Source organism: Gymnoscopelus braueri, assembly GCF_963280865.1.
Source record: "Gymnoscopelus braueri genome assembly, chromosome: 8".
Taxonomy (NCBI): domain Eukaryota; kingdom Metazoa; phylum Chordata; class Actinopteri; order Myctophiformes; family Myctophidae; genus Gymnoscopelus; species Gymnoscopelus braueri.
This window is the reverse complement of record NC_137609.1, coordinates 23,560,248-23,673,915: the sequence shown is the minus strand read 5'-3', so window position 1 is coordinate 23,673,915 and position 113,668 is coordinate 23,560,248. Positions and strand designations below refer to the sequence as shown.

The following is a 113,668-nucleotide window of genomic DNA, read 5'->3' as shown; positions in this document are numbered from 1 at the left end:
TTTAAATGTTCATGGCACTGACTCCAACCATGCAGTCTTTAGGGATGGCTAAATTGTAAATGTTAATGGTTCTATAAGGGCTTTCTTGCCTCGTTCCCAGCCTTTTCTCATGAGGGCGATCCTTATCTGTAGATGAGTTTAAGTTATACAGTACAAATTCAACAGTCATGTCGTTTTCAAATCCTCCTGATCTTTGACCTTGGTCTGCATCTCAGCATCCCTTTCATAAAAAATCCCTCCAATTAGTCAGACTTGCAGCATTTTAATTGGCATTTCTGTAATGCCTCTCTCCCATTGAGCTCCCTACACTGAGCAAAATGTACCCTTTGATCTATGGTGTCTGCTAGCCTGAAAAAACAATTGTCATATAGGCTATCCTGAGATAGCAGCTAGGCTTGAAACAAACATCTGGAAAAGATAATAAAATGTAACCTTTAATGGTAGTTGTGGGCATCACTTCCAGTCGATTTAATTGGATATTTCATTGGATCAAATCGACAGGAAGTGATGCCCACAACGCCCTAGGAAACTTGTGGATAAGTCAACATTTTAATGGAATTAAAAAACAAACAAAAACAGAAACGTGTTGCGCTGTTAGCTTTTAATAGGTCTCTTCAACTATGTTAATGTTTGAGCCCCAGCATGCTTCAGGCAGGTATATGGCCTCATTCTCAAGTCATGCTCTGCCCCAAGAGAATCTGTGCATTTAAATAGGCTAATTTTGTCTCAGTACAACATAGCCTATATGTAATAGACCTAAAAGAAAATGAAAATCACCACAACCACACAGTAGTGAGAATGTAGAGGAACATCACAATTTAGCAATGGCTCAGAACAAAACAAGTAGGCTATTTGGTTAAAACGAGTTTAGAAAGTGTCGACCCCCCCAAAAAACGAGAATGTTCACAGAACCATTAGAAGTTAACCGCCTTAATATAATTATGCATCAAACAAACGTTTGGTTTGGCACGACAAGCAATGGATTAGTATCTGGCGCCATCTAGTGCCGTAAACTGTAATTACACGTTTGGTTTAAACCCTGAAAGGAGAAGTGAAATATTAATAATCAGGAAATCGTGTGGAAACGTTACATAAGAATGTTGCAATGAAACGCGATGAAATACAGTTTGGTGTGTTAGATCTTATCCGTTTGGGTATTTTCCGGATGAAATTGAGTTTATGATCACATGACCAAAGAGCTACCCATGTGACTGCATCAGCAACAACCAGTGTTGCCATGTCCGCTTATTATAACCGACTTTGGGCTTATTTTTCTGTAACGTCGCTTGTAAATATTGGTAGTTTTGGGTTGCAGTTTTTTGGGCTTGTTTCTTATTTTGGGCTTGCTTCCTAAAATGTTGTTTAAAACAGTGGTTTTCAAACATTCTCTTGTCAAGGACCCCCAGAATAGTGTATTATTACCCCCCCCCATCTATAAGTATGTTGTGACCCCTAGCTGTACCAGATTAGTGTCAAAATATTTCAAAAACATATTCAAAATGTTTAACTTTTTTTTTTAAATAGCAGATCTACACGATCACAACGCGACGTAGATAGGCTAATGTCAAACATCCAATTTTGGGCTTGTTTTCCTAGACCTGGTTGCTTGTTTCTCTCTCGAAACCTGGCAACGCTGGCAACAACTTGGCCATTGGACTCTCTCCGTTGTTACCTCAGTGTGTAAAGTATGCAGGATGACTAGTCCAGGTAAACTACTGATAATTCATGTTTTATTCCAGTCTGCACAATGGAACGCAGGTCACCTGCTCAGTACCGGCATGCTCTTCCCTCGAGAGTCCTCTTCACGGGAGATCAAAGAGCTGAACGGGCTGTGGAGCTTCAGGGCTGACATGTCTCCTAGCAGGAACCAGGGCTTTGAGGAGGCATGGTACAAAGGTCGCTTATCTGAGGTAAACAAAGCCCAATCCTCAGTGGTGACAAAAGTAACTGAGTACATTTACTCAAGTATTGTACTTAAGTACAATTTTGAGATTTTTTACTTTACTGGAGTATTTCCAATTGTCAGTACTTTTACTTCTACTCCACTACATCTCGGATGCAAATATTGTACGTTTTTTTTTTTTTTATTGTACTCCACTACAACGAATGAATTGAAAACTTTAGTTATAGTTACTTTGTAGATTTTGAAAAAAACAAATAAAGTGTTAAATAGCTCTATATTCTGATAGTAATCATTGCTATAAGGTGTTTGTTCAGCAACAACAGTCTTTTCAGCTCTTTAGTAAACAGACAATGCATCAATAGGTTAACTTGTGATACCAATTTGATCCAATGAGGAGAGAGAGTACTCATATAGAATACAGAATAAACAAGTGGAATAGGAAGTGCTGGTACAAAGAAGTTAGCAGACTGAATTGAAACATCACTATAAAAGTGAAGCTGGTGAATGGGTACTCTCTCCTGATTGGATGAAATTGGCAACCCACCTGAAAATGTATTTTCTGTTTAGAGATGGGTATACCTCTGTTTGTTCAATAACAGGTATTCCCATCTCTTTAATAAGCAGAACATTGCTATAGAGTCTATAGCAATGTTTACTGTCTGAATATAGAGCTTTTACCTTTCCAAAAACAACGTTTTGTTTTAACCAAGAAATATTACTTACCCTATCTTTTAAGTTTTGCAGCTTTAAAGTACAAATGTGACCAAATTGGTTACATTTGCACACTCACTTTAAATATGTGTTTTATGTTGTGTAAGTTGCTACTTTTTGTAGTTCTGCTACCCTAAACAGGCCTCCCTCGTAAAAGAGATCTTGTATCTCAATGGGACTTCCCTGTATAAGGTCTATAAAGCTAAATAAAATAAAACGCTTGAGTTACAAATGGATACAACATTATCAGTGAGGATTTGACTGTATCTGTACAATTCATATACATCTATCTATCTTTGTATCAGAGTGGCCCTGTGATTGACATGCCAGTTCCTGCCAGCTATAATGATATAACCCAGGACCCCAAACTGAGAGATTTCATTGGCTGGGTGTGGTATGATCGAGAGGTGTGGGTGCCTGCCCGCTGGGTAGCTGATGAGGGAACTAGAGTCGTACTCCGAGTGGGAAGTGCACACTACTATTCAGTGGTGGTAAGTACAGTATGTCCTAAAGTGACAGAGTGATTCTCAACCTTTCTCATGTCAAGAACCGCCAGTTTGATATGCATTATTAGGCCATGGACCCCCATTTGACGAGTGTTGCCATTTGACCCCAATCTACACTCAGTGTTAATTTAACTCTGAGAGTTTTCAAATGCAACTACTAACTATCGATCATTTAGCTGGGTGACCCCCTGGAACCCCCTCAAGCACCCCTGGGGTTCCCTGGATCCTGCATTGAGAACCACTGCTTTAAGCCCGATCTATACTTCATCGTATGGCGGTGTCACAAACTGAAAATAGCTGATCTTCAAGTTCACAAGTGTTGTGAGCTTGTAGACAAGATATTTTTGGCACGTTCTATGACGGAGCATAAATTAAGATTTATACTCCTCTTCTAAGTTCTTGAGCCGTATGAGATTAGATTCATTAGATTCATGATGAAGGGTTCAAGTCAATGTCATTGGGGCTGCCTGGGAATCTGAAGGTCATTGGTTTGACCCTCAGCTCAACCAGTGTACGTGTCAAGCTGTAAAAGCAATTTCCCCTCCCCCGGGGACCAGAAAATACTCCCTTTCCTTTCCCCTTCCTTTCTCTATACTGTACGTACGGTACATATGAACAATACCATATGTTGAACACATTTAACATGAAGTGCTTCCAATTTAAACAAAACTTGTCACCTCGGCAGTTCATTCATCCTCCACACACTTAAGTGAGTAATATATAAATTACATGGGAATAAAAGTCTCCAGGCTCACATGAATAGGTCTAAATATTACATCCTATAAAATCTGTATTTTATTTAATTCCCTCATGTAACCCTCATAAAATGATGTTGTGTTTTAAGCTTAGCTGGAATAACCATCCTTTAGTACTTACTATTTGGGTATTTGTCACTGAACATTTGCATTTTGCACATTATGTGAAATCTGTCCCCTGCATTTACCATCCTAGCTATTGTCTTTGCTCTTGTAGTGGGTGAATGGAGTGAAAGTGACAGAGCACAATGGTGGTCATCTTCCCTTTGAGGCAGAGATAGGTGATTTAATCAGAGAGAACCCGAGAGTACAATGCAGGATCACCATTGCTGTCAACAACACACTTACTCTGGAGACCCTCCCCCCAGGAGCAATCCAGCATATGGACGATACCTCCAAGTAAGCCATTCTGTTTGTTTATTACTTGGAAAGAAACTGGACGTTTTTTGAAACAAAAGCGTAATCTTATGGCGTAATAATCATTAATTTGGTCTAATCCCCTTAATTTACTTGGGCAACATTCAAATGTATTTATAAAAAATACAGCGCCAATCAAGGTTTGTCTGGTCTCGCATAGTCAGATGATCAGAGATCTCTTCCTGATACGTCTGGGGAGTTCATTGAATGGGCTTGGATGCCGGAGAAAACCGGCGCTAACAAACCTGCTGTTTGAAAACCTATCCTGATACTGTACCTTCGTATTATGAAGGACCGCCCTGAAGGATTGCGTTGGTTCTGCGATGCTGTTATTTAATAAAAAAATCTAAATTCTCTCCACCCAGTTTTAACCCATCCATTGAATTTAGATGTCACAAGAGGTATCAGTAGGCTGAGATCTCTGATTGTCTGGCTACACAAGACTAAGGTTTGTACACAAAGTTGTAAAACAATGTAAATGGTTTGAACAGGTATCCTGGTGGCTATTTTGTGCAAAGCATCATGTTTGACTTCTTCAACTATGCTGGGATACATCGTCCTGTCTTGCTATACACTACGCCAAAGGCATATGTTGATGACATCACTGTGGTGACTGACATCTCTGAAAACACTGGTAATTATTATTTTTGTATTAATACATACGTTTTAAGATTAAGATGATATTTCCCATCTGTCATTGCTCCGCCTCCTCTGAGCACAGAGGGAGCGGAGCACTCTTGAAGGATAAAATAATTTAAACATTCCCGATCATGACTGTAATGTAGATAATATCCTATCATAAACACAACTTATTGTGTCACGCATTGAGTCAAGCAAGCCATAAGACAAGCTTATTCTGAAGGACACAAAATACAAAACGAGTTGCCAGTCACGATACTATGGACAAACCGAGGACAGCTCGAGAGATGCGGCCGATCCGATGTAGAATCAGGATTTGATCCCGATACGGTACGTATCGGGATCAAATCCTATCGGAGATTGGCTATCACGTAACTGAACAATCAGTCTCTGACGTTTATTATAGTCCATCCTGCACAACGCAGTGAGCGGAGCCAACTTGCAGACTTGAGACTGCAACCACGACTACAGATAGCCCAACTAAGGTAAAAAACACTGAGCCCTACCAAAAGGATCCACAGCTGTGGTTCTTGCAACACAATTGATGAGACCATTTTGTAATAAAAGGGCATATGTCATGAAATTTCACTTTTTCATAGTTTTTGTTACAGTGACAGGCCATGCGTGCTGTGACCCAGCACCATTCTTTTTTTACCCAAGGATAAAATACCCAAGAGAGCAGAGCAGCATACATCTGTACCCTTTCAGTCTCCTCAGAGGCAGGATATTTGTAGTTAGCCATTACCAACACCACAGATTCAGCGATAGATGTGAAGAGAGAGAACTGGGAAGTTTATTTAATTAAAATGTTTCCAGATTTAGGTTGGCAGAGGGAGGAGTAGCGCCCAGGATTACATAGGCAATTGGCACTGGGTGAAAAAATATGGGTTACAAAAGCGTGGGTCTCCAGATTTACTTTAGCATAATATTGTTATATGCTCAAAGTTGTTCATAACTGGGGCACTATATTTATATTGATTCATATATTAAATACATTATTTATTCAACAACAACATTAATAAGCAAATCACATCCAGAGGCTTTGCCCACCTCAGGGGGTGAGATTTATAGGACCGGTAGCAAGAATTGACATATATTAGTAAATGCACAGCCAGATAAAAATTCTAATAATTACATTATGTCCCATACTGTATCAGTCTTGGGAGATGCATGGTGTATAAAGACCTGTGACACTGCTGCTTGGATCTTATGTTTTTGTTCTGACGTTAACGGGAGTGTTGCTCAGTCTCCAGGCATGCTGTCTGACTGGCCACCATGCTCGAAGTGCCACAGAAAACATTTGCCAACACACCTTGCATTTAACGTGATATTCATTCCTACTGACTGACACTGTAGTGTTAAGCCAATTGTTTGATTGTTCCCACTCATGCCTATTTTTTGCATGCATTTTATCTTGAGCTGTGGTGAACATGTGATGTCAGTTAGTATCGGGGGGTAGATGTTCTAAAATGCCCAGGCACGTAGCGCTGGTGCCCACAACTAGGGGCAACCAGTGACGGTGCCCACAGAGCAAGGCACAGACAGGATTTGGCATGGAGACACTAGCACGGGAGGTCTTATCTGGGTCCTACGACAAAATTAGCTGGCCTTTCTATTCCCTGGGTTCTATTTTGTTCATTATTGTTAAATTCAATGTTGATATGTGTGTGACAGACATGTATGGAATGTTTATGACTACAGAATAAATCACACCCTTTGCCCCTACTACAAACTTCCACAGGTACTGTATCACTTGTGGTCAAATTGAATGATTGTGTGTGACTTGATATGTTATCCGTTTCCTCTATGTTCCAGGCCTAGTCATTTACAGTGTATCAGTGCTAGGTGCTCCCACAGCCAATTTGAAGATAACTTTGATGGACAAAGATGGACACTGTGTGGCCTCCTCCTCTGGGCCATCTGGGGTGCTCAAAGTGGTGGATGTCAACTTGTGGTGGCCATACTTGATGCATGAGAATCCAGGCTATCTTTATTCTATAGAGGTAAGACAAAATAGTTCACTTGCATGTCTAAATATTGACTTTTTTTTTCCATTAACATTGAGTCACAGCCACTAAAGGGTAAGCATAATTTTACCACAGCAGTGTATTCACCACCTACATCAACACCCACTGGTATTCAAGCTCATGCCAGTAAAAGCTGAATCATTTCCTTTTTCTTTCTTTTCTTTTTTTTTTCTTAAAAAAAAAAAAGCCACTCACTAAGACTTCTGCTAATGCACAGAATAGGCTGTTACTATAATATCTACCCTAAACTATAGTAAGTGCTTACACAGGTCCCCAAGGGTTAGGGTTAACTATTGAGTTAAGCCACCAGGCTGGGGTGGACAGGAAACAAAAATCAGCCAAATCATATCAACCAGCTGATCAGTCAGTCCATCAAATAAGTACACTAGAATGGGGCGCCTAGTAAAGCGCAAATCTCTGCCAGGAGGCGTGGCCCAATAAAAATACTTATACTGTCTGATGTAGTAACACAGGGTTCCAGTGGGTCCTTAAAAAGTCTGAAATAAAAAATTGGGGAAATTAATGAATTAATTAATTAGTCTTAAATTTGACCGTAGGTATTACATTTGAAGATGTTTTTAAGGCTCATGGGAAAATTAAAGCCATAAAACATCTGTGTGTATTTATCTGATCAGTTTGTTTGATTTATTGTTAATATTATACAATGAGAGACCGCTATTAGTAGAAGTTTTATGTCACGTGACGCTACGTTCGCTATTTACACACGGCTGCATGACGTGCTATGGACGTTTCATCATCATTGCATTGTCAAAGGAGAATGCGGTGCCTTGTTGTCAGGCGTGGCCAGGTGGTTGGGATTGATGTGGTTGTGGGTTGCTGACTTGCTGTCATGAGCCAAGACGGGGAAATACAAGTTCGGTGCCAAATGGAAGGAAACAGAAAAATATCATGGTTGGCACAAGCAGTGAATGAACATGAGGTATTTATCCAAAGACATTCACTTTGGAGACCATGGGGATGAACGCACTAGAGTTGCACATGAGATTGGTGACGCACAAGATTTTTTAAGAGGCCGCAGCAAGCAGCAGTGGGCTAATGCCTGCAATGTTTACACGTGTCCTTGAAGTTGCAAAGACTCCTCGTCGCAACATCCCAGCAGTTTATGGGGCAGTTTTGTTTCACCACCAGAAACACAGAGGGCAGAGAGAGGGTGCAGCATGCATTGAAGAAGTCACTGTAAGGTGGTCGTATTGTACAGTATAGTCTCCATGAAATCACAATGCATGTCTGTATGAGAGCGATACACCATTTATATTTGATGTAATGCTGGCTGCTGACAAACAAACAACCAAACAAAACAAAAAGAGACCGGGCCAGCCATGCAGCAACCGGCCTACTGGGAGTAACTTCCCGATGGCCAGTCCACACCTACTACCAGGGCACCCTGCAACCACTATTTTTAATAACTGAAGATGTTACTTCCTTGGAGATCTGACATTTAAAACTGAAATTGAAAAAATCTGATCCCAAGCTCTGAATTGTATGAAAGATGAGCAGGTTCTCTTTGAGCAAGCTATAGAGCTGTTAGTCATGCAGAGAAAAAGGGTTTAATTTCCTGGACAGAAACCCTGTTACTTACAGTTATGTAGGTGACTTGCCAGTGCTTGAGTGAGCCGTGAATACATTTTACAGCTTAAATTATTGTGCACCCAACGCAACCTCACAGTGCATACATAATATAATATACAAGACATTCAGTGGGAAAACTGTTGAGAAATGAGCCTTACATGGAATATACCTGTATAGCTTATGCTTATGAACTCTCCCTAAACCTCCAGGTTCACATGACAACAGTCCATGAGGGGGCAGCATACGAAGACGTGTATACCCTACCAATAGGCATCCGAACAGTCAAGGTTACCAGTCGCCAGTTCCTCATAAACAATAAGCCCTTTTATTTCCATGGAGTCAACAAACACGAGGACGCTGATGTGAGTACCACTAGGGGGAAGCACAACTTTACTGAATGAACCACCAAAACCAACACACCTTAAATATGTTTTAAACACATTTATTTCCCCAAGGCCGCTATAAAGACGATGACATGGTCACTCAAATATTGAATTCATAACCAACTCTCCTCCTTTGCTGGGTGCCATAGATCCGCGGTAAAGGCTTTGACTGGCCCCTGATTGTGAAAGACTTCAACCTGTTGAAGTGGCTCGGGGCCAACTCGTTCCGTACCAGCCACTACCCCTATGCTGAGGAGATCATGCAGATGTGTGATCGTCATGGCATTGTGGTGATAGATGAATGCCCAGGGGTGGGAATTAAAGACATGTAGGTACCACTGTATACATCTCAGTGATCATTGTGGGGTTTATCTTTTATCCCTCGTGGTATCCCTCATTTCCTTTTTTTATATATTAATTGAATTGTTGTGTGGAATCGGCATCTATTATGTTTTAATGTCTTATTATGCAATAATAATAATAATAATCTATTATGTTCAATTTGCAGTTTTAATATTTACTCAAAACTGTTCATCAAAGCACCAAAGAGTGCTTACAAAAAGGGCAGTCATGCATCTTTCATTGGCTGGAGTGAAGATAAATACATGTGGGATGTTTGAGAAACAATTCTAGAGAGAACGACACTGGACAAGTCCAAGCATCAGGGAATGTCACTTTTCACATCATTGTAACTTAATGAATGCAAAGTTAATCAAGGAAACTAATGTTCAAATCAGCTCCTATTTCAATTGCCTTTGAGGAATTAAATCGTGTTCAGAACAAGCATCCCATTACCTGCTACCAGAAAATGGGAGCAATAGAGGAAGGTCGGTGCTTTGCGTGCTCTCTCACAGATATTGGTGGAGACTTTTGGTATGTATTGAGGGCCAGTTGAGGCACACAAAGACGGCCAGGCAAACAGGAATTGTCATACATCGTAATCAACCTTGCAGACCAGCAGGAATTATGCTGCTGGTCTATCTTCTGTAGCAACACTGATCATATTTCACTCATCAGATCAGTGGATGTTATAAAGTATTGTGTTTGTAGTCGTAGTTTTAGAAATGCCTCCCTGGCCCACCATCTGGTTGTCATGGATGAGCTGGTTAGGAGAGACAAGAACCATCCCTCAGTGGTCATGTGGTCAGTAGCTAATGAGCCAGCTGCAGAGATGCCTACTGCTGGATTCTATTTCAAGTGAGTAACTGGTTACCCCACAACACCCACCCACCCACCCACACCATGCCCCATCATTCCATTTCACCTTGTACTTACAATAGTCAAATGGAAAAGAATTCCAGGCATTGGAGTGTGTGACACACACACACACACACACACACACACACACACACACACACACACACACACACACACACACACACACACACACACACACACACACACACACACACACACACAGGCTGTATTTACCTTCCACAAATGTTTGTGTCGGAAGGTGAGGGATGACCGAGATATGGTCTCTTGGTTAGTAATCTGGAATGCAGTCAGAGTGGTAGAACTGAACCTGCCCATGGAGAACACTGACAGGTGGAGTCTAACAATGTAGGGCAGGGACATTCTTTTGTCCTGTCTAGCTATTGAAGCAACAGACTGGCTGCCTGGTATGCATGTACTGAATACAAACAATGAGGCCCTTGTTGACCTGAAACACTGACAAACTGAAACTACACAAAGTTTCATATTTTAAAGTTCATATTTTACATCTGACTCTTTTCTTGACCACTTGGTGTTATGGCATTCTTCGGAAAAAACATGATCTTTTATACTTTTTCTCCTTAGGACCTTGATATCTCACACCAAGTCACTGGATACGCGCCCAGTCACCTTTATCACTGATAGCAATTATGCCAGAGACCTTGGGGTGAGTGTTTTACATTGTACACTTAAGTAATATCTGTTGTCTGTAATATGTATTGATGTTGTAATTACTCATTATACTCTGAAAAGATGCAAAGCATAAATACATCATCCCTAGATGAATCAGTCTGCTGGATCTCTAAGCCCAAACCTACAATCTAGGCCAGGGCTCTGCACTTCTTCTTTTTTTAAGATTTATTTCTGTAATTTTTCTTTATTTCAGATAGAAACTTTCAAATAGAAACTAAGGGCAGGGAGAGACGAAAGATATGCGAGACAAGACAGGGGTCAGATTTGAATGTCCCAGGTTTGGTTCCCGGCAATGTGTCAAGGTGTCCCAGAGCAAAATACTTAACCCCTAACTGCCCCCTCCTTCGCTTACTTAAGAAGCACTCAGCTAGGTGAATCTGAAAACTGAATTTCCCCTGTGGGCTGAAATAGGTCTAATTATTATTGGTATGAGTATAATGGTCTACATTAACTCTTTAACTGCCAAAAACGGGAATTCCCGTCCGATGGCTCTATGGCTATCATGGCCACGGACGGAAATGACGAAAATATTTTAAAAAAAACATTATTTAAAAAAAAAAAAAAGAATTCTCAAAGGAACTAGGAGATAACGCTATCCAAAAAATTGCTGCTCCATTCACTTCAATGTTAAAAAACAAACGGAGGAAAAATGCACCTTTTTCCTGGCACTGGGACGACACAGTCTGAAATAAGTGTGGCAATGAAAGAGTTAACAGGCATCCTAGGGTGGGGCACTTTATTGAATATTCACACATTTTATTCAAATGTAGGTACAAATGTAAGGTTTAGTAGTAGTATGTCTGGTGAGAAAACCAACAGGTTAAAACCTGCCAACCTGTCAAGCAAGCCCATGATTTTCACCTGTTCTAGACTTTACTGCGTTGGACTGTGTTTTAGACATACCTATGCTCTTAGTCACTCACTTTGGCTGAAGTTAACAAATGGGAAGTTTCTTTTCCATTTTGATAATGCTCTTAAAGGAGAATATCACCAATTTCAGCATTGAGATACTGTATGGGTATTGCTATTGTCTCAATTACCTGAAATCAGAGTAATACCCCATTGTATAGTTTCTATACGATTCATATTAGTTCATGAATTACAGAGACCTTTCAAAAGGTGACTGTGATGATGCACAGAACTTAATGAAAACAATGGTGCATATATATCCATTGCACTTATAGAAAAAAGCTTGCTTGTGTGTATTTACTAATCAAGACCAAAACACTGCATGAATCCACAAAAGTCTTCCATTCACTGTCAAAGGTTTCCTACTTTTCTTATTTCTTTTTTCCTTAAAACATGCTGATTAGACTTGTTTTAAGCCATAAGAATAACAGCATATTGAAGTTGTATTCATTTCTAATTTGTTTCACTGCCATTGTCTTCCCATACCTACCTGTTCCCAGGCTCCCTATGTAGATGTGATCTGTGTGAACAGCTACTTCTCCTGGTACCATGACCCAGGCCATCTGGAGGTCATTCCCATCCAGCTCAACACCCAGTTTGAGAACTGGTATGGGAAGTACCAGAAACCCATCATCCAGAGCGAATATGGAGCCGACGTGGTCCCCGGGCTTCACAGTGTGAGGACTCGCACACATTCAAATCCTTTGACAGGACAGTGTTAACCACCCCACCCAGTGTCCCTATTCTTGCCATTGTCATGTCATTCGGCAAAAATATTTTCAGCTTCATAGTTTTGGTGTAGAGGGAAAAAAGACAAATATCAATCCCTGGGGGAGACCGGTCCACAAAATATATAGGGTTTAATTGGTTAATTCTGGCCCTACTACCGACAAAGACTACATTAGTTTGGCAGGATTCCTAGATCAGAATGAACTGCAAGAAAACGTGAAATGTCATCTATCTTTGAAAATGTTAATTATTGCTTTGATTCAGTCAGTTTACCAAGGCACTACCCACCTAAAGAGGTTATAATACCTGAGCTTCAGTGGTGGACAGTAACTAAGTACACTTACTTGAGTACTGTGCTTAAGTGAATTATTTTGAGTATACTTGAGTATAATTTGTATTTTTGGATACTGACTTTCTCAACAAATGTTGTATTTTGGCTCCACTGCATTTATAGGAGGGGAAAGGGTACATTATGAATTAACCACTATTAAGCTCTATTTCAAATAGTGAAAATAGCAGATCTACAAGCATACAACATGTCACAATGTGGTGTAGATCTGCTATTTTGACTTATTGATATATATTGGAAAGTTTCTGGAAAATCATTGAATTTTGGGGGGAATTTTTCACACAGCAATGCATTGATATTAAAAAATAAATAAATAAAGGATTATCTACGGTATACTTTAACTCAACTACTGGGGCTAAGTACTTTGTGAGTACTGCTGAGCTTTATTCTCCAATGTTTAGGATCCCCCCATGATGTTTACAGAGGAGTATCAGAAGATTGTCCTGCAGAGTTACCACAGCGTGTTTGATCAGAAGAGGAAGGAGTATGTGATCGGCGAGCTCATCTGGAACTTTGCCGACTTCATGACTGTACAAGGTAGCGAGGGATCACATGACAGCCTATAAAACCTGACAGACCTGATAGGGATGCATGTACACACAGGTGCAGTTATAGGTCTGTATATGGGAAGATGCTATCTGTGCCTGGTGCTTGGCAATATCCTTGCATTATTGTAATGGGGTTGTATAAAAGGCCACCATCCCCCCAGCATGATGTCCAACCAGCATTCTGGAGTTCTCCTCCTGGCCATTGCTGTTAGAACTCCATGGTGATAACATTCTTTTTGGTACACTCCCAATAATCTCTCAAGAACAGATTCTGCACTGCGTTGGAATCTGTCGGGGAGGTTCGTCATAACGAGTGCGCATTCAGATCAGGAAGCAGGCCGCGCTTTACCCAATCACATGTAGTGGGCGGGATTCACATGTCCGTCGATCTTTCCCCCTCGAAACAAACCCAAACTAATTTAACAATAGCGTCCGCGGAGCAGACAAAACCACGGAAATATATTCACATTTTAACTTACTCTGTCATCATAGAAACAAGTGGGCTTATAACCAAAACGATCCATGTTCTCTGGGAGAAGTGGTGTTAGTGTTCCGTGTAGAAATATTGTTAGTGGGAATGAAAACATAGTCGCACCAACCGGAAGTGATTCGCTGAAGGCGCATCACAAACACCGGTTTCCTTGTGCTCTGGTGTTACGTTATCGTCCGCCCAGAGCCAACAGACATAGAACAAACAGCAGAGGGCGCTGTTTTTCATTTTCAGTTGGCGATGGGTTCCCAGATTGCACTCCCAAGTACTAAGAGACCTTGAGGATTAGTTTCTTTTTGGCATTCAGGAATTGTACTTTGTATGAAGAAAATAATTTCATTTGTAAAGTCTTAAATCAAGAGACAAGTATGTGTGCTGCCTTACTGAAACAGAGGCTACACATTTCCCAATTCCACAGTTATATTCTACTGTGCTTATAAGTGAATACATTTCGAAAGGGCCTTTCTATGTGGAGTTTGCATGTTCTACCCGTGTCCCCTAGGGTAGGTACCCTCACAAAAAACATGCAGTAATCCTTGTCTCTATACTGCCTCCCCTGGTCAGCCGGGGCGCCTAATGGAGGGGAAAAGAACTGTTGGAATAACGTGTTCCTTCCACGCACTACGTCCTACCGGGGAACATGTCAGGTGGTAAGAAGCGGCCTGCACTGAAGGAAGCATGAGCTCAGTTCGGGGCTCTCCCCAGGCTGGCATAGGGAGAGTAGCGCCCAGGATTACAGCTTAGGCACTGGGTGAAAAAATGGGTTACAAAAATCGTGGGATAAAAAATTAAAAAACTAAAAATAACTGAATAAGTTTGTTTACATAAGAAGTTCACTGGATTGTACCCGTTTTGTCTGCAGGTGTGACCCGTGTGGTGGGGAACAAGAAAGGGATTTTTAGCAGACAGAGGCAGCCTAAAGCAGGGGCTTTCATCCTAAGGGAGAGGTACTGGAGACTGGCAAATGAAACGGGCAGACTGCCTCCCTGGACCAGGTACCCCTGCTCTGAGCCTCCAAGGTGAAAGCACTTTTTTTCCCCTGCACAGGGGCAAACTCATTGAAGCACAGTGCATTTTGTTATCTAGGTCTAGCTCAAATTGTTATTTAAACAACCAGTTTATTTATTTTTTTCCATTTTAACCCATTATAGTCATTACGCCAATATAATGTGTATAATCCCTGTCACTGCTGACCCTCTACTGTTTGATCTGGGGAGGTTGTAGACAACCACTTGTCTCCTCATATATAATTTTGGCAACGCCACATGTATCAATTTAACTTTAAATTCATAATGGAAGCCAATGGTGGTGGATGCCTGACGCCATAGATGACTGACAGCAGACTGCCGACATAAAGTTGTGTTAGCTTGTTAATTTATTATTATTATTATTATTATTAACTTTCTTTTTCCTTTTCCCCAAATCGTCCTATGGGCTGGATTCAACCCCTTCTGCCACCAGTTTGACACCCTTGGTCTAAGGACTCAACTTTTCTTTTCTAGACCACCCAATGTGCGAGGATGTCTTGCCTATGTATTTTCTCTTTCCCATAAGTTACAAGCTTCTCTGGCAAATGGGCAAATAGGAACAGACAGGACTTCTGATGTATCATCATCCATGGACCATCACATTGACTTAATATTGAATCGTGTCTCGCTCAAAAAAAATGGGGTGTGACTTGTGGGTAAGCTGTTGGATGTGTCCACAGAAATACAGCCTTTTATTGCAAATGCAAAGTTTTTGGAGGGAAAGTACATTTAGCCTAAAGCCTCTTTTAGAATTTAAACGTAGTACAAATGTGTTAGTTGCTGACAAGAACAGCAGCTTGAAAATCAGTGGAAACAAATTTGTAAAAACAGTGGCACTATCCTTAAAAGTTACAGGCTTTGCAGACCAGCACCAGGGAGATTTTCATGTTTTTTATACATCATGGATTAAAGTTCTCAGTCGCCACGACTGATGGAAGTCAACATGATTCTATGGAAGCGCGTCACTCACCGAAAATTGGTTATCTACAAGCTACAACGCATCTGCGACACGTAAGCTTGTAGATGGCCTATTTTCAGTTATTTGTTATTTTAAGATGAAATAGTTTTTGGAGTGGTCAAACTTGCGATAGAATACATGTTCAATCTTTCAGAAAGCCCTAATGATCTTGGATATTTCTGCCATTTCTTGCTGGCTGGCTGTATGGCTACCAAATCATAATTATTTTACATACATTATTTAGCTTGTTTATGAAACAGCGCTGCTATGTGGGGGGCTCCTTTCATGCTGTTTCACAAATCGCAGATTAGGACTGGGCCTGACAATGTTTCAGTTGAGATTTTATTTTTGCTTTAATCCATATATACATTTTAAAAAATGAATAAATTTTTATATTTGTATATATATATAATTAAAACACTTTTTTTACTGCTTCAGATTCTGCTAACGGCAGAATCTATCTTGAGAGACAGGGAGTGAAACAGTTTATATACATTGTAAACTCAAATCCTAAAGCTGGATTTATTATTGCACATCACTTGTCTTGTCGAAACCTACCATAAAGAAAGACTAAACGTATGCATTCAATGTTGGATAAAAACATAATCTGTGCATAAACTGTATGCTTATCAAACATGCTCCTCATTTTTACACCCATGTCAGGATTCTTATTGTCTATGCAGCATTCCAATCTTTTCAACATTCCTTTGGGTGACATTTGGTGGAGCTGAGCACATGTACAGAATTCCCTAACAGCAGCTCCACTGCTTTTCCCCCATTGTTGCAATTGTGTTTTCAAAATTCACTGAACACCTTTGTTTTTTTATAACTATGTTCACCTCTGTATTGCGACACAACCAAATTCTCTAACAATTTCCTGTACAAGAAGCTTGGGCGGTCATAGCTGAGTGGTTAGTGAGCCCGCCTAGGGAGCCAGAGGCCCTGGTTGCCCCAGGTACGATTCCAGGCCAGGCCAGCAAATGTGTCCATGAAATGAAATTTGTCACTGAGCAAGACTCTTAACCCCAAATTGCTCACAGGCCCTCATTGGAAACAAGACCGCAAGGACTTTAATGAACGGACCTGTTAAAGGAATTATCCTTATAGCTGTAGCTTTGAATGTATGAAAATTCCTTGATGTCTCACACCATTTGTATTGACCGTGAGAGAAGCGTTTATATTTCCAGTCCTATAAAAGCATTGGGACATGGCCAGCTGTAAGTGATGTTACATAAGCGATTGCGTCTATATGTAGAACTTGTTTGCACAAAGTTCCAAGTACAGGTATCATTTTGACATATTGATATTTCCAGTTCTCTTTTTTTAAGTGTTTACAGCAGTTTACAACTGTGTTGTGTACTTTCATTCCTTGATGTTGACTATTTTCTTCTTTGAATAAAAGCCTCAGAATGTTAGTATTCTTACCTAATGGCGAGTACCTGCACCACTGAAATTAAGCCGTCAGGTTATTCCTGTGTCACAGGATAGTTTGGTTTCTACCAGGAAATATCCCATACTGACTCACAACTGGCGTTTGTCCAACTCTGTGGTCACACCTAAGTTCAGACTAATGTTAGACCATCAATCCAACAATTAACCACCGCACATGCATTTTACAATACAGGTCTAGTAGGCATTCCTCTCAGAATAAACATTCAAAATGACAGAGGTTGTTTCAGAGGGAATGTTTTAATGGTAGACCATTTCCACATGACAATGACACAATATCCAATGTTCACTCTTGTGTCAACTTTTGCAACAGTTTCTCATAAGGTATGGATTTGAGATTCTGCACCCCCTACCATTCATGTAACACTTTTCCAGGTAAGAAAATACAGCATTTAAAACTTATATTTGGCAAATACAGAAGCAAACCTAAACAGTTTTCTTCCACAAAAAAAAATTAAAAAAATGTTATGCTGACATGAATTTCTAGCCCTCAACCCCATTGTTTTAAGTAAAACAACCCAGAATGTTAACAGTCTATACAGATAAAGGGCATATTTAAAAGGTGGAAAAACATTACAATCTTGTAGTTTAAACATATAGTGTACTCTTAGCTAACAAACTTTTACTAGCTAGAAAACAAAATATGTGGAGATCAGTTTGGGGAAAAGGAAAACATGAATGATTATTGACCAGGGCATTTTTAAAGGTAACTTTTCTTTTGACATTGGTTAAGAAAACTTTGGGCATTACCAATTAGATTACATCTGAAGGAAGGCAAGCATGAGTGCCAATTACTGTCATTCTTAATTTTACACTGTTGCGCTTCTTTGGATCAAGGCCCAGTGATCAAACAGAAGGCACTTTTGATGGCATTGGTGATGCAACAAACATGGCAGTTATATACCGCAGGGCCTAATTGAACATTAATGCACATGCCGTCATAGTCTAGTATTGGGGATAATTTAGCCCTCCTTTTCATATGATGAAAGAAAAACATCACTGTGACCTCTTTGTCCAACCTACGATTACACATCACGTTATACAAGCTTCTTGGGCTTTGACTTGAATGACTAACGCCCCAATCTCCTCACCCATGTCTAAAATAACTGGGTAAGTAAGTACTGAATTACAAGTAGAAATATTGGGAACACATTTATGATGTAATAGACGGACATGTGTTACTCAAAAGACACAGTTATGGTTAATAAAAAAAAAACGTGTCCACGTCTGAGTGAAATTCACGGTCTTAGTGAGCACAAGCCTTTTTCGGACATGATTGACAAAGAATGAAAAATAAAATATATTTTTTGTGTCTGTAAAAGAAGCAGTGTGTTTTTACTAAAATCTTTTAACCCATGAAATGCAAAGAGCTGAAAATCCAACCACTGACCTCATTCTACAATAGAATACAGTAACAAAGAAAAGGCTGGGATGCCACATTTTGGTCTGACAGTAAGAAGTATACACTACAGTCATGTACTGACAGTAAGGAGTATACTACAGCTTCAAGTACAGTCATGTACTGCCTCTTTCCCCATTTGCATACACAGATGCCTTGATACAGTACAGGAAGCACTTGTCACTAAAATTCATTGTTTGAACATTTGCCAAGATCAACAAGTCATTTTTACATTAAGCATCCCGTGATACACAAAGGGACATGAGAATAGCAGCGGTAGAATTGAAACCATCAACCAATTGGTATTAAACTAGAACCACATGTATAGCTCTGTAACCGTATCCATAAGGTTTGTCCAATGGCCAAGATACGCTTGAAGCCAGGACATTTTGTACCATGCATCTGAAAAATAACAAGTGTACATGTACAAAATAAATGATCTGAAGGGGAAAACAATGGTCTGATCTTGGTGCTGGTAATTGGAAATCCCGCCGCCTGGAGCTGTTCCACACTTTGGACAATACTGAGATACTGAAATGGACCAAATAAGTTGACATTCTTTCCTGTACTGTGGGTAATCTACAATTGTATAGCACTAAATGCTGGATAAGGATTATTTTTAATTTATTTCAGTTTCCATACTAAAATGGTTGCAATAAGTACAGAGCCACCAGTGTCAACTACAGTATATCAATTCAGCAACCCAGATATCTTTACCACACAGCAAAATCCAGAGCTTTAATTTACCCCTGAACATGTAAAAATTTACCCAGTTTTATACTTTCAGAGGTAAATTAACATGTTAGTGCACAGTCTTTTGTGCACTGAAGTACATATCACAATATAATGCACAGAATACCTTGCATTGTTCATTTCAACAAGCAAAAATGCAATACCTTTCCCAGTATTTTATTTCCCACATTCTGCAAATGACTCATCACTGTTTTGTGAGATCCCCTTTACCCATCAGTTATTGAAACACTATACTGGCATTTTAGTTTACTATTTAGTGATCATAAAAAAATAAAGCCCAGGACCTATGACAGTGAAACAAAGAACAAAAATGGCGTTACATGACATTACATCCCTCCTGAAAATAAAGTAGTTCACCTCACGATCCTTTAGGCACATAAGTCTTCATGGATCCCACTTGTGTGTGGCGGTCAGGAATGCTTTTCACACAGTTGAACATTAAAACCCCAAAAAATTACAGTGAAGGTGCTGTTGAGTAGACATGGTCTTACAAACCTACTATTCTGTCCGACAGACTTGTATAACTTAATGGCTTCCGAGAGCAGATGAGATGGTGACCATTTGCAAAGAAGACATCCAAAACTCTGAACAGCATGCCTGACCTGAACTGCAAGGAAATGTCCCGCACCAACAGCAAGCACATTTTCAGACTTATTCATCCGAATGGTGACTTCAAGCGTTCTCCATTCAAGATTGATTTGTATGTTTTTCCTGTTTTTGTTGGCAGGCGTTTTTATCCTTAAATGTCTATGTCAACACTAAATCACAATGTAGCCTGGAATATTGCTCAGCAACTATTTACATAAATGCAAAAAGAAAACAAGAATGTGACTGAACTAGACAAAACATTCCTTACATTCTCCCATGTTTTATATTAGTGGTCCTCTTCAAAAAGTTACGTGCTAGAAGTGTAAACATGGAAGAAAAAAAAAAACACTACTTTTATGTTAATCATTTTCTTGCCCCTCATGAAACTATATCTGCAAACTTTGTGATAACCTAGAGATGATCATGTATGTATTTCTACTTTTCCGACGCAATATACAGTTCCGCTCAGGTTATAGTGCAGATCCACTGTGACAGGACCCTCAAACTATTTCAAGTAAACCCCTTTAAGTCCAATATTTTGTCCATTTTCCGATCCTTTTTGTTCAAAAGAGGGCTGTCCATCATCTTCCACATTGTGAACCACTACCTCTGCTTGCTTGGGTTGATGGGGTCCCCCGTACATTGCCAGTGGAGAATGTTTGAAAAAAGAAAAAAAGGAAAGAAAAATAATTCACTAATAAATCCTTCTGTGGTTGCAATCAACACCGAGATGTCAGGCCCAGCTTTTTAAAGTTAATTTTCTTGTTTGTTTTTTTGTTTTTGTTTTGTTTTTTGAACACACAGCAGAATAAACATCTTGTGGAAGCAAGGTCTCCCGGTGTCAAGTCACATGTTCAGAGGTCACATTTCTTTTTTGTTATATTATTCTCGCTGTCTCTACAACTTCAGTCCTGCTTGGCTTGAAGCTGCAGCTTCCAGGCCTCATTCAAGTAAACTAGTCGCTTGTAGTTGAGGATAAAGAGAATGAAGTTCAGCACATATGTGGTAATGCAGATGACACATAAGTCCTTTAGGACAAAATAGAGGATGTAGCCCAAGTAGAGCGAACCCACCACCGATAAGATGGACGTCGTCATGAGGAAGAGGGCAGCCATTGCACTGACAGTCATTCCTGTAACAAGACAGTAACGGGAAACAACAAACACACTATTGCCGACTCATATACAGACAATGTCACAAGTTCAAGAAATGCACAAGCAACATTAGGTCACTCAAATTACCTGTCCAGATCACATAACTCTGTTTGCATAATTATGCAGCATTCATCTGGAAACTGAGTCCCTAGTCAGTAAGTTATCAAACCTATAAAAACCCTCTCACTTGCCCATCTTGTGAACACAGATCTCAAAGTAAATAAAGGTTCTAGTTGGGTGTTCTAGAATGGCGGCTTTGATAGACACAATGTTCTAAGAATTATAATGATAGCACAGACAAACGTACTTAACGAGGGCAGTAGTCGTGATAAATAAGCTAACGATCAAGTGAGATGGGAAGTCAGGACTAAGAGAGTTTTGAATGTTGAACAGTCAAGGAATCAGATTGATGCCAAATAAATGATGGGGTGAGTGGAATCATGAAAGGACTGGGAGGGTGATATGCTTGCGCTGACTGGTCAGCTGCTATAGGGGTTATATGGCAGCTGAACAATCAGCACACGCTAAAGCAATATCTTCCTGAGGGATTATACGGTAGCTGACCAATCACAGCTCTGTTGCCACAAAGTCGCTCCTTCTCAGCCTGGCTTGGCATTCGTGAAACTGAATAAACCAGGCTGAGAAGGAGCGACTTTGTCGAGCCAGGATAGTCAAGCCAGGCTGAATGCGCGTTCACGTATTCCTTTAAAAGACCATGAGGTCAAGCACAGATCTACTGATCCTGAAATGGAGAAGGAGACAGGCAAAGATGACGCTGGAACATGGGCGTGTTCACACCAATGGGCGTGTTCACACCAAGTGCCGACACAAGTGGGCATGTATACACACAAGCTGTGATTGGTCTTTTGAAAAAATATCATTGGGCAGAATTGTTACTAGGTAGATTTGCTGAAACACTTCTCAATTTCTCTCTCTGATACTTCTCAATTTCTCTCTCTGATACCTCGGTGTTTCGGCCGCAGTTGTCCCGGGGAGGGACCCACAGACCCGCAGCCGGCACTACCGCGTGCGCCTCGCCGACCCACTGTTCCAGAGGTATCGCCCTCTTTCTGCCGAAAATGGAAGATCTACAAGTGAAAACCGTGCCTTTTGGCGGCCGGGGGTCCACCGGGGTACGCGTGGCGACCAGGGGTCAACGGGGACACCCATGGACCTCCGGCCGCCAAAAGGCACGTTTTTTCGGCCTTGTAGATCTTCGATTTTCGCATTAGAATTGAATAAGTGTGGAAAAACTCAGTGGTTTGTGACCAGATTGACTGCTTAATGAATAGTAAAGGCAATAGGATTAGTTAAACCGGACCAGGCTAACTTCACAGCTAAATTTCCATGGTAACTAATGTAGCACTGCTTTCATGAAACCCAGTCATGGATAAACATATCCAGGTTTATTGGCTAAATTAATCTGCCGCTTTCATGAAACCGATTCATGGCTAAGCCAAGATAAATTCATCCAGGATAGTTGATAAATCCCGGCTTAATCCCCAATCTAGGTTTCATGAAACAGGCTTCAGGCCCTGGCTTCTTGTAGAACTCAAACATTGCAAACATGGACAAAACTCTGCTCCCAAACATGGTTGCTGTGGATGATGTGTTAAAATTCACAACTTAGGAGACAGTACAATGGAGTTTATCCAGGTGCAATGGAACCAAAACACAGAGCATTAAACATTGACCTTTAACGGTTCACATGAATCACCACACGCCAACATTCACTTCTGTGTTCTGAGCCAACTCTCTCAACACTGTTGGAAATCCCTATGGGCTATTCCATTCCATTGTTGACAGTAATGTTAATCTATCTTATATTAAAATTGGCTTAAGGGAGGACTGGCCGGCGGGCCAAGTCGTCACGCTCATGTCACTATGACTCAGCCATAACCATATAAGGAGTTCCCAGTGCAGCAACGCCCAAATATGGAGTGTGTCGTCTAACCTCAATGCGTCATCATGGCATCAGGCGCAAATAAATCAGTCAGCTCCATATATGGGAATAAAAGGGGGCATGCCCATATAAGGGCCTATACTGATGACATCAGTGATCTCCATATATTGGCATAAAAGGGACATGAACTGACAGATACAGAGATCTCCATATATGGGCATAATGGTCGGATTGGCGGTGCGACGTAGGTGCGAGGGCCGGCCGCATAGCGGCTTGCACCTCTAGTTAATATTTTCTCATTGTAATTGTTAATACATAAGAATATGTATGGGTTATGTGATAAACTAACGATCAACCGGCATTTGTCGTTGCCCTTCTTATCCACCACAGGCAGGGGTATCAGCCGAGGGTATCAGCCTGCTCTCGGTTGGATAAGCTCAGGCAATGACAAATGCATGGGTGATAATACAATATACGGATAATATACTTCATAAACTGCATTATATTGGGTTGCTTTCAGTACAAATTTCTAGTAAAATATTCTCTATGATCTCATTGGAACAGTAAAAATATTGTTAAAAAAAAAAAAAAAGGTAATTATTAACTCATTGAGTGCCATAATTATTAATATCTATTTCTGGCCATTACAATTTTTATTAAAATTAAAAATTTAGTAAAAAAAAGTGCTTAGGAAGCGAGATACAGCCTTTTTCAGTTATAAGTTAAACAAGGAGTGGATGGAGCTGCAAATCTTCAGATAATGATATCTTGGGTTCAGGAAGAATTCTTTTTTTTTTTTTTTCGTTTTTTTTTTTTCTTCCCAAAAACACGTGAAACACGTTAATGGCACGTTGCACCATAGCGCTAAAACACGTGAAACACGTTAATGGCACTCAATGAGTTAACACGATGACATTGAGAAAGCAAGCCTCATCTTATATTACATTTAACAAACAAGGCCTCCATTAACATTGAATTCGAGTTCTGAATTAAGTCATTTATAATTGTTCTATTTGTGAATAATTTCCAGTATTTCCCATGCAAACACCTGGTCATCCTTCTCCAATTCGCCGCTCCATCCATACAGAATGAATTTGAGACCTTGGGAAAGGTGGCTGGATGCCTGTGACCATTTGCAATTTGAATGTTCTGGGGATTATAGTAATGTTATGGTTTTGGAGAGCACCCCCACAGCATGAAGATCCTTTGGATATTCATGTGAAGTCAGTCTCAAATTCATTGTTTACAGATTCAATTTTCATTTTGAAGTTTAAAGCATTGCCCCTATTCACAAACAGCTTGTTGTAAAGACCATAATAATACTATAACTTATATTAGTAACTTATATACTACTAATATATTGAGTGGTGTGGTGCTGACCTTTAACATGGAAATCCCAACCCACGGCAGTTTGACCTAACTGGGCCACTATTGTGTTAGTCAAATAAGAGTAAGTCGTAACTGCTATGGGTAAAAGGGCCTCTTGTTCTTTGCCAGCACCAGGTGGTTAAGCAGTCCCACGGGCCAGTCAGCAGGCAAGCATATCAAAACCATCATGACTGTGTCAGCAAAACCAACTACAAGGTCATCATGGGGGAGGAGACTTAAAATTAGGAAGAGGACCTTTGGAAGGAAGGACAAACCCTAAATTTAAAACTCGCCATCCATAAGAAAAATTATTAACATAGAAGTCTGAGACTTGTCTGTTACACTATAACTAACATGCAATGACCAACATTGTTATTTTCCATCTAAATTTAGTTGTATGTCCAAGAAAATGTTATTAAGAAAATCACATCCCTGACCCATGGAAGCGCATGCATGCAATGTGAGGGAGAAATGATGTCACAAATAACCAACCAGCAGCATTGCTAACTAATGCTGGTGAGTGGTGACTGGTGTGGATTTATCATAAAACACAATCATAAAAACTTTTTTTTTGGCTTCCTGACCCCACCCTTTAATTATACCAGTTGAAGTATGTCTTTATTGTCTTATCATCAGAGTGAGGTTTAGGCAAACAGAGGGTGGTGATTCAGCACTGAAAGCACCGTGACTAGGGAGACGTGTCACCTGAATTACCAATGCTTACAGATGACCTGGGAAAAAGATTCTTACCTAGTAAGAGCTGAAAGGCATAAAAGAAAATTCCATAGACGCTGTTCGGCTGGTTCAACGCAGTGTCATTTCCAAATACTGAGCCCAAGAGTCCAAATCCTCGACCCCATCTACACCATGAAAAACAAAACATCAACAGAAAAGGCCATTAGAACGTTTACTACAAATAACAATAGATCATAGTTTACTATTGCAGCCAAGGATCAAACTTGTGAGGGAGTAAAAGTCAACATCATTCTGTTGAAATGAGCATGAACTGTATATTATATACAGTACATTGTTTAGACTGTGTGTGTGTGTGTGTGTGTGTGTGTGTGTGTGTGTGTGTGTGTGTGTGTGTGTGTGTGTGTGTGTGTGTGTGTGTGTGTGTGTGTGTGTGTGTGTGCGTGTGTGTGTGCGCGCGCAACATGATGTTGTGAACAAGCTCCAACATTTAGTGTAGTAGAGTAGACAATCAGGCACATGAGAATTGGGGTGACACTGGTTCTGGTTTAACAGCCCCCACTCCCTAAAACAAAACAAAAAAACAAATCTCCACAGGATTTCACCGACACATTGTTTCTAGTGAACTTTGAACAAGCGACAACACATAAGGCCACACATTCCATTGTCAGAATGTGTGCCCCAGTGATTTGTGTTTATTCTCTTTCCCCATTGTGAGTCAGCCTGTGTTTTTGAAGTCTGTTGTGGAAAGTGAAGTGACACATTTGTTCTGACACATTTCCTTGAGAACAAAAAAATAAATAAAAAATCATCATACAGATTAAATTTGGACATCAAGGAAGCCTAAACAGCCTGTGCATCATCAACAGACCTACTTAGAAAGTTTTACCCATTCAACAGGAAACTACCCTTCTGCTAACGGCAGATCTTCACAGGCCAACAGGTTCAGTTGTCCTGATTACATAGAGCATGTCATAATTCACCTGCATTGCAGAGTACCTGTCATGACATGTGAATATACAGACGTTTGCAAAATTCAACATAATTTATTAAAGCACAGTGAAAAAAGTAGCTGATCCTGTTTATCCAGTTTTTTTAATCACATCAATATCTGTCAAATTAACTTCAAGAGATCAGATTTCCAATTACAGTGCATACATTCTTGGGGTTCCAACTTACCAGCTGTGTTCAGTATGTCAAAGTATCAAGAGCAGTTGTCTACTGTACCTACATTTTGTGACATGGTAGTGTCACAATAATGTGACCTAAATTGGACCCAACCCTACAATTATGTGCTCATTGTGTATATAAGAAAATTAGCAGTGATGCCAACTCCCTTTCATTAGGGCCATAAAGCAACGTTTGCAAATGATGTCCTGGGAGGCACCTTGGATTTTTCAATGTCACTCAAAAGTGGTGGAAATGGTTCTAGGACAATTATTTAGAATGGTAATAATTTAGATTAAAATCTCACAGACTGAAGCCTGGATGAACACTCAGAGCCATCAGACAAAGGTTACTGACAACAGTAGTGTTGCATTCTAACCGGGCTGTAAATATTGATGCAGGACCTTTGCAAGGCATTGGGGAGGAACATAAAATGGAACAAATTATGTTGTCAAACCCGAATTTAATTTTGATCTCTACAAAAGGTACTACTTAACAGCACCTTCTCGAAGTACTCATTGCTTGAAATATGAAATGGTTTTGGATAACAACATCTATAAAGTCTTAACATACATAATGGAAATAAATGCACTCTGATTTCTCTGTCAAAGAGTTTGTTATGCTTTCAAATGAGGATATTGTCATGATTATAGAATAACCAGCAGTAGTTTATTCAAACAATTAGTCAAAGTAATGTAGCCTATCCGATTGATTTCAACATATGTGTGCACTGTGCAGTGTTCAGTTACACGATCAGTATGTTCCAAGTACAGCCCAGTGAGTTCTTCCAATAAAATCCTGGACTGGCCTGGCCTGTACAGTGTGTCCTTTACCAGCTATTTGTGCAGGGAGTTGGGCTAACAGCCATTTGTGCAGGGAGTAGGGCTAACAAATTTCAAGTATTGTTGTACAGCTCGTAATTTTAACAGGACTGCTATGTATAGAAATGTTAACGAGGGTGACCAGGCTAAGCCCCCAAAATGTGTTGGTATGGTTGAGTGCATTCACCTCAAACACACACACACACATACACAAATAGCCAGTTAGCCACTGGCACTACACGAACATGTTGTCTTTATTTTTAAAAAAAATAGTTGATTGATGCTAGTGAGATGCAAGCAACTTATTTGTATTCCACAGATGGCTGTGTTGGCTAGTAACCAGAAACAGATACAACTATGACTATGTACTTAGCAGCTAGCCAGGTTAGCTCAAACGTAGCTATCAAGCTAATGATAGTGTTGACCGGTAAAATGCTGAATGGTGGACTCGTGGTGACGTTAATTCATTCAGTGGGTGATGCTGTCCTGTGTGTGTCCCTTCATTCCAAAGAGCTACACTGTGACACCTTGGTAGTTAAAGTTAGCAGAACCGTTAGCTCAATGTACACAGTGTGACAGCTGAGCCCCGCGCAGCAGCAGACCAGAGGGCTGCTTTTTGGGATGGGGTGTGTTGAGCTGTCAAAGCCCCATAGTTGCGCGCCCGAGGGTCGCGCACCGAAAACAGCCGATCTACAAGCTCACGGCACCTCGGATGGCGAAGTGCCGTGAGCTTGTAGATCGGCTGTTTCCGGTATAAATCTAGGCATCAGATGCACTGAGCTAACGTCTTGGGGGGCTAGCTTTGCTCATTCAGAATGAATTCCCCCCACATTTTTTGGGTTTGTTTTTTTTTACCTCGAGCTGAAGACTTTCGAACAGCTGATGGAAGTGCTGACGTCGCACATGGCCTGGTAGGTCGGATCCCGGGCCTTTTCCCGCTCCACGTGAAACGCGTACACGGACAATACGATGCCTATGAGGCACACGAGCAGCCGGGCTATTCTCTCCCATCGAGGGGTGGATACTCTCAGGACGGGCGCCGCCATCATTCTTCTGGCCTAGATGGAGATGCACGCAACGCAACGCGACGCGACGCACCCACGGATGGTACGCACACACACACACACACACACACACACACACACACCACCACACCACACCACACACACACACGCAGCTCCTCCCGCTGCTGCTCCCGACGAAAGATGCGCGCGCGACGTGGTGGAAACACGACGCGTCAGAACGGAACGTGCCACTGCCACACTACACTACACCACCATGGGCGTGACACTGTGTACGATTATTATGTGGACAAAAGATAACCCATCCACATTCCAAACGCCGGTTGGAATCAGTGGTGTAAAGTAACTAAGTACATTCTGATGTATTTTTACTCTACTGGAGTATTTCCAATTTTCAGTACTTTTACTTCTACTCTACATCTCAGAGGCAAATATTGTATTTACTACACTACAATTAATTGAAAACTTCAGTTACTAGTTACTTTTTGTAGATTTTGATTATTGATACTAGACTATAACCACTTCAGTCCTAAGTTACATAATACATTTGTCCATTTGAAAATAGACGATCTATAAGCTCACAGATCTGCTATTTTCAAAAGATTTTTATACATTTGAAAACTTGTGAAACGGGACATTCTGCGTAATGAGTACTTTCAGTACATTTTGATACCAATACTTTTGAACTTTTACTTTTACTTTCGTATCTACGATAGTCTTGGCTAGCACCCCCCAGTGCGTCCTGCACTTTCACCAGGAAAGCCCGTACTTCTCCGTACATGTACAAAAAAATATATATAAGGTGCTTACCCGGTTGCTCCAAATGTTAACTCGCGCTTCGGAGTCTTTGTGCGATGTATTAGTCCGTATCTTTCATAAATAAGTGTTTTTTTAATCCCGTCTGTGGCCGAACGACATCCCCCCCTCGTTTATTTCCTTTTTACATTGAGTGTAATACCGGCTTTCACCTGATGAACTTCCGACAGAATCCGACATAGACGGGATTAAAACACTTTGTATATACATTTTGTACATGTACGTGTACGGAGAAGTCGGGCTTTACTGGTGAAAGAGCAAGACGCGCTGGGGGGTGCAAGCCAAGACTATCGTAGACATAAAAATGTCGAAATCGATTAAAAATATATATATCTATGATAGTCATGATCCAAGGCTAATAATAACCATACCAGTCTTATCGGCTAATGCCTGTTATTTATTTAACACTAAATGTAAGACGCTCTAGTGCCATGTTTTTTGGAAACCCAAGGCATGAAAAGAAAACCTCCACAACATAACCAGCAGTCCAGCACGATCACGTGACTATTGCGTATATAAACACTGGCTGACGTCAGGTGTTGTTTACTTGCTCGCGAAGATCCGTGTAGTAAACTCAGCTGTAAACTGCTATATATTCCTGAATCCTGATCATGGCAACAGATATCGAAAGACTGTCTTCTTTCGAAGAAGCGCATTATGATCAATACGAATATTACAATCTAGATGAATACCCCTGTCACGACCGTGGGAAAGGGAGGACAAAGAGAGAAATAGGACTGAACACCAATCGCCATGTCCCCGCCGGGCACGAGAGAAAGATCGCAGAGAAACTCCAGAACAGCGAACTTAAACGTAAAAGAACCAAGAGTTCATGATTCATCTTGAAAGACTTCCTAACAGCGGGTATGGTTGACAATGTGTGAAACATGTGTTCATTTGATTAATGTATAATTCCCTTTAACAGGACGTTCATGAAAGTCCTTGCTTGTTTCCAATGAGGGCCTGTGAGCAATTAGGGGTTAAGAGTCTTGCTCAGGGACAAATTTCATTTCATCGACACATATGCTGGCGTGGCCTGGAATCGTACCTGGGGTAAGACATGAGAAGTTAACATCAGTACATGGAAGTACAAATTCACAATACAAGGTCTACTAAACTGGGAGACTCATTAAGCACTGATTGTTAATTGAAATTGATTGAATGTTGTTAAGTTGAGCAACGGCCTTAGCCCTAGAATGTCTGTCATCTTACAAACATTCTAGGGCTACAACGGCCTGTGCAAAAGAAAAACGACAACTTGCCTCTTGCATCAACATTTGGTATCCTGCATTCGGTGATTATTGTTAATTTGCTGTTAAACGTCAAACAAGTTAATGGTTGAATTATTGATGATTCTAGAATGTATAGATCTTAACATTAGTGCCCGCCTCCACGATGAAATGTTCATCATTAGTTGTTTATCTTCCGGGGTACCAGCAGTGGTGGAAAAAGTACTCAATTTTTTTCCTTAAGTAAAAGTAGCGATGTAGAAGTGCTCTGTTACAAGTAAAAATCCGGAATTCAAAAATGTCTTGATTAGAAGTATTGGTATTCAAAATGTACTTAAAGTAGAAAGTACTCATTTTGCATTATGTCCCCGGGTTCACAAGTTTTCAAATGTATAAAATGTATAAAAATCTTTTGAAAATAGCAGATGTACAAGCTCACAATGCTTTGCATCGCAACGCATTGAGAGCTAGATCGGCTATTTTCAAATGGCCGAAATGTATATAGGGTTGAAGTGGTTAATTTATGTTTAGTAATAATAATCAAAATCTACGAAGTAACTATAACTAAAGTTTTCAAATAATTGGAAATACACAAAAGTAAAAATACCTCAAAATTGTACTTAAGTACTGTACTTGAGTAAATGTACTTAGTTACTTTACAGTACACCACTGGGTACCAGATTCTATTTCACATTGCATTTGGTTTCATACATGGATCATATCATTTTTGCTTTCTGTATCATTATATTTGATTTACGTTTTGACATTGTCACACGAAAAGATGAAAAGAAAATAATGTTCCATTGCTGTGTCCAAATTACCAAATGTACAAGATGCAGTGAAACGTCATTATTTGTATTTTGGTTGGACTTGAACTGAAATAGACACTGGATGGAACAAACAAACATGAGCAATCTCCCAACACATCGTTGTTTTGGAACAACTTTATACCACAATCCTGCAAACAGGCCCATATAAGGTCACCTGTGTTTGCTGAAAGTTATTCTCAACAGGCAGAATTTATAATGGTAGTAAATGGATGGGATGTGTGCACAGAATAATTGGGTTCCATTCTCTGATTGCGTTTTAGCTAAATAATTATATATGCAACTATGTTGAGTAACTGATGATGTTGGCAACATAAACCTACAGAGTTGGTGGATGATTTGGTCATAAGCATTGCACTTTCATGTTTTCCTTAGACCCTGACCAGTTGGAGATCCAAAGTTGACCACGGCCAAATGTACTTCTGCCTTTCCTGACCCAGCAGAGCAAACCGAGTGCTGCCTCGTCTGCCTGGAACATACCCAGACCCTATGACCCAGACAAGTCATGACGAGATAGCACTCCAGCCTATTCCACATTTTGCCCCTGTAACAAGATCTGCTGCTCTCATGTTACAGCTGTGCAGAATATTTTGTGTTGACTTGATATAGGTCAGTCAGTGTTGTGTGCTCAGCATTTAGTCTTTTTTTGTGAATGAAAGAAATTGTATATGTTGAGTAGAGATCCTTTGATGTTCTAATAAAGATACAAGTGTAAACGAGTTCAAGTTCATTGAATTTCCATTTATTGTACCTTCAAAATGTGAAGATGAGTGTTGTTGGGCATGGTTGTTTTTTGTTTTGGAGGGTTATGTTTTCTTGACTTGAGGATGCTTATTATGATGATGTAATCTCTAATTCTGAACATTAGGGTCAAATCTAATATAAAATGCTATTTAACTTGACCCTCTTTTTTTTTTTTTACTGAACAAAAACTTGACATGGGTTAGGGTTGGTATTACCTACATCTTGGACACAAATTTGCGAGCCAAATACCACTATTATATATCCCAATAACCACTTAAATCCAGGCATCCGTATTGTGGGGAAAGCTTTAGCTGAAAATAGCCCTTTTTCAGCGAAAGTTTTCCCCACAATAACAGAAAAGACACTGGTATTGAGCCCTGAGGGACTCTGGTTGCCCATTAGGGGTGTAAGTGGTTAAGACAACATTATAAGGCGGTTTAAAGATGCTTTTATTTTGAAGGCAGTATACCTGACCCGGAAGTTTTACAGCATTTCCGGTTAATTTCCACATGTTACAACAACATAAGAGTTTCACAGTTGTCTCGTTTCAATTCCATAGTTAAATTCTCATTCATCTACTTGACATAATGCAGATCTGCATTGTTTGTAGTGAACAGACACCAAAATACAGATGTCCCACCTGCAAAATACGATAGTAAGTAACAGTCTTTCACTTTTAGCAACGTTATAACCTGGCTTCTGTTAGTAAGAAAAAGCTAAAGCTAGACTAGATTGTATTTATTGCCTTTCTTTCTGTCAAGTTCAAAGTATCATATTTACAGGCCATGTCCTCGAAATAGTGTTACATGTGATTTGAATAAGTTAGTTACCTGAATCACAGCTCGTGTTTTGTTTGCAAGCGTCACGTGTTGCTCAAAACAGTGTTCAAAAAGATCACCAGCAATCACACCATTCAACTGCACATGGCTCACAGTGATATTCAACACTTTAAGATTATTCGATACGTTTTGAAGAATGGCACGTGTATTTGGATTTTGAGGCGCAGGAGTCATTTTGTTAACGCATTCCTCCCGGATACAGCAGGTCCAGTGGGCACCTAGTAGCCTAGCCCCTCCGGAACCTCTCCCTCCGCTAAGTAGCTCCGAGATGAGGTCCCTCTTTAATTCCTGCCGGCTGCGGTCGACATTTTCCAGTTTTACATGTTTCTTACCCCTTTCTGCACATCGTATCCAAAAAGCAAAGCAATTGCGCCACTCTCTCATATGTTTTAAGTTCTAGCGGAACATAACAGCTTCCAACGTGTTGAAGAAAGTATTTAATTTGCCTCGGTTTTCATCCGGTTCCATAATATTTTGCATTAGAAGATGCAATTCAACATTTGACCAGTAGGGTAATCAGTAATGTTATCTCAACGGGCGCAACTCTTGCGCAATGTCTTAAAAACATGTAACCGGATGAAAACCGAGGCAAATTAAATACCTTCTTCAACACGTTGGAAGCTGTTATGTTCCGCTAGAACTTAAAACATCTGAGAGAGTGGCGCAATTGCTTTGCTTTTTGGATACGATGTGCAGAAAGGGGTAAGAAACATGTAAAACTGGAAAATGTGCGAAAATGTCGACCGCAGCCGGCAGGAATTAAAGAGGGACCTCATCTCGGAGCTACTTAGCGGAGGGAGAGGTTCCGTAGGGGCTACTAGTAGCCATGGCTGGTCCCTGGTCCAACATGGGGCCAGTGAGTTCTCTATAACGCCCTGCCAGGCGCGCTGCTCTGCTCATAGACTGAAAATTCCACTATCGTGCGAGCGAGGTCTCCGTCTTTAGTTAAAAAAAAATAAACCAAACTATTTCGTTACTCACTGAAACAAAGGCTGTTTTGTGTCGCTGAAAGTCTATTCTCCAGGGTGGGAAGCCTCTCAGCACCCCACCTTCTCTGCATAATACACTTTTTGGGCAGAAAATAAAATATGTCCGCCAGACGGAAATTATTTTATTTACTCCACTGCGCCCTCTACAGATCTGGTCAATGGTAATTTATATTGACCACATGTGTTACGAGGGCGCAGTGGAGTATAAATACAATAATTTTCGGTTAGAGAGAACTAGTGGGCACCTCTGGTCCAGAGCTAGCCTTGGATCAATCTGGGAACCCAGTTCCAACTGAAAATGAAAAACAGCGACCTCTGCTGTTTGTTCTATGTCTCGGTGCAGAATCTGTTCTTGAGAGATTAGCCTTGGATCAACACTATCATAGATGTATTTGATTAAGTCTGAATTTTACTGTCGTATCTATGATATCTCTGCTGTTCGGCCGGAACCAGCTAAATCCAAAATGGTAATTGTTCAGGAAATGAAAAACAAAATATCAATTTATCAGAAAATGATGAAAACCTTATATTTTTAAAACAAAGCAATACTGCCTGATCAAACTTGGTATTGTGACTTTATATATTATCAGATACTTGCATGTGTCATTATATTATCACCACTTTACCCAAATCCAGTGCAAGTGGAGTTAGGAGGTTTTGTCCATCATTGATAAGAACAGCTGGCAATGGATCTCAAAGCTCACAACACATCACAACGCATTGTGAGCTTGGAGATCAGCTATTTATGGTGAGCGCCATCCTCATATACTATAGATCAAGCTGAATTCTGTACTTAAACAACTTTTATTTTAACATGCATTGTAAACAACCATGGATCTAACTGTTACCACTGTTGTTCTTCTACAGTTGAGTGCAACAAACAATTCTGCCTCAATACTCAATCATGTATTTAACAAAAGCGATCATGGCACACCAACAATAAAAAAAATGGCATATAAATACAAATTACATTCATGAAAAATAGAATATTTAGCCTATCAAATCTGTAGCCTACTGCACTAACAATAACAACCACAGTTGAATTTACCTATCATATACCTATCAACATTTTATTATCACACTGTTGTGTGTTGTGTGTTGCGTGTGTGTGGTGGGTGTTTCTTAGTGCTTTAGATTGTCATAAAAGCTGTGAAAGTCTTTTGGCATGATCTCCTTGAGCTCTTGGAGATGTTTGAAACAAACTCCTGCACACACTCATTCTCTGTCCATTAACATTTAAAAAGAAAACACGAGCAGATGACCTTTGTGAAGACACCCTTCTCCTCTTTACTGGGGTGACATCTATCAAACCTTGCACATACATTCTCTTCTCTTCCCAGTTTATGTTCTCCCAAAAGCATTGAAAAATCTTCTCCCTGTCTGCCTCATACAGAGCAGAGCTTCTCGAGAGCCTGAGAGGAGGGGGGAGTTGTTTGTTTTTGACGGACAGTTTGAGGGTCCAATGGAGTTAGGAGTTTTCGTCAGAGGCGCTTTTTAATACTTTTCATATGTTATTATTAAAAAAAAATTACACAGATGTAGAGGGGGTTCAATAGCGTTGATTTATGAAAAAAAAAAAAAAAACTGAAAAAGGAGTTAGCTGGTCCCGGCTGGACACTGACGACAGAGCTAGTGTGCACCCAAACCGTTTGGGCTCTATACATTTTATTTTTTATTTATTTTTTACAAAATGTTGTATATTGTCATTTTGAATTGCTGTCACAATTCATAGATCCCCACATTTAACCTTCTACTTTTAAATCACAAACTGTACTCTTGCATTTGATATTTACATTTATTTTTCACTCTTTTGGTAGTTATAAAGTTACCTGAGCTATTTGTTTCCTCTTGCAGCTGTTCACTGGCCTGCTACAAAAGACATAAAGGTAATCATCTTATTTCATCACAAAGCATAACAAAAAATAGAGCCACTGTTATTTGGGATAATTAACTACTGCCAATGCATCATGATTTACATTATTTATTTTCTTTACATACAGATACTTGTCTGCCTCTCACGCAGCCATCACCTATTACTGTTGATAAGACGGTAACCCTGCCAGGTATAGTATTATGGATAAACTCTGTGACACAACCTATTCATTAAGTGGCTAGACATTTGTGTGGCCAAAGGTTTATTCAACAACAAAAAGCATTTGATAGTGATCAAATTAATACACAGTCTTATGAGATGATATCTGATTCTGCAAATATACTCTATAAAGCATAGATTAAAAACGAAATTAAGGTATAAAGCCTACTGATTATGTAAAATGTTCCTTCTGCATGTAATTATTGCAGTAGTTTAATACGTCATTGTAAAGTAATTTAAAAGTTAATGTCTTGGAATTACAGTCCCAGATGTGTTGGCTGATGCCTATGGGAGCATTTGTTGCCATGTGATATTGTGCCTAGCGTAGCTTTTTATACCAAAATATTTTATTTGATGGTGGTTGGTTGGTTATGATGAGCGCTCTGGGAGAGCAGTTAGTGTCAGAGACACAGACTGGGGTGCACACCGATGATGACCTGATCACCAGACGGCCGCTCCCACTAAGCCCGTAAATATGATGGTATTGTACATTGTCCTCTCTTTAGCAGAACCCTGGGATGTGGAGGATCTCTTGGACGAAGATCATCACACAGACAAAGTACCATTAGAGATTCTTCAGCGCTTAGGTACAACTCAGACGATGCATTTCATGTATACTGAAACATTGTGCAGAAGCAGTATTTTACAGCCAACAACTATCAAAAACAGAGGCTAATTACCCAATTACTGAACATTGAACAGTTTTTTGGATTGTGACAGTTGTTTCTGCCCCTCTACAGGAGAATCACAAGAGTTGAGAGATCTTCTTCGTAACCCGCATCTCCGACAGTTAATGTGCTCCATTGACACCGCTGAGAGCAAAGATGATGCAATGAAGGCAGCCATGCAGGAGCCTCTGTTTGTGGAGCTTTCAGATCAGTGTTTGCAAATAGCTGAGAATAAATGATGTGGATGAGGATGTGAATGAGTAATTGTTTTTTCCAACATGTTTTTAACTGTTATATCTTGATAGACAACTCAAGTATGCTAGATAATTTAGTGCTTCTATTGAGTTCAACGTAGCCTGTATTTTTGTAATAAATAAATCATTTTCTTAAAAGTGTAAATGTCAGAATCCACATGAATCTGTGCTTTAACACATACCGGGGTGGCTCAGCCAGTTAGTGCACAGACTATGCAAGGACACAAGTTCACACCTTGTCTCATGTCTTTCCTCTTCTCTTCCCCTGGTTTCCTGTCAGTTTACAATAAAAATCTTATTTCCGTGTATCAGTCGTCACTAAAGCATGACAGTACCAATTATGTCTACTTACTCTGCAGGCGGTGGATAGCTTGTAAATTGTTGAGCTATCCACCGTCTGCCTTTGCGAGTCATACAGTGAGGACTGATCCATGGAGTTTGAGAAAATGTGCTTAACAAATAATCAACATGGCCGTTGATCTATCATAGGTGTAAAACAGTGTATTTATTTAACATTACAAGAAACGGAGCATACAGTAAGGTAATTAAAAAAAAATACTGGTCATACACTCAAACTGAATATTTCAATGCTTTGGCATAAGATATTTAAAAGGAACAAAATCTATTGCAGATCCTGAAATGTGTAGTGGTAAACTTAGATATAAATTACTAGCAATCAACAGCAGTTACAACAGCCTCCGTTTGTCAAATACAAAAGGTTCCAGAACAGATGTACGTGTTACATCTAATAGTTGTACATGTAAAATCTGCACCTGGTAAAACTGAATTTCTGATTAAAAGGGAAAATCTGCCCTAAAGTAGGATTCACGTTATTTTCTAATATTGTACAACTAAGTTTTACTTTGTGAATTTGAATAACTCTCTCCTTCAGCTGAAACAGCAGAGTGGCAAGACTAGTGAAGATGTAATTTAGAGACAAATCCTTGAGCTGGACCTCCTAGGACACAGTAGCTGTGGGGTTTTACTGTAATATACTGTTAGAGCTGCAAGCCCTATATTTAAATAAAACCTCATTTTGGATGCAATTCTCTCAAACAAAAATGCTATGAGCACAAAAGTCATGTCAATGGACAGATTCCAAAAAGTGTGAACTGATGACACAAATATTTGTCTTGATACTCTGACTAACAGCGTAGGGAGACCGTTTTCCATATTTTGGAGATACTGAATGAAAAATTAAACATCACTGGAATAGGGTGGATTTCTTTTGTTTGGAGCATTAATAGAACCCGCTCCCTAAGTGTCAATTAAAATAATGTTTCCAACAATTTTGTGTCCCTAAACAGTGAAGTGTAATAAAAATGAATTAATCATGATATACACTACTACCATTACTTTGAACTGCAGTTGATAAAAAGCATAAAATTTGTCCGGTCATTAATATTCACATACAGTATTATGTCCATAACATGGTTTAATATATTTACCTGATGAACATTAAATAAAAAAGACTCCATAATAAAACCCTTAAAGAGAGCAGCTATTTGACTACTTCCTCCAGTTTTACATCAACACCATGTCTACTTAGTATGCAGTAATGAATGTTGAGTATCAGCATACATATTCTATGTGCAAAGTATGTGCTTTATCTTTGTGCAATGCTTGCTTTATGCATTCGTTTCCACTGATGGTCATACTGGAAATAAATTATAATATGTTCTGCAGCATTCAAATTATGCGTGTCAGATATTTACAAATGTATGCTTTTCACACACAAAAACCATCAACCAAAGCAGTCAAATAAATACACAAATGAACAATCTTGAGACATCCAGACAAGGCACTTGTCAAACAACAATCAAATTTCCCCCAAAAAGCAACTACAAGAAAAGACATGCATGCACATTATTACATTTTTAAAGGTACTAAGATGGCAGGTGCTGTTTTGCAAACATAGAATCAAACACGGTTCTGTTCAGTTGAGGCATGACCATAGATTACATTAACCCATTTAAACTGGGAAAGCATCAGTGTCATTTTATATTTTTGCGAACTACTGATTTAGGGCGCGCCCCCACCAAGAGTTGGCTGGCCGCTGATTGCAGAATCTGCCAATGCATTGTCAATGCAAATGCGTGGATTCTTGGAAAAAATCCGCAAGACCAGGAATCCACGCATTTGCATTGACAATGCATTGGCAGATTCTGCAATCAGCGGCCAGCCAACTCTTGGTGGGGGCGCGCCCTTAGAAGGCATTTGTAAAATCAGCCTCGGGTCTTAATGGGTTCAAAAAAGAGAACCTTATTAACTCTCAAAGGCAAATACTTTTTTCTTCTGTGGGATAAACTACTTTCTTCACCATTTTATTTCTTTCCAGCAACTAAACCAAAAAACCCTTTTCCTGGTTTTGATTTATTGCTTTTAAGTCCCTGTAATTAAATGTATTTAGAGAATTTACAGAGCATTCAAGTTATTAGAGATTTTTGCACCTTTGATTAAGCCAGAGGCTACAACAAATGTTAGCAAATGCATTTTGGGTGGAAATTACTGTTATTTTCTATGCTCTTCCATGACCTAGAACATCATAACAGAAGGGTGTGAGTGTGCTCCAGTGGAAAATGGTGAGTCATGCTTTTAACCATATTCCAGTCCCACAGTATAGTATTCCGTATAAATATAGGGTCTATAGCAGCAAAAAGAATGTGTCAAAGGTTTGTTTTGGAAATGTGCTTAAAAAGGTTGTTTTGGTATCATAATTCTTTACAAACATTTCCTTTCAGCCACAGACTGTCACAGACATAAAAATGTGCAACACATTTCTATTTACTATGTAGAAATCTGATATGGTAGTGTTAAATGTCAAGTCTGTTCCCTCCATTTAAATCAGCGTTTATACTGTATGGAGCAGGGGCTATCTTTACCTCCATTGCTCAAGCAACACAGGTATTGGCATTCATCTGTTCCCAGGAAATCTTTGTAGTGTTTTGTGTTTACAAGGATTTCTCTAGGAGGATCTCGTTGAAACCCGTCAGTCCCTCACCCATCTGGTCTGGCTGAATGTCAGCATAGAGCAGTGGCGATCTCTGATAGTGGAGCTTCACAGATCCCTGGTAAGACAAGAGGGAAAAATCAAGAAAACTACCCATAACATCCAGCAAGCATAAATCTTAACCCGCTTTTCACAAAGGTTCTGTGCATGTGTGCTCACCCTGGGCTGAGCTCTAATGGAGGCCAGACCATGATTATACTGGTTAGTCTCCACCTTGTACTCCCCTCTGCTGGAGGGCAAGCTGAGGTAGGCCATTACCAACAGCATCTTTTGGAACCTTGTGGCTGTCAGAGACACAGTGATGGAAGGAGCTGAGGCCAGAGCAAGACCCATGGGCCAGCTTCGCACCGTGATAGGCTCTGGAATGCTGGTGAGCTGCACCAAGCCGCTTTCCCTGAGTTCAGGGTTCATTACTGGCTCATCTTCCTCCAGCAGGTCTTTGGCATCATCCAGCTCTGCCTCGGCCAACACATCCATCCTTGCCTGTCATTTGACAAAAATAACATATTAATAAATTCTAAATTAATTAAGAATTAAGAAGTTATTGAATACTGAATGGAATTTGAACTATGAGGTGGTGGGTGATGTTAAACTGCTATTTGTCCACAATCTTACTAATTCAAATCCAAACAAAACAAATAAGCTTTCTATAAGAAAACTTAAAAACATTTACAAACACACCTTGCCTTTATCTAGTGTGGGTTTCATTTTGCGCTTCAATTATTTCTTATTTTATTCTTAGTTTTGTTACATGTTATAGTCCTTTGTTTATTCACTTTAACATTTTGGCATTTGGCCCATGACTTTCTTCCACTTTTTATGTTCAGCACTTGAAGTTGCATCTAATATATGATGTGCTCTATAAATAAAGTTTGAATGATTGATTGTGCTTGAACTAACTTGCAAAATAGACATGCAACAGAATCCCAAAAACCTTTTTTTGAATATAAATACTTGAGTGACGCTTTCTTTCCTTTACTTACCCTCCATTTCCTCCAGGTGGTCTGGATGACTGAGGCTGCCCTGTTCCACTTCTGGACCTGCCTCCTAACCAGCCACGACCGAACCACTGCAGAGAGCAACACACACACACACACACACACACACACACACACACACACACACACACACTGTATATTCAACATTTGACTTACAAAGAAAAACAACACCAGCATATACACTGCAACTGAAAACACAACACCCGCAGATTCCCTGCAACCGCTTTAAACCTGGCGTCCCTATAGTGGATATATGTCATAGCCGAAAATCTTTGATATTTAAAAAGAAATAGCCAATTTACAAGCTGCTGAGGTTGTAGATCAGCAATTTGGAAAATGTTTCAACTGAGCTTAAGTGGTTAACCAGCTGGCATCTGTTGGCCAGACACTGATGGCACAGCGAGCAGACAAAGCCACTAAATTGTACTGTATATAAACACTGATCCCACTCAAAGCTGACACAGCCTGGGTAGTTATTTGGAGTTTTACCTGTTTGGATCAGGGTGGCAGCACGTCTCTGGGTGTGGCGCTTGCGACATTGGTACCTCCGCCAGCAGCACTGTATGGAGAATGCCCTCTGTGTCATGATCCCCTTCCTCTGATCCTCCAGAAGCTCCAACTGTGGGACAAATCACAGTATATGATTACTGGGGATGAGTTACATGCACTACCGATTATAACTGGGTGAGCAGTGATTCAAGACATTACTATACTTACGCATGAGATAACCATAGACTTAACAATAAAAAAATCGACACAACATTATCAGGTAGTGGATCAAAAAATGGCATACATTTCTTTTGCATAAGCATTATGTGTGTAAACTGACCATCCTCTGTGTGAGAAAGACTTTAGTTCTTCCACAGTGCACCAATGAGCTGTGTGTCTCACTGTCAAGCTGTTGTGATGAGTCAAGTGACTGGCTTTGTAACACCACCCTGAGAACGTCGTCCACAGCCGAACGAATCTCCACATCTGAGACGAGCACAGAGAAGGGCAACCAGGAGTTTAGACGAGGTTAACTGATCAATCTCTCTAAGTATCATTCAGATTGGATGTGAGCATGGGTTTGTGGGAGTCGGTGTCAGTTAATCAAGCACAAGCAGTTCAGGGGATTTAGCTATAGAGATGGTAGAAAGTCAACAGAAATAAGACAGTGCAAACAGAACATAAATATCCTGATTGGTGTGAATTGTAAGGTCCACATTAGCATAGCATGTGTTTATTTCCATGCTATACTCATGCAAGAGTAAAGGACAGACAACATGTAAGAGAAGTTTTAGTGAGCTGACTTATTCAACATCAATATAAAAAAAAGAGCCCAGTAACAGACAATGCTTTATGATTAAACGACTTGCAAAGCAGCTTTCGGCGGTCAGAAATCCATGCATTTACCTTAAAGGTTCTAAGGCAGTTGCAAAGTTTGTTAGAAAAGTCCTGGTTTTAATGCAATTGCAAAGTCCCAAGAGAGAAGAGAATTGAGGATCAAGTCTATTAAGAGAGCTAGTGAAGGGAAAAGAACCCATCAGACCTAAGAGAGGAAATAAAATCACCATTTCGTCAAGGAGAAATATGCAGAAATGATCCACAAGCATTACATTAGATGCACTAAAGCACAGACCGATTATACAGATGATACTTTACTTACCACTTTGAGCTCTTGGTTTGAAGACTGAAGATTTAGAAATCATTCCATAACGCACTACAAATCCTTTGAAAGGAATTCTGTACAGCAAAGCAGAAATGACTAAGATCAATCACAAAAGTACAAACAATACAAATGAAAAACTTGGTCCTAGGACTACAATGAAGTAAAACCACAGATGCATTACCTTATTGGAAATCCTGCTGCACTTATATGTATGGTCTCCACTATTCCACAGGCCTCCAACTGCATGATAACCTGACATCAGATAAGGGTCCTAATTAGAGTCTTTTTCCCCCTCCTCTGTTGTGCAAAACACACATCTTGTATAGGCAAAATATCTACCTCTTCCTTTTTGAAGGTCAGTGGTGTGCAGTGTGAGTTAGGTTTGATACAGCGTGTGTAATGGGGCGTTGTGCAATGGAGAATCTTCATCAGGCTCTCCAAAGAGTTCTACAGTCAAACACAAACCATGGTTAATCTAGTTAAGAAAAACTAACGAAATAACAAACTTAAATTTACAAAACATTTTAGTTGACCGAAATAAAAATAAAAACAGATCCGACCGATATGCCCAAATATATGCGCTTAACGTGCGCCAACTTCAAACTCGGTGCGTGCATTGGCAAGGACTCGAGGGAGTGTGGTGCCCGCCACCAAGTCGTTTGGATGTGGTTGTCCTGAACCGCTGATCCGACCGCTATGTCCAAATATGGATACCAGTATCCAGTTGTCCAGAACCGCTGATCCAACCAAAACCATATATGGGCATGCCAAAATACAGGGTATGGGCATATACTAATGACATCAGGGATCTCCATATATGGGCACAAAAGGGACACTCTTGACAAAGCCCCCGACACTATAGACTCAGACAGACGTGAGGATTTCTCTAGTAGAAAATGTCAACATTGTCAATATCATTTGACATCTTTCAGTGTCAGGGTTGAAGTCCTCAGAGAAACCCAAGAAGACCCAACAAGTGATCGTGATTGCACTTTCTTACCTTGAACTTTGAGACCACAGTGGTCACCTTACTGAGTCCTCTGCTTGTTGGACAGTCTGCATCGCTGTCAGCAAAGACCAGATGAAGCAGAGGGTTCTCAGACGTCTGAAGCAGTTCAGTGAGCTCTGGTGGCACTGGGTCCTATGAAAAGGAATCCAGTGTGCAGTAGAATGAATGGCTAGAGAATGGTCACCATTTAGATGATCAGCAGTTTGTGATTCATATATGATGAGTGACTTTCCTATCTACCTTGTTTTTCTCCATCATGCCTTCTATTTGGTAGCTGACTTTACCAGCATAGTGGGCCACAGTGAAGTGTGGCACATTGCTCAGCTTATCCCAGCTTATGTTTGCATTCTCTGAGAGATCATTCTCTAGTCTGACACTCAACTTCTGAGGATCAGAGGCTCGATTAAGACGACACTCCTGGGTGGGGGGAAAAGTATCATGCCCATTTATTATTGTAAAATTATTGTTGATTAATGTTTATGTAGATTGATCCATGCATAAGTCCTGAAGTTGAACAACAGACCTCGTTGAGAAGAGAGAAAACGCTGGATGGGCTGCCTTCTATCAGTTCCAAACAACTCTGGTTGTCCTGGTATTTGACAAATGACCACTCCAAGCCCTCCAACACATACTCTTCCTGAGAGGAACAGATACCAAAACAAATTCTGACATATTCAAAGAAAAAAATTACAATTCAATTGTATTATACTGTAGGATTGCCACTCTTGTTCAGTCCCTCGGCCTAGAGTATCTGCAGAGTGCTTTTAATGTCATGGAATCACAGTTGCTTAGCTTGAAACTTGAGCTGAATGTAACAAAGACTAAACTGCTGTTGTTCTCCGATCCAATTCAAAGAAGGCATCGGCTTCTTCTTCTGACATTGTAACCTTGCAGGGCAGTCAAATTGAAGTAGTCTCACAGTAAAAGTACTTCAGGTATTTTAATTGTTGACAATTTTACATTCGAATGTCATATTGAAAACTTGGTTAAGAAGCTCAAGCTAGAATTTTATTTTAGAAATAGATCCTGCTTTTCCTTTGTTGCCAAAAAACTGGTGGAGGCTACTTTCCTTCCATTATTGGACTACTGTATGGTGATCTGATTTACATGCATGTCACTGCCAAATGCTTGCACTGGTTAGATACTGTGTATCACAGTGCTCTAGGGTTTGTCACAGGCTGCACGTTTCTCACTCACCATCGTACCTTGTATGCCAGAGTTGGGTGGTATTCATTGACCTCACGCAGGCTCATTCACAGTACTTATTTATCTACAAATCCATCCTTTGTTTGCTTCGCTCCTACCTTTTTGGGGTATATTACACTCAAAACCAGTAACTACAGTTTACGTTCAAGCGACTCCCTGTTACTTACAGTTCCTAAAGCTCGAACTGAACTTGGCAACGAGCCTTCATGTGCGCTGCCCCTGCAGCTTGGAATCACTTGCAGACTGATCTGGTCTTTTAAAAGTTTACTGTCCGACCTGATGGCAGACTCCATCGGACAGTGCACCTGCTTCCCTACCTAAATTGTTTTTTTAATTAATTCCTAAAGTGTGCTGTTATTTCTCTTGCCTTATGACTATGTGTGCAGTTGCACTTCTTTACTTCTTTTAATTGTTTTTTTTACGTGTACTTTAACTCTAGAACAAATCTGGCTGAGCAACTTTCACTTGTAGTCGAGTAATATTTGACCAGGAGTATCTATACTGGGGTTAGGCCTGTCCCCGACTAAGGATTTGTTTAGTCGAATCTAATTGGCGACTAATTGCCAATAGTCGACTGGCAGTCGACTAATGGGAAAAAAAGAAAAGAAAGAAAAAAGAAAATCCAGGGCCAAAATACATTTTATTTCAAAGGGCCAAGTCTACACAGTTTGTTTTGTGTCTCCAGCAGAGTTTCTAGTGTCTCTATCTCTCTCTGGAAGAGGTTGCACATGAACTCTGCAGCCGCACTGAGGCGCTCCAACACAAACAATACAAATACAAAGAGGAGGAATAAGAAGAATAAAGTGGAAGTTACGTGTGGTTGCAGGTGTACACTTGGCCAAAAAACTATTAAAAACATTTTTGGCGCTTAAAAAAAAAAAAAAAAAACTTTTTTTTTTCTTCGACTAGATTCGACTAAGAGACACGCAGTCGACTCGGACCCCCCGCGACTAACCAGTCGACTATTCGACTTAGTCGAGGTCAGGCCTAACTGGGGTTGAGTACTTTGTCAATGTCCATTTACATTATATCTATACAAATAATTACCATACCATAATAATACAATTACAATATAATAATAATAATTTTCTGTGCTTTATGGAGTACCGTGCTAACCGTGGTTGATTTATCACCATCTTTTTTTTCCTGTATAGGGATGATTGGGTTTCCAAGTGAAAGTTTTGGCCAACCAAAAAAAGGTTGGGCATAATGTCATTATCTTCCATTTATGTTACCATTAGATGGCCTGTCCTTAATGGTGCATGTCCACATAACATCGCTCACTTTGGCAGAAAAAGCATTTGGAGTGCCTTAATCCGCATTAGAACCAAAGCACTTCTAGAACCAACTAATGTGAGAACTTCTGACGGTCACCATGAAAAACATAACATAGATTTTGAACATACATACACTTCCAGAAGTCTGAAACAGAAAATGTATTCAAAGCTATCAAAACTACCTGCTGAGCTCTGAGATAGTGGGTGACAAAGTGCTGCTGGAGTTTCTCATTGGCGTAGTTGATGCATAGCTGCTCAAGGTTATTGATCTGAAAGCACTCAAACCCGTAAACATCCAGGAGACCTGGAGGTCAGAGAGGATGATGTGAGCTTGATTAAATTGAATGGTAAAAAATAATAATAACATATTTGTGATCAACAAAGGCAAAGATAATATTTTTTCACCTATAAAATTGCACCAAGTGGAGTTGTCTGCACATATGCTGTTGTTGATAAACGTAACCAACCATTCAAACAGTCTGTCAAAAAAAAATCAAAGATTAACGGAGGTATTAGTCATTGTTTCAAACAGCAATTAAATGGCACAGTGCTTTTGCTGTAATGTACAGAAGCCAGTATGATGTTTTTATATTTAAGCAGATAACACAAAATGTTTATACTTTTTGTGTTATCTGCTTAAATACGCTTTAATACAGGCTGGGCCAAAGCCCAACCATAAACTCCTGCATAATTTTCAAACAACACAATCATTGTCCGATTGATAGATATTGTTTCATAATTCGTTTTCACTCACAGGGCATAGATGACCTTGGCCAGACAGTCTCTCCGAACACCACACTCTGACTGGGAGCAGGGCTTCAGGACATTGTGTTTCCCTGCCTTCAACATCCGCACTCTCAGACATGTCTGCAACTGGTCTGCAGGAATACACAACAGACCAGCAGCCTGATGCAAGAACTCTACCAAAGGCAAGAAGAACAGCGTGTTGTTAATCAAGTTAGCTAATTAATTGATGTGTGCAATTGTTGTTATGGCATTGATTACTCCCCAGACACATTTCTGTGTGTTGAGCCCCCACCGGGAGATCCCGCAGAGCCCGCGCCGCCCCCAGCCCATAGGCAATATCACCCTCCCAGCCCGTTTTCACTATCCCGAACACGGGCCAATTGTGTTCGTGTAGACGCTCGACAAAGCCGGATGCACCGCGGTGGACAATTTACTTTTCTTTAATGTCTAGCAGCTTGCAATATGGGCTCACAGTCCAGTCTATTGCCAAGAGAGGCAGACCTACCAGACTAGTATTATCTTCTCTCAGTCCTTTTCCAATTTGTTACCAAACACCTTTATTTCATTACCTACTTGCATGTTTCACATGGGGCCCAATTTCATATCTGAAAGAAACATTCTCATCAATGTCACGATTGATCCTCCACGCTATGTCTGACAACCCGGTAATTTATGACCCGACTTTGAATCGTTATCACAACCATGAGAAGTCCATGTCTACCATTATTTCAGCTAGGTTATTTGTGCTAATAACATGATGGCTGCAAAGTTAAAACCTATCAACTGTTGATGTTCTTACAGCAACAGTTGATAGGTTTTGCGTAAAACACTCCCTAAGCACTTAGTAAGAAGGGTTCTGGATACGATATCCAAAGCGCTCCTTCGCTAAAAAAGGTATGACTCGACCTTTCTGTGACGCTAGATAACTTCTGTTCTGTCAAAGATAATATAATACAATTACAGCCATTCCACGTGTCCAAAATTAAGCACCAAATGTTTTATATATTGGCAGAAATGTCCACTGTTCTTTTTTGTTTTTACTAAAAGTGTGATTATGAGACCCGTTTCACCATGTAACGAGTCAAAGAACTTCAGGTTCCTCAATCACAGAAGTAGGATACAGATGATAGACAATATCTGGATTTATATATATCATGACCACATAACTATAAAGTAAATATGAGAAAAATGTTATAGCGACTCAAACTGGTCTTTTCCTGAGGAAAACAAGTTTGGATCAAAATGTTGTAATAAAGAAGAAAGCTTTAACTCTAGAGTTTGGATGCGTTTTCTCATCTTGTCATGCACTACTTTTTCCAGTACCTGCACAACACTTAATGTAGAATAAATCAGATGGAATAGATACCTTTAGATTCCTCATCTAGGTCACATGGCTGTGATTCATCCACTGAGAAACAGAAGTTTACATTCCCCAGATACAAAATCCCTGCTAATATCTGTAACACATCACACCACAGCGAATACTTTAGAATGTACATGCTGTGCTTACATAGAAAGACAATAATAAACATGAAGAGATTAACAAGTAAAGATACTGTACCCTAAATATTTGTCCCTGTCTCTCTGCATTGATGCCCAGATGAACCATTGCCTCCAAAGTCTCATCAAAACAATCTTCTGAAAAATAATAAAATGAAGGTAAAGATATTAAGCTATCAAGCAGATAATCCAGGTTAAACTGCAACCTGTTCTCGCTTATATTGCTTATTGCCTTATTGCTTTGTCACAGCAAAAAAGCAAACAGATTGTGCAAGAACTGTCTCATTATAACAAGGCAGAAATAAAGACCAACCTTCCACAGTTTTCTGAACATTTGGAAGCCACATGAAATGCTGTTCATGTGGCATCTTCCATTCCTTTCTCTGCTCATCTGTGGCCCCTTTCATCATCTGGGGAAAAAAGGATAAAAGTGTTATAAATCAATGCAATTACCTCAACACATTAGTACATTATTTATAGATCATCACTTTTCTGGGCAGAAACCTTGTATCTGTTTTTGGGTGGCTTATTGCCGGTATCAGTCGAGAAAAAGGGTGTCTATCCCCTTTTCAATACACCGACTAGAGCACTGGTAGCTGGATTGCTGAGGTGTAGTATCGCAACACCTATCATTAGCTTCCAGTACCAACTCATATGCTGAGCTGGGAGTGCCCAGGATCTAACCCAGAACGGCGAGTGCTCTACCGACTGAGCTACCCAAGTGCTCTACTGACTGAGCTACCCGGACTCTATATAATATATACAAACTTTAAAAGGCTTCAATATGTTTTAACTTGCCTGATAGAATATGTGGAAGTTCCTCTCATTAGCTGGTTGGCAGGCCACCCTGGTCTTCTCCAGCAAATACGTTTGTACCGATGCCCCCACTAATAATTGAGACCTTCACAACAATGATTCATGTGAATAAACAAGACAAATCAGCACATTTCAGAAGAAATTCATTCAAGTGATTTCACAAACTGAAGAAATTGAGTCCCACACTCCAAATTCCAGATGTCCGCACAAACGTTGCAATATTAAAGTGTGGACTTATGCAAGCTACAAAATGTGCGAGACTCCATTATTCTTCATTGGCATACGTTATTTTTTGTTCCTACACCAACTGTTCAGGCATGTGAAAGTTTAATATGTATTAATTGATTACATAAAGAAAGATGAGGAGACTTGGGGCCAATCATAAGTACCTGTCCAGCTGGAGTTGGATGTATTTTCCAAATCGACTGCTGTTGTGGTTCCTTAGTGTGCAGGCATTGCCTACATAGGGGATAATGCTTGAATTGAATTACTGTCCATGGTGCCAATCTGTATTTCAACTGGAAATCAATGACAAACTGTCTCACCAAAAGCTTCCATGATAGGGTTGGAGTCCAGAACTCTCCTCTCTATTCTATGGACTGTGTCCTGACTCTCCACCACTGAGGAGGAGGATGCCACGGTGGCATAGTATTTCATCAAACACCGCGATGTCCACGTCTAGGAAGAAAATGTATCAAACGTTATCATACTTAAATAATAGTCTTGTGAGTTTATTAATTCATAAGACCAGCAATCAATGGCTTGTCTGACCTACTATGTCCCTTGTTATAAAACCTTTTCATTCGTTTTCTTCTATTCAACCAATCAAACCATGGAGGGTCGCACTCAGAAATAAAAGTCCATATTTCTTATTGTTCCATATACGTTTCAGCTATCCAGCCTTCATCAGTGTCCACACACACAACGGTGCTGTGCGAAAAAAGTTAAAATAGGCAATATACAAACTTAAAACACTCGCATCATGATGCATACTGAGCTTGTAGATCAGCTATTTTCAAAAATGATTTTAAACGGTTTGAAAATGTGGGCCTATAATGACATCACTCAAAATATGGAATGATTATTAATTGATTTATATTAAATTATCAATTGAATTTATTTTTATAATCGATTATTTCTATTAACTGTTGCACCCCTTCTTATCTCTCTGAAAATATAAAGTCCTGAAACATATCTCAAATTTGTAATATTGACTGTGTCACTGTATTTAATTAATTAACAATTTATGTTCTAAATTAGACATCAATTCAGGGATACACAAATAAAATAAAATTCTACTGTACAAACGACCACTTAAGAGCAAATCGTATCTTCCACAATTTCATAAAAATATGCTTTATTTAGTTATTTCCTGCTGGATATTTATTGTATGATCACATTGTGCCAATCACTTGATCCAAACAAAAGCAAAACATTGGGCGTATTTAGGCTACAAGCAAGAATGCACAAGAGGGCACATAATGTACGTAGCACTTGTTTAGTTATTACAAAGTGGACTAACCTACTGTAAACAGGCACAGGCCCCAAGTATGTCCTAAGGGTAGAGATGTACCGATACCATTTTTTACTTTCCAATACCCATAACTTCCGTATCGGTCGGCGATACCGAGTATCAGTGTGTAATTTGAACAAAATTAGGACAGTGGTTCTCAAAGTGGGGTCAAGAGACCATCTGGGTTCCTTGAGGGGGTTCCAAATAGACCCGTACAGGTCTGTAACACTGGGAGGGTACATGGGGGTCCTTGAAATTAAGGTTTCATACGTAAGGTTTGAGAACCACTGATCTAGAAATAAATAAAAATGCCATTAATAATTGTTAAAGAGCAACTACAAGTTAGTAAATTGTACAGTAAGAGTATAAAACAGCCGTGCAACATCAACTGAAGCATTCAAAATATGACTGTAAATGAAATATGTGATAAATCACGGGGTATCGGAATCAGACTGGCAGACTCGCCGATACCAGCATTTTAGGCAGTATCGGCAGCTTTTCCGATACTGGTATATCGGTATCGGAACAACTCTACCTAAGGGCCCCAACACAGTACCTGTAAACCTGCGCAATCATGGCCAATTTCCCTCACACAATTTCATGCATGGAAATAAAGGAAGAGAGCTGCAGTGTGGGGAGCAGCTCCCCACATTCTGACACAGACACACCTGAAGGCACTTCAGCTAATGTCTACTTCTCAAAACCCAGCATGGGTGAGCCAATTGTTTCATGGTTATGGGGGTTAGAGCATTGACTGAAGACTCTTTTTTTTATCAATAGAATTATTTCTATTTTGTGAAGTTGGCAATAAAAGCCAATATTTTTTAATTGCAACATATATTTTTTAATTGCGACATTTCCAATTTTATCTCCATCTCATGAGGAGATAAAGACTGGAAGAGAACTGCCGCCAAAAAGTGTAACTTGGAAGTACAAGACTATATGTTATCCAGCCTACAAAAAATGAACGTAGACCTGTACTTCCTGAACGTCAGGTTAGACACTTTCAGCAGTAGTTCTTGTCCAGCCTATATTCTTTCAAGGATTTACAAGATACCAACATTTTGCTTCAGTGTTTGCAGTAACTTTTAAGCAACTACTAAGATGTAATCACCAACATGGGGCTATAGTGCTAAACTAATAATGCCAGACAAACTGTTGCAAAATGTGACTAATTTGTCACACTCTGAAGCCCTGTATCACAATAAAACACAATGTGTTGATTTACCTTTCCAGCCCCACTCTCTCCACTAACCACCAAAGACTGGTTAACTGGTTCCAGTTGGCCTCGCACATTCCTGTAGGCCTCCTCTGCCACAGTGAAAATATGGGGTTTGAACTCCTTTATGGGAAAACATTACATACATGTTAAATATTATTTAAGTATCTTTTTTATCATTAATGTCAATACATCCCAGATACATTGGTGATGTCTGATGTCACCCAGTGGCCAGTAGTTGTAAATACCTGTGGCCGAGGAGCAGAGTGGTACTCCCTCATCACATCCAGGGAGTAGAGTTGTGGGATGGGCTGGAAGGGATTGAGTGCCACCAAGGTGCAGCCGGCATGGGTGTAGAACACCTTCACCCTGTACCTGGCCTGCAGGCATTTCAGCACTGCCAAACCAAAATACAGGACATGTCCATTGGCAATAGGCATAAACAATAACAAACAAAGAAACAAGAGAAGCAGATATTTTCAAGATTAGGGATGTACAATGAATATCACAGGAAAATAAATCAGAGACAGTTAGCAGCACTGAAGGCCATTAAAATGTCCGGTGTTAATGAAGTGAGCACTTATTCAAGCTTTTCTAGCTACAAACAGTATTACTTCATAGATAGATTGTGCCAGCAGCACATTTTATCTTGACATAGCTAAAATACACACACGATTCTGTAGAATCTTGTGTGTATTTTAGCTATGTCAAGATAAAATGTGCTGCTGGCACATTTTGGCCCCAAAAATTGGCCAAGGTGACTTACAGTACATCAAGAGTCAGGAGTAACATGTCAGTCCCATTAAGTTTACAGAGAAATTATCACAAATGCTGATTGCAAAGACTTTAAAATTATATTAATTTACTAAAGGTGATGTCTCTGCCCTCACCTCTCATTCAGAATGATACTGATGCATAGCATAATGGAAATGTCTCCATTGGACGCAGATAGATTATAAACCTGACTGATGGAAGCATTGCACTCTAGAATTGGCAAGAGGTTCTGTCAACAATTCTAATATTAGTTAAGTACAGTATGACTTAGCAAGAGTCCTGACCTTTATTGTTCTCCTCCCTCTACTGAAAAGTCACAGCCTAGATTGTCTATAGGTTTATAAATAACAATTAAATGTATTATGATGGCAACTAGGATTCCCAGTTCAGTCCAATTTTGTTGACAAGATGTAGCTAAATGATCGAACCACTTATCTGCAGGGGCTTCCATAGAATAAGTAGTTTGACAGTACCGGTCGTTGGAGTCACTGGGTTGACTTTGGTGAGGTCATCATATGTGTGAAGCTGGTCTTCTTCTATGAGGAAGGCCTGGATGTCATCCTCCAGTGAATCTTTGAGAGTCTGTTGACACGGATGGACTTTCTTACGGAATCCATTCATCTACATAGAATAAGGAAACAAAGGGGAGTCCAGCACAAGGGAGGAAAATTGTATTAACATTTCAAAATGTGTACTAGTTCATACGTCAAATGTGTAATGTCGGGCAGGTCACTCCAACCAAATGGGTGATATTAGGTTGTAAGTAACAGGTTCAATTTGCAGGACAGACGACAGCCAAGGTTTCAGGGAAAAGGTCATTTTATTTCCATTTGCCATGCCTTGGTGTAAAAGTGGTAGTTAGCCACAAGGAGATGAATGCCATGTGACTCTTCTCTGTCTCTCTCCCTGAATGTTTGTGGGGATGACTGATTTATCATGTGTGCACCAATTAACTCAATGCACAGTAGGTGTGTGTTGTACACTGAGTCCTCCAATGTAGTCTGACCCAGGCCAGGTGTCCCATCCCCTATCCTCATTTTTGAGCCATTTAAAAAGGACATGTTTATTATTATCATCATCATCACCACCATCATATTGTACATTACATTACAGTCATTTAGCAGACGCTTTTATCCAAAGCGACTTACAATAAGTGTATTCAACATAGGTAGGGAACGAAAACTACTAATCACCAGAAGTCTTTAGTGCATTTTCTGCAAAAACAAGCAACCAAGAGTATACCTAGCGCTAAGGTAAAAGTGCAATATATCAGCTACCTATTTCCTTAAACAGATGAGACAAAATAGCTAAATCAAATGAGCATGAGCTAAAACAAATAAGTGTATCGACTAAACAAGATCCAATAAACAATCCAATAAACAATACAGCAATAGAAAACAAGCGTTCGTACAACTAGTTAACAACAAGTAGGTCAGGCAGAGAGGAAGGGTAGTGTTTCCTGAAGAGGTGAGTTTTCAGCCTGCGGCGAAATATGTACTATTGTTTTACAGAACTACTTTTCTGCTAATTCACAATGATCATGATGAAGGTTGGTTTCTATGTCCTGACTTGGTGTGAGGACTGTAAACAGATGTGCTGAACTCAAACTAGTCCACACTCTGGTAGTCTACGACTATGACTATAGTAGCCTACTCCATCACCAGTTATGTGTCAAATTCCACAGCACAACTCTAACAATTTCTTGTCCAGACATGGCATTATGTTTTGTGTTTAATGTGATTTAAAATACACATGACATAATAACAGACAGTAAATTAAAACATATCGTGATGTTGGGTCTGGTCGTTTCATTGAGTGAAGTTTCAGAAGCTATTATTAACAGTTAATGGGGGGGGGGGGGGGAGACATTACACATTTATAATTTAAATTTACATCAGAAAATTGGGTTAGTTTGCGTTTATAAGCGGAGATCAGTGGTGGAAAGTAACTAAGTACATGTACTAAAGTACAATTTTGAGGTACTTTTACTTTACTGGAGTATTTAAAAATGTCTGTACTTTTACTTGTACTACAATTATTTGAGAACGTTAGTAGTTACTTTGTAGATTTTGATTATTATCACAAAAGTAAACATATACATTAACCTCTTCAGCCGTATTTAAAATGTGGCCATTTGATCTACAAGCTCACAACGCGTTGCATCGCAACCTGTTGTGAGCTTGTAGATCTACTTTTAATGTAGATCTGATTTTAATGCATTTTATACATATTATACCTTGTGAAACGGGCATAATGAGTACTTCTATTTTTGGTACTGTCGAGTATTGTGGACCTTATTGCTTATATTTTATGAACATTATGCAAGTCTAAACCAGATGGAAATACTTAAAGTACATTTTGATGCCAATACTTTTGTACTTTACTCAAGTGAATTTTCAATTCCGGACATTTACTTGTAATAGAGTATTGATACTTTTACTTAAGTAAAAACTTTTTCCACCACTGGCAGAGATGACAGTGCCTGCCTCTAGTAAAAGTTAGCAAAGTAAATATCTTAGTTATAGGCACGGTTTTTTCATGGTGTTACAAATCAGGTGTTTTTTACTGTCAGGTTAACGCCAAAGAGTAGAAACTCTTTGTGAAAGTTGACGTTACGGTTACCTTTCTTCCTCCATGTCCAACTCCAGCTGTACGTTGGCTCTCCTCAGAATGCATGGATTTCAACTCCACAGTTGTCCAATGTTTGTTCTTTATTTAAGCCCTGAATCCTACACAGAGAAGGAGGTATAATTTCTTTAAAAAAATAATTGAAAAAATAGAAAAGCCCGCAATAGTAGTTGGTTTGCTGTACGTATGCTAGAGCGACATTTTTCTTTGCTGTCATAAATTCCACAAGGACAAACTCATATGGCCTCTGGCCGCCCAACACACCGCCAGTGTTGCCAGATTTGGGGAGAGAAACAAGAAACCAAGTCTATGAAAACAAGCCCAAAAGAAGCGAGCCCTTCGCCTTTTAAACATTGACTATTTCAAAATAGCCGATCTACAAGCTCACAACGTACTCACAACCAAGCTCACAATCGTAACGCGTTGTGAGGTTGTAGATCTGCTCACATTTCCAAAAAATCTTGATGAAAATGTGATTATTTTTAACAACACAAATCTTGTATGGGGGTCCCTGGTATAATTAAAATGTTTTCAGATGGGGGTCAGCAGACAAATGCATATTAATTTGGGGGTCCTTGAATTGAAAATGGAACACTGGTTTGAACAACATAGGAAACAAGCCCAAATTAGCAACTACACTTTAGAATCAAACAAGCCAAAAAAAACGCAACCCGCAACTACTTTACAAGCAACTTTAACTTCACATAAAAACAAGCCAAACATCGCTTATAATAAGCAGAATTGGCAACACTGACCACCGCCTACCAGAGCTGATGATTCCCGCCCTCATCCAGAAGTTGGAATACTACGGAGCCCCTTAGGGGACATTACTAGGTAGATTGTTTTAAGGGTAGGTACATTATTTTAAGAGCTAGGTAGATTGTTTTAAGGGTAGGTACATTATTTTAAGAGCTGGTGGTTTATGTTTTCTGGTATGGAAAAAAAAAACATAGGCTATAACATCTTTTTTGAGGGATGAGTTTCTTTTTTTGAGGGATGAGTTTTTTTTTTTGAGGGATGAGTTTTTTTTTTTCAAAGTCGTGCGCACGAGTTTGCAAAGTCGTGCGTACGACTTTGAAAAGGAGGATTTTTTTTATTTTTTTTAAAGTTTTTTTTTTAAGTATTGTTTCATCTTCAAATTTTTTTTTTTCAACGGCCGGGGGTCCACAGGGGTCCCCGTGGCGGGGGTGGCGGCCGGGGTTCCACCGAGGTCCCCGTGGACCGGCCAGGGGTCCACGGGGGTCCCCGTGGCGGCCGGGGGTCCACGGGGCTCTCCGTGGCGGCCGGTGCTCAGCTTAGTCTAGGACCTGGCTAAGATATGTATGCACTTAATTTAGGAGAGAATATCTCAACTGTTCTTGGCTAATATGACCCCAGGGAACAACTTAGGAACTTTGACTAATTCTCTATCCGGGACGAAATACCCGAAAATGACCACGCCCTTTTTAAAATGACCATAACCGTTGGAGCTACAGATTTACTGAGAGCCAACGACCTTCGGGGTCATCATAGTGGCCAAATCCAATATGGCTGCCAAAGTCTTTGGCTATAACATTTGAACCACATGAGCTACGAATGCCAACTAGGTGTCTAAATCATGTTTTTTGACTATTAGAAACATGCTTGAATGCTTATCTTTATGATGTAATCTATCTAGAGGACACTAATTTGATTATCACAAATATGTCATATAAATGCCACTATGTTATGAAACAACCAATGTATCCTACAATGTAATTTTGTTGAAACAATATAATGATTTAACTCAATAGAATGAGTAGAACTCATTCCTAATGATACAGCTAGTACAGTATGTGCAACAATGCTCAGCATAAAATGTAATACTATATAGTATTACTATTCTATACACCATTGACTAGTAGATATCATACTAGTCAAAGGTGTATAGAATTGTTTATTCAAAGGTGTATAGAATTGTTTATAATATGTTTATATCACATTATGGTCTTGGTGTTACAACAGCAATAGCTTTACTGGCACCTGCAAGATCCAGTAAGGTTCACAAGTCTTAGTAATGGAGTCCCAGTACCAGCCCAACCTATTGAAATCTGGGATATTTTGTTGGACGGAGGTTGTCTGATCCAATAGAAGCTGGTCTGAAGCAGGTTTTACATGCTGAATCAGTGCAGCTTGGGTGAGAGGAATGTTCGTGAGGGACTGAGAAAAGCCACTGTCAGGATTCATCAACTCTGCTTTGGCCACAGCTCTTGCTGTATATGATGATGACCATACACTCCAATCTTTGGACATGGACATTGGAGTTGATCTTTTCAGGCTCCAAGGTGAGGGTGACCAGGGTTTCTTTGAGATACCTGCACTCCTTTTCCCATAGTCAGGGAAGGCTGATGTTGGTCAGATGGTACCAGGTCCCTTGAGAACCTTCCTCCCACTCAAGTGTCAGAACCTGGGAACCTTACTGGACCCATCTTGCAGATGCCAGTAAAGCGTGCGCTATCGTCCTCCTCTGTGGCTGCAAAAGTCATTTGGTGGACACAGCAAATGCTACAAAGCTGGAGTCTGTTGCATTTCGATATATAGATGTATGATTAGGACATTAAAAACAGTCATCATTGTGTGTGTGTGTGTGTGTGTGTGTGTGTGTGTGTGTGTGTGTGTGTGTGTGTGTGTGTGTGTGTGTGTGTGTGTGTGTGTGTGTGTGTGTGTGTGTGTGTGTGTGTGTGTGTGTGTGTGTGTGTGTGTGGTGCAGTACTGTATGTATCAGTTATTGCAGAGCTGTTCTGTTGTTGTAGTAGACAAATTCCTAGCAACCATTTGTTGTTTAGCAATTAACCTTTCTGATTCTAATTTAAACATATTGTTCAAATTCCATACACCTTTGACTATTATGATAGTGTTCAATGTATGCTGAGCTGAGTTTGATCTTAATTTGATCTCATTCCTACAACTACTGTATACACTCAATCTGGATGAAACGTTACATAACATGTTTGGTATAGTGGCCATATTTGTAATAAGCAAGTCAGAGTGATCTAGATGGATTCAATCATAAATATGAGCATTCCAATGTGTTTCTAATGCTTAAAAAGCATAACACCAAGTTTGCCAAAAATGACAAAGATTAAGGTAAGTAAAACAAATTTTCAAAACTAATATTCCTTTGAAATATGTAAAGTAGAGGTCCAGCCACATCCAGTCATAAAGATACGCATTCCAACATGTTTCTAATTGTCAAAAAACATGATTTAGACACCAAGTTTGCATTTATAGCTCATCTGGTTCAAAAGTTGTAGCCAAAACCGTTTTTTAGCTGTTTTGTCATAACATTTCAAATTAGAAATATTACACTTTTCTATGTTTCCCTAAACATAAGTATTCTGAACATTTTGAGCACCTCAGTAAATCTGTAGCTCGAACGGTTTAGCAGATGTTGGAACCATGTTGGAAGTAGTGCACCGGTTATGGTCATTTTAAAAAGGGCGTGGTCATTTTCGGGTATTTCGTCCCGGATAGAGAATTAGTCAAAGTTCCTAAGTTGTTCCCTGGGGTCATATTAGCCAAGAACAGTTGAGATATTCTCTCCTAAATTAAGTGCATACATATCTTAGCCAGGTCCTAGACTAAGCTGAGCACCGGCCGCCACGGAGAGCCCCGTGGACCCCCGGCCGCCACGGGGACCCCCGTGGACCCCTGGCCGGTCCACGGGGACCTCGGTGGAACCCCGGCCGCCACCCCCGCCACGGGGACCCCTGTGGACCCCCGGCCGTTGAAAAAAAAAACTTTGAAGATGAAACAATACTTGGGAAAAACAATTATCTAAAAAATGAAAAAGAAAAATTTGTATTGAAAAAAAAAAAATCCTTTTGAAAGACAAAAAAACACTCACTTTGAAAAAAAAAATCTTTGAAAAAAAAAAAATCTTTGAAAAAAAAAAAAATCTTTGAAAAAAAAATCTTTAAAAAAAAAAAAAAATTCCTCCTTTTTGAAAAAAAAACTCACTTTGAAAAAAAAAAATCCTCCTTTTCAAAGTCGTGCGCACGACTTTGCAAACTCGTGCGCACGACTTTGAAAAAAAAAAACTCATCCCTCAAAAAAAAAAACTCATCCCTCACAAAAAAAACTCATCCCTCAAAAAAAAAACTCATCCCTCAAAAAAAAAAACTCATCCCTCAAAAAAAAAACTCATCCCTCAAAAAAAAAACTCATCCCTCAAAAAAAATAACTCATCCCTCAAAAAAAAAAACTCATCCCTCAAAAAATAAAACTCATCCCTCAAAAAAAAAAACTCATCCCTCAAAAAAAAAAACTCATCCCTCAAAAAAAAAAACTCATCCCTCAAAAAAAAAAACTTAGCCCTAAAAAAAAAAAACTCATCCCTCAAAAAAAAAAACTTCCCTCAAAAAAAAAGTATTAGCCTATGTTTTTTTTTTCCATACCAGAAAACATAAACCACCAGCTCTTAAAATAATGTACCTACCCTTAAAACAATCTACCTAGCTCTTAAAATAATGTACCTACCCTTAAAACAATCTACCTAGTAATGTCCCCTAAGGGGCTCCGTAGAATACCACGCCCACTTCCGGCTGAATTCCATATGGGAAAAAAAATATTTGCTGGACAGTAGACTGGGATCAATTCATTTTGCAGGTTGCTGATCCGGTCTGGGTCTGGAGCGGAAACGGAAACTCTGCTTGAATGTATTTGGGGGTGCAAATAACAGGACAGACTAGGCGGGCTCTACACCCGGATTAGAGCACTGAGCAGTAAATAGAAAGCCTGGTAACACGGCGTAAACATGGCATGACAGTGTAAAAACATGTCAAATTAATATAGGCTAAGATGTGGCATATTTTTTTTCTGTTAATGAAAGTTAGTTAGTTAGTTGTAGGATACAGTGCTATTTAAGATATTTCCATTTAAATGATCGCATGTCAATTTGGTATTTATTTGATTTTCCATCACGGCATCTGTACATTCCCTGAAGTTGCTCAGAGAAGCACGGCTATAATGAAGAAGGTACAGTCAGCCTACGGGCCGGGCAGACGCCATTGACGCGCATGGGAGCCAAACTTAGAACCGGAAGTTTGGTGAAATACATTGAAGTCTAACCTGATTATCGAGGGATTATCCAAGCCCCCAGAGTTGCTGAGAAACATTGAAGCTGCCACCCCAGTGGCCAAAGCTGGAACTGCAGGCGGGGAGAAATACATGCACGCGCAAAACATGCTGAGAGATATTTATATATATAGATATAAATATGTAAACATATTATACATAAACACATATGCATTTAGTTATACATAGGCATCTCGAGTGTATTTAATAAATATATCGCGTTCAATCCTTGACACACGGGCTGCCGTAGAACGCAAAAAGGACACTAGTGCGCATGCTCATAACTCTATGGGGGTACCATAGAGGTATAATATAACTAGAGGGCGGATTGCCCCGCCCCCAGCTATCATTTCAATGAATGTGCTCAGTGGCGTTTTGAAGCACCCGGAAACCTGCCGGAAGTAGAATTATTGGTTTGATTTTGTACCTCCATAGAGTTATGAGCATGCGCACTAGTGTCCTTTTTGCGTTCTACGGCAGCCCGTGTGTCAAGGATTGAACGCGATATATTTATTAAATACACTCGAGATGCTTGGGGGGTACAAAATCAAACCAATAATTCTACTTCCGGCAGGTTTCCGGGTGCTTTAAAACGCCACTGAGCACATTCATTGAAATGATAGCTGGGGGCGGGGCAATCCGCCCTCTAGTTATATTATACCTCTATGGGATTATCAGAATGAAGCTGCGTGGAGGCACTGTCTGGCAGTTCACTCAGAGAGTGGGCGGGGTCTATGTATTCGAAAATGACGTAGATGATCGTACCTTCTTTTTATAAACCTTGCAGAACAGCCCGGAAATCTAAGTTGATTTGAACGTCTCTCGTCTCAAGTCACTGCGGAACTCTCCTGATCAGAGCTCAACTACGACACGAATGAATCAACTACAGTAAGTATTTAACAATTTTGACATTCTAGCCAGTAACCTTAGTACATTATGTGGCTTATTTGCTTGAGGGTACCAACCCTAAATATTATTAAAGTTAAACTAATGGTGCTGCTGACTCACTCTTGTTGTTTTAGCTGTAAATGTTGATGCTGCTATATTATTTATCTTCTAACTTCTACCAATAAAAATTGCACACTTTTCTGTTTTAAAATCTAAATCCCTTTGTTCTGATGTGAGGAGATCGTACATGTGGCAAAAATATCTTTATGTAGGCTACCCTGTATTTTTGCAAAATCAAGGAAGGTACATTTCCTTGTTGTGCTGAATGCGGAAATGCCCGGGTGATGACGTCATTGTGTAGTCGCGTCATCATGTGTAGTGTACTACATATATGCGCTGTAATAATCTCCTGACCTCAGTCCTCCTTGCATCAGAACGATATCAATGTTAAGTGATATGCTATCATGTATTTTTGATGCCACATAGCCTAACAAATGTAATGTTTGTTTGCAGGCTATGTCTCAGCGGGAACTGAAGGTAGCGTTTGTCAGCAACCTCAATGGGACCAGCCTTGAGGAAGTGGCACTTGGCACATTTCTTGCCCCCCTGTGCCTTCTCATGAGAGGGCTGCTTTTAATTCTGTGTCATCACGGCAAAGAATCTCTCTCATTACCATTTCCACGGATTTCTCATCTCCTTCTAGACTTCTCTATTATTATATTACCCCTTGTTCTGTCATGCACCATCCTATGTGACGTTCTTCATCAGGTCATCATGGGCCTAGCATTTGTTTCAGTGGGTGTGCTTTTCTACATCTACTTCACCAGCCGTCTTCCCACTGTTGCACACCCGCAGAACGCCATAAAAAACATTCTTCACAGTCATGTCCAGAGCAACCAGGTTCCTTTTGTAACCGTCTTCCGAGTGCTTGTAAATGTGAAAACGGCTATAAGCATTCTAGCCGTGGATTTTAGTGTGTTCCCAAGGAGATATGCTAAAACTGAGACCTATGGAACTGGGGTCATGGACTTTGGTGTTGGAGCTTATATCTTGGCAAATGCTTTAGTGTGTCCTGAGGCACGACAGAAGAATATACCTGGATCCAAAATTAAGCATGTCAGTAAGCAGCTATTATCCGTCTGGCCCTTGGTTGTCCTTGGGATGGTAAGGCTAGTGAGTGTAAAAATGACTGACTACCAAGAGCATGTAACAGAATATGGTGTTCATTGGAATTTCTTTTTTACTCTAGCTATAGTCAGAGTCATGGCCTCTGTGCTCTTAGCTCTATTCCCAGCCAACAAGTCATGGCTGTTTGCCCTTTTGTTAGGTGTTTTGTATCAGTTTTCTCTAGAAACAGGTTTGAAATCTTTCATTATCAATAACAGTGACCGGACAAAAGACTTTCTTCATGCCAACAAGGAAGGCATCTTCTCCATTGCGGGGTACACTGCCATCTACATGGCAGGAGTTCAAATCGGTCTCTATGTTATGCAACCAAGAACACAAGTGAAAGAATGGGTCAAAGTAATGGGTACATTCTTGTTAGGAAGTTGTGTACTATATTCTGCTTTGTACCTGTGTCAGACATTTGTTGAGCCAGTGTCTCGCCGAATGGCAAATTTACCTTTCTGCCTTTGGACTATTGCCCAATGCTTGTTTTTTATATCCTGCCTTGGCATGGCTGATATAATTTTACTTTATCTTAAAAGCATATCAGGTTGTTACTGTGTACCATCCTCATGGAATCCACACAAGAAAGACGATTCATCTTCTGACAAAAAGAAAAGCAACATGGAAGTACTTTGCCTTTATCAAGCTGTGAACCGGAATCAGTTATTGTTTTTCATGCTTGCAAATCTAATGACTGGTTTGACCAATATCTTGGTGGACACATTCAGCAGCAGTGATTACCTTTCAGTATGTGTTTTGCTGTCATACATGTTCACGAATTGTTGTGTGATACATATTTTACATATCTTTGGAATTACTGTAAAATTTTGGTGAGTTTAATTTAACAACTAAATAATAAAATACAATGTATTTAAAACTGTATTGGCTGAGTCAATGAAACTGAACCTTATTAAAAAATAAAGTAGTATTTTAACTTGACTTAATTGACTTTGTGTGGTTTATGATAAAATGATACTACCAATATATTTTCTTCAAATACATGATGACACATGATTAATTTGCCAGTGCATTTACATCACTGAATAGTAGTAATAGTTCTAGACTATAATATACTGTAGCAAAGGCCTGCTAACTTCAAAGACTGGTTCAGATCAGATATGTAAATGGTCAAATTCAAAGCAGATTTTTCCCCCCCGGATTAGTTTCATCGTACAAATGTGATTTAGTTTACAAGAAATTTTCATTTGAAAATCACAAAGTCCAATAATGTACTCCAACACCACAAGGACGCAGTAATAGGTAGCGTTCAATGCATGTGGTACGGATTCACATTAATTAAACATTGAGTTTGAATGTTCTTTTGTAAATGTTATTGCTATTTACAGTCACTCAAATGTGGGAGACTGCAATTTATGTTAGTCCTTTTTTAGCTTAATGGTTATTTATTAAAATCTTATTTTATTTAATGAATTGAATACACAGGAGTCAGGACCACAATGGAAACAAGCCCTATAGCCTATAACACTAAAAGCTCTATAAGCTTTTTGTGTTATCCTTTTAGCAATTAGTATCATAGTAAAGTCGTACCACTGTAGTAGGCTACTATTTGCAAACTGTTAAAGTATTCAATCAAGATTCATTAAATGATCAATGTTTTAATATAATATGCATGCATTAAGCCATGTGATGCCCTGTGAGCTTCAGCTTGTAGATCTGCAATTTTTGGCACGCGACACCGTCGTACGACAATCAGACTTAGTTCACTCACGTAAAGTCAGCTGATACGCAGCGTTGCCATGTCTGCTTATTATAAGCGACTTTGGCTTTGGCGCTTGTAAATATTGGTAGTTGCGTTTTTTTGGGCTTGTTGCTTAAAGTGTAGTTTCTTATGGCTTGCTGTCTAACCAGTGGTTCTCAAATATTTTCAGGTCAAGGAAACCCCCCAAATGAATATGTACTTGTCTGCGGACCCCATCTGAAAATATTTTATGCGAGAGGGACCCCCATACAAGATTTGTGTTATTAAAAATGTTTCAAAAATGTTCCAAATTCTTCCCATTTTCTTCAAGATTTTTTTTTAAATAGCAGATGTATAATATTTTAGATAGGCTATTTTCAATCTCATGTGGCCTAAGACTTAAGTTGCTTCTTTTGGGCTTGTTTTCCTAGACCTGGTTCCTTGTTTCTCTCTCAAAACCTGGCAACACTGGCTGATACGCCTACGTCTCGAGGTTAAAGGTTAGCCAGTAAGCTGCTGCTACTCTGTCGCACTTGTTTGTTTTGTATTAAAATCATCAACTTTCGACGGCGGGTGAGTTAACTACATTGACGGAGTTCAATTAACAAATAACGTTACTCGCTCTCCGTAGTTTGTATAAGTGTGGTCAATGTTAAACAAACGCAAATTGTAGATGCGATTAAATTTAAAGTCACTGAAGCGCAGTCAGTATAACTTTGTATTAGCTTCTCTGCCAGCCTTCCTGCTAACGCTGAGCCAGGTAACGTAGCAATGCTAACTACTTAGCAGTTAGCTAAGTTTGCAAGGACTGTCAGGGCTCACACTGAATCGCCATTGAGATAAATAATCTGTAACGCCAATGTCATCATTTAATTGGCCTAAATAGTGATTCTTTGGCACGACACGAGTATTGTAATTTCTTATAATCTTTTTTGTAATATACATCTCTACTTAAATATGTTAATGAAGTTAGCAAGCTAATGTCAGCTAGCCAGCTGACTGAGGATATAGTTTCTGGTATTGCTAACTTTATAGCCAAAATAAGCTAGCAGTGAACCCTGCCCTTGTAACCCAGTGGTTTATTCAGCCCTTTTCACATCAAGGTCCATTATTTATTCGGCATTTGAGCCACGGACCACCGTTAGATGAGATTTAGACTCTCAGACCCAAAAAACATAGAATATTTTGTTGTCGTTGGATAAGATTTTGTCCACAATTCCATGCTGTATTGATGTTGGTACCATAGAGAGATGACGGGCAAACGTTGATCAAAATGACAATAATTCTACATTGTCTAATTGTGTAGACTAGACTTCTTGTAAATTAAGTAATGCAGATGTTTAACAATAATTTAACTCTTGAGAGCGTAAAATGAAACGGTTTCATTTTATACTCAAGAGTTAAAGATCTATAAGGGTCCATTTGGTTACCAACTCCATCATTTAGCCTGGTACTACCTGGAACCCCCTCAAGGACCAATGGTTGAGAACCACTGTTGTAACCTACTGATATGGGATATGGTTAAGTCTAGTATGAAGACTAGACTAAAATCAAATGTCATCCTCTTGCTGTCTTTTCCTTTCGCTAGTTTGCTAGCTAGCTAAATCTGGGTCAAGATTAACGTGTAATCGTAACTGTGTCACAGAATCACATAACGTTCGTGGGTAACTTGATTTATGAATGCATTGATCTTGTCGCATTTCTTAACAATTGCGTGTAAAAAAAAAGCCACTGCCACAGCGTGTTGAAGTGAGCTGTAATAAAGGAGCATAATGTTGTAGCCTCAGTAAATGTCATTGTGTGTGTGAGTTCCTCTGTGTGTGTAACGTTCTGTACAGGCACTGTGTATGTGAGTTCCTCTGTGTGTAACGTTCTGTACAGGCACTGCTGCACAGGAAGACATGGCACGTCTGGTTGCGGTTTGCAGGGACGGGGAAGAAGACTTCCCATTCCTCGCCAGGCAGATTCCCTTATACATTGATGATAGTCTCACTGTAAGAACACATTTCTGTATCATTCTCAGTGGGTGTCACCACCACAGTCATGGCTTAAGTTAACCACTTCAATATGCATTAGGACACTAGGTCAAATGCACTGATTGCAGGGGAGTAGGGCTGCAACTAGCCTTGGATCAAGACTATCATCATGACTTTTACTTTCGTATATGATATGCAATTGTCAAAATTGATCAAATGCATCTATAATAATCTTGAGCCAAGGCTTAGGCTGCAACTGTCGATTATTTTCATAGCGATTGCTTTTTCAATTATTCAAATATTCTAGAAGGCTTTTTTTTGTCATATTTTGTGTGCATATCAACCCACCTCTGTAGGTGAAGCATTGCCACGACAATTAGATTTACTGACTAGTTTTATCACCTGCAGCAAAAAGGAAGTCATGAGTAAACCTAGTAACCCAAAGATTGAAGTTTAGAATCTCACAGTGGCATAATATTTAATTGGCATTGTGTATTTGTGCTTGTTAAAAGCAACATTTTATTGACGTACACCAGTAATTTGACTGCACAAGACGTCCCAATAAGAAATGTCTATACTGTATATATTTTAATTAAGAGCGGAGAAGGACTCGCACACAGGAATAAAGAGATCAAACTATAGGTCTTGGTTGCATATTAAAGTCTTCATGAAAAGATTGAGGGCTGTACAGACTAGTAGTAAGTTAAACGCTTCTGTCTAGGCAGAGACTATTGTCAGTGCAGTGATGCACTGACAATAGTCCCTGTGTGCAACCAAAACCTATAGTCTGATCTCTTTAATCCTGTGGGCTAGTCCTTCTTTGCTCCTATGTGACTTTTTGCCTTGACTGCCGCACCAGTGAGAAAGACAGAGGATAGTTTTCTAATGCGCAGCTCAAATTGTGCTAAACATTATATTTTAATAAATAATAGTTTAAACGACAAGTATTTGGTAAAAGATTTACAGGGGCTGCACATCCTTACAATGCTTATATACAATATGCAGGACAAAGGCCTTTTTGGTCATCTACAGTGCATCCTAAAGTTCACCAGCCACTCTCACTTTTATATGCCAAGTAAGTACTGTAGGTTGGATGGAATAGGACCTTGAAGCCATTTGTTTACCTGTCAAAGTGGCTGGTAAACAGACACTTTGACAAATTATATCTCAATTCGAGTATCTTATCTCTTGGTGGATAATTAAAAGTATAAACTGTTGTATTCATTCCAAAAATGAATAGGAGGAGAGGGGGTGCATATTTTCTGACATTTTTGGTGAAGTTGGGTAGACATGCTTAAGTATGTCTACCCAACTTCAGCAATGTTGAATGCATGAGATGCTGACCCCACCCCCCACACACTTTTGTTTTCAGATGGTGATGGAATTTTCGGCCAGTCTCATGGAAGCTGACAGCCACCAGATTAATGGCTCTCAATTAAAAACCTTTGCCCAGGTAAGGAGCTTTAACATGACTTTTAATTTAAGAAAGGGGTACAACCGCATCTAAATGAACATGTGTAGAGACACTGCGGCGTGACACGTAGCAGCTAACAACACTGCAGAGCTCAAGAGAAGACCTGATGCTAGACGGGAGGGTGTGGAGGGCAGCGATTCAGGAGTCCCGAGTTGGTGTTAGCTAGTCCACACTCTTACATCGTAAAAGGAGATTTTGTTTTTGGCCAGCATATCTGCCCCAAACAGTCAATGTTGATAAAAATGGAAAAGAGAGAATATTGGAGCTGATAATGGATGAACTGGTAATCAGTATACCTCCAACACGATGTGTGAGAGGTGTCATGTCTTCTATAAATAGTCATAACTGGTACGTCTCATGTCTTCCCCTCCTAGTACCTCTCTAAATTGAAACAACAAGACTTGAACGTTGCTATGACGGTAACGTCCAGAGAGGTGTTCAGTGCACTATCCCAGCTGGTGCCATGTGTGGGCTGCAGACGGAGCGTGGAGCGCCTCTTCTCCCAGTTGGTGGAGTCTGGGAACCCTGCCCTAGAGCCTCTCACTGTGACGTCCACAAGCATGCTCTCTGTCACCAAGGCCTGTTTGGAAGATGTAAAGCAACTGTACACTCTTTTCTACTTCCATGGGTGAGTTTCAGTAATGTAGTAGCCTGGTCCTGATTGGCTGTATTTCTAAGGCTCAGTCCAACCCGAAACTTTGCGTTCAACCTACAGTTAAACTTTGCGAAAGTCAGAAACATCAGAAAAATTGTTATTGTCTTTTGAATGGATATCGCAGCATTTCAACACTTAACCTTCATCTGTCTCTTTTGTTTGTCCAAATATTAGTCATTATTCTTCTGCTTGAGTACTTGTGAGATATCACATGTTTTCTACCTTTCTTTAAATGGACCATAAAGTTACAGTACAGGTGTCATTGATTTAATCGATTGTTTTATTGGTTTGTTGATATTAAACAAAAGGGTTTATAACAAAAGTTCTTCCAGATGAATCATAAAAGAAACGGATAGAATATCGCTAATAAAATCATCTATAATTGAGGCCCTACTGCATAGAAGAATCCTTCTAGTTATTCTAAGATTCTTCAATAGTAACAGAGTAAAAGATTAGCTATGTTGTTGCAGCATCAGTTACTACAAAGCTTACACCCTGTAAGAAAACTGCTTACACCCTGTAAGAAAACTGTCATAGTTTTAAAATCCATTATAGCCTATTCAATGTTTGTCTCTGTTTCTTTAGGTTAAAGCTGAATGACATGATTGATGCTATCCCAAAAAGCAAAAAGAACAAGCGATGTCAGTTGCACTCCTTAGACACGCACAAACCCAAGCCATTGGGGTGAGTAATGTCTTTCTTTCATTATCAGACTGCTACATCAGCTCTTTTACAAGTTCCAGGATGTTCTTGTGTAGAGGGTACATTTAAATCCACTCACACTTGGAAGCATTCATTCATGCAAAATGCATATTGTATTATTTAGGCAGCTACTCACCGGCACAGAGTACTAATGGGCGGACCGACGGACGGACAACGTCGTCGCTCATGTCACTATGACTCGGCCATAACCATATAAGGAGTTCCCAATGTCGCTATGCCCAAATATGGACTCTGTTGTCTAACCTCAATGTGTCGTCATGTCATCATCATGCGCAAACAAATCAGTCGGCTCCATATATGGGCACAAAAGGGGGCAATTGCCCATCTAGCGATTTTCGTGTAACATCGGTGCAAGTCTCTGTTGACAGAGACGAGCTTGTTAATTTAGCAGGAAACGGCTGCCGTTTTTAAATGTAACGAAGTAACGCCATTATTTTGGAAAAGGTAACGGAGTACTCTAATTGCAATGTGTTAAGTTACTGTTACCCCAAACGTATTCCGATTACAGTAACGGCATTACTTGTAACACGTTACCCCAACACTGCACATAACTGTTTTGAAAAAAAGTACATATTGAATTAGTGCTGCACGATTCCTGCTTAAAGGCATACTAGGTAACGTTTTCAACAAAACTAAAGTTAAATTGTATATCTTTTGTGAGTGGCAAAAGTTTCACAACACCCACTCCATGAATTTCACCCCCGGAAGCCTTTTATTTATATATTTTATATTGAACGTGGACTGGGGGGACTTTTCCGGGGAAATGACGTCATCTGGCCGGAAAACGGAGGTGGAAATGCACTGGTTTCCTGTTTGGCCAGGAACTACCGCAACGGTTTCCTGTTTGGCCAGGAACTATCGCGCTAATAACAAAAAGGAACCTCACGCTGATTTTAAGAGAATGTAGGATTAGAAGATCGAAAAAGAACAGAAAAACAAAGCACAGCTCATGGTAACTAATGCTCCACTGGCTAAGAAACGATCCGTAGATAGTATAAAACAATTAAAAGATCGCTTTTTGAAACGCTTCCGGCTTCCGGTGAAAACGAATGGAATTCTGGGTAATCGAGGACCACGGAAATTGTATGCAGTGACGGTAGTGACCAGCAGAGGTTGCTAAAAATCGTTAGTTGTGAATTTGCATTGTACAACTTTAAATGTGAATTACGATTTTCCTCCATAAGAATTGAGATCACGATTCTCACACGATTCTCACTCAATTCTCTTGTAAATATAAAAATAAGCACAAAAAAAAAGGAAACAATTTTTTTTTGAAAAAAAATCGCCATAATTTCAAATCGAGATTGCATAGGTGTCTGAATCGAGATCACGATCTTTTTTCGATTAATTGTGCAGCACTATATTGAATCTCATGATGCGAAACTTAAATACGCACAAACACTTTCATGAGAACAAAGCTAATGCTCACTGTTGTCCTACCTATCTGTTGAAAGTATGGCGAAAGCATCACTTTGTTGGAATTTTATATTAAAGTTTTTTTAATATCATATGATATTGAATATATTTTGTGTTACCTATACCATAGATGTAATATGCTTCAAAGTCCGAGTCTGGACATTGTGAATTGGCTTTTGTATCATTTTAAGTTAAACGATTAGACAAGGTAAATTTGTATTTTGTACATTAAGACTACATTTACATTTTCACCTTTTTATAAGGTAGAAGTTGGGGTCTGTTAAGGAGAACTCAAAGAACTGTTGTGAAGTTGATTGGTCAGTGGCAGTGCTGCTGATTGTCTTGATAAGAGGTGATGTTTGTCAGTGTAGATACCAGTGTTTTCATAGTTGTGGGTTTTGTTCACAGGGGAAGTTGGATGGATGTATGGGAACTGATGTCACAGGAGTGCAGAGATGAGGTGGTCCTCATCGATAGTGCCTGTCTCCTAGAAACTCTGGAGACATACTTGCGCAAACACAGGTAATGTGTTACTAATATTGATTTATTTGCTTTCCTCTCCTATTTGTGGATTCAGTATAAGGAAGGGGTGCAAATGTATTTTTGAGTGCATGAGTACTTGTTTAATTAAATAGTTTGAGGCATATAGATTTTTAAATTTGATTTGCGTTTTAACATCTTGATCTAATGAGTATATATATTTTTGCTAAGTTTTGCAGAAGGGGTTATTAAATAAAATGTTATGTTGTCATCCACAGATTTTGCACGGACTGCAAGAATAAGGTACTTAGGGCATACAACATCTTAGTGGGGGAGTTGGACTGTAGTAAGGAGAAGGGTTACTGCGCTGCTTTGTATGAGGGTCTCTGCTGCTGCCCCCATGAACGCCATGTCCATGTGTGCTGTGAGACTGACTTCATCGCCCACCTCCTCGGCCGGGCTGAACCTGAGTTTGCAGGGGGTTATGAGTAAGTGCACTGCTGGAATTTACGGTTGTACATTTTTGTTACACAATATCCTGTGTACTATTTATCTTTGTCATTGTACATTGTCAGTGGTGCTGCTTTAATTGTTTTGTTGGGTTGCATTTGCACCAAATGCCAAAACAGTTGTCCTTGTGTGAACCTCATACTTGACAATCGGTTCTGAATGAGCACTACGTTGATGAGGCTAATTTGAATGCAAAAATTCTCCGTTGTGCCTGTTGGTAGTTTCAAGCAGTCAAGTTTTTGATGACTGTCTTTTTGTTAGACGCAGAGAGAGGCATGCCAAGACGATTGACATTGCACAAGAGGAAGTCCTAACCTGTTTAGGAATCCACCTTTATGAACGGCTGCACAAGATCTGGCAGAAACTGAGGGCTGAGGAGCAGACATGGCAGATGCTCTTCCACTTGGGAATTGATGCACTGCGCAAAAGTTTTGAGGTACATACTGTTTAAGCCTGTGAATGACCGATAAAATTGTTACATTGGATGGGTCATTGTGTTGTGATTCGGTGTGTGACTTAATGTGTCTTAACCCCAATGGATCCAGATGGCTGTGGAGAAGATGCAGGGGTTCAGCCGACTGGAGCAGCTTGTTGAGGAGCTCTCTGAGGAGGAGAGGGTGAAAGAGTTGAAGCAAGAGAAGAAAAGACAAAAGCGACAGAACCGTCGCAAGAACAAGTGTGGTTTCGACTTGACTAAGCAGGAACCTGAGGAGAAGGAAAAGAGTCTGGATGAGGTAATGAATCTGCCCCTGCATGCGTTGTAGTCTTCCTCTGTTCTCCTACTTCCAATTTGCTCCACATAGTATAATTAAGTGTGTCTGTGGGTTTTATAAATATTGAACCAATAAAAGTATTAACAAGTTTGTGACTAAAATACTACATTGGATCCATTGGAACACAGGTTCTTTTTTCCATTTTCTGAAAAGTAACAGTTTTGGACAGCAAAAATATCATACAAAGACACATTCTATTGTAACTCAACTAGTTAGCATTTGACTTCATGTCCGGTTATCTCACACCCTTGCCTGTTGCTGTATGTCATGCGAATGGTATGTGGTGTTGTAGGGTTCATTTGAGTCTGTGGTGAGCACCTGCAATGCCTGTGGTAGCCAGGATGAAGAGGAGGAGGAGGAAGAAAAGGTCAGCGCTGGGGAGGTTATTGTTGTCAATGGAAGCCCTTCCTGTAACTGCTCAGACCGCACAATCCTGGGCTCAACTCCAGTAAAGAAAGGTATCAATGTTCATCTAACAGGATAATTTAATTGCCTCCATTATCCCCAAATTTTATTTTTTGATGTTGTGTGGGTGTGGTGATTATCGAAAGTGAAAAGGATTTCCCACCCACCCAATGTGTTGTCTAGGTTTGTTTCCCAACTGCAATGGTAGTGACTGTGGCTACTCCTCAAGCATGGAAGGCAGTGAGACGGGCTCAAGAGTGGGCTCTGATGTCGGCTGCACTGAGGGAATCTGCAACCATGATGAAGCAGGTCAGTCATATAGTGTGTAGCAAAAAATCCTGAAGGGGGCGTCAACAAGTGTAATTTGGTAGCGCGGACATCTTGGTGGGGCATAAACGGGTTGACTTAACATTGACTCCCACCCACCAGTATGTCTGCAGCTACTATGCCACGCCCCCCCATGATGACGACATGTTGCCGAGCACTATTGAACACCTTCAACTTGTCGCAAAACCAAAATTAAGTCATTATTTCTCACAGATTGTTTTGTTTTCTTTTTCATTCAAAATAGATAACACAAATGGCCACCACTGTGCAGAAGATAAGGAGGAGGATGGAGTGGACAGCTGTGTGGAGTGTTGGGCGAACTCTGAAGAAAACACTAAGTGCAAAATTAAAAAGAAGAAAAGAAAGGGCAAAGGCTTATGTAATGATCAGGTGAGGACATATCAGCTAGTGAGCTCTACAGTATGTATCGCTACAGGATCTACAATGTGTGACCCGTCTTAAAGACATGGGCACAGTTTTTTCACATTAGCTGAATTTTCATTGTTTCAAATTATCTGTTGCCCTGTTATAATTTGGCATTCTCATAAATAATGAAAATGTTGTATACATTTTGGAAACGGTTAGAACCACCCCATTTACAGTATATATTCAATATACATTTAATTTGAAATTTAACTGTATAAAGGCTTCCAGAGCATTGCAAATACATATGATGTTGAAATGCAAACATTCAATGTACATTTGTAGGCCAATATTATACCCTGTACAGTCAATACACTATGTTCAACTAGCAATTCACTCCACTCGTGATATCATGATTCTTCATACCCTGCTTAATTTTCAGCAGTTATAGAGAAGTCATTTCCATATCATTAAGAAGCAACTGATATTGTAGTCTACATATGCACTAGTATGTCCATTTCTGAAGTTGTCCTATCTGTTGCCCTACCTTTTTTAACTGTCTCATTGAAATGTCTCCCGTTGCCCTACTCCCGTTGTCTTACAGCGACAAACAGCTGAAGTTTGTGAGACAGATGGGAACACAAGGGAACACAGTCTGACCGCATCACACCCTTGCCGAAACAAAGAAGCGTGTTCCTCCTTGTGTGGCATCACTTTTGATAGCATTTCACCTCAGTTACCATGGGCACAGCATCAGAAGAACCTCAGCCATTATCATGGGCCTCCAGATGCAAACATGTGTGGCCAGGTAGACGCCAACAAGAAAAGTCTGATGGAGCTTCTGGTTAGTAAATTATTAAAAAAATGCTTATGCTTTAAAAAGTATATGTATATTTCATGAATTTTGATTTTTATCTTTGTGCTTCATACAAGTGTTTCCCCCCCCCCCCTGTTATATGAATACATTCTTGAAACAGGAGGATTCTGAAGTGACATCGGATGAGAACGGGCTATCACAGGATGAAATCCAGGCATTTGTTGAAAGTAACAAGTCCTTCTACAACAACCGTGACCTGTACCGTCAGCATTTGAAAGACAAATTCACTAACTACTGCCATGCCACTGAGCAGAGTAAGCCAGCCTGTGGTGTTGAATGACTAGCCACTGCTAGTGATAAAGTATAGTAGCTGCACTCATCAAATCGTTGAATGGGAAAACACTCATGACCACTGCTGCACCGGCTTTAGTGAAAGAAAATCAGAAGTACATTTGGGTATCTCGTTCAGCTATTTCTTAACTTGTTTGAATTAAATTAAATGTGATTCTTAGTTTCTATTCATCTCTTTTCTCACTTGCGCACACATGCTTTTCTTGCTCACCTTCCAACCCTGTAATGTTTCCTTTTGACAAAGCCTTGTTATTTGTTGGTCTCATGTAGGGCTGTTGGTAAAGGGCACAATGGAATTTGGTAATCAAACTTGCAAGCTGTGACATTAGGGATATATTTTAGTCTTATTTGTTTTGTTTTTCTTTTCCATTTTGTCTCTTCTGTGACACTTCATGTAGTGATAAAAGTTGTACCAATAAATGTGTACAGAAATTCTAAATATAGAGATTTTACAAAGAATAAACATCCATTTATATTATGAATTGGGTGTGATGTTAAGAGCGCAATGTGCAAAATTTACTAAATAAAGAATATTTATTAATATGCATTATAAAATTGTACTGTACTTTTATACTAAACGACTATCTCAAATGTTTTAAAAGATCTAGAAACCTCAGTTCAAAGTGAATTATTCTATGATCCTGTCATAGAATGGCTATACATTGGGTCAGTGGTCAACCTCACACGAAGTACAAATCCATTACTTTGATGCAAAAACAGCTTGGGATCAAGGGACAAGATGATAGATGACTCCTTTCGAATGGTAAAAGAGCCAAGAACTCAAGCAGCTTAAAGTTCTGTCATGATGCAAGAGTATTTTAGAAGTTAAGCCGGACAAGGGTTCCCAAACTTTTCAGGTCATGACCCCCACCCACCCACCCTGACGAGCACTTGGAATTGTAGGCATTACATTTAGTCTGACTCAGTACTTCCACAGATAAATCGTGTGAAAATAGCCGAACTACAAGCTCTCAACGTCTCGCACCTGCCACCACAACCACTATCGCCGTGTTTATTTTACTTGGCCAATAGATGGCGGTAGATAACCAAGCATGTAGGTTGCAAGCGCACTGGCAGTATTGCCATGTCCGCTTCTTATAAGCGACACTGGGCTTTTTCTGTAAGTTACTTGTAAGGCTTGGGCTTGTTTCTAAAGTGTAGTTTCTTATTTGGGCTTGTTTCCTTAATGTTTAAACCAGTGTTTCTCAAACATTATGGCATCGACCCCCATATTATTATATGTATTTGTCCACAAACACCGGGTGTGTGCCGGACAAGTACATATCACCCCCATCTGAAAATATTTTTGTGCCAGGAATTTGTGTTAAATGTTCCAAAATTACCTATTGTTTACGATTTTTTCTTTTCTTGAAAATAGATCTACAAGCTCACAAATTGGTTATTTTCAAAAAGCCGTAACCTAGTGGCTTCTTTTGGGCTTGTTTTCATAGACTTGGTTGCTTATTTCTCTCGCAGATACTGGCAACCCTGCACACTAGAGGGCTAAAGTGGGAGGATGTTGGCCAAACATTGGAAACGTATAGGTTGCTGTTTATAATATTTCATCCCGAGCGCATGGATTGGCCCTGGTGGCCCTTCCGCGCAGTGCTGCTGGTTCCTGGACGCAGCGAAGGTAGTGTTGCCATGTCCGCTTATTATAAGCGACTTTGGGCTTCTTTTTCTGTAAAGTTGCTTGTAAGTATTGGTGGTTGTGGTTTTTTGGCTTGTTTCTAAAGTGTAGTTGCTTATTTGGGCTTGTGTCACAATTTTTTGTTTATTTTAACGCGTGGTTCTCATGTCAAGGACCCCCAAATGTATATGTATTATTTGTCCCTAACCCTCCCCCCCCCCCCGGAGCCCCGTACCAGAATTGTAGTGTTAGAATGTTTTAAAAAGATTCCAAATATTCCACATTTTATTTCAAGATTAAAATAGTAGATCTACAAGCTCACAATGCGTCTCATCGCGAGGCGTTGTGAGCTTGTAGATCGGCTATTTTCAAATGGCCAATGTATAGGTTTAAAGTGCTCATGTGGCTATTTTCAAATAGCCATAGCCTAATCACTTCTTTTTGGCTTGTTTTCGTAGACCTAGTTGCTTATTTCTCTCACAAAATATGGCAACACTGAGCAAAGGCAGACTCGGGCAGGGAGGGCAGAAGTAGAGTACATCCATCCATCCCGCCCCCAAATCGCGTTATACAGTTTAGCAAAGATTGTGACCAATTATTCGTACATCTAAAGGGCTTCCCTCTACGATATACCGCTGGAAAAGAAGAACAACCTGGAGATGGAGCGATGGAAAGGCAGAGTGGCTCTGGTGACAGGAGCCTCGGTGGGCATCGGGGCGGCTGTTGCTCGGGCTCTCGTCCAGCAAGGCATGAGGGTGGTCGGCTGTGGCAGGAGCGTGGACAAGATAGAGGTGAGTCCAGTGGTGGAAAAAGTACTCAAATTATTTACTTAAGTAAAAGTACCAATACTGCAATATAAAAATACCCTGTTACATGTAAAAGTCCAGAATTCAAAATTTACATGAGTAAAAGTACAAAAGTATTGGCATAAAAAAAAAAAGTACTAAATATTTTCAAATAGCCTATGTATAAAATAGGGTTAAAGTGGTTAATGTGTGTTTCATTATATCATAATTTATATCTGAAAAGTAACTATAACTAAAGTTTTCAAATAATTGTAGTGGAGTAAAAGTACAATATTTGCCTCTGAGATGTAGTGGAGTAGAAGTAAAAGTATTGGAAATTGGAAATACTCAAGTAAAGTACAAATACCTCAAAATTGTATAAAAAACTTTTGAAAATGGCAGACCTTCAAGCTCACAATGCGTCGCATCGTGACGCATTGTGAGCTTGTAGATCTGACATTTTCAAATGGCTGAAGTGGTTAATATATGTTTTGTATAATAATCAAAAATAGTGACTAAATAATTGTAGTGGAGTAAAAGTACAATATTTGCTTCTGAGATGTAGTGGAGTAGAAGTAAAAGTACTGAAAATTGGAAACACTCCAGTAAAGTAAAAATACCTCAATAATATTGTGCTTAATTACAGTACTTGAGTAAATGTACTTAGTTACTTTACACCACTGTATGCGAGCAGCATTCAGTATCACTTTGGTAACAAGCTGGATAGGATAGCTAACTGCTAACATTAGCTCATCAACAGCTTTGCCTAATAGTGGGACTAATAGTAATTGTAGCTTAACTGTTGTAAACATTTTATTCCCATTTTATTCCTACTCTAGGGATTTTTTGGTTTAAATTAAAATGGTAAATTATGCTGCACACATGAAGTGAAATTAATAATAAACACGTACTGCTTATGTTATAGACAAAGTTACTGGGCTATAAAAGACTTCTGGGTTTTGGTGAAGCGGCATCTAAAGAAATGGGACAGTATCCTAGTAAATGTTACAAAGTATCCTGACATCAAGGGCATCATGGACATTATGCTGTAACCCAACCTCTAACAGGCTGTTAGAGGTTGAAATTCATATTATTCTAGACAATTGGTTCCTGCAAATATCAACTTATTGTTTACTTTTATATAATACAAATATGAAACCTTGGATCATATAGATGCATTTGATCGATTCTGACATTTGCATATCGTAGATACGATATCATCATAGATACGAAAGTAAAAGTCAGACTCGATCAAATACAACTAGGATATGATAGTCTGATCCAAGGCTAACTTTGCACATAAACTGGGCTGGAGTTTAATTGTCTCACTTTGCACAGCTGTCGATGCAACTGGCACTTTGCCATCAATGCATACGTTTGGAATAAAAACACCTCCCAACCTCCAGTAATAAAAATCATATGTAATATCATATGTAATCGTATGCGTTAACGAGTTAATTGAGCTGACAACGCGTTGCTTCGTGACATTCAGTTGTTCATGATCCCATGACATACCCACTGTCTGGTACCGGCACTGATTGAGAGCTCTCTCTCTCTCTCTCTCTCTCTCTCTCTCTCTCTCTCTCTCTCTCTCTCTCTCTCTCTCATATTTGGCGATTTGGGCATAATATTTTTTGCTATGACGTCGTTGATCTGCATACAGGATAGGTGGGCACTAGGGAAATCGGGGCACCATGTAAAATTTTGTACAAAATGTAAAAAATAAATACAAAATTGAATAATGCTCGTAAGTAATGTAAAGAATACATGATGTGAACATGTATGCTACATCATTATCAGACTTAATTTTATCCTTCAACTTCTTGTTTTTGCCCCAAAATGTCTGGATATACAGGTTTTGTAGCAATTGTAGAAATATTAGACGTTAATTGTCGAACGTTTAAGCATTTTCTAATCATGTAGGCCTATACTTTACTTTTTCCCAATATAAAATTTTAACATTTTGGGGAAAAATAGCCAATTTAACACCTTGTGCCCACCTATCCTGTTACTGTTGAGCTGATCTCCATAAATGGGCGTGTGATGTCAGACTAAACAGAAACCATTGCTTCAGGTTTGTCCTCTGGCATTTTTCGCAAAAGTATATTTAGATATCTTTAATATCTATTTTCGAATTTCCATTTATTCTAAACAACATGTTAGATAGGCTTCCACTAATTTGGTATACAGGACTTATTTACATGACTGCAAAGTTAAAACTGAAGTGGGGGAGGCGGGATATAGGCCTACTGTATGCTTTCCTTTCTGTGGATTTTCAGCGCCTCTGGCAGTAGCACTTCACCTCAATATAAGAAGTCTTATTCATAAGATAAACTATAATCAAGCATAGCACCCAAGCTATATGTCTCTCTTGAAAGCTCCATCAATGATGCTGAGATAGAAATAGAAAATGTTGCTTTCATCACTAGGAAAGATAGGGTGTTAACAGTGGGTTAGGTCTTATCTTTGGGGCAGAGAACAAGTGGTGGATGTGAATGGCACCATGTCCTCACCTCAACCACTAATACAGGGTCCCTCAAGGGAGTATTTTCGGTCCTCTTTTCCTTGGTTAATGTCATGAAGTCGGCCTGTGATTGTAACCTGTTCCTTTTCGCTGATGATTTAACTCTCCTAAAGTCTCTCAGCACGATACATTAGTAGTAGAGAAAATATTTAGAGCAGAATTCCACAAAATCTGCACTTGATTATCGGACAATAAGTTGTCTCTCTTGCTAAAGAGAGTCGATACTCTTTGGGTCTAATGCAAAAATAAATAAGTTCTCTGGGTTCAGAGTATTATAGGTGACTTTGAAGTTTAAGCCAATGAAGAAGTTACTTACTTGGGCTGCAGTACTTACTATCAAAAATACAATTTAGCTTGGACATCCACTTTTATATAGATAGAAGTGCCCTAAATATTCGCTGTGGCACTTGTTCAATTACATTTTTATTACGCCTGCACACACTAGCATCCCTCCCAAAAATCTTTAAAAAGAAGCTACAGAGTAGACAAAATAAATTAGATAGCCATTGTATTAGCCTCAAGTGGCTCAGAGTGGAGGAGAGAGTCTCATATTAAATTGTGTATGGTCCACAGGATTATAAATCTGGTACCATCTAAAGACTTAAGTCAATTACTTCTCTAAGGTTAGTGTACAGTTATTCAACCAGAGGGAGATGCACATACTTTGTACCTAGCAGATTCAAAAGTTGTTTAGGAAAGGACTTCAAACGAACATCCTATTATCAAGCATTAATGAACCATTAATAAGATACTTATAAGTCCTTATAAGATGCTTATTAACCTTATTATTTGTCAATAAAAGCTATGTTAATGTTTATAATAGCATTGTTAATACACTTATTGGTATATTATTAAACCTGAATAGGCATTAATTAACAGTTAATAAGGCACTTATAAGATGTTTATTAACATCAAGGTTATTAAATCCTGTATAGGCCCTGCGCATAACTGTAGTCCCGGGTTTCTGGAAGATGGCATACCTATTTCCTGTTCCTGGTTTGATTGACTGATTTAATTGGTTAATTTGATTGATTGCAGCCTAGTCAACATATGGAGCTATGGGAAAATTAACTGGAACAGGAAATGTATATGCCAGCTTCTGGAAACCCGCAGAGCCTATTATGCACATATTGACAGTTAACTACAGTATGCTTTTTGCATCTACCGGGTCTAAAGTGGCAACAATACCTTATTAAGGTTAACAAATACTTTATTAACCAATCATTTATTATGCACTTATTAACAGTTAACTATGCATTTTGCATCTACCTGGTCTAAAGTGGGGAACAATGCTTTATTAAGGTTAATAAATCTTTTTTTTAAAATATGCATTTCCTGTTCCGGTTTATTTTCCCATAGCTTTGTATGATTGGCTCAACTGCAATCAATCAAATGAACCAATCAAATCAGCCAATCAAATGAAGCTATGGGAAAGGAACCGGAACAGGAAACAGGCATGACACCTCTACAGGCATAACAACACTACAGTTACCTTGCCTAGAAAGGGTGTATTGTAAAGCATTGTTACCACTTTAGACCAGATAGATGCAAAAACACTATAGTGAAGCTGTTGATAAGTGCATAATGAATGATTTATTAACCTTAATAAGGCATTGTTCCCACTTCAGACCAGATAGATGCAAAAATTCTAGTTAAACGGTTAATAAGTTCATAGTTAACTGTTAATAAATGCATAATAAAGTATCTTAAGGGTTGAACAATTACATAATAGGTAAGTTAGGGACATTGAATAAATGTGTCCTATTTTAAACAATTTTAAGAAACTCATAAGGGCTTGAATTAATGTTCTTAAGCAGTATATGAACTGTTAACAAGTGTCTTGTAAACTCTTATAAATGTCATATAATAATCCAACAATAAACAGAGTCAAATTAACCCTTTTACAGTGTAGATTGCGGTCCCAGAGATCTGGGGGTCCTTGAAATTAAACACATTAACCCTAGCTTCCCTATTGGCAAGTCATAATGAAGGGCGAATATTTAACGACCATTGCCAATCTATTGATAGGTGCCTCAACGCATTGGGAGCTTACAGATCGGCTATTTTCAGTGAATATGTTTGGTGTAAGGAGAAAAAAGGAGGGGACCAGGCAAGTATAGACCACTGGGGTCCCCGGTAAATTAAGTATATTAGGTTTTAAGTTGTTACAAAAGGTTGCATATCACTGCCTTAGATATGTCCTTGATCTCAGGATGCTAATGTTATAAAGCCAACACAGCCGGTATCCTATACTACTATTAGAACCCATGGCAAGGGCCATTGAGTGCCACTCAGCGTTTGTGCTGGGTCTCAGCTAAATGAGCTAATATAGCATCGCAATCATTTTAACCAGTTTAACACTTTCATATTTCGGATATTAAAAATATATATAATGCAAGCTCACAATGTGTCGTGATGTGACGCGATGTGAACTTGTAGATTTGCTGTTTTTGATTGTACTTTTATACAAATCTGTATTTTTATACAAATCTGTATTTTTATACAAATCTGTATTTTTATACAAATCTGTATTTTTATACAAATCTGTATTAATCTGTATTTTTATACAAATCTGTATTTTTATACAAATCTTCTTATGGGGGTCCATGGCACACAATATTTTCAGATGGGGGTATGTGGCCAAATACATATCAATGTATTCCTTGTGACAAAAAAACGTTTGGGAGAACATGGTAGAAGATGTAGCCTATTAGCCTATTGCCTGCACGTTTAAATTTGTTATGTCTTTGTTACGGTGTATCCTATTGACTAACAGTAATGAACGCACTATAGTTCCTGTCCTGTTTTTACATACTTTTGTGAACACTGCATGCTGGATTTTCCATACTTTACACACTATTGTTAAATTAATGTCTAGTAATAATCATAGGTGTCAGTGAACATCAGCAGGGTTCCTCAAAGCTCATAAACATGTTGAAGTTGATGTTGTGCTTTGAACAATATCTTGGAATATCTTATCTGTCTGACTGATTTAACTTTTGTCTGTGATGTTCCTGAAGTTTCAGTGAGAACAGGGAAAATTGTCCAATGTGTTTTTGGCTGAAAGGCCAGTTCCAACTTTAGCTAATGGGTGTATTCATGACATGTGCATTAAATAGGTTCATTGGAAATGATAGCATAATATCTTTGGTTTTCAGAAACCAAAGCAATAACAAGACATATATAGCCTGACTGTGATTAAAGTTTTACTGACATAAACACACTCACACCCATAGCTACTTCCTCCCACTCCCCCGTATCTCTTTCTCTCTCACACACACACACACACACACACACACACACACACACACACACACACACACACACACACACACACACACACACACACACACACACACACACACACACACACACACACATACACACACACACACACACACACACACACACACACACACACACACACACACAGCCCACGTTATATAAGTTGTGCAAACGATTCAGCTCATGTCCATTCATTCTCTGATCACATGGCTCTGCCCATCAATAATTAACTGCTCAAGCATGTTTCAGCCCTGTCCTTGCATTGTGTAAGACTCGTAGCCACAGCCCTCAAAATCAATATTGTATTTCTTGTTGTTAAATATCTTAATTATGGGTTGACTGACTCTGCACATAATGAGGCAGGGTACATAATGATATGAGCCAAAACCACAGGCTAGCTTTGGCTGGCTAAATGTTTGGCTAAACTACGGAATACATTCAATTGTGCGGCGTACCAGGCTTTCAACTCCCCCTTTCTGGGACAGACTTCAACGCTTGTGTGAGGCCTCAGAAAGTCGTCTGTGTTTGAGCTGGGGACAAAGCCATCATTGTAAACTCCCTGCCATGTCCATTGGGCCACTAGCATAGTTGTGCCAAACTTGGCATGGTCTTAGTGGGGGTTGCAAGTGTCCATCACTAAGCATTTGTTCTTGATTTCCCTTTGGTGCTTATTTCTTTCCATTGGGACAGTTCATGAGTTACATGGATATGTTCTTCTAAGAGCAATATTCTTAGCCATAGTAGCTGAGACAGCTAAAATCAAGACACATACTGTATCTAGTGCCATACTGTGTCTGTCCTTAATGTCAGGACATTTCCTTTTTGACAGCAGACAGTGAGTTCAGTGGGGTGCAGTGGTAGCAGACGTTGTCTTGGAGGTTGTGGAGTAGGCAGTAGAGAAACAATGAGCTGGAGGGAGACGCGTGGTCACCAGGGGGATGTTCTGGAATGAAGAAGGGATGGATTCTTCGAAGTAGCATTCACATAACATCTCATTAACTCTTGCAAAACCCCCTGAGCATGTTGTGACAAGTGAAGTCAGTACGGTCAGACTTCTTTATGCTAGAGAAAATTATTATGTTTATTTATTGTGGTTATAACATACCTTGACATAGCCACCATACAAGAAGATTGATATTTTGTTTGCATGCCTAGTAGTAAGTAAAATATGGGCTTTGAGAGTGGCAGGAGCTAGCTTTCACAGACTCACTTATTTCTCCATCTGCATTGCAGAGGACTTTATCAGTATGTAGGGTAGGGCTCAGCATAATACAAATTAAGGAGTTTATTCAAAACAAAAACAACCAAATCACAAACAACCAAATTATTGTGATATGAGCCTATCATATCGATACAATATGATACAGATAATCACCAATATGTATCCCGATATTGAATGGCTTGTAGTTGTATTTGCTCTTTTCATGTCATGTCATATCATATGCAATGCTTTGCTCTGCAACTTACTAATATAATTGGTTTACTGTACACATACAAGTAAATACAAGTGCTCCATAAGGTACAGATTGTATTTTGACTGTCATGATCAGCCCTGGTGGAAGAGAGGCAAAGACAGGGTGGTTAGAATGCCTGTTCAATCACTTTTAAGCAATGCAAGTCTAAATAAAGCATCACATTGTCCTTCTCTGAACTGTAAAAGAACCTTAACACAAACAAGCAATTTCACTGTCATGGAGCACTCACTGCTGAGCTTAGTTTGAGTGGGGCTTTGACCACAGATGTGGACATCCATTCAAAGACTCCCATTTGAATCAAATTTCCTAACATATCTCCTTTCTGAGAGTTGGACTCATTTGAATAACTCAAGTTCTACTTGGTAGACAATACTGTGTTAAGTTTAAGTTATACTCCATCGAACGATGGTGTCACTTGAAGAAGATATAGGCTTAAGCAACATTATATTTACTTAACATTATTAATCTTAACTGGCAAAAGCGAACTTTGCCTTTCCTATACAATATATAGGCTAATTATCTTAAGAAACAGCGTGCTCATTATATTAATGTCATGATATTGTGAGTTGTGTGGCAAACGGTGATTAAATCACAATTGTGCTTTGTTTGCACATGCTCGGCAGGTATTTAATTTGGTGTGTCAATTTCCTCCTGAGCTCATCTAATCACCTCATGGGTTATTCAGTGACCTTTTGACTCAACCATGCAGAACACTTTTCTACTGACTGTAGACTTTCCACTTGAGCTGTGTGTGAGCTGACAAACACATGCATCCATCTGATAATCAGCCATTTTCCCACAGATTTTGCACCCGATAGCATCAGCTTTCCACACATAACACCCTCTCCTGATATATGAAACCTGTCAAAGCAGTAGTTTGGTTCTTTTTTTTCTTATTTTTTTTTAAAAATATCAATTACATATATGTACACAGGTTAGGGTTAGGGCCACACACCCACGCCCCCTATAGGTAGAAGTGAAAGTGATTTTAGAGGTACGCTCTATAGAGGCCACCCAACATGCGATTCCAATTTGGGTATGACTGGATGTTGCGTTCATGATATACAGATGTTGCGTTGATGATGTACAGTATGGTGTTTTTTGTAAGAAATAAGACCCGCCCACAATTTTGGGAATACAATTACAAATAAAAGGTATGGGTTATCAAAACCCTGTTCGATGTCATTGTCACATGACTCATGAGAACGTTTGTAAATCACACAGTGACATTTGTAGAATGTGTGGTGGCCCCTATGGGTGGAAGTGAAATAGCTATTGGTTCTGTGTTGGCCCCTCCCTGTGGTGCAGGGAATCAAATTCCCCAAAGATCAAATTTCCCGCACACTCGAATCACTCCTGCATTGATTTATTTCCAAAAGTCTACATTTCGGTCACAAGGACCTTTCTAAAGATCTAAGATCTTGAGAAATGTCCTTTTGTGACTCAAATGTCAACCCTCTGTAATAATAAATCAATGAAGAGGTGATACGGTAGTGTGTGTATGTGGGAATTGATTATTAGGTTAAACAGCTTATCCCATACAATAACTGTGTACATTTGCAGTTTTATCCAGGAAATGTGTTAGCACTAGTCTGTAAACAGCATGCCCAGACATCAAGAGCTGCCTGACAGCAAATTGGTGCTGTGGGAACCAACACACGGGCACCGGTCACAAGGACGCCCACATTAACATACGTGGAAACCTCCAATGTATGCCAGATGTATGAGAACCGAGATGACTGGAAGTGACGATGGAGGGCTCGTCTGAGGACGACCTAGAGCAGAGGTCTTCAACAGGGGGTCCGCGACTCCTAGGGGGTCCGCGGAGGTACTGCAGGGGGTCCGCGAAATTGTTGTTTGATTATACAATATTTTTGTTTGAAAAAAAAACAAAAACGTTTTTTTCTTTTTTCCCCCAAAATGTCAAATTGTCTTTAAACATAACATGAATCCATAGCAAACAGATAAATGGAGGCACAATGCACAATAACATGGTATGTTTATACATATTTTGTAGATAATTTTTATTTTGCACACCTACTGGGGCAGGTGCGTAGGAGCAGGCAATATAAAACACAATTTTATACATAAATATACAATATATGTGGTAGCCCCCCCTACCCTACGAGGTAGGGGGTCCCTGCTCCATCTACCCATCAGTTTGGGGGTCCCTGGCCTGAAAAGGTTGAAGACCCCTGACCTAAAGAGAGATGTTAGGGATTGTGACAGTGATCAAAATTGTGTTCGTCTGTGACCTGTAATCTATTGTCATCTCATTATTCCCCTATTAATATGGGAATTCACAGTTAAGAAAACCTGACAGATTGCTCTCAAAATATACCAAATCAGAATATTGCATACTTTTATTATGTGCAGGAATTTCATTGTATCACTATCACCCCGTATTACAGCATTAGGCTAGTGAGTATATTCTACAATCTTTAATTGATAACCACCATTCATGCTGCTGACATAAAATCTATACAGTATTCATGATTTTATTTGATCATTTGTTTTTATTTTGTAACTGTTACATTTAGTTCTAGGTCACCTGAGACCAATGCAGTAATACTGATCTGCCCAGACAGCTCAGTGACCCTTATGAATCTTTTCCTGTGCACTAGCACACTGCTGTGCTTGCTTGTGCTTGACAAACCTTCAAGGTGTTAGTTTTACTGCCATGTTGGCCTCATACTTCCTCATGTCCCCTGGTCTTGGTTAAATCCTTAAAAAAACACTTCTGTTCAATAACAGTGCATGTCAAGCATCCCCCCCCCCCCCAAAAAAAAAAGTCCATTCAGGAGCTTTAGACTATCTCTATCTTTGCCCTCGTTTAGTATGCCAGGAGGACCTATGAGTATGCTAATAAAGCACGACCCCACGAAACCCATTCATATAATATTCAATAATGATAATAATCATCCCTACACATTTGATCCCACAGAAGAGAGAACATTGAAAACACCAAGGAACAAACACCAAACACATTGCAGTGAAACAAAGGACCCAGTAACTTCCTCATTGACCAATGCATGTCTTTAGTGAGACTCTGATTATCTATCAGACACAGGGACATCCGGGTATTTTGCCTACATTTGAGGCAGCGCCACCACTCTGAAGTAAAGGCAAAACACAGCGCAGTTCTCAATGCAATCCTCAATCCCCAATGAGGTACGTTGTAAAATACAGAATTTTCACTGGTTTTGTGGTCTAATAAATCTTTCCATATGTTTGGTTTGTCGTTTTTAACGTCTGTCATCTCAATACACATCATCTTCTACTGAGATGTAAAAAGGATACTATATATTTGGAAACATACTTTTATTCAAATCAATATCATATTCATTTACAGTATATGATTTTAAATGTAGGCTAACGACAGCTGAATTAGAGTGGATTCCTATCGACGGGCCTTTTAAACTTATGATGAAGTGTTAACTATATACACATCAACAGTGGGTGCTGGGTTAAAAAAGTCACATAGTTTTAAAGGATATAGCCCGCACACAAAACCATGGTACAGACTTCTTTATTATCAAAAAATTACAACCTTTCGATGTGTGTAGGATCTTCGTTAGGACAAATTATAAATCACCTGGCCATTTAAACTGCTATTACCTTCACCCTCCTAAGATGGCGCACCTCCAAATGTAGGCGAAATACCCATATGTACCGTGGCCCATAGAGACACACGGCCGGAAGCGGAAGGCCTACAAATCCACGCCCACTTTTGACACTCGGGGTCCGTTAGAACGATGAACTGCAGCTCTCAATGCAATCTCTATGAGAGGCATTGTACAATACCGTCATTTCACTGGTTAACTACTGAGGCTGTAGCGATTTTTTTTGTGTTCTAATAATTTGTGCCATTTGTTTAATTTGTCCTTTTTAATGTCCCATATCTTTCATCTCGATATACTACCCACAATATACTATAATATACTCCATCAGTATGTCAAAATCGCTAGAATCGGAGATCTAGAGTTTAAGTGATCGCATGGTATATACGTCACGGACGCATCCCTTGAGGTTTTCAATACCCAGAAAACTGGCGAAAGTGGCCGTTTTCAATAGGTTTTGGTCATTATCTCTGGAACAGAAGGTCCAATCTGCTCAGTTCAAAGCTTGTTGGATGTGTGACTTTGAGGACATTAAGCACGCAATGACACATTTTCGGGTTATTTTAGTTTTTTTTTAGGGGAGGCGAGATCTTAGTTGGGCAGGCGACCGCCTCTCCTGCCTCTACAGTGGGTACGCCACTGGTCGGCGCTCGGCACTCGTAAAGACAGTGATGTCACTGAAATGCCCGTCTGCTGTCTACCCTCTGCTGTGTTAGCATTATGGGTAACTCGTTAAAGTGGCAAATTAAATGTGAAACACATCAACTATTAAGAAAACAAGAAGATATGTTGACAAAGACACTCCATACATTTGGAAACATATTTTTATTTAAATCAATATCGTCTTCAGTTAATGCAGGATAATTTTAAAAGTAGGCTAACTCTCATATCCTCTCATCGGGAATGCATTGGCAGCTGCAGTTCATCGTTCTAACGGACCTCGAGTAGCGGCGCTGTCTCAAAAGTGGGCGTGAATTTTGTAGTCCCCGTGTGTCTCTATGTGTATCTATTGGCATTTGGCCTGTGACATCACACCCTATCCCAGTCATTTGGTAAAACCAGGATCCTGTTATGCGCTGGTAAAAAATCAGAGTCTGGCAAAGGCAAGTTAAGGTCTGCTGACTCAAGTTAATCTGATTCAATGTATTGCTTAGGCCCGCTCTTGTACACCCTGGGGGTTTCATAGCGTTCCCTGATATAGCTTAGCATGCTGCTTAGCTAAAATTAGGGAACATCTTAAGAGTGGATCCATCAAGGGCAGTGTAACTGTATTCCATTTGTTGAAATTAATGGTTAAATCAATTTATGACGTAGGCTAAACTGTGTTCTTGACTAAATGTCAGTGTGTGTGTGTGTGTGTGTGTGTGTGTGTGTGTGTGTGTGTGTGTGTGTGTGTGTGTGTGTCTGTGTGTGTGTGTGTGTGTGTGTGTGTGTGTGTGTGTGTGTGTGTGTGTGTGTGTGTGTGCGTGTGCGTGTGTGTGTGTGTGTGTGTGTGTGTGTATGTGTGCGGGAGCAGATGCAAATGTATTGCAGAGAAGAGAGAATGTTGCATACTATACAGTATAATGTATTGTATCAACTGAATAGAGATGAGTCGAGTTCAACAAGTTCGAGTTTATAGGGGAGGGAGGTGGGTGGTAGTGGAGAGAATGTGAATGGGATTGTCTCACTAACAAGAGACAAATCGGATTTGTCACTGGATGCTTGTTTGATATCGGAAACATTTTAGACCCACACTAGCCTACATGCTGAGTAGTAAATTGCCTCTTTTGAAAGCCTCTTTAGTATGAACGTCTAAAAGCACTCTATACAGATGGGACTTGCTCGGGTTGTCTGCCCCTGACAATAGATCCATAGCCAGTATGAACCGGCCAGCGGATGTCTCAGAGTAAAGTTCACTTTTAAAAATAAAAACCTCAGTAGGGATTAGGGCTTGTGGCTGACAGCTGAACCACCCTCAGGTCTGTGGTGGTGAGTTGTAATGGCCAGATCGTCAGGGTGACTGACTGACTGCCTTGCCTTGCGGCATAGTGTCAGGTGCTTAGATGAACATGATCACATGAGGCAGAGGAGGCATGTGGTACATGCTGGTTTATGAGAAAGAATCCTCACATTACCCTTTACCCTTTTTTAGCAGTAGTAGTTCATATTATACCACCAACAAACATCAACGGAACGGGAATTCTTTAGGTCCCGTTCATATGATGCCCCACGTAAATGTGTGAAAGAAAGACGGTTCCTATCTGGAGTAAATGCTCTTCACGTGAGAGAGGGGGGGGGGGGGGGGGGGGGGGGTCATCTGGCAGCAGATCTTTATTTATAGTAACCACTGCTCTCTCTTTTCTCTCTACCTGGATTCTGTCACTGGGAAGATAAAATCCTGCCACACTGGTTGTCCCTGGTCTGTTACACAACACCTGGGGGCCTGCCCTGCCTTTATTGTACCAGGATTATAAAAGGATTTATCATGTTTGTGCCAGAATCCAGCCAAACATCAGTTGGCATTTGCTTGCCATTAGAGATCTTTCTAATTTGACGCATTCTCATGCACATATATCATTGTTCGTCTCTCTGTTTTCTGTGCATTTCTTTTGTTGATATTAACTGTGTTATTATTAAAAAAATTATATTTACAACATACAGAAGCTGTTTAGTGTAAATGCTCTATTCAAATAAATGTAAACTACTATTAAAATCGTACTTGCAGTACATTCTGTATATGCATGGTAGAGTACTAATACTCGTCCTTTTATTTTGAAATGTGTTAGTTATCTTGTTAACATACATAACTGCCTTGGGATGCTCTACTTAAGACTTAGACTTATTTAGCCTACTGCAGTTGCTAACCATGAGTGGGGTGTTATTTCTGTTATCTCCAGGTCTTGATTAACTTGCCTGGAAATGCCATAAATACTTCGTGGCTGAGTCAACCTTAGACCTTTTTAGTGACAGTCTCTCACTGTGTGAAGAAGAGGTAATCACGCAGTCATCCCATCTCTTGTGTTGTAAACTTTTTATAGAGTCAACAGTCATCCTTGACCCTATGCTCATCATTAATGTGCTCAGGGTAGCTCTCATATACATGGTAGATGCATCTCCTTGAGTAGTAGATCTTTCCTGTTTGTCTGTTTTTGTTCTCTCTATCTGTCTTCGCTGTCTGTACAGTACTTGTGCACTATCCTCCTCCTCTCCCTCCGTTTACACATGCTTTGTTTTGTGCAATCACTCGTAATGAGGATGAAAATGCATTACGACAGGAATCCTTAAATAGGTTATCCTCCTACACGGTACCCCGTTCAGCCTTGCTACACATCAGCGCATAGTTCTATCATCGAATGAGTGAGGCACACTGACCCATAGTAGAATATCTTTGTCGGAGGCACCTTACCAGTCAAACTGAGACAAATCTAATTTCAGAGCTCTTACTGCTTGCGGCTGGAGCCCTGTGCTATTGATCTCTGTCAACAGAAGCAGGCTCTTGACGACTGTCAGCCATTAGCACTTTGTGGTGTCTTTAATGTTATCTCTAGCCTAGGACACTACTGTTGTTTTGCGTACAATCCATGCAAGTGGATGAGTTATAGATGAATGGGATGAAGGGGCAGTGATGTCTCCTGCTATGTTGACCTTACATAACAAACCCCTGCAGGGGGTTCAGAGAGAAGCATGAATGTGACTGTTGGCCTGCCTGCATGCGTCTGCCTGCCGAGTGCATGTGTTGTTTGTGTCCTTGCTTGTCTGCACATGCATATGTCTCAATGTTGTTTTCTTTGTTTTCAAAGGTGACTTTACTGAACAGCCAGGATAAAAAAAACAAATAGCATTTCCAGACATCCCAACACAACTCGAATGACTGACGCATAGGCTTCCAAGCACCCATACCCACCCTCACGCACAAACGCAGCTGACCATAAAGGACAAGGTTTAAAGGCATACTGTGTAACACTAGGAACCTCCAGCATTACGTTTTGAGTGTTAGGTTCTGTATTGACAAACACTGTAATGACCGGGATGTCGGCAGTGGTGTCACCAAAAAGACTGTTTGACTTTAAATTTAAAAGGAAAAGAGATAAATGAAACAAAATACATACTTACAAGTGAATACAAAAAGAATGGAAGGGAAATGCTAGTTGTCGTCGTCGGTTTCTCAAAACATTTCAAAAATGGCACCATGATTTATAGAATTTGTTCTCTGATCCTCAGATGGTACAACCGATTTCATACAAGCCACAATGGCCTTTAGTTGGAGGGCGTTACCGTTAATGTTTATCGGCAGCACAATTGATCGGTTCGCAACTTTGACACAGAATTAGCACAACTGGCAGTACAGGACTGTGTGGGCCTAATACAAAGGGAGAACCCACCACAAGAACACTGGATTTGATTGCATTTTAATGTGTCCATATCCGGGGAGTGGGAGGGCGAAGCAGCTTCTCTCCATTTGAGGATAGTAACTATAGCCAGTACTGTAGAGAGGTAGTCTTGTGTAGCTTAATTATCAGTGATTTCTGCCTATCTGGTGGTGACGTCTAAATTCAATGTAAAGGCCCCGGCCTACACACAACACTGCGGTGACCTGACTACTACAGACAAATGTTGGGAGTTCACACTGCACAGACAGTCGGCTGTTGTGTGCCTGCCTGTGAAGAAATAACGTCAGTAGTGTGCAAGCATCTGCAGTGTAAAGACAACCCAGAAGGGTTTCAGAAGCATTGCTTCGTAACAACAAATGGAGCATTTTCACGCTACTCCTCTGAAACCTGCCCCAGGTGTCTTTCTCTCTCGCTCGCTCACACACTGTGCTTTCTGCCTGGCTCTTGACATTAAACCTGCACGTTCATGCGTCTCTCTCTCGTGTGCCCCCCCCCCCCCCCACCCCCAGACTAGAGTTAGGCATGTGGATACGATAGACTATTTTAATTTGTATGACATGTATTGCACACTACTACTACTCATCACTCATCACACCGTACTGTATGTCCTTAAGGTGGTAAATGCTAGCTTGAGTGATACACTGACTGGAGTTGTTCCTACTGGACCATGTTATCTGAGGTAATTTGTCCAATTCACAAAAATCTGGACAAAGATAAGAGAAAACTAGATTTTCTAAAGCTCACCTAAAAGATAGGCACATCTTTAAAAAAAACAATACAGGTGATGTTTTTATTAGCGTTCCATTGTAATGAGTGAAACACATATTATGGTATAAATTGGCATCTGTGTTGCTGTTTTATTTCATGCATGGTTGTGGGTCTGGATTGCATCCCATTGTGACATTGCTGCATGAGTGGCCAGCATGAGGGTAGAGACCTTAATAGCTGGTGCCAACAGCCATACAAAAACACCCACCCTCACGCACACATGCACACACAGATTCTGCTCGAGACTGGACTGGTTCAGCAATACACATACCAATAGTACTCTTCTTAGGTTTAGATAACTCTTCCCTTCTCACAAAAGGATAGCTTGCCTCTTCCTTTCATTTCTCCCTATGGTCAAGAATAACTTGATAGTTGCTTCACAGTAGAGATATACCATCTACAGTATACCCACTCACTTGCTTGGTGCCTGCACTGCGGTAATGCCCACAGTCACTTCCCTCGCCAGATTCCATGCCAACATCCTCTTGGGAGGTTGGACAGGGCGGAGACAAAGTCTCCAGTTGAAATTCTTTGGCTCTACTCGATGTAAGCAGACCGCTGATCCCTAAGCTTCCTGTCAATGCAGTGGCCTCAAGGAAACATGTCCGTTTTCAACTAGAAAGGGTGTTATCTAGAGTGTCTGTTGAAGTGTTTATATATGTTTATATAATGTTGAGGTGTTTTGACAGCTTAGCTCAGGTAATGCCATCTCTTTGGATAATCCCTGTTAAACAGCTTAGAACACAAGAGATTCAGGACATTGATTCCATTCACGTTGGCATTGAAGACATAACAGTTTACTGGATGGGCGGGCAGTGCATGTATGAGCTATAGTCTGCAGCCACGCTCCACCATCATCATCCACCTCACTGATCATCTGATTGGTGCAGCTGTGCCTCGCAGGGGGGCACGTTATGTTGCATCAATCCCTTGGTCATGGACAGCCAGCTGACCTGGTTGGAGTTTGCTCAGTTATCAGCCACATAATTCAAACTCTCCCTTTCTATGGTCCTATATAACAAAGGTTTGTTTTAAACACCTCAACAACTTGCTCTATGCTTTGTAATGTAGCTGGTCAGAGTTTCTCTGTTTATCCCCATATTGTTTTTTTTTTTTTTTTTTAAGATTTGTTTATTGACAGAGTACAATGTACATCCATCCATTTTACATTTTATACAGCAATACAAGAAAAAAGACAACGGAAAACAAAAAGACATCCCCATATTGATTTCATGGGTGCATGGCCTCATGCTTTCTCTGTGCATCAATGGGTATGGTGTTATTTATCGTGGTACATTCATTTCGCTGCTGCAAGTTAGTCTGTCCCAGCCCTTTTCTATCAGTTGTAAGCCTGTCAAATCTGCTTTCATTCTGGAATATATCACTACCGTTTGGCTGCTTGTGCTGTAGCAAACAGTCTAGAATGCAAATGGAATGGCTAGATTTCAATTCAATTCCCTTTACTGTCATTGCAGGTGCAACAAAATAAAAATGTTTTGACATTTTCATGTCTTGAATGATTTCAGAAGCTGGCAGCAGAGTGTCAGAGTGCAGGCTACAGTGGCACACTGATCCCCTACAAGTGTGATCTGTCCAATGAGGAGGACATCTTGTCCATGTTCTCAGCCATTAAGACGTTGCACCAGGGTGTGGATGTGTGCATCAACAATGCTGGGCTGGCACACAATGAGCCCTTGCTCAGCGGCAAGACAGAAGGCTGGAGGAACATGATTGATGTGAGTCACAAACGCAACAAGATAACCATTTAGAAACATTAAACAGCCACGGCATTCCTCTGTGATCTGTTATTTCCTGATAGCATACCACTGTTCTCAATAACAGACCAGCATTCTGCCTCTGTTTATGTTGGTATGGAAGTGTAAGCGTGTAAGCTAATAAAATTGTTTTGTTCATTCGTTTTTGTTCTTTTACATACTCCTAGGTAGTACAATTGAGTGCCAGAATTGCCAGAATTATTTCAATATTATGTTGTCCCAGTGCCAGAGTTTTTTTGAGTGGATGGAGTTGCAAATCTTCAGATAATGATATCTTGGGTTCTGAACATGTTTTTCAAAAAATTAAAAAATAATATATATATATATATATATATTATTTTTTTTACTATTTTTTCAAAAACACGTCACACACGTCATTGGCACGTTGCGCCATAGCGGTAAAAACACGTGAAACACGTTAATGGCACTCAATGAGTTAAGACTGAAAGCAGCTCGCATAGGTACACGTATGTGCATGTATATACACACACTCCTACCCTCCCTCTCACAGAAGCTACAGAGGCCCACTCTTTTCCTGGGTGGGGGCTTTCTTTGGGACAGTTTCATTCATTGAGTATTTGCCCATTCAAGACCATTTCAAAATCTTGCCCATCTGTTGTCATGGCAGCCCTTATGAATGTGTAAGTCTGTGTATTTTTAGCTTGTGTAATCTGTGCACTGCCCTTGTTTAGTCATAACCCCCTGCCTTACCTCCACTTTGGCTTTAACCTGCCATCTCTCAGTGTCACTATGGAAACAGCTTAGAAGCCATAAGCTGTGTAGGAATAGCAGGTTCAGATGCTCTGACCGAGTGACCCTGTCAAATTCAGTCAGTCTCTAATTCGTACAAGTGACTTAGCAATAAATAAGAAACCATTAAAAAGATATGGTATAGGTTCAAAACACTAATTCATAAAAACTGTCAACTTTTGTTTTTTATTGACACACCTACAAAAACTTTTACTATTCTTTTGTTTACATTGTAATTCAAGTTAACTGCCTGGTATTGAGGAACATCCAGGCTGTTTTATGTTTACTGTAATTCCCCTACTGGTGAATGTCTACAACAAATGTGCCTGCAATTCTTTTGTTTACATCATAATTCAAGTTAACGTTCTGGAATTGTTGAACTATTTTTACTATAATTCCCCTACAGGTGAATGTCTTAGCCTTGTCTATTTGTACACGTGAGGCCTACAAATCAATGAAAGAGAGGAATGTGGATGATGGCCATGTCATCAATATTAACAGGTATGTTATGCATGTCCTAATGTAGCTCCAAACCCAAGAACAAATGTATATTATTAACCTGTGTTACCTGATCATACACCTGTCTGCTCAAATTTGGGAAAGAGAAACATTCAGCTAGGGATTTTCTTTTAGTCCTGCAACTGTTTTGCATGGTTTAGGGCTCACCATTTTCCCCTTTTATCCTCTTGTAGCATGGGTGGGCATAGAATGGTACCAAGTGCTGATGAGCACTTCTACTGTGCCACTAAATATGCTGTGACTGCGTTGACAGAGGGGCTAAGGCAAGAACTACGGGAAGCCAAGACACACATCAGAGCCACGGTAACTATTCACAGGCATTCTATGCAGGATGCCATAACTATCAATAGCACAGAGTCTGCAGTCTTGCGAGAATCAGAAGCTCAATCAGCATTGTGAACAAAAACAAAGGGGTGGAGCATTTTCACGCTACTCCTCACTCCCTCTCTCTCTCTCTTACATACACAAACACACACACACACACACACACACACACACACACACACACACACACACACACACACACACACACACACACACACACACACACACACACGATTGTTGCGTATCTCTTGACATTAAACCAACTCTCTCTCTCTGACATATACACACAACCAGAGCTCTACCCCCGCTGTTATCGACAGGCGACACTGATTGTGCTTCAGAGTCAGGTGAACGACTCACTCAGATGCCTTAATCCCACCAACGGCTGTGTACACACCAAACATACTAAAGTGATTTCGGTTTATCGCCGCCCCGACATCGCCTTAGTCTGTAAGGCCTTAAGTCTCACAAAAAAGGTGGGACTGTCACTATTGCGTGTGGACCTGTGATTGTTTACATGTAAACACAGGTAATGCATTTGTTCTGTTGTAGTGTATATCACCTGGAATAGTGGAGACTGAGTTTGCTTTCCGGCACCACGACAGCGACCCAGAGAAAGCAGCTGCAGTGTATGCTAGTATAAAAGTAAGTCAGCATGCGCTTTGACTTGGTGTCAGAGAGTGAGTGTACACTCTATGAAAATGCTAATTTAGGATTATTATTATTGTTATTATTAACTGTTGCTTCCTCCCACCATAGTGTTTGAAAGCAGAAGACGTAGCGAGTGCAGTCACGTATGTCCTCAGTGCCCCTCCTCATGTCCAGGTACATCTCCCTTATTCTCTCTCTCTCTCTCTCTCTCTCTCTCTCTCTCTCTCCAGCCGTTGTTGCTGTCAGTCTCTCTGAGAATGTACAAATTTGTAAATGTACATTTGTACACTTTCAGAGTTACAAATAGATAAATGAACACTGAGGATTTTACTGTGTATTGTTAGTATTGTTTGATTTTTCTTGTTAACAACTTTTTATGCTCATTATCAGATCGGTGATGTGCAGATGAGGCCAGTGGAACAGGTTTCCTAGCGACACTGCAGGAAGCAGTTGGAGTAGCAGACAGAGAGTAACCACAGCGACTCCGTGGCGACCTCAGCGGGGCGAGGCAAAAAACAAATCAACTACAGTTCTGCTGCTTGTTGGGTGGACGTGGTCGAGGAGAGGCAGAGCCACAAGGAGGCTGAGTATAAAGCCTATCATGAGGAAGGCTGTGAAGGCTCCTAACCACACCCAATTACTACTGAATGCTGCAACCTGGACTTTGATGTATTGATCAGCCTTGTTGAAAAATAAATAAATACAAAATACATAGCCAGTGGCAAACTAGAGACTAATTTATACTTAGTCAGATGACTGTCGTATGACAAAAACAACATATTTTCAGATGAAGAGAAGTCGGTTGGAAATACGTTGATTTTGTCATATGAAACACGGGCGTTCTGCAATGTATAAATTAGCCTTCAGAGTAAAGGAGAAGGCTGCAGCTGTGGTCATCTGCATGACCATCACTTCAGAGGGAAGTAAATGCCATTGATTGCACATGACGCTTTGTTTTGTTTTGTTAATTGTTTTTGTAGGTCATATTGCATATCTTTTTGAAAGTAAAAGTAATTGTTATGATGATAATGACAATTGTTTTTTTTAAATGAATATTTTAGCATAATTATAGGTAGATGTGGATTCACACTTACAACCTTAACAATAGACTCTACTATACGCTTAGCTACCTAACCATGTGCGTCATGTCCATTTTACCACCTACAGTACTTGCAAATGTGTTTATGGGTACTACTGGGTATGGATGTGCCTGGTTCACAACTCCAAATGCATGTGAGGGATCAATGAAACTATACGTACAAGTTACAGCATGATGACAGGTGTATTTTGCCACTGCACTGACTTTCCCATGTAATGTGAGATATGCTGATATCTTGCACTTTGGCTTCATTTGGAGGGATACAGGATAAAGCCTCATTTATACTTTGCCGTACGATGAGTATGAGTATAAATTAAGCATGAAAAGGAAACATTGGTATTGTGTAGTGGAATTAACTAACTCAGTGCACATATATACGTATGTTCTCCAAATGTGTACTTAAACATTAGCTTTCTCTTAATAAACAAATAAACGTTATTGCCAAAGATGAGTGGCTAGTACTGTATGTGTTCTATTTAACTTTTTGTTTTGCAGGCAGACAGAACCTGGTGATGTTCTGTTAGTTTGTTTATTTTTTACCATAATCTGGCCATTTCAAAAACTGGATACACCCTGTTCTTTGCAACAGTTTCTTTTTTAATTATAGTATAATGCATTTGACCTACTGTAATAAACTAGTCAGTTAAGAATTGGACTTAAGTCATGTATAAAATGTAGTTGAAACTGTATTCCAACATTGTGCACTGTGAATGTTAATTGAATCATGTACTTTATGCAAGTACTGCATCTCATCTCAAACTAACATAAGATGGCCACAAGGTGGAGCGCTTAGCAAAGGTTTTGAGTTTGACAGATCTGCTCTTGGGCCAGAAGCAGATAGGCTGAGGAGTCATACTACCTTTGAAGCAATACATTAGAGGTAATATTGTAATATATGCCAGATATAAATAGCATCCATCATCTTTTAACATTTATAGTAGGTTGTACAGTAAAAGTTGTGGAAAGCAAGTAACATCCCACTTGTTGGCGACCATTAGAATCAACAGGCTTATTAAGCTGTCCAGATTTGTAAGTAAAAAAACAACATTTTCATCAATACACGTATGTGGGATTGCAAGTTATCATCACATAAATTAGTTTTGTGGAATTCTTCCAATTGTTCCAAGTGTTGGCTACTGTATGTGTTTGCCACTACTGGCAAACATTTTGTGACAAAGTTCACCGTACAGCAAAGATGCCAGAACCAAGCTGTACATTAGTCCTTCTTGCCTGTTCCAGTGGTGGATAGGTCAAAAGCTGAGTGAGCTTTGTCGTTACCAAGTGATGAATATCATGACACTGCAAAGTCTTTTAAACCTTATCAAAGCTTGGCCTGAATGGTAGCCTTCTCAGATGGATAAATGTTACAGCTGATGACTGCTATGTTTGGATATATGTCTCTTCCTCCCCTCTCGTAATAAGGCTCTTTTGACTTCTCATTGAGTGCAAAAGGTGTGATGGACAGCTTCAGTCTCTGTATGATAGAATGGTATAGTAAGACACAAACAAACAAAGATGACAATGACTTGTAAGCTTAAAGGTACACTGCATACTGTTATGCAATATTTTGAAAATGGTGAGTGTGAATTAGCCTACCTGAGTGAATGAGCCAGGTAGAATCCACATTGTGTGAAGGGCTCCCAGTGGAATCCAAATGATGGAGGCCATAGCAATGAGCCAGCCAATCCCCTGAGCCCAGGGTGGATAGACATAATCTTCATAACGGGCTGGTTTGAATTGGATGATGGTGAAAACTAGGATTACCTGTCACAAACAACAGTGTTTCAGTGTTTTAAGTTGTGTGCTCGCAAGAAGAGCCATTCATAAATTATGCAAACAGCCTGCCGACTCACAGTGATCAGCAGGGGAGCAATGACCAGCCAGCACATTCTGAAGTAAATATTTGGTCTTTTTCCTGTCATCTCTTCAATATTGTCTGAAAGTCGCTTCACACCTTTTGGATGGGAAAAATTAGAGTCAGGCAGTGATCATCCATGTATAGCCCTGCCCTGCCTGAAACCCAGAAAATATCTCCCATGGCCAGATGGGATTCTCCTTTGTATGAGCTTAGAAGTTTGGTTTCTTGCATGGCAGCTCAGGGTTCGAATCCAGTTGGATTAGACATGCATTTGCACTATTAGTATTTTCCTATTCATTGACTGTATACTGTAGTGGCTATGACTGCAAAAGCTCATATAGCTCTCAACATTGCTTTAAATGTTCCAAAATGAACAAGCTGCAGTCATGAACATTTTCTTTTGGAATGTAATTGTTTAACTGTGTCTACTTTCAAGTGATAATTGAGTTGTCTGGACACTAAAAATAATCAATAGGTTTGAGCATGTTGTTCTCACCATAAATCCAACAGACGGCTATCACCTCAAAGAAGGCAAGGAACATGATGGATACTATGGCAGTGTAATGATCCATCAGCTGAAAGACATAGATTCCGACCTGGAAGAAAGACATATTGAGGACTGAAGTTTGATTATCTTAAGATACAGATCTGGAATTACGTGTCTGGCTTACGTGTTACGTGTTACGTGTTACGTGTTACGTGTCTGGCCCCTCAACCAAAGGTTGAGGGGCACTGAAAATTGGGCCAACTGAGGCCCACTCTTCCCGAACCTTATTTTCAGAAGTTGAACAAAAAATACCCCACATACATAAGTACATTTTATGAATAGGCAAAGTAGGCAAGTACCTCGCCAGAGCAATAAGAGACCACAAAGGCTCATTCAGGTCAGTCAGAAGATCCCAACAGACTCAAGAATCGCATCTGCTCACGAAAGGCAAAATTATATAGTTTTGCTGTCATTTCTGGTTGCCCATGTTGACGAGGATGTGATGATTTACGATTCTGTGCCTAACAGTATACAACTTGAATGGTGCTGATTCGTCAGAAGCGGACTTCGCACCGCTTGGCCTGGACACTTGTTCGTCAAGCGGCTTGCTCTGGGCTGCCTTATGGGGATCAAGTCTTTGATTGATTGATTGAATACTTTAAAATGTAAACAGCACGTGGTACAGTCAGACATTAAAGCTAAAAGGATAACACAAAAAAGTCCTGGGGACTTGTTTCAATTGTGGTCCTACGTATTCAATTCATCAACATAGCATAAAAATAACACAATAATACATGTCATCAACAAACACAAAACACTATATGTACATTACATAAATTATGCATCTACCCAGACTAGTAGAATGAGAATTTTCTCATGTTTGTTCTATATTTGGTAGTACCAGATCGTTGTCGCTCCCTCTAGTATTGTGGCTGTGGGTGTCACTCACACGATAAGTAATTAGTCAGGTATGAGGGTATTGAGGGCATTGCCCCTTTAACTATCTTAAATACTGCCTTGCTATAAACGTTTTTAGAGCACGCGTCAACCTATCACGAGATTGGATAAAGTTACATTTCATGATCGTGACAGCCGTAGTTGGGATGACCACAATAATGATGTGGCAACTGGCAAGCTTGCACAAAAGTATTTCACCTATGTTTTTATACAGGGCAGTGGGTGACTGTAAACTTGTGACGTGACAATAAAATGAAGTTGAGGTTGTATAAAGAGGATTGTAAAACAAAGGCTAAGGCCTGAGTACCTGCAAGACATGAGGGATCCCTATAAGAAAAGCAGCACTGCAAACTGCCAGAACCAACAGCTCCTTATGTTTGAAAAACTTCAGCAGATGTTGTTCATATCCATCCAGGAGACTGGTTACCATCACTTCTACCATGGCAAACTGGGTGGGAAAAAAGATTATGCATATTGTGCCATTCTTTAAGACTCACAAGTGTTTTTTCAAAGACTTTTGTGGATGAATATTGCAGCTTCAAGGTTGGTCTCTTGTCCATTATCTTTGGAAATGGACACACCCATTGTAAGTCAGTGTTGGTTACCAAAGAGGTTAACTTTATAATCTAGGATTAAAGATTGAACCTTTACTCCACTGGAATATACAGGTCAAGGTCGATATGACACACAAATATGGTAAATGCTTTCTTGAGAACAGGATCTGTGCGTGCATGCGGGCGTTTGTCCATCCGTTTGTGTGTGTGTGTGCGTGCGTGCGTGCATGTGTGCATGTGTGCATGCGTGCATGCGTGCATGCATGCGTGCAGGAGAGAGAGTTGATTTACCTGGCTGTCCAGGCCAAGGCATAGCAGCATGAAGAAAAACATCACAGCCCAGAGTGGAGCCACTGGCATTGTGGCCAAGGCTTGAGGATAGACCACAAAAACCAGACCTGGACCTGGATATACAGTACAAACACTCTACATATCACTGTGTCATAACAGTAAAGGTAACATTGACTCAGTCACTCATTCAAATTAGTTATTAACCACTTTCACTTCCGGTTACCAATTTTATTTTTTAAAGAACATTTGTTGATCTACAAGCTCAACGTGTCCTGGATGTGTTAGCTTCTATTTTCAAAGGATTTTCAAAAGTTTTCACCTATATAATGACATGGCCAAAATAGAGACGCCAGGGTGAAAGTTGTTCTATTGCACTGTGGTACAGAGTACAGATGATTGATGACAAACTATCACATTTTTAACTCCCTGGATGGATCTCTTGTCAGTATAGTTTTGACACCTTGCAGTCTACCTTGCAGTCTAAAACTCCATTAATTTTTAATGCGCATAGGACACTGTGCTTGAATCAATAATGAAGAAGCTTGCTGATATTTTTTACAAGCTTCAGTGGCACTTAGATTTTGCAACATAGATCTCTTCAAGGAACTTGTTCCTTTGTTCTTACCGTCCACAGCTATGTCACTAACAGGAACGTCCTGCAAATAGGCCATATAGCCAAAAGCAGAGAAGATGACAAATCCAGCCAGGATGCTGGTAAAGGAGTTGATGAGCGCTATAGTCAAGGTATCCCTGTGGGGAGATAGGATGTTCTTTAGATGGTTTCCTGGTGCATAGTTCTTTTTTTTAAAAGAGAGTGGGTTGGAGTTGGTTATATGATTCCCAGCTTACTTTAAAATGTTGTTGTTGAAGTTGTTATAGCTAGACATGGCCATAAGAAAGCCAAAACCTATTCCAATGGAGTTGAAGATTTGAGCTGCAGCATTGACCCATACCTGCAAAAGAAAGCTTATACGTATATAGGCTACTATATCCAAAACACCTCTTAGTAACGGCAATGCTGTTACCAATGCAACTCCTTGCAATTGCCATTGGGCATAATGGTTGCAAATAGTTGCAAGTAGTTGCACACAAGACCAGCTAACACAGATAAGCTGTTTGTGCCTAAACACCCTGGCCAATGCCCCACACGTCCTATAATCGTATCCCTCCTGGCTCCCAAACTGTGGAATAAACTTCTCTTTGCAGTCAGAACTGCAGACTCGCTCCCAATTTTAGCTAGTTTATCCCTTCTTGTGGCCTTTTTTGATAGATGCCATTTTTTCTATGCAAATACAGTATGTTGGTTAATAGTTCACATGTTCTTGTTATTTAGGTTTGGTTTCTCTTGACCACAAATGTTAATGTTAAGAATGTTTTTATATCATGTTGTTTAGACAGACACTAGGTTAATTGTTTACCTGCTATCCTAATCCTAGTTTCTATAAGGCACTACATTGTTCTTTTGCACTCTATTTATGTGACTAATTAGTCTGAGATCCTCAAACCAAGCACTCCTGGCCATTCCAGAAGGTCAGTTAAATTCAAAAGGTTGCATGGCCTTCGCCTTCAGGGCCCCATACACTTTGGAATGCCCTGCCCCTGGAGATCAGGCTCACTGAGTCTGTCCTCCGGTTTAAATCCCTCCTTAAAACCCACTTTTATAGATTCGCATTCGCATTTAATGCCCACTCCTAGCCGAATATTCTAGTCTATCTCCGCTGGTCTTGCACCGGTATGAAAGTGGTTTGTACATGTGCATTCCTGCATTGTTTTGAATCTTTCTTTGTTCTGTTCTGTTTTGTGTACTGTTTTCTTTTCTTGTTTTCTTCGTGAAGCACTTTATAACCCAGTTTTGAGAGGTGCTATATAAATAAAGTTTTATTATTATTATTATTCCTATTTACCCTGTTGTCTGTTGACTAGGGTTCATGCTTACTCTGATCTTACAGTGTAAGTCACTCTGGATAAGCACTCCTTCTCTTACCTCCACAGACCACAGTTTATTCCAGTCTGGTATAATGAAGAAGGATATCCCATCGACAGCTCCAGGTAGCTGGACATTATTTATCAGCAGAGCCAACAGGATTACATATGGGAACAGTGCGGTGAAGTACACCACCTAAATGTGGGATTACACACGTGCATACACCCCCCCCACACACACACACACACACACACACACACACAGACACACACACACACACACACACACAGCACATGACAGGTTGTTATTTGTTCATTCCACTAATTGTCTCCACCAGGCCGAAAGGCATGGCGAGAGACTATGTTTTACCCCCTGTCCGTCCGTCCGTCCGTCCGTCCGTCCGTCCGTCCGTCCGTCCGTCCGTCCGTCCGTCCGTCCGTCCGTCTGTCCGTCAGTCTGTGGACAGCTAATCCCCCGCACCGTTGGCTTGATCGCAGCGAAACTGTGCACACACACTCCCTGGATGCCAATTCAGAACCTCTGCCCCAATTTTTTCACATGGCCCTGTTATAGCGCCACCAGGAGGCCGCTTTTTGCACAAAAAAAATTTCACAGTACTCCTACATATTTTGTCCAAACATCACGCAAATCGGTACACAGTATCTCTATAGTCATTAAACAAAACAATTTTTTCAGATTTTTCATATTCCATCCTGATATGGCTTCCAAAGTTTGCAGGACTGCTCCGTTTTGAACAAAATGCCTCAAATTATGAACACAGCATGCAATTTCCGTGAAACTTTGCACGCACATTCCCGAGGGACAGCGAGTGCATTTTCCGGCAGCGGCTGCTGCCGGCGGCGCCAGCTTTGGGAGTGTGCTGCGTTTGTGTAACGCAGTCCCCACCAATATTATTTACGATTCTGTGCCTATCGGTACATAACTCGGACGGCGCTTAGTCGACTAGTAGACCATCGGCCGGTCGTCGCGGGCACTCGCGCGCGACTCCTTGGCCTCAAGGTCTACTGAGTCGGCGCGCCTCCGTCATGGTCCAAAACTATACTTTATCGGCGAAAAAAATAAGTTGACTGCCGCTCCTCCACCGGCAGTTCCGCGGCAGTTCCGCTGCTGCCGCTCCTCCACCGGCAGTTCCGCGGCAGTTCCGCTGCTCCGCCGGCAGCTGCCGCTCCACCGCCGGCAGTCACTGCCGGCAGTTGCCGCTCCTCCACCGGCAGTTCCGCGGCAGTTCCGCGGCAGCAGCCGCTGCCGGAAAATGCACTCGCTCCTTCTGACATTCCCACTATGCCGAGGAAGAAATTCCACTTCAGATTTTTCTAATCAGCCTCATGCTGGCGCTATAACAGCCCGATTTGTGTTTTTACCTATAACTGCACCAAGCTGTGTAAAACTTTGTATGCACACCTCCTAGAGGTCAAGGAAAAACCTTTGCCCTGCATTTTTCACATCTACCTTTTATAGCGCCACCAGGAGGCTGACTTATGTAAAACATATTTCTTTACATTACTCCTTCCGATTTTATCCAAATTTCACGCAAATCGGTACACGTGATCTCTATAGTCATGTGATCAAGGCGGATCTGTTTAATTTTTCATATTCCATCCCGATTGGCTAAGATTCACATCTAAAGTTTGCAGGACTGGCCCATTTAGAAAAAAATGCCGCAAATCATGAATGCAGCGTCCGATTGCGGTCAAACTTTGCACGCACATTCACACTATGTTAAGGAACAAATGCTACCCTTTTAACATTGGCCTGTTATAGCGCCACCAGCAGGTCTAATTTAGCACAAAAAAAAAAATAACAACATTCAAATCCTCAAATCATGAATGCAGTGTCCGATAGCCTTAGCCTGGTAAACCCCCTCCCTCCGGAAATCTCATTTGCATTTGATTTCAGGGAGGTCTGGGATTGCGCAGGGAGTAGAGATGGCCGAACACTGCGTGTCCGAACCAATCAGCGGCTGCTAGGGGCGGGATCATCCAATCACCTGCCTAGTAGCTTGAAAAAAAGAAAAACTGTCTGTCATCGATTCTGCGACCGAAGTCTCAGATGGGAAGTAGGCTGTGAAACAAATGTGTGTCGCAAGCTTCTTCCATTTGACGGTGTCAGGTTACGATAGCCTTGCAAGACCTAAGAAGAAATGGCACCCTTTTCACATTGGCCTATTATAGCGCCACCAGGCGCCACCAGGAGGCCACAATAACCTGACCTGGCGGAGACCTGTGCTCCGAGGAGCACTTTTTCTAGTTTATTTCTCTGTTTATTTTCTCACCTTGCCTGTTGACTTCACCCCCTTGAAGATGCAAAAGTAGTTGAGGATCCATGCCAGTAGCAGTAGCAGGAAAAGCTCCCACTGTATGTCTCCCGTCTCCTCCACTCCCCCTGTTCTCTTCAACATTTTAAGACTACAACAAAACCACACAGGAAAACACTGGTCAAATCTCATAATTGGTTTGAGTTACTCAAGTAAAATTAAGTCACTTTATGTCATAATTAGAAAATCTCTCTTCAATAGCTGCCTCCCATTAATAAATGGGATCATACAGATATTCTGTAGCAACCCCTAACTTGGCTGGGACATTGTCATGTGTAAGGAACCATTCGCACTTCACTGGCTCCTTTTCAGTTTTAGTTCATTTATGTTTTAGATTGAAATCCTTCCACATATGAATAGTCAAATGGCCTTCCTCAGAACATGTGTACAAACACATTATTTTACCTGAGCAGAGCAAGTTGTGTGGGTTTTTGAAACTCTGACCATTATTACATGAACCACAGAGCTCTAGAGCTATAACTTTGTGACATGACATATTTTATTTTGTGAGCACTTATGCATATGTGAACTATATAAAGAAGAACATAATCCTTTACACTCAAACCGTAATGTTGTTTATGCTATTACATTAATTTAGTCAACAAAGGCCAGTGATTCTCCTACATGGTGAGACATACTTGAAGAATTGCTGGCTAGCCATGGAAGAGTTTGTGCTGCCATTGGTGGCATAGGTGGTACAGCTGGGTGTGTTCCAAGTGTTGTTGCAGTTCTGCCAGGGCAGCTGGCTCTGAAAGGAGCTGAACATGTAATATAACGCCCAGGCAATGATGACGTTGTAGTAGGTGCACATGATGAAGGAAATGGCCACTGTCGCCATGCCCACTCCTGAGGGCAAATGTCATGTCACTTTTTTTCCCCAGTCATAGAAATGTGCATTGTAAAGTTTGACCATCTCAAGTATGATTTATAATTATTTGTACGTGAATGCCATGCACCGAAAATCTACTAATCTACAAGCCCACAATGTTTCATAGAGTTTCGCAGCACAATGCGTTGTGAACTTGTAGATATGCTATTTTCTGTGCAGGTCAACCACACAACTAATTATATATTACGCATAATTTTTGCTGCTTCAGTGATTACGTTACACAAATTATCTCGCAATATAATTACATAATCGGTCACCAAGAAAACATGGAAAGATCACTTAGGACGAATACAAGAACGCTCGCCCCAAAACGTGCTCGCCCCCGGGCCAAATCCGGCGATCTCGGAACGGTCACCACCAGGTAATCCTAAATGTAACCTCAGTAAAACTATTCCTTAACCTAACTTTATTCCTAAACGTAACCTCAGTAAAACTATTCCTAGGCCTAACCTTATTCCTAAACTTAACCTCAGTAAAACTATGCCTGAACCTAACCTTATTCATAACCTTAACATCAGTAAAACGAATACAAGAATACAAGAACCGCTGGGGCGAGTGTGTTTTGGGGCGAGAGTTCCAGTTACCCGTAGGACATATCAGGGATATGATACCTTTGAAGAGTGGGCAGACTTTAGCCAAGGCTTGAATAGGTCCTCTCCTCATGTACTGTCCTATACTCAGCTCCATGAAGAGCAAAGGAATCCCCAGGACCACCAGCATAAGCAGATATGGCACCAGGAAGGCACCTAGTATAGAAAGATAAACAACACACTTCTACCAAGTTCTTGATAGAGGTTGCAACCTTAGGAACAACTGTGCTAACATCATTGTCTCCGCCAGGCCGAAAGGCATGTCCGAGCCTATGTTTTGCATCCTGTCCGTCACTCCGTCTGTCCGCGCGCACGCGCGTGTGTGTGTGTGTGTGTGTGTGTGTGTGTGTGTGTGTGTGTGTGTGTGTGTGTGTGTGTGTGTGTGTGTGTGTGTGTGTGTGTGTGTGTGTGTGTGTGTGTGTGTGTGTGTGTGTGTGTGTGTGTGTGTGTGTGCGTGTGTGTGTGTCCAGCTAACAGCTAATCTCCAGCACCATTGGCTTGATCGGGGCCAAACTGTGCACACACACTCCTTGGATGCCAGAGCAGAACCTCTGCCCTAATTTCACATGGGCCTGTTATAGCACCACTAGAGGCCGATTTTTGCAGTACTCCTACATATTTTGTATCACGCAAGTCGATACACAGTATCTTTATAGTCATTAAACCAAACAGGTCTTTCAGATTTTTCATATTCCATCCTGATTGGCTAAAATTGGCTTCCAAAGTTTGCAGGAGTGCTCCGTTTTAAACATAATCCCTCAAATCATGAACACAGCGTGCAATTTCTGTGATATTTTGCACGCACATTCCCACTAGGCCGAGGAAGAAATGCCACTTGAACATTTTCTAATCCGCCTCATGGTGGCGCTATAACACGCCGATTCGTGTTTTTACCTATAATTGCACAGATCTGTGTAAAACTTTGTAGGTGCACTCCTTAGATGTCAAGGAAAAACCTTTGCCCTGCATTTTTCGCATCTGCCTTTTTTAGCGCCACCAGGAGGCTGACCTATGTAAAACATATTTTTTTATATTACTCAGATTTTATCCAAATTTCACGCAAATCGGTACACATGATCTCTATAGTCATGTGATCAAGACGGATCTGTTTGATTTTTCATATTCCATCCTGATTGGTGAATTCCGAACTGACCCAGTCCATCAGTCTTCTGTACTGGAAGGATGAATCTGTGTTCACAGCTGGTACTCCTACTATTTCCTTCTGGAGGGGGTTGTTACTGTCCCTTTTGTTGATGTAACCGCCCCAGCATGCAATTGGAGAGAAGAGGACACTGGCCACAACAGACTGGTAGAACATCTGCAGCATCCTATTACACACACCAAAGGTTTCTCTGGCCCTTCTTGTAGAGGGCCTCTGCGTTATCAGTCCAGTTCAGCTTGTTGTCCAGGTGTACGCCCACAAATTCCGCTGTCTCCTCATGAATGATGCAAGGGGTCTCTTATTGCTCCACCATGATTTCCTTGGTCTTGCTAGCATTAAGGCGGCGGAAGTTGTCATCATCGTTTCGGAGTTAAAGCAGAAGTCGGATGTGTAGAGGGTGAACAAGAAGGGTGACAGAACAGTGCCCTGGGGAGCACCTGTGTTGCTCACCAGCTGATAGGAATCCCTGCAACCTCACATACTGCGGTCTGTAGGTGAGGTCATGTTCCAGGCCCCCAGGTCCTGGTCCACCTGCATCACAGAGAGCTTTGCAGCTAGCCGGTGTGTCCGGATGCTGTTTAAGGCACTGGAAAAGTCAAAGAACATCATGCAGTGTTGCCCCCTGGGTCCAGATGGTTGTAGGCTCTGTTTAGCAGGTGCATAATAGCATCCTCTATCCCCATTCTTGGCTGATACACAAACTGCAGGGGGTCACTGTGATCCTTCATTTATGGTTTCAGCTGCTGCAGGACCAGTCGCTCAAAGGTCTTCATGACATGCAATGTCAGGGCGACCGGCCTGTAGTCTATACTTTAAATTGCCTAACAGAGATTTACTACAGTCCACGTGCGTAGATGTTTAAGAGACCCCGTGAATCCTATCTGCTTTATGACATCTGTAATCTTTACAAAGGTCACCTCTTTAATTTCCTTTGTGATGTTTGGCATAGAAAACATATTTCATAAATCTACATTCCAGGGTTTATTTTAATGAATAAATTTTTATTTTAACCAATCTGTATGGTAGAGTATGTTAATACAATATAATGGTGTGGTCAAGGCTGGAGAAGAGAAGCACGTACCCCAACCTGCTATGCCTTATTAGAATCATATAGTGTTCCCTAATCTGAGTTCCCAGAAGTTCTCGCCAGCTGTCTCTACCTCTCAAGTAGAGAGGTAATTCTCAATCAAGAGAATGCAGTGAGACTAGTGCTTAAGCCTGCATACCTCCACAATTGAAGACCTCCTCCTCAAGTCACAGGGTTGCGTTGATGCCAATTAGGCTATCATACTGTATCTAAGAAGCAGTGGCAAAATGGTGAGCTGCTTGCATCAACTAAAAGAGACCAAACATTCATCCATATGGTCCAAGGAACCCCAAAACATACACTGCAAGCGGACTCTCCATCCCTATCTTCAAACAAGTCCAGTGACTATAGTAGTCCAGAGCTCAGCTTCTCAGCTTCTTAATTTCGATTTAATTGTCCTTAATTACGGGGCCAGGCTTCAAGCCAGGCTCCGTTTTGATATTGGCATTATTCTGTTTCTTCTTCTTCTGCCGTTTTTGCCAGTTCTGGCTGAACCGTGCTGTCGCTTTTTACAAAACTCGGCCATATGGTAGATGGTCATGAAAAACTATCAAGAAATAATTCTCACAATCTTTCGTCAAAAGGTGGCACTATAGCACTCAATTGAAAATGCCAACTTTGAACAGGTACAACTCGTGCCCTGTTTGACCTACAGCCATGAAACTTCAATACACATATGCGTCTCCTCATGCTGAACAACTTTCACCCTCCGACTTTTGACCTCTGACCTTTAGATCTCCCACCATTTTGAATTATATAAAAAACAGTCATTGGCTCTTAAAAGCTTCATTCTTTCACTTATGGAAAATCCGCCACTAACGTTTTGTCGGCAGAGGTCCAAAGTTCATGTGTAAAGAGTTTCGTGCAAAAATTACAGGAGGAGATAGATTTTAACTATTGCAGTTTTATTAAAATTATTCATCTGCCCCTAACACATACATGCAGACTCACATTTCTTTGAAACTTTGCAGAAATGTAGAGGGTCATTCCAAATATCACTGAAACCAATCTTACTCCAATTGGCCAAAGGGGGGCGCTATAGATTTTTTTTGAAAATGCAAACTTTAAACAGGCATAAGTCATGTCTCGTTTGGCTGAAAGTCGTGAAACTTGCTTACACTTGTGCCTTGACTCATGAGGAACACATGTATCACTTTGACCAGTAAGCACCGCCGTTAGATTTTCCGCAATTTTGAGCAGTTTGAAGAACACTTAAACCCAGGATTTCTTTGCTATTTGCGTGAAACGGTATCATGTGTCTGTTCTCCTTTTTCACTACATCAGGTCTGTTGGTCCAATGGCTTCTCTCTACAGCATCTGCCTGTCAACTGTAAGGTCGCTGGTTCAAAGCTCACTTCATGCAGACTTAATTTAAAGTGCATTGCAAACAACATGACTGCATCAATGAATACGTATGCAATTGTTAAAGATAACATGACATGCTTACTTGAGAGTATGTTTTTTCAATGTATGACATACTTCATTGTGCAAATAGCCGATCTACAATCTCACAACTTTTCAGATAGCAACGTTTTATGAGTTTGTAGATCAGCTACTTTCACCAGTTGCTGTTCCGAGAAGACGTACAATTTCTCTATCGGTAGATGGTTAGGGAACCAGTGATCTAGAGTAGTTAGCAAAACAGAGGCTGGTTCATCAGGGAGGGAAAGACTTATATATATCAACAGACACTGTCGGGGCTATCATATCTCTAGCTAATGAGAAGAAAGGCAGCCTGTGAGTCCGGAGGTCACTGGTTCGAACCCTGTCCCCGATGATGTGTTGAGGTGATCATATTTGGGTCATTTTATCGTCTACTCAGGCTTTTGGGAGCACCCCGGACAGTTTTTAAGTTGCTTGATTCAGTATTTAGATATTTGATATTCATTTTATCAGACACGCCCCCTTCTTATACAAACCCATTGTAACTTCAAACTCCATTTTAACCATGTTAGATTCATCAGAAACACCCGTCCTCGGTTCTGGTGACTGACATTGTCCTTCTATACGTGAGGAGACCGTTTTTTCAATTACTTTTTTCATTTATTTGTAATATTGTTTTTATTTAAAAAAAAATTATACAATAAGAAAATAAATGAAAACAGTAATCGAAAGAACACGGCCCCCTCATGTATTAGGAGGGTAGGATGAGTCACCAGAACCAAGGACGGGTGTTTTTGATGAATCTAACATGGTTAAAATGGAGTTTGAAGTTATAATGGGTTTGTATAGGAAGGGGGCGTGTCTGATCAAATGAATATCAAATATATGAATACTGAATCAAGCAACTTAAAAACTGTCTGGGGGGCTCTCAAAAGCCTGAGTAGACGATAAAATTACCCAATTTTTTGTATACCCATATTACATATAGAATTGGAGAGATGTGTAATTAATTAATGTGCATAGAATTAGAACAAACATCCACTTCTTTACACCTGTAAACCTGTGATTCCCTTTTATTAATTAATTGATTTGCATATAATTTGCCATACTGTTTGCCTGTAATTGGCTTCCAAAAATGTCCTTTGTCATAGATACTTACTTATAATTTCAATTTATAGAAGACATCCCGAAACAAGGGTAGATATTTAGATTTACTGCTATCTAATTTTGCCAAGACAGCTTAAGTGAAAAGTGTCTCATCTTACCCTGTTCTCCCCTATAGATAGATATTACTGTTCATCGGAAAGGCTCACTCATGGTAGCCTACAGAATTCACTATCATGTAAGCGTAGGGGTACTAACCTGTCATAAATTTCACAAACCTGTCATCCATGTCACATGTCACATCTGAATCAATATTAGGCTACTTGGAATGTTACTCCATACATTCCCCATGCATATCCTCACCTTAGCATCCATTTGGTATAGTAGTTTATTGAATGCAAAATAGGTTGAAAACATCGCTGACTTACCTCCTCCACTCCTGTAGCACAGATATGGGAACCTCCATACATTGCCCAGACCCACAGCAGAGCCAATACCAGCCAAGGTAAACTCTATCTGTTTGCTCCATGTTGGTCTACCAGGTGCTTGGTCCATGACAGCGTACTGTGTCTCTTCTCTCCCTCGTATTGCATTTTAAAGTGGATTAGGAATTAAGTGAAACTTGATGTCCAACCCTCTTTTATGTTTGTAATGATTAGCTTACAGGAGCTTGTGGCAGCTCAGTGGCTAAAGACAGGGCAAGTCCATACATTTCTTGTTTTAAGTATAGCTCTTGGACCATGTGTATAATATAATGGGTTTATTGAACTTTTAAAGAGTCAACCTCTCTCACTATCATTTGAAGTCAACAGCCGTATACGTCTAAGATATGTATGTGTCCTATGTCATCTGGTTCGCTGGCCTTCCAAAGGTCCCTTGCTGGGGTTTAGCAACCTTAGGTAATGTGTTAATAGTTTTACAATAATGAACAGTCAGCACAGAACTTCAGTGGAACGCTGATGCACTCTGAGGTCACTCAGAGTGCATGTTGTGAATTTAGTTGACCAACCATGTGTGGTCCTTATGAGTCTCCCTCTAACTAAGGGTGGTGAGTCTGATATCTCAATTGAGTCGACCTAGAGCTCTCATCTCGCACATGACAGTCACCATAGGCTGCCTTGCCTGCCTGGAAGTCAGCCTACCGTAGAGGGGGATATTGCCTGAATGAAAATGCTCTAACTAACTACACAATGTTGCCCTGAGTTGCCCTGTGAGTCAGCAAACAAAAACAATAACACAGTGTTAGTATAAATAAAATCAAAATAAGTATTTGAACTTCATACTTCATACAATCATACTTTATCATTAAATATTTAATCAATATAATGTTGGTGGCTGGTAAACAGACTAAGAACTGGCTGTCAGTTTTCTTTTC

At 40.2% G+C, this 113,668-nt stretch overlaps 8 protein-coding genes and 1 long non-coding RNA gene across 10 annotated transcripts; 6 read left to right on the top strand and 3 right to left on the bottom strand.

The window, feature by feature from the left end:
• The first annotated feature begins 1,649 nt into the window (after window positions 1-1,649).
• On the top strand, window positions 1,650-17,274 carry gusb (glucuronidase, beta). The gene is made up of 13 exons (XM_080436555.1): window positions 1,650-1,910; window positions 2,920-3,105; window positions 4,093-4,274; window positions 4,784-4,926; window positions 6,747-6,934; window positions 8,758-8,910; window positions 9,081-9,259; window positions 9,982-10,128; window positions 10,732-10,813; window positions 12,249-12,425; window positions 13,228-13,363; window positions 14,727-14,883; window positions 15,326-17,274. Exons 1-13 carry the CDS (start codon window positions 1,695-1,697, stop codon window positions 15,342-15,344), a joined length of 1,965 nt encoding a protein of 654 aa, XP_080292681.1. The 5' UTR covers window positions 1,650-1,694; the 3' UTR covers window positions 15,345-17,274.
• A 234-nt stretch (window positions 17,275-17,508) lies between these two features.
• Window positions 17,509-28,252, bottom strand: vkorc1l1 (vitamin K epoxide reductase complex, subunit 1-like 1). Its single transcript, XM_080435894.1, has 3 exons — window positions 28,001-28,252; window positions 25,215-25,324; window positions 17,509-21,171 (listed from the first exon to the last, which is right to left on the bottom strand). Exons 1-3 carry the CDS (start codon window positions 28,192-28,194, stop codon window positions 20,945-20,947), a joined length of 531 nt encoding a protein of 176 aa, XP_080292020.1. The 5' UTR covers window positions 28,195-28,252; the 3' UTR covers window positions 17,509-20,944.
• Window positions 28,116-31,908, top strand: LOC308090635. Its single transcript, XR_013933644.1, has 3 exons — window positions 28,116-28,252; window positions 31,415-31,758; window positions 31,806-31,908. It is a non-coding gene; the product is annotated as an uncharacterized lncRNA (long non-coding RNA).
• Window positions 31,909-32,281: 373 nt separating this feature from the next.
• znhit3 (zinc finger, HIT-type containing 3) lies at window positions 32,282-37,676 on the top strand. 2 transcript variants are annotated; one of them, XM_080435441.1, is made up of 5 exons: window positions 32,282-32,438; window positions 35,466-35,497; window positions 35,612-35,674; window positions 36,213-36,290; window positions 36,444-37,676. In XM_080435441.1, the coding sequence occupies exons 1-5, from the start codon at window positions 32,371-32,373 to the stop codon at window positions 36,608-36,610; spliced, it is 408 nt and encodes a 135-aa protein (XP_080291567.1). In that variant the 5' UTR covers window positions 32,282-32,370; the 3' UTR covers window positions 36,611-37,676. The 2 variants fall into 2 exon arrangements, with proteins under 2 accessions (XP_080291567.1, XP_080291566.1); XM_080435440.1 differs by having other exon boundaries at window positions 36,210-36,290.
• Window positions 37,677-38,828: 1,152 nt separating this feature from the next.
• On the bottom strand, window positions 38,829-55,224 carry myo19 (myosin XIX). Its single transcript, XM_080434741.1, has 24 exons — window positions 54,968-55,224; window positions 52,819-52,966; window positions 51,820-51,968; window positions 51,581-51,694; window positions 49,385-49,517; window positions 49,229-49,298; window positions 48,822-48,924; window positions 48,337-48,433; window positions 48,085-48,161; window positions 47,890-47,980; window positions 46,531-46,696; window positions 46,182-46,255; window positions 45,959-46,080; window positions 43,817-43,930; window positions 43,534-43,710; window positions 43,285-43,425; window positions 42,624-42,731; window positions 42,466-42,536; window positions 42,282-42,358; window positions 41,463-41,608; window positions 41,123-41,252; window positions 40,619-40,704; window positions 39,795-40,118; window positions 38,829-39,693 (listed from the first exon to the last, which is right to left on the bottom strand). The coding sequence occupies exons 1-24, from the start codon at window positions 55,019-55,021 to the stop codon at window positions 39,577-39,579; spliced, it is 2,889 nt and encodes a 962-aa protein (XP_080290867.1). The 5' UTR covers window positions 55,022-55,224; the 3' UTR covers window positions 38,829-39,576.
• A 5,582-nt stretch (window positions 55,225-60,806) lies between these two features.
• On the top strand, window positions 60,807-63,062 carry pigw (phosphatidylinositol glycan anchor biosynthesis, class W). Its single transcript, XM_080436305.1, has 2 exons — window positions 60,807-60,955; window positions 61,469-63,062. The coding sequence occupies exon 2, from the start codon at window positions 61,472-61,474 to the stop codon at window positions 62,957-62,959; it is 1,488 nt and encodes a 495-aa protein (XP_080292431.1). The 5' UTR covers window positions 60,807-60,955; window positions 61,469-61,471; the 3' UTR covers window positions 62,960-63,062.
• A 1,235-nt stretch (window positions 63,063-64,297) lies between these two features.
• On the top strand, window positions 64,298-74,643 carry ggnbp2 (gametogenetin binding protein 2). The gene is made up of 14 exons (XM_080434905.1): window positions 64,298-64,397; window positions 65,706-65,818; window positions 67,173-67,253; window positions 67,649-67,902; window positions 68,515-68,613; window positions 70,477-70,590; window positions 70,827-71,036; window positions 71,320-71,494; window positions 71,604-71,792; window positions 72,124-72,289; window positions 72,420-72,545; window positions 72,808-72,953; window positions 73,531-73,770; window positions 73,904-74,643. Exons 2-14 carry the CDS (start codon window positions 65,726-65,728, stop codon window positions 74,081-74,083), a joined length of 2,073 nt encoding a protein of 690 aa, XP_080291031.1. The 5' UTR covers window positions 64,298-64,397; window positions 65,706-65,725; the 3' UTR covers window positions 74,084-74,643.
• A 1,603-nt stretch (window positions 74,644-76,246) lies between these two features.
• dhrs11a (dehydrogenase/reductase 11a) lies at window positions 76,247-98,325 on the top strand. The gene is made up of 7 exons (XM_080435743.1): window positions 76,247-76,515; window positions 94,081-94,290; window positions 95,486-95,580; window positions 95,772-95,901; window positions 96,475-96,567; window positions 96,682-96,747; window positions 96,964-98,325. The coding sequence occupies exons 1-7, from the start codon at window positions 76,384-76,386 to the stop codon at window positions 97,003-97,005; spliced, it is 768 nt and encodes a 255-aa protein (XP_080291869.1). The 5' UTR covers window positions 76,247-76,383; the 3' UTR covers window positions 97,006-98,325.
• Window positions 98,326-98,993: 668 nt separating this feature from the next.
• Window positions 98,994-112,848, bottom strand: LOC308090721 (sodium- and chloride-dependent GABA transporter ine; the record flags this gene model as incomplete). The annotated part of the gene is made up of 12 exons (XM_080435985.1): window positions 98,994-99,146; window positions 99,526-99,626; window positions 100,027-100,126; window positions 101,820-101,932; window positions 102,445-102,569; window positions 102,669-102,772; window positions 103,804-103,938; window positions 106,037-106,169; window positions 106,717-106,924; window positions 107,579-107,713; window positions 109,170-109,250; window positions 112,722-112,848. 12 exons carry the CDS (start codon window positions 112,846-112,848, stop codon window positions 98,994-98,996), a joined length of 1,515 nt encoding a protein of 504 aa, XP_080292111.1.
• Window positions 112,849-113,668: the final 820 nt, after the last annotated feature.

Bases quoted from the DNA above. Each gene is read 5' to 3' on its own strand.
- gusb (XM_080436555.1), top strand. From the start codon at position 1,695: ATGACTAGTCCAGGTAAACTACTGATAATTCATGTTTTATTCCAGTCT. The intron at 4,275-4,783 runs GTAAGCCATTCT...TGGTTTGAACAG, and splicing joins CATATGGACGATACCTCCAA to GTATCCTGGTGGCTATTTTG. The intron at 4,927-6,746 runs GTAATTATTATT...TCTATGTTCCAG, and splicing joins TGACATCTCTGAAAACACTG to GCCTAGTCATTTACAGTGTA.
- vkorc1l1 (XM_080435894.1), bottom strand. From the start codon at position 28,194: ATGATGGCGGCGCCCGTCCTGAGAGTATCCACCCCTCGATGGGAGAGA. The intron at 25,325-28,000 runs GTAAAAAAAAAC...TTCATGGTGTAG, and splicing joins TCGAAAGTCTTCAGCTCGAG to ATGGGGTCGAGGATTTGGAC. The intron at 21,172-25,214 runs GTAAGAATCTTT...GTCTTGTTACAG, and splicing joins TGCCTTTCAGCTCTTACTAG to GAATGACTGTCAGTGCAATG.
- znhit3 (XM_080435440.1), top strand. From the start codon at position 32,371: ATGCAGATCTGCATTGTTTGTAGTGAACAGACACCAAAATACAGATGT. The intron at 32,439-35,465 runs GTAAGTAACAGT...TTCCTCTTGCAG, and splicing joins CCCACCTGCAAAATACGATA to CTGTTCACTGGCCTGCTACA. The intron at 35,498-35,611 runs GTAATCATCTTA...CTTTACATACAG, and splicing joins CTGCTACAAAAGACATAAAG to ATACTTGTCTGCCTCTCACG.
- myo19 (XM_080434741.1), bottom strand. From the start codon at position 55,021: ATGCATTCTGAGGAGAGCCAACGTACAGCTGGAGTTGGACATGGAGGA. The intron at 43,931-45,958 runs GTAGTTTTGATA...TGTTCCTCTCAG, and splicing joins ACTATCTCAGAGCTCAGCAG to GAAGAGTATGTGTTGGAGGG. The intron at 41,609-42,281 runs GTAAGTAAAGTA...TGCTCGTCTCAG, and splicing joins CAAACCAAGAGCTCAAAGTG to ATGTGGAGATTCGTTCGGCT.
- pigw (XM_080436305.1), top strand. From the start codon at position 61,472: ATGTCTCAGCGGGAACTGAAGGTAGCGTTTGTCAGCAACCTCAATGGG.
- ggnbp2 (XM_080434905.1), top strand. From the start codon at position 65,726: ATGGCACGTCTGGTTGCGGTTTGCAGGGACGGGGAAGAAGACTTCCCA. The intron at 67,903-68,514 runs GTGAGTTTCAGT...CTGTTTCTTTAG, and splicing joins ACTCTTTTCTACTTCCATGG to GTTAAAGCTGAATGACATGA. The intron at 71,037-71,319 runs GTAAGTGCACTG...TCTTTTTGTTAG, and splicing joins GAGTTTGCAGGGGGTTATGA to ACGCAGAGAGAGGCATGCCA.
- dhrs11a (XM_080435743.1), top strand. From the start codon at position 76,384: ATGGAGCGATGGAAAGGCAGAGTGGCTCTGGTGACAGGAGCCTCGGTG. The intron at 76,516-94,080 runs GTGAGTCCAGTG...GAATGATTTCAG, and splicing joins GGAGCGTGGACAAGATAGAG to AAGCTGGCAGCAGAGTGTCA. The intron at 95,902-96,474 runs GTAACTATTCAC...GTTCTGTTGTAG, and splicing joins AGACACACATCAGAGCCACG to TGTATATCACCTGGAATAGT.